Source organism: Diceros bicornis, chromosome 7 (assembly GCF_020826845.1).
Source record: "Diceros bicornis minor isolate mBicDic1 chromosome 7, mDicBic1.mat.cur, whole genome shotgun sequence".
In the NCBI taxonomy this organism is placed as follows: domain Eukaryota; kingdom Metazoa; phylum Chordata; class Mammalia; order Perissodactyla; family Rhinocerotidae; genus Diceros; species Diceros bicornis.
This window is the reverse complement of record NC_080746.1, coordinates 18,223,050-18,348,434: the sequence shown is the minus strand read 5'-3', so window position 1 is coordinate 18,348,434 and position 125,385 is coordinate 18,223,050. Positions and strand designations below refer to the sequence as shown.

The window sequence follows — 125,385 nt, the reverse complement described above, 5'->3', positions numbered from 1 at the left end:
TTTGAGTATTTCTGAATCTGGCAAAAGCCCAGTATAGATGATTGATGACCATACAAGCTGATTAGAGTTGTCAAGTACCTCTATGCAGAGGGCTTTAGGATTACAAAAGAGGGAGAAATGGCTTTTTTTAGTCAAAAGGCAGTGAGTGGAGAGGGTAGGTACAGGGGAAGACAGTCTGTAAGTCAGGCCTTGAAGGAGGAGTAGGAAAGTAAAACAAAGGCTAAGAAAGGGCATCTCAGGAGGGGGCAATGCAATGAGCAAGGGCAGAGAAGCATGAAAGAAAGTGCAGGCAAGCGAACTGGAGTGGATCAGGGACGTGCGGGTTGCACACTGCACCACCTCCAATGGGTGGCATTCATAGCGTTGTGCAGTGTGTAACCCACACAATCATCCACAGCAATCTGGTTGAAGGGAGTGATAGGGCTCATAAAGGAAGGAAGAGGAAGCCAAAAGTACAAGGTTATTAAGTGAGAAATGGAAAACGGAACGTGAAATGAAAAAGACTATTTTTAAACCCTAAACATTATTCAATAGGCTAATGTTGACATATTATATTCAAATTATTTGTCATTTCGGGCCGGCCCCGTGGCTTAGCGGTTAAGTGCTCGCACTCCGCTGCTGGTGGCCCGGGTTCGGATCCCAGGCACGCACCGACGCACTGCTTCTCTGGCCATGCTGTGGCCGCGTCCCATGTACAGCAACTAGAAGGATGTGCATCTATGACATACAACTATCCACTGGGGCTTTGGGGGAAAAAAATAAATAAATAAAAAAATAAAAAAAAAAGAAAATTATTTGTCATTTCAATATGAAATTGAAAAACCACATCAACCATCTGTACTCAATGAGGGACAATAGCATGTGCCTTTATAATGGCAGGGGACAAACATAAATAAAGCTTTAAATTGGTGTATTTTGCATTAATACCATTCCTCAAGGACTTGAGAATGTAGAAAAGAATTCGACCAAGATCACTGTGTCATCTTTGGATACTTCTTTATTAGAAAAGAAATTAACATTCACACTAGAGACGGCAGAAGGAAATTAATCTTGCAATGCTAACACAGACTTCACAGTAAGAGATTTTTAAGTTTTCAGAGAGTAGCGGAAAAAAGGAGAAAAAATCATTTAGGACAGTGTTTCTCAAATTTTGCTACTTTCACAGACATTCTTGGGGGAGGGAGTTGCAAGTTTTCTATGATAATGTTTTAAATTTTATGTTTTAGTAAGTCTCCTATTCTTATTTCATGGATATGGAATTTTCTCATCTCTCTGTGAAAGTTGTTCTCAAACTTATCTGCATATTGAAATAATCTGAGGAGCTTAAAAAAATATGGGTCCTGTATGCTACCTCCAGAGGTTGTGATTTAATTAGTCTGGTGTATTGTCTGGGAGAGGAAACTTTTCTTTAAAAGATCTCCAGTTGATTCTAATGTGCAACCAAGTTTGAGAACTACTGCTTTATGAATATTATAGTTAAAAAATTTTTTTTATCTTGTCTACTTTGTTTCTCTGATTTCCTTTGTTCTGTCAGTTTTAGTCTCTATTTTTCTGGCTTTCTTCAAATGTCCAGTGGTCTCTGACTATACATTCATAAGAATGAGAGCTGTAAACATGCCTGCACGCGCACACACACACACACACACACACACACACACACACGAATGACACCAGAAAGCTGACTGGAAGTAGGTGGGCAGGTAGGGACCTGTACATTTGCTTCAAGCCCCCCTGTCAGTATCTGTAGGGCTTTTCTCTTTGGCTGATCAGTTTCCCGAGAGAGGGCTCTTCCAAAATTCTGCTCTGAAGATATAAGCCTGGAAGAGGGCTGAAGGTCTCACTGCTCATTCGTCTATTTCATCCTCTTATTTTAAGTATGGCCCCTCTTCCATGTTGTCATAATTGCTCGGTTCTCACGTCCAGAGCCTCCTTGGCTCAGCAGGTAAGGAGGTGGGCAGCACAGATGGGGAAGGTTGTGAGGATTTCATCCTTCTACAAACCCTCCTGTTTTCAGCACCACCCTGCACACATGCCATCAGAAATATCTGACACTTTCAATTCCTGATCTTTTCCAGGGTTCTGCAGTGTCAAATAGCTTACTTTGTGTTGGTTTCTCTGTCCCTCTCCTCCAGAGGCAGTCAAATTTCAGGTCTTCTTCCCCCTCCCCGACTAATCAGTTACTCGTCCATCTTCCAAAATTGTGTTGCTATCTAGTCTACCATCATTTTCTTTCCTATTATCTGTACTTGCTGATTTATATCTTTTTATTCCTGTCCAGTCATTTTAGTAAGGTTAAAGGAGGGAATGAAGATATAAATACTTGTATTTAATTTTTTTCTACTTAGAAGTGCTGAGAGCCTAGGATCAGCAAAGGTGAGGGACACTTCAAGCAAAGAAAAACCTTCATAAAGGTTTAGTTAGAAGAGGGAACTCAGGAGTCCCACGTAGAGCATGGCAAGCAGATTGGTTTTGCAGTTCACATTGGGGAATTATGGAAAATGAGGATCTCAGGGTTGGGAGAGAGTTGCCAAATGGAAAGTCTAAAAGGTCAAGTTGAAAATTTATACTTAGTAAGATAATTATTATATCTCACATTTTGTGGCACTTAATCTTTTCACATATTTTTACCCACAGGACAAGACTAAGAGTTAAGTTAGTGTTTATTATAACTGTTTCATCTATGCCTAGATTAACTGAGGCATAGAAGTTAACTGCTTTTTCCCAGGGCCACAGAGCAAGTAGCCAAAAGGGAGTAACTACAGATTGTTGAAGAGGAGAAGATCCCGTGATGAAAAGTGTCTGAAGATGATCACAGGAGAGCAATGGTGGATATGCTGGAGTAGGGAGATAAACGAAAAGGCCCACGCACGAACCAGTAACTTAGTCAGGAAGTACAGTTGATCCTCATTATTTGGCAATCCGCTTTTGTGAATTCATGTACCTGCTATAATTTATTTGTAATCCCCAAATCAATATTTGCAGTGTTTTCATGATCATTTGCAGACATGCTCAAAACAGTGAAAACCTTGAGTTGCCCAATGCCTATCTTCCCAGCTGAGGCTGAATAAGGCTTCATTCTGCCTTCTGGTTTCAGCTTTCGTGCTGTAAACAAGTGCCCTTTTCATGGTCTACTTAGTGCCACATCCTTTGCTTGCTGGTGGTAATTCTGCTGTTTAAAATGGCCCCCAATCATAGTGCTGAAGTGCCATCAAGTGTTCCTAAGTGTAATTAGCCTGTGATGTGCCCTATGGAGAGAGTGTGTAGACAAGCCTCCTTATGGCATGATTTATAGTGCTGGTGGCTATGAGTTCAATGAATCAATGGTTGTTTGACAAAAATGTTATGACCAGGGCACACAGGAACCTAACCTTGTATTTCCTCTAGGAGCAATGGTTCAGTATTTGCTAACTCCGTGTTTGTGGTGACATGATAGGACATAACTACCATGAGGAACAAGACTCAACTGTATTTATTAGTGTTGAGTCTCAGCTCTAGCCAAAGAAGACAATCCAATTGTTCCCTGAAAATCTAATGGAGAATTTGAGTTCCTATCACATTTTGCCTCTCTTTTTCCCCTGAGTTAAATGTGAGCATTGATGGTATCCATTTGAGAGCAGAGCACCTGGTCCCAATATGGTGTCAAAGCGAGGCCAGAGCTCAAATGTTCCTGCTCCTAAAATTCAAGCATGTTGTGAACATCATAGTTGGGTTGAGTCTGTAAGAAACAATTCCCCTCCTGTCTATGTGATCATTGTGTATATATTGGGCTGATAGTGTAGCATTTTAATGTAATCTCCCCCTCCAATCAATTATTGCCCCATTTTCCCCCATATCAGTACTTGGCTCCATTATCCATTCAGTTGCTCAAGCCAAAAGACCTGGGCATCATCCTTGATTTCTTTCCTTCCACCCCCAACATCCAATTGATCACCAAGATCTGTTGGTTCTATTTCTACTGGTTATTTATCTGTTGTCTCTCAGCCCCACACCCTCCCTTCTATACTTTCCTTTAAACTGCTGGATTTTCCAGATTCCCTTACTAGCTGTTCATTTCTGCCAGTGGGAGGCACCGGCAGGATCTGAGAAGGTGGGAGACAGGAAGCAGCAGGCATTGCTTGCAGTTGCTGTAGCAGTGAGGGTGAGGGTCTGCGGATTTCAGCAGTGCCTCAGTGTGGCACCTCCTCAGCCATTCAAGACCACAGTAGCCTCTTCTGCTTCCAGCATCCGCAGTGGATACCACCCCTTTAACCTTCATTCTTTCACACCCTCCATTCTCCCCTTTGTTCCTTCAGCCCTTCCAACATGTTTGTAACCAATTTCCCATATTTAACACCCTGTGTTAGAAATAACTAGCATGGTTTCTGACTTCCTGACTGGAGCTTGGCTGATAAAACCTCCAAAATATTTCCTGAATCTGTCCATCTCTACTACTACCACCACTACCACCCTAATCCAAGGCACATTCATCTCTCACCTGGATTACTGCCATAGCTAGGCTCCCCGAGACCACAACCAGACAGGTCTGGGGCTAGACAGGCAGGGATCCTGAAAGGCAGGCAGCATTAACTGGGCAGAGACTCCTAGAGAAATGAAGTTCCAGGAGAAAAATGATTCCCCTCTACTGCCAGCCTTGGAGGACTGGGGTTTGATTTTATTTCACAAAGTTGGTTTGCTTAAAATGCTACTCACTTAATGCCTATTACTAGGCCAAGTTCCTGGTCTCTGCCTTATGCTCAGTCTGCCTTTTCTCTTTCATATTTTAGAACAGCAGGATAACCTAAAAGATAGAGCATTTTATTTGTAAAATCTTTGCCAACTAACTTTAAGAATGAAAGAAAATAATTTCATCGCTATCTCAAAAAGAACATCTTTTAAGCTTTCCTCTCCACTGGAGCATCCTGGGATCCCAGATTCCAATTCTTCAACTCAAATTTCCACAGTGGTGGAGATGCATAATTCTCATGGGAAGGAAACCTGAGACAGGCAGAAGCCACTTAAGGAACCCGTGCAGTGCTTTCTGGCAGAGAGGGGAGTGGGACTGTCCGAGTCAAGCTGTGATGCAGGCAAGGATGCAGGGGGCTGATAACACTCTCTCCTTCTCAGCTAGGGTAGAGGAGCCAGCTCATCCTTGAAACAGTGACCTGGGAGGTGTCTCAGCTGAAGGCTAATGTCTCTGCATCTCCAGCTTGGGAGGTGGCGTTGGAGGGAGGGGTGAATGCTTTCTTGCCTTCAGCTAGAGCTTTAAAATGCTGTGAAGAAAGAGGAGAGGAAACATAGGATATTTGGGATATGCTAGTGGCTACATTTGAGCAAGAATTAACCTCTTTAAGCTCCGATTTTCTCCCAATACTACTTCCAAAATAATTCCTTGGTGTTGTCTTTGAAACACAGCTAGAAATTTGTCCCACCTCCTTCAATAATGAACCCTTTTCCTTCCTGCCTGCCTCCATTCATTAGGCCACTTAGTTCTCCTGTAAGAAGGAGTGTCCTCTGTAGACCTTACCTAGCCTCATCTAAGGCCCACAGCTCTTCTACTTCTCCCTCCTTTAAAAGCCCCACTCCTGCCTGCCTTGCTGCTCTCTTAATTACGGGGAAGGTAATGGTAACTCCGGGCAGAGACATCCTCCACTGTCACAGGACACAATCACAGCAGACTCAGGATGGCGGAGACTCAGGGATGCTCACTTAAGTCAGGATCTAATGCTGGTCTTACCTGTGAGTTCTTGAATTCTGAGTAGAGGGAAAAGAGCAGGTGGAGGGACTGAATCCGACTCTTGTAGACAGGGATGTCTAGGATGGCTGAAATCAAGAACTCCCATGAGCAGAACCAAACAGAAATCCGGGAATTATGGGGAATCTCTGCTTAGGAGAGCCAATCCCCTCCCGGATGGGATGTGTTACTATGACTTTGGGGGTTAAATACCCAGCAGGTAGTCACATAAGCCCAAATACCATCCCTGAGTGCTGCCAAATAGCACTACAGGCTTAAAGTGAAGGCTGCAACTCAAGATGCTATCTTCCCAGAGTAAACGAGCCTTTTAAAAAGACCACAATGTGTTTATCCAGAGACGGCAACATGGAAGGGATGGGAGAGCTTACCACAGATCATGTCAATGTACTCTGCCAGGCTGCAATCAACCTCTGCTGTGGGCAGGCTCACCTAGGAGGAGCACAGGATGGACCAAAGTCAAAAGGCTGAAGTTTCAGTGTCCCAGCACCACTTTCTCTCTCTCTGAAGGAAAAGAGCTCCTAGCTTAAGGTGTATTATGGGCTGAATTGTGTTCCCCCAAAATTCATATGTTGAAGTCCTAACCCCTAGTACCTCAGAAAATGACTGTATTTGGAGATAACAGTCTTAAAAAAGATAATTAAGTTAAAATGAGGTCATTAGGGTGAACCCTAATTCAGTATGACTAGTGTCCTTATAAGAAGAGGAAATTAGGACACAGACACATACAGAGGGAAGACCATGTGAATATATAGGGAGAAAATGGCCAAGGAGAAAGGCCTCAGAAGAAATCAACTCTGCCAACACCTTGATCTCAGACTTCCAGCCTCTACAACTGTGAGAAAATTTCTGTTATTTAAGCCACCCTGTCTGTGGCACTTTGTTTTGGAACCCATACCAAACAATACAACATACTTATTTTTTCCTCTGATCAGTAAAATGGAGTTTGTCATACTCATTAATCACCAAAGTAGCAGATGATCTAACAGGACCAAAAGCCTTTATAAGTGAAATATACTGCCATGCTGTCTTACTGCGTATTTCTGTGAAGAAGAAACTGGCCCCAAGTTACGGCCAAGTATTTACAGTTACTTGGTGTTATAATGCCTAATGGTCCTAGGACACCACAGGTACAGAAAAAATGGACATAACATCTCAGGCGACAGGCTCTGGATCTAAACAAGTCATATTGTAAGTTTAAAAACCATTGGGTTCTTAAAAAATTTTTGTTTTCTTTTTACAAAAATTAGAAGGTATATAGTTCTGCAATTTCCTTTTTTTCACTTAAGAACATGTCATTGCTATTTCTCTGTATCAGAGCAAAATAAGGCCAAATAATATTCCATCGTATAAAGATTTCACTGAATGGATGTACTACAATCTATCTATTCAATTCCCTAACCACACATTTTTCCTCAGCTACCTCAGCTGCCTTGCTTTAAAATGCTGTGAGGAAAGATTGTTTTCAAATTCTTTGCTTTTATAACAATTCCTCAATAAACATGTACAAAAACCCTCTGTCTTCATGAGGTTTATATTTTAGTAGGGAGAAACAAAAAACAAAATAAGTAAGGTATGCAGTACGTTAGAAAGTAAGATTATGCAGAAAAAGCAGGCAAAGAGGGTAGGGAACATGGGGGGCTGGTGTGGCAATTTTAAACATGACGGCCAGGAAGGACCTGTTAATCATCTTTGCTCAGTTTTCTCTTCTTGATATGTAAGAGCTCTTTGCTTGGATAGTAATATTGTCATAAATATATATTTAAATAATTTTTCTCAGTCCGTCACTCTTTTAACTTTGCTTATGGTAACTATTGGTACTTCGAACTTTTTATTTCTATGACTCTAAACTGTTACATTTTCCCCATTATTACTGTTAAGTTTCTTTTTTTTTTTAAATAATTTTATTTATTTATTTTTCCCCCCAAAGCCCCAGTAGATAGTTGTACGTCATAGTTGCACATCCTTCTAGTTGCTGTATGTGGGACGCGGCCTCAGCATGGCTGGAGAAGCGGTGTGCGGGTGCGCGCCCGGGATCCGAACCCGGGCCGCCAGCAGCGGAGCGCGCACTTAACCGCTAAGCCACGGGGCCAGCCCTAAGTTTCTAATTATGCTAAAAAACACCTAACCATCCTAACAGTATTAAATATTTCTCCTACTTTTTAAAAATAGTACTTGTATAGCTTTATTTTTACATTAACTGTTTAATTTATTCGGAATTCATGTATGCACATGGTTGAGATACAGGCCTAATTTAATTTTTTTCAAATGGCTAGTCAATTGTCTCATTTCACAACCCATTCTATCTCCAATCATCTAAACACTACCTTTCTTTTTTGTTGTTGTTGTTGTTGTTTCTTTTTTGTATCACTACCTTTCTTATACATCAAATTCCCACATATTCATGGGTTTGTTTCTGGATTATTATGTGCTGCTGATCTATTTCTATTCCTATGCCAGTACATTATTGTTTTATTTACTATAGTTTTATAATGTGTTTCTAATGTCTGATAGGGCAAATCCTCCGTTATTTTTTCCCTAAAATTTTCATGGTTAGTCTTAAAAATTGATTCTCTCAGATAAACTTCATTACGAAATTTTTAATTTCTAAAAAATGCAGTTAAAATCCTAATCAAAACAGCCTTACACTTACATAGTAAACAACTGGAGAGGACTGACAGTGCTACAAGGTTGAATCGTCCCCTCTAGGAACATGGCTTGACTCCTCATTCATTCAGATCATGTGTCATGCCCTTCATTAAAGTTTTTTTATTTTTTTTTAACAATTTAGTCACTACTGACCTTAAATAGTTTTTTGTTTTTTTTCCTGAGGAAGATTGGCCCTGAGCTAACATCTGTTGCCAATCTTCCTCCTTTTTTCCTTTTTTCTCCCCAAAGCCCCAGTAGATAGTTGTATGTCATAATCGTACATCCTTCTACTTGCTCTATATGGGACGCCACCATAGCATGGCTTGATGAACGGTGAGTAGGTCCCTGCCCAGGATCCAAACTGGTGAACCCCTGGCCGCCGAAGCGGAGCGTGCAAACTTAACCGCTACGCCACTGGGCCGGCCTCTGAAGTTGCATAATTTTTTTTTTTTTTTTTTGTGAGGAGATCAGCTCTGTGCTAACATCCGCCAATCCTCCTCTTTTTTTGCTGAGGAAGACGGCCCTGGGCTAACATCTGTGCCCATCTTCCTCCACTTTATATGGGACGCCGCCACAGCATGGCTTGTCAAGCAGTGCGTCAGTGCGCGCCCGGGATCCGAACCAGCGAACCCCGGGCCGCCGCAGCGGAGCGCGCGCACTTAACCGCTTGCGCCACCGGGCCGGCCCCTGAAGTTGCATAATTTGTTTTAAAAAATGTCTTACCAATTTCTTATTCAATTTATCCCTGAGCATTTTTTTAAATTTGGGGTAACTATGAATGGAACATTAGCTTCTTAGAGGAGCATAAATACCTCTGTGCAGAAGGTGCAGTCTAAAGCAGTAATACAGATGGTACATATGTTCAGCAAAAGGTATGTGTTAGAATGTTCATAGTAATATTACATAGTAATTTCTAATTACTCCAAACTGGAAACTACCCAAATGGCTATCATAGAATGGATAAACTGTCATATATTCAAACAATGGAATACTACACAGTAATGAGAACAAATGTACAACCACAATGTATGAAAAAATATGGATGAATCTCCATATGGATGAACAATATAGATGAGCAAAAGAAATAAGATACAAAAGAGTATGATTAGATTTAGGTAAATTACAAAATAGGCAAACCTAATCTATGCTGTTAGAAATCAGGATAGTGGTTATATTGGGAGGTGGGAGCATGAGGGGGCTTCCAGGATGCTAGCAATGTTCTGTTTTTTGATCTGAGGTGCTGGTTATACAAACATGTTCAGTTGGTGAAAATTAATTGACACTTATGTGTACGTTTCTGATTGTGTATTATACTTCAATTAAAAAGTTAATGATAGGCGCCGGCCCAGTGGCGCAAGCGGTTAAGTGCGCACACTCTGCTGCAACAGCGTGGGGTTCGCCGGTTCGGATCCCGGATGCGCACCGATGCACTGCTTGGCAGGCCATGCTGTACCAGCGTCCCATATAAAGTGGAGGAAGATGGGCACGGATGTTAGCCCAGGGCCAGTCTTCCTCAGCAAAAAAAAACAGAGGAAGATTGGCAGATGTTAGCACAGGGCTGATCTCCTCGCAAAAAAAAAAAAAAAGTTAATGATAATAATAATACAGGAAGAGAGAAAAGCCTGGGCCCTAGAGTGAATGCCATATTTTCTTAGCTCCTACTACCTTCCACTCACCTTGCCCAAAAGCTCTTCAAACTCTGGGGACCATTCCTGCATCAGCGTGTCAATATCGGGCATGGGCCTAAAAGTATAGAGGTGCATATGATAAAGAAACATGGACTGATGACATCAGCAACTTCCGGAACAGAATATTCTAAGATGAAGGGAGGTTCTCAACCTGGCACATTAGGATTTCAGGAGAACACAGACTGGGCAGACCAAACTTACCCAGAGCCTGAGGTTGGGAGGAGCTGGCTAAGTAATAATACCAGACAAACTACAATCTTTAGGTCTGCAATCTCAGCCAGTTGCTGCCAGGATCCGCAGGACCTCAGGTTGATCAAACATGTCCCCTGCTTTCGGGCCCTCTTCTCAGAAGCAATGGGCTCACAGGTGGTGAAGGTTACCATGGGTTACTGTGGTGAAGAATGTGGTATTTCATACCTGGTATAGTGCACAGTCGCAGGGGGCTTAGAACGATGTAACTCAGAGATGCTCTCAATCCATGTGTCAATGGCTTTGGGATTCTTTTCTGCATCTTCCAGGCTCTTTACTTTCATATGTTGCTAGAAAAATAAGGGGAAAGCCTGGCTGATAGCAGTGAAGTAGCTCCCTCATTTTCACAGAGTGGCTCATCACATGCTGCTATGTCATACACAAGGCAGCTGATGAAAAGGGAAGCCTGACAGCAGCCAAAGGCAGATTATAGAAACCCCTGATAAAATTCTCTGGAGCCATGGGAAAGCAGCATATCAATAGGATAGGACTGACCACAATTTCACACCTACTGGAATGGCTAGAATAAAAAAGACAGACAATAACAAGTGTTGGTGAGGATGTGGAGAAATTGGAACTCTTATTCATTGCTGGTGGGATTATAAATGGTTCAGGCACTTTGGAAAACAGTTTGGCAGTTCCTCAAAATGTTAAACACTTACCATATGCCCAACAATACCACTCCTACATATATGTCCATGAGAAATAACAATATATATCCATGTAAAAACTTGTACATGTTCATAGCAGTATAAGTAATAAAAGTGGAAACAACTAGTGAATGGCCAAACAAATGTGGTATGTCCATAAAATGGAATATTATTCAGTCATAAAAAAGGAATGAAGTAGGTACCAGGGGATAGGAGCAGGAGGGGATGAGGAGTCACTACTAATGGGTACAGGGTTTCTTTTTGAAAGAAAATGTTCTTAAATTAGATAGTGGTGATGGTTCTACAACTCTGTGAATACACTAAAAATCACTGAACTGTACAATTTAAAAGGGCGAATTTTATGGTAGGTAAATTATACCTCAATAAAACTGTTATTTAAAAAATAAGGCTGGGGGCCGGCCCAGTGGCGCAAGTGGTTAAGTGCGCGTGCTCCGCTGCAGCAGCCCAGGGTTCACCGGTTCGGATCCCAGGCGCGCAGTGACACGCTGCTTGGCAAGCCATGCTGTGGCAGTGTCCTATATAAAGTGGAGGAAGATGGCACGGATGTTAGCCCAGGGCCAGTCTTCCTCGGCAAAAAAAAGAGGAGGAGTGGCAGATGTCAGCACAGGGCTGATCTTCCTCACACACACACACACAAAAAAAATAAGGCTGGCCCAAAACCACAGCCATCCCTTTTGATAGGCAGTAAGTCAACTGTACAAATAACCAACAAGGCCTCCGCTCTCAGCCCTCTCCAGCTGGTGCCTGTTTCAGGCTAGAGACTTACAGTGATGTTGTGCTGTTTAGAATTCTCTGTTAACCAGAGTGAGAGCACTGTAGGGTCTGATTGCTTTGTAGAAGGCTCGTCCAACACCAACAGGCCAAGGTTGTCAGGCTTTCCATCAGGACGTGGGACCTGGTTAGGAGAAAGGTAAGAAAGCAGAGAGAAAAGTGAGAGGGACATAAAAAGGCCACACTTGTTGTTTCCAATAAACTGAAGAGAAAGAACTCTTCTGGTTCATCATTATTACTAGTATTGAAAAGCATGGCTGCATATCATGCTGTACTAAAATACTATCTAGAAAAAAATACATGATCTATAGGGCCTTAAATATAAAGCTAAAGTCATGCATAATTACGAGGCAAATACGTGACAAATTTTTAACATATAATGAGATAATCAAGTATTACCTAATAGCCATGAGTATAATTTGGAGTAGAGAGCAAGGTTAAGAACTCCAATGAAGTGAAGAATATATACCAAGGTAGGCAGTGCTAGTCAAGGGAATTAGCGGAACTGTTAGAGTAATGGAGGGGTCAGAAGAAACACCTCAGGAGTCATTTTTAGGATGTTCTGACCATACCTTTAAGAATGCATCAATATCCCCAACAGCTGGGATAAAATCAGGAATGAAAGGTTTCAATTTGTGGTCCAGGTCAATCAACTGAGGTGTGTACCTAGGAGATATTGCCAAGGGGAGGTGGAGACAGTCAGAGAAACTTACTTTACTATTCAGGCTAAAAAAATATATGGAGAATGGCCCTGCTTCAGACTAGAGGTAGGAAAGAGCAAGGTAGGGCTGGGGGTTACGGTTGGAGGTCCTAGTACTCACCTACTGATATACTGGAAGAGTTCCTTAATCTCAGCAGAAACTGGCAAATGCTCATAATCTGCAGGATCATAGGCCCTGGGAAAAGGAAAATATGGTTCAAAATGGCCCGTGAAGAGCAGATGTGGCTGATCCCTGGTTCCGCCTGTGTTACTCTGACTACAGGGCACTTGACTCTGAACCTAGTTTCTGCCATGCCCACATCTGCCTTTCCTGGGTGGTTTGCAAGGCAACTCCAAAATTGATTGTAATTAGCTCTCAGTTATCTCTGACAATGAAGAAGAACAGAGCTGCAGAAAATGCAAAACATAATTTTTTAAAATTTTAGAATGTAGCAATCATTTTTCCTTTTTTTGAATGAAAGGGATGAAGAGAAAAGGTGGAATGAGATTTTAATTTCTGACATGAAAATAGTTTGCCCCAAGAAAAAAAGGAATTTTATAAAGATGGTTTTCATAGTGTTGTTTATAAAAGTAAAAAATTAGAAACAAATAAAATATCCAACAATTGAGGGATGGTAGGTATGTCAAATTGAGTATTGCATAGTTATTTTAAAATACTCGTATTGATACATGAAATGTATACAGTAAAAAAAATTAGTAGAACACATATTAATTATATTTAAGTAAAATGTAATGAACATTGGCAAAGTATATGAGACTTGGAAAATTACTAATAAGGTTCTTGTGGGAAGAGTTGCTTAACAAAAAAGTTATATAGATTAATGACTTAAAGTTTACATTTCCCCAGATTATAACTTATAGAAGCAGGATATGACCATGAAGGAAGTCGGGAAGCATGAAAGTTAGTCTAGGATTAAACATTTGCCTGATTTACTTAGTGTCTACCTGGAGGTGGATAATCCAAAGGTAGCTATTTTTATTTTTATTAAACTACTTTATTTAATAAATGATGCATGCACATGATACAAAATAACAGGAACAAAATATATACAGTGAAAAGTTATGTCTCCCTTCCACTCCTGTCCCCTTGCCACCAAGTTCCCCTCCCAAAAGGAATCACTATTATTAGTTTCTAGTGTATCCTAGAGTCTATGTAATATTTGTTTTGTACACGTGGTAGCACAGCATAAACACTTCTATACATTTTTAAAATTTAACAATATCTCTTGAGATTGTTCTTTATCAGTGCATAGAGTTGCTGCCTCATACTTTGTAATGGTAAGACAGAATTCTACTGATTGGCCACATCATCATTTATTTAACCAGTAATTGTATTTTAAATGGATGGGCCTTTGAATCCACTTTGATTAAAACCTATAGCACGGGTCATGACTAATCTAGCACCAGGGCTGGAACAAGGTGAGAAGCTTTTCAATTAAGCATCATCCAGGAACATTTTGCCTAAACATGGGGCTCCTGAACCACCTATTCTCTACCTGTCCAAAAAAAGGTCTGGGCCTGAAACAGAAATGCTCCTGTGGATGAATGTTTTTCTTGCTAAACAGAAATGCTTTGTTATGTATAGAAATTTATTATTCTCTTTTCCAGAATGTGAACTCCTTAAAGTCAGGGACCATCTTTCAGATTTACTCAGCAAATTCTAATGAAATCTCTGAGCCCACTAATGTTTCAGATAGTGCAAGTGACATCACAGGACTCAGTGAGGCTGTGGAGCCAGAAAAGAATGAAAACTCATCATTTTGGGCTTCTGAGACATCTGAAAATGCTAAATAGAGGAGACCAAAAGAGATGCTGGAATTTCAGTTCTAACTGATGTCCTCTGGTCTAGTATTTTGAAGGAGGTGTTTTCCTCCTTGCCTTGGGTGTCCTAGGCTAGGGGACTTTCCTCACCCTTCCAGAGGGGCCCCATGCTCTTCATCATCATCGTCTTCATCAGAATCAGTTTCAGATGAGTCATCATCATCATCATCGTCGTCGTCGTCGTTTTCACTAAAGCCCCGCTGAGGTGTCAGCTTCGAGGTCGTCTTCTTCTCCTGAGATAGGGCAGGGTAGGCATAGAGAGGTCCACATAAAGAGAAATTTAGTGTACCTATGCCCAGTTCTCTCCCAGTGCTCTAACCAATACCCTCCCACCTGGCACCAAACCACCAGAAAAAGAAGGTAGCACTCTCCAGAAGAGCCTGAGAACCTTCTTCTGCTCCTGCTTGGCTGCAAACTAGATCCCCACTTTCCATAACCATATTCTATTTCTCTACTTGAGGCTTGGGGATAAATTTTATCCAATATATATCTATTTTACCTATTACTCAGGAGATCCCGAGAACTCTGCATAAACTTTATCCAGTCAACCTCAACTCTAAAACTTACGAACTTTTGAAGAGGAAGGCAACTCTAAATAGTTATTTTGGGAGGAAATGGGGGAAGATGAAGTGGGGAAGACAAACTTTAGGGGATCTTAATACTCACAAAGATCACAGGGAGGAAATCTAGATTTAATTTGCAAGACTTCCCAGAGTAAGCTGCTTGTAACTATCAACAGAAGAAATGTCATAGTCAACCGTGTGCCTGAATTCCGACCAGCAGTTCCAGAGACTGTGGGTTTTCTATTTCCATTCAGTGATACTTCTCTTCAGTGGGTATCTGACTATCCATACTTCCCTTCCCTTCCCCCTTAAGTTAAATGCAATGAGTACACATTATATGTCAAGATAAGAGACTCTTCTGTCTTGGCATTATAACCTACCTTTCTGAGCTTCTGGTTCGCTAGGTACCATCCCACCCTCTCAAGTCCATGAGAAGGGGTCTGGTGACGCTTGGGGTTTGCAGGGGCAGTTGGGACGGGATCCATGTCTTTGCCTCTGTGGCCTGGAGCCTGTGGCATGCCCTCACTTAGGACCTGAAGGATGACCAATTGGCCCCCTTTAAAAGTAGGTTGTGAAAGCTTGGTTTCCATATGCAATATGGCTTATACTGAGGTTAATAGATTTCTGGTTCTAGTTTTAAAAATCATTTAACATTTCTTTTACAGTAAAGCAGCTATTGGCACATAAAATTGTCATACAGTACAGGACATCAAAATGTTTTTGGTCACATTTTCCTCTAAGCACAACACAGATGTATTATACATAGATAAAAATATATTTTAACTAATCTGTAATAGGTGTGACACATGACACACAGTTGCAAAATTTATTCTGTGACTATGCCTTATTGGTATACAACTGATAAGAATCTCCTATAGTGTTCTTTCTTAATTCAAAATCCGCCAAAATTATCTTTGGTCACATGGGAAGCAGTTTGGCAAAGGGAGCTCTTTAAGAATATTGACTGTCAATTTAAAGACTACTCAAAAATGGACCCTTTATGCTGATTCTGGGTACACACTAAATTGGAAAGATAAATGAGCCTTGAATATTGACCAAATCATGATGAAGACTAGAAAAATTTAGGGTGAATATACAAAATTAGGGGGTCACTTTAGGAAAATTGTACACTTTTCTTTTGTCTGCTTCTACAAAGTTGTGCTTTGCAAAATTCCTGATCTAAAGGCAGAAGACTTTATATACCACAGACAAATGCCTAAAAAATTACTCTGGGTAAAATGTTAAAGCAGCATACTAGTCACAAAGTGGGGCTACCTTAACATGTTACCTTTTAGGCTTTTTATGATATCAATCTATATCACTACAGCTTTCTGCATTATTTCAAAAATTCTTCTTCACCTGAGCTTTCAAAGTGCTTATTCTTGAAGGACAATTACAGTGTAACCATTGGACCATGTGCTAAGGCTGAACACAACAGTTATTAAGCAGAGAATATGTGCTACTTGAAGGTCTATCTGGCTAGAGCTGTAGACATCTTTCCATCTTTCTTTCAGAAACAGGGGTGATTCTCTAGGTTCACAGAATAACAACAAGTGACATCTGGGTCTTAAGACTTCAAAATTAAAGTCTCTTGTACAAAATATTGGTAGTATCACAAGTGTTGATAATGAACAAATGCCTAGACCAATAATTCCAAACTTGCTTTATCATAAGAATTACTTGGAGTGCTTGCCAAAAATATAAATTCCCAGGCTTTTACCTTCAATATTCTAATTCAGTAGTTCTGGGTGGGGACTGGGAACCTGTATTTTTAAAAATAAGTTCCCCACTTGATTCTTATGATCAGTGAAATTTGTGAAACGCTGGTCTACATTATATGAAATTCCTCACCAAAAAGTCAGCTGTATTGGTAGGCTTTATTCCCGAGGGAGAGTCCACATCTTAAGGCTCTTTGCTCTTGATTTTCCTCCATGAGCTCAAAGGTACCCAGCCACCGGAGGTGAGCATTCAAGAAATGTTTACTACTGAACTAGTCTCATGTCAAACTCACTACTAAAAACTCAAAGCAGAAATTCCCCAAGACGCAGTGGGTTATACTGTACCTTGTTATTTTCCTCTTCATACTCATCACTGCTATCAGCCATAGTCTTGTCAGGAAGATGGGCAGAACGAGGAAGTCCTTAGAAGACAAGTTTCCCCTTTAGGTTATTGTTAAAATGATTTCTAAAGACAAATATTTTTAGTTTATAATATTTTATGCTCTAACCATTTTATAGAACAGGGTTTATAAGAACATCTAGCTAAAGGGCAGGAGAGTGAATTCTAGCCATGGCTCTGTCAATTCAATTCAAGAAATGGTTACTAAGCACTACTGTGCTTAAGGCATTGGGTTAGATATTATACTAATCGGTTATCTGCCATTGCATAAATAATATAAGATCTGCCCTTAGTTTACACACTGGTAAAATGAGGTTAGTAATTAGGAAAGTGAAAAGGGTGCTAGATGTATAGTGAGAAGACTGGGTTTGAAGGACAACTCTATCACTTGGACGAAATAACCTCTTTGAGTTTCAGTATTTCCATCTCTAAATAGGGTCACTCAGGACTGTTCTAAGGATCAAATGAAAAAACCTATGTGGAAGGAACTGACCCAGCTCCTGGCAAATAATAGTCACAAATATAAATCTGAATCAGTGTCCATAAGATGAGAGCAATAAAGATATTCTGAACAATTAAAAGTATAACCAGATGTAAGATATTAACTGTCATGGAAACATGTTCAATGATTTCCAAATCAAATAAATGCCAATTAAATACCATTTTTCAGCCTACTAAATTTCCCAAACTGAAAATAAGTTATAATGTCCACAGCTGGCAAGATTACAAACATGTTCAAGTCAAAAACCTGGGTGTCTGGGCCAGCCCCGTGGCTTAGCAGTTAAGTGTGCGCGCTCCGCTGCTGGCGGCCCGGGGTTTGGATCCCAGGCGCGCACTGACACACCGCTTCTCCGGCCATGCTGAGGCCGCGTCACACATACAGCAACTAGAAGGACGTGCAGCTACGACATACAACTATCTACTGGGGCTTTGGGGGAAAATAAATAAATAAAATTATAAAACAAAAACAAAACAAAAACCCGGGTGTCTGGGTATATTTACATATACCCAAAAAATTGAAAACAGGGACTCAAACAGATACTGTATGAACCTGTACACCAATGGTTGTATGAACCGTACACCAATGTTCATAGCAGCATATTCACAATAACCGGAAGGTGGAAACAACCCAATTGTCCATCAAAAGATGAATAGATAAACAAAACGTGGTTATACATACATGGAATATTATTCAGTCATAAAAAGGAAGGAAATTTGAACACATGCTACAGCAAGGATGGACTTTGAAAACATCATGCTAAGTGAAATAAGCCAGACATGAAAGGACAAATGTATGATTGTATGATTCCACTTATGCAGTACCTAGAATAGGCAAATTCATAGAGACAAAGTACAATAGAGGTTACCAGGGGTTGGGGGAAGAGGAGAATGGGGAGTTATTGTTTAACGGGTATAGTTTCTGTCCAGGATGATGAAAAAGTTCTAGAAACAGTAGAGATAGTTACACAACATTATGAATGTACTTAATGCCATTGAATTGTACACTTCAAAATGGTAAAAGTGGTAAATTTTATGTTAGGTATATTTACCACAATAAACAAACAACCCTAGATGTCATTCTTGATTCCTAACTCAGGAGTCAAATCCAATCCATCAGCAAGTCTTAGTGATTCTACTACAACAGTATATCTTGTATCTGCCTCTTCTCTCTATTCTCAACCTCCTCATCACATCCAAGCCACTATCAGCCACTGCAACAGTCCTTTCAACTGGTTCCTACTTTCACCTTTGCACCTTTCAATCCATTCCACACAAAACAGCACACGACCTCTAACAGCTCTGCTTGTTATGCCTCCTGCCCGCCCACCTGTGATACCACGCCCCCTACCATATACTGGTCTCTTTCAAGTCCTCAAACTAACCCAAGTTCTTTCTGGCCTCAGGGCCTGCTCCCTTTTCCTGGCCTACTTCTCCTCAATGTCTGGATCCTTCACATCTTTCAGGCTCAAATGTCACCACCTTAGGTCTTCCCTGACCACTCTATCAAAAGTAGATCCCACTCCTCACCATTATTCCTCATAACATCAAACTCTGCCTCCATCAATGCACTTACCACATTTGCAGTGATGTTTGTTTACTCATTTGTCATCTATCTCCCATGATTACAAGCATCAGGATGGCAGGGCAGGGTCAATGTCTCTTTTAATATTGTATACCTAGTGCCAAGCATGAGGCTGACACATAGTAGGCATTCAAAAAATGTTTGTTGAATAAATAATGATGTCAAGTCCTTTTAAAATATTCCACTGAGATTTTGATTGGAAGTGCAGGTTAAAGGCAGGTTATTGCAGCATCTTCAAAACTGAGCAAAACAGTTTTGATAAGTTAAAAAAAAAAACCATGAACCCCTGGCAGATTGTGAACAGAGAAAGTAAATGGTGATAGGGTACAGCGGACAGGTTAGAGGAAGATCCTGTATTCTGGATGGCTGTGTTTTCTCCCCTCTTAATTAGTTAGAAAACAGAAACAATGGCAAGTGAAGTAACTTGACTCTGAAAGCCAACATTTGCTATTATAAAATAGGAACTTCTTGAAGACAATCATGAATCCATCCTGCCCTTTGTTCTGAGAACCATTTCTCTTCTTTCCTCTTCATTCATTCCTCTCTTACCTTTGTGTCTTGGGGTTGGAGTATATATACTTGCAACCTCTTCAGAGTCGTTAATCTCTAGACGCTCATCGTATGTCTGGTTTTCAACAATCTTGGTCTAAGCAAAAGGAGACATGATTACATAGCTCATATCACGGGACGTTAAGCACTGTGGGGAGTACCGTTCCAAACCAGCATTGGTTCCTCTTCCTTACTCATGACACTAGTTTTACGCGAAACCTTCACCCCCATTCAAACTTTCCTTAAGGCTTCTTCGCCCCAAGTCAAGCAGTTAAGTCATTCTGCTGCAGCTCTTCATTTAGGAACTGCTGGCAGGCTGGCTAAGGAATGAGGGAAACGTGGAGGGAAACGACAGCCAACTTCTGCAGCAGCTCCTTAAAGCTGTAAGATACACAAGACCCCGCGCAAGGGCAGAACAGGATTCCTCTGTAGATGGCGGCTCTCTTCTCAGGTTCGATCGGTTTCCCCAAGGCTGTTGGGGTTTCTCAGGGGAGGCTGAAGAGGCTCTAGAAAGAGTTCTCTCTGGGATCACCCCGTGGCGGGGGTCGGGGGGAAGAGAGGGTAAACTCCAGTCTCTCGGTCCCAGCCAATAATCCCCAAAGCATCATCCCCATCTACACTCCCCGTCTTGCAGGTCGGATCCCACTTAAGTTTCTTGGGGAGTAAAGGAAGCAGTACGGTTGGTAGTGGCGTGAAGGAGGGAGAGAAAGAACAGCTGTTGAGATGGAAAGAGGTAGAGAGGGTTGGGGAGAGGGAAGGGGAGTCCTTTAAAATTCCTCTTGGGAGGGAGAAAGGGAATTCTCTTTCTGCTAGGGTGAGTACGAATTACCTGTAGCCCCTCTGAATCCGTCTCCCCTAGATGGAAAGAACCCCAGCCTAAGGCTGGAGTCTCACTCCAATCTCAGGCTAGGCCACTTGAGGGATTCCACTTGAAGCAACCGGCCTGTTGTCAGTCGCTAGGCAGGAAAAAAAAAATTCGCGAGACTTGCTTTCACTCTCGTGCGACCTTCTCCATTCACTTGCGCATTACGTCTCTTCCAGAGAAGGATCCGAGGAGGATCAAGAGGGACTCGGATAAAGCCTCTCTGGGAGATCAAGTCTCCTGTTTGTCTATGGTTTCAATAAATGCGTCTGTGGCGGCATCTAGCGGTCACGGGTGAAAAAGCGGGCTGAGGAATTTCGGTTCGTATAGTTAGCCCTCCAATCTGGAAATACCGCGTGCATTCCGGCCCCCCCCCCCCCCCCCCCCCCCGCCAAGGACCATTGGGCATGCAATTCCTACTAAATCAGTCTCATCAGAATTTAGGCAAAAATCTCCAGGGAATACTTTGTACGTCCTTTTATAGCATTTATATTATATTATAGTCCTTTCCCTCCACGATGTCCTGTTGCATGGGACATACGTTAACAAATCGTTGTTTATCTATCTGAGACTCAAATTTAACCCAGTGTCCTGTATTTTTATTTGCTAAAGAAGACTGAGCTTCCTTAGGGCACGGCCTGGGTCTAAATTTTTAACCTCTTCATAGTGTCAGTGTGTTGCATAAATTGGGCGCTTTAAAAATGCTGGTAAGGGCCGCCGGTCGCTTAGCGGTTAAGTGCCCATACTCTGCTGCTAGCTCCCCGGTTAGGGTCCCAGGCGCGCAAGGACTGACTGCTTCTCTGGCCTTGCTGAGGCCGCGTCCCACATACAGCAACTAGAAGGATGTGCAGCTATGACATACAACTATCTACTGGGGCTTTAGGGGAAAAAAATAAATAAACAAATAAAATTATTAAAAAAAAATGCTGGTTTTAAAAAATGCTCTTGGGTGGATGAATGAAGGAATGAGTGAATGAAGATGTAAGGAACAAATGTCCCAAAACTATAGACACAGTTAATTTTGGGAGTCAGAGAGAGAGAAACAAAGAAAGGAATATTGGAAATTTGACCCTGAAAACCTGTCAGGGGAAAGCGGGAAAGTGGTTTTAAAAAGAAAACAAGAGACACCACTTCTGAGACACTCTGGTTAAAAATGGAACTGCAAAACATTTAAAAAATTTTTTGTCATCTGTTATTGCTAATAATAATGGATATGTATTGTTAGTGCCATGGAATTGATTCAGGCTCCTAGCAACCCTGTGTACAGCAGAGCGGAACTCTGCCATGTCTTTTTGCACCATCCTCTCACCTTCCAGAGCTATATCAGACAATGCTCAGGGCTGCTATTCATAGGTGTGTGTGTGTGTGTGTGTGTGTGTGTGAGGAAGATTAGCCCTTAGCTAACATCTGTTGCCAATCCTCCTCTTTTTGCTGAGGAAGATTGGCCCTGAGCTGACATCTGTGCCCATTTTCCTCTACTTTATATGTGGAATGCCTGCCACAGCATGGCTTAATAAGCGGTGCAGTCTGTGCCGGGGATCCGAACCTGCAAACCCTGGGCCGCCGAAGCAGAGCGCATGAACTTAACGACTATGCCACTGGGCCAGTCGCTATTCATAGGATTTTCATTGCCAATTTTTTCAGAAGTGGGTAGCTAGGTCCTTCTTCTTAGTCTGTCTGTCTGGAAACTCTGCTGAAATCTGTCCACCATGGGTGACCCCACTGGTATTTGAAATACCGGTGGCATAGCTTTCAGCATCACAGCAACATTCAGCCACTATAGTATGACAACAGACAGACAGATGGTGTGGTTCCCAGTCAGGGAACATGGGCTGTGGCAGTGAGAGTGCCAAATCTTAACCACCACACCCTGTAGGAGCACTTAGATTATACAATTTTATTTATTAATATATTGTTTAACTTCACAACCTTATGAGATAGATGTTACTGCCAATTTACAGATTAGGTAACTGAGGCTGAGGAGAGTTAAAGCAACTTGCCTAAAGTCACTCAGCTAGTAAGTGCTGAAAATGGGAGTCAAACACAAGGCAGTCTAACTCCCAAGTCTCTGCTTTTAAAACCACTATGACTACTGCCTTTAAGGTGCTCCTCATGAAGCATGCTTGCAGGGTGCTTTTCTTCCACAGTTTAATTCAGCTACTATCATATTTCCAAAGAATCAGCATCAACTGGTCTTTCCTGAGCCTCGGTAGTCCATATTGAAGGCCCCTGGAAGCTGCCTCAATAAAGCAATAATTCCAGGCAGGATTTTTACTTTTTTTAAATTAAGAATTTGTTCATCTTTTTAAAAATACATGTGCTTCTTATAACAAAAATAAACAATACAGTTTGACATATATCCTTCCAGACATGCAAAGTTTAAAAATACATGAGCTTTGTAAAGATTCTACTAGAAAGTCATTGGAGATGGAATTGAAATGAGTAACAGTGAGAATTCTATAATGCCGTGCTTAAGGGTACAGGTTCTGAAGTTGAGCAGCCTTTGTTCGAATCCTGGCTTTGCTACTTTCTAGCTCTGAGACCTGTGGTAGAATAGCTTTCTTCTCTGTACCTTGGTTTCTCCACCTGTAAAATAGAGATATTAATGGTACCAATCTCAGAGAATTCTTGTGAGGATTAAATGAGATGATCTGTGTGAAGAATTTAGAGTAATGCCTGCTACCTTGTAAGTGGTCAATAAACATTAAGGAATACACAGGAGATATAGAGAGGCAGTGTGTCATAATGAGAAAAGCTGGGTTTGAACCCTGGCTCTACTACTTACTGGCTGTGTGAGTTTGGGCAAGTGCTTAACTTCTTTGATCCTCTGCCCTTATCTAGATTGTTATAAAGGAATAGGGATAACATATATAAAGTACCTGACATAAAATAAACACTCAATAAAAGATTGCTGCTTATCCATTATTGCAGCAATGGATGTGCTGCAGAGTCGAGCCAGTGATATAGGGAAGAACTGCTGAATCACATATTCTCTAAGTCTGACATTTGGCGTGGGAGAACTACCAACAGAATCAGAAGACTGGATTGGAGTCTTGTTTCCATTATATACTGGCCTACAACCTTGGGTAAATTGCTTAAACTTGTCATCATTTTCTTCATCTACAAAATGGACATAAGCACAGTAACTGCCCTGCTTCCCACACACATTTTTTAAAGATATAATTTACAAACTATAAAAATTCATCCTTTTAGGGGCCAGCCCAGTGGCCAAGTGGTTGGGTGTGCGCGCTCTGCTGCAGCGGCCCGTGGTTCACCGGCTTGGATCCTGGGCGCACACCGAGTACCACTTGTCAGGCCATGCTGTGGTGGCGTCCCATATCAAAGTGGAGGAAGATGGGCACGGATGTTAGCCCAGAGCCAGTCTTCCTCAGCAAAAAGAGGAGGATTGGCAGATGTTAGCTCAGGGCGGATCTTCCTCACACACACACAAAAAATCATCCTTTTAAAGTGTACAATTCAGTGGTTTTTAGTATATTCACAAAATTGTGCAACCACCACCCCTATCTAATTCTAGAACATTTTCATCACTCCAAAAAATAAACCTCACTCGCCATTCCTCTTCTCCTCCAGCCCCTTGCAGCCCTACTTTCTGTCTCTATATATTTGCCTATTATAGACATTTCACATAAATGGAATCATATAAGATGTGGTCTTTTGTGACTGGCTTCTTTCACTTAACATAACATTTTCAAGGTTCATACATGTTGTATAATGTATCAGCACTTTATTCCTTTTTATGATCGAGTAATAGTCCATTGTATAAATATACCACATTTTTTTATCCATTCATCTATTGATGGACATTTTGGATTGTTTCTACTTTTTGGCTATTATGAATAAAGTTTTATGAACATTAGTGTAGGATTTTTTGTGAGGTCTTATGTTTTTAATTCTCTTGGTATATATCAAGGACTGGAATTGCTGGATCATATAGTAACTATATGTTTAACTTGTTTTTTTTTGCTGGGAAAGGATCACCCTAAGCTAACATCTGTCGCCAATCTTCCTCTCTTTTTTTTTTTTCTCCCCAAAGACCCAAGTACATAGTTGTACGTTCTAGTTGTAAGTCTTTCTAGTTCTTCTACCTTAGCGGCTGTCACAGCATGGCAACCGACAGACAACTGGTGTGATTCTGCATCCAGGAACCCAACCCTATGCAAAGGGAAATTGCACAGAACTTTAACCACTAGGCAATCAGGGCTGTCTCTGTTTAACTTTTTGAGGCACTGCTAAACTGTTTCTGAAAGTGGTTGCACTATTTTACATTCACACCAGCGGTGTATGAGGATTCAAATTTCTCCATATTCTCATTGACATTTATTATTATTATAGCCATCCTAGTGGGTGTGAAGTAGTATCTCATCGTGGTTTTGACTTGCATTTCCCTAAGGACTAAGGATGTTGAGCATCTTTTTATGTGCTTATTGGTCATTTGTCTATCTTCTTTGGAGAAATGTCTGTTTTGTCCACTTGTAAATTGGACTATTTGTCTTTTCATTGTTGAGTAGTAAGAGTTCCTTATATATTCTGGATACTAGTCCCTTATGCACACAGGTTATTTTGTATGTTAAATGATATAGTGGCTGTGAGATCTTTATAAACTGTAAGAGGTACCACAAACTAAATGAAAGCTCTGACGAACGGTGAAAAGACAGAAGTATGAAGTTCCACGGCTTGGGGGGCGAAGCCCCTTGCATCCTTGGCGAACCAGCCGGTACCCACAATTTCCCCACCCCACGGCGCCCCGCCCTCCGCCCTTTGACCCGCGCCGTTTCCGGTTGGAGACGTGGCTCCAGGCCGCCATCTTGGCAAGAGGCGAAGCGGCAGCGGCCCCTGTCAGGGGGGTAGCAGGTCTGGAGCGGCTGGTACTGCCCTTCCCCTGACCCTAGCGCTATCCGCAGTGGAGCCGGAGCGCAGGTGCGCACCACCACCGCCCTCACCATGGTAAGTTCCGAGCCGGGTCCAACTCCCGGGGTCTGGCCTTGCTCGCTCGCTCTCCCTGCCGGACGGCTTGGTGCTGGGGCCACAGGAGCCCCGCCCCGAGGGCCTGCAGCCGGGCGCTTCCCTCAGGGCTGGGGGAGCGGCGTGGCCTTGCCCACCCTGTGCCGGGCCTCCCGGGAGATCCGATGGACCCGGCTCCAGTCCCTGTGTCGTCGCGCGCACACCCCCCTCCCGCCCCCGCCCAAACAGCTGGGACCCTCCGGGCCCTGGAACGGGCTTGGGGTTTTTGCGCTGCGAGAACCTCGTAGTGGTGTCGCTTGGACCCCATGCTGCGGCCTTCGGCGCTAATGTCCCGCCCGTTCCATGGGCGCCTGGGCTTAGCAGGCTGGGCCTCTCTCGGGGATTAGCTTCCTTCTGTAATCAGCTCTCCTCCCATCCCCGGTGTTCCGTAGGACATTGATACTCGAACTCCAAATCCATTGGTGTTCAGGACTTTTTCTTTTGTTTGTGAAAGGGGGAAATAGATGAAAGGAGGCATAAAACAGGAAGGAGTACCTTCTAACACTAATCTGTAGGACCCAACTGTCCCTGAAACCTTGCACTGCTTCTCCAGAATTTAGGTGTGTCCTTTTGTCAGTGGATTAAGTATACCCTGTGTATAGAGCACTGGGCAAATGTGAGCGAGTTAGAGAAAACACAGGCTGTCCTCAAGGAACTTACTGTTCCGGTAAAGTAAAATGTGTATGTGGCGTATCGTGATCAGATGTCTCACAGGAGCAGTAGAAACGGGTTATACTCTGGGACCTCTTACTTGGCTTCAAATGCGTTATCTTTGTGTTCTCATCTATTGTAGGGAAAAATTAACGTGGGTGAGGATGGGACAAAACAGTGCTGACTCCACTAAATCTTATTTTATCACTACAATTAGTGGATATTTATGAAGTAGGAGAAAATCTTTGGCTCCAAACGAGCTAGTAATTTATTTTTTAGTGAACTTTATGCCCTTCAGTGTTTTGAAGGATGTTCTTTTCTTTTTTTATTCTCTTTTTGTCAATAGATTAATAATTTGATTTAAAGCATTTTCCTGCACACTTGAGAGATGACAATATAATTTGGTGCCAGTAATGTTAAGTTCTATTGACAACGTTTTTTAGATGAGAACTTAGATGGTGGGGGGGATTCATGCTTGGGCTTAAAACCACTGAAAGGTTTTTTTCAGCTTCAGGCATATAAATTTTGTCAAGCAGGATTACCTCATAAAACTTTTACGTTGGACATAAAATTTCCAAAAACTCCTTTTTTCATTTTCACTAGGAGGCTTAGTATTTGGATAGTGATTTTTAAACTCCTTTTTGGATGTTTTTTACATCTTGGATGTATCTGTAGTGCATTTTAGAGCATGTTATAATTTTAATAGCGAAATTAAAGCCTTATATAAACCAAATATAGATAATCTTTACAAAAACTTTGTATGTTGAAAAGTTCTTGGAACTTAGTATTTTTAATTCATCGATAACTGCGGAATGGTAAAGCCCTAGGTGTTGACTGATAAACATAAAATATAAATTTTGTGTGTTACTCGGACACGTGCATATACATACAGTTGTGTCATATTTAGATATGCATATCTTTTTGAATTATTTAGGACTTGGCATGATCCAGATATCACAGATTTGTGTACTCTAGAGAACAGCTTATCTCAGTACATTCTGCTCTGTTGAATCTTAAGACGTTATTAAGTGTTATTGCTGTGTAATGTTTTTGGGCCCTATTCCTTTAGGAAGAGATCCCTGGACAGTAGAAACGTCCAAATAGGGTGACATTTGGTAAGATTTCTTGCATCTAAAAGTTGTATCAAAACTCCTGAAAGTTGATTTTTCCTTCACATTTTAGTATAAAATTTTCAAACATCTAGAAAAGTTGAAAGAATTTTACAGTGAACACCAATATAACCACCAGCTAGATTCTGTAATTAACATTTCACTATACTTGTTTTTCTCACACATCTAATCATCCATCCATTCTTCTATCCATCCTTTTTTTTAATGCATTTCAGAGTTAAGTTTCAGCTATCAGTACATAAATATTGATTTTTGAAAAATTTCCTTTACCTTTAGTTACTGAAATTCGTGCAAAATGTCCTACCTTGTGAAGTCCTAGTAGAGAAATAAATGAACAAATGCAAAAAGAAATGGCTTATGATGACTTTGTTATAAAATGAAGTACAAAAAAAGGCATCTTTTTTCTAGTTTTCTGCAAATTAATGAGAACATATTCTTATTTTCCTAATTTGTCAGATATCGTTAGAATCAGTTCTTTTTCTTAGTAAACTTACATTCGAATAAACTTGATATTTAGTCTCATGGTAGCACCAATCTGTAAAATCTTTGCTTATCTACAGAGTGCTGTTCTTATTTACTACTATAGGCAATGAGTAAACTTACTGTAGTGGTCAGATTAAATATAAATGATCCCAGTAAGTTCAGTTTCCAAAAGTCATTAGTTATTAGAAAGCTAGATTTGGGTTTGTATGGCAGATCTACACATGACGGGAGAAACTGAAATTCTACACAGTCATAACAGTTCCCAATTAGGGGATTATTATTGCTTGTTTTTTCCCTTTTTCATGTACAATACAGCAGCTGCACAGCTATTGTATTTTTTATTTATCTTTTTGATTGTTGTTTGAAAGGACAGCAAAGAATGAAAATGATTTTTTTGAGTTTTCCTTGATGGCCGTCTATTTATTCTCTGAGTAGGAAGTACACTGCAGAAAGTGAGAACTATGTCCATTTATTTTTATTCACTACAAGCTTGTGTTTTAGAACAGAAACTTGTGATAAGCTTAAAACTCTCACTGAGTAACTTTTCAAGTTTTAGGTTTTGTCTGTGGTCTAGATTTTATTGTAATCTTCCCTCTGATTTTATCTGTAATTAGTTCATGCAAACAGGAAAGATAAAATTGTCTCCTATGACAGTTGTAGAAACTAGCGTTAATATGATCATGAATTTTATATATTTATATAATCATTACAGTGAGTTACAAAGGAGAAAGTGACTGGTTAATTCGGGAAGTAAAGAATTCTGAAGCATTAGGGGTTCAAGAAAGTCGTTGACTTTTTTCTTTAGGGAATTGTGCGTGTTTATTCTGAATTACTACTCGTTATTCTTGGACCTCTATCACTAGTGGGCATGAAGGGATGATGTGGCAGCTATGTCACATGTGTATAGCCATATGTTGCTTAACGATGGGGATATGTTCTGAGAAGTGTGTCATTACACGATTTCGTCCTTGTGCAAACATCATAAAGTGTACTTACACAAACCTAGATGGTATTGCCTACTACATACATAGGCTATATGGTACTAATCTTATGGGACCACCGTTGTACATGCAGTCTGTCATTGACTGAAACATCCTTATGAGGGACATGACTGTGCTGTACACACACATGATTTGTTTTGGTTAGGCAGTTTGCCTTCTAGCAGCTTAATATTAACATAAAATGTGGTCCAAAGCAGTTACCACTGGAGCAGTGAGTGTGAAATGGAGGTATTGTACATTTTCTTTTGCTGTAAAGTCTTCAGGTGCTTAGAGTTACAGAATCTTAAAGATGTGAAGGCACTTTAGATTTCATATAAACTAACCTGTATTTTAGGGATAATTATTATTATTATTATTTTTTTTTTTTTGTGAGGAGATCAGCCCTGCGCTAACATCTGCCAATCCTCCTCCTTTTTTGCTGAGGAGGACTGGCCCTGGACTAACATCCGTGCCCATCTTCCTCTACTTTATATGGGATGCCGCCACAGCATGGCTTGTCAAGCAGTGCGTCGGTGCATGCCTGGGATCAGAACCGGCAAACCCTGGGCCACTGCAGTGGAGCGTGCACATTCAACCGCTTGCGCCACTGGGCTGGCCCCCTGTTATAGGGATATTTCAAGAAGCAACTAAGTGACTTATCCAAGGTCATATAATTAGTGGCAGAGGCAGAACAGAAACCTAATTCTCCAGGTTTCTTAAGCAACTTTCTGATCCATGTAGTTAAATCTGGGTAGGAGAGAGTTGTTACTTAATCCAAAAACAAATAATAATATACTCAAGCCATTGTAAGTATTATTAAGAGAAGAGTTATTTGGGGGCTGGCCCGGAGGCGCAAGCGGTTAAGTGCGTGCACTCCGCTGCAGAGGCCTGGGGTTCGCCAGTTCGGATCCCGGGCGCGCACAGCTGCACCGCTTGTCAAGCCATGCTGTGGCGGCGTCCCATATAAAGTGGAGGAAGATGGGCGTGGATGTTAGCCCAGGTCCAGTCTTCCTCAGCAAAGAAAGAGGAGGATTGGCAGATCTTAGCTCAGGGCTGGTCTTCCTCACACACACACCCACAAAAAAAGAGAAGAGTTGTTTGAAAAAACTCAACTTAATGGGGAATTTTATTTTATTTTTTCAAACAGTCCTGAAGAGATGATCTAACTTCTGGGCCCTTGGTTTTTACGTCTATAAAACAATCCAGGGCTCTTGAAAGTTCCTTTTAGGTCTAAATGTTCTTTTCCAAAAATGTAAAAAATAAATGAATAAAACAACTTTATAGAGAGTCATACTTATTCATTCTTTCCCAAAGAAAATCAGATCAAATTACAGTAGGAAAAATACTTACCTTTTAGTGTGTACTATATTTTAATAATTGTTAAATATCGGTAAACATTGATGGGAAGAGAAGCTTTAGTATTTCAAGGCATTTAAGAAGATGAATGTTAATTTAGGATAGCTTAAATTTATCTTGTTTAGAGGTGACCGTACCTTCCAGCCATGTTAATAACTGTTATTAACATGAATAATATAGTGAAGAGAAACCTGTGTCAGCTTCGTGGACCCTGTGATTATGGTGTCTTGGGTGTTTCGAGGTTTAGAGCCATACTTAGCGTGGGGCACTTTGGTCCTACTTCAGGAGTGTTATTTTGCTTGTATCTGGATAATGGAATGACTCAAAGAGAGTCCCAGAGTTTTCCTGTTTGGGACCTACTATTTTACCCTACTGTTTCTTTGTCTTTACATACTCAAATCCCCTGATTCCCCTCAAAGCATAATTTAAGTGCTGTTTCTTCCATCAAGTCATCCCTGATCTTACCAGCTAGAAGGAACTTCTTCTTCCTCTGAATTCCATGGCACATTAAACACATTCTGCCTAGTATTACAGTTGTTTATGTTTGTGTCTTATTTTTTTTTTTGAGGTATACTTGACATATAACATTGTATTAGTTTCAAGTGTACAACATAATGATTCAATATTTGTATGCATTGCAAAATGATCTCCACGACAAGTAAAATTAACACCTGTCACCATACATAGTTACAAGAAAATTTTTTTTTTTTTTTGTGAGCAAGATCAGCCCTGAGCTAACATCCTTGTTAATCCTCCTCCTTTTGCTGAGGAAGACCGGCTCTGAGCTAACATCTATTGCCATTCCTCCTTCTTTTTTTCCCCCAAAGCTCCAGGAGATAGTTGTATGTCATAGTTGCACATCCTTCTAGTTGCTGTATGTGGGAGGCAGCCTCAGCATGGCCGGAGAAGCGGTGCGTCGGTGTGCGCCCGGGATCTGAACCCCGGCCACCAGTAGCGTAGCGCGCGCACTTAATTGCTAAGCCACGGGGCCGGCCCCAAGAAAATTTTTTTAAGGTTCTACTAGGCTTCTTGAGGGAAGAGTACCAACCTGTTTCCTCTTCGTGTTCCCAGAGAGCATCAAGTGTGTAAAAGTAGGTGTTCAATAAATAATTATTTAGTTAATTCTTAAAATAGTATTGTTAAAATGGAGATTGCCAATACCTATAACTAACCTTTGATCGTGTCCAATCAAGAAAACAAAGTGGATGAATTGCCCCTCCCCATGGCATACATCTTTCTGGTTATAGTTTGCCTTTTGTTCTTTTTTTCCCTTTCACGTTGCCCTTGATGTTAATTTTTACCTCAATTCTATCTGTATGATATGGAGGTGTTTTTAATTCCAGCTGCCTAAGAACTACCCTGAAACCTACAAACGGTGTTCGTAACAGGCTTATTATTATTAGATATATTAGATATGGGCTTTGTATTAAATCAGCATATTTATAGAGGTCTGAAAGTTTGGTCTGAGTAGTCCTTTCTCTAGGTAGACATTTGATTCTATTTGTTTAAATTGTGCTATACTTAGTATCTTAACTTGGACTTATTTTATTTCTTCAAAACATCATAAAATTCTAAGGTAGAGAACCATAGTTTCCTAGGACTGAGGTTCTCAGCCTTTTTTTTGGTGGGAAGGGGCTCTACAAAGATTACATTTACAATATGCTCCCATTTATTGGTAATATTTCTCACTACATAAAGTGATTCTCTATGGGCCATTTGAGAATTACTGCTCTAGAGGATCTATGAATTCCCTGAAATTATATGTAAAATTTTGTAGGGAGAGAGTCTATGTCTATTATTTGAATATCGAAATATTGACAAACCCATAAAGGTAAAAATCCATTGCCTGAAGATGACACAATTTTTTAAATGAGACTCATTTCTTGGCAAGTTTATTAATAATAATGGTGCTGTTTTACGTTGTGAATATATGTGGTGTAAGTTGTATAGATGATTTCACTATACTCATTTGGCCCTCATAATGGCTTGTGAGGTAGTCAGATGATGCTCCTTTTTATAGGAGAAGAAACTGAGGCTAAGAGAGGTGAACTACTTAAGGTCAGATAGATAGTAAATCGAACAAAAAAATTAGAACCCAGATCTTCTCACTCCCAGTCATTTAGTTTTTCTGGTATATCAACTTGGTTTTTTGCAAATTTAGAACACTATTTCTAATTCACTTAGTGTTTGGGAAGAGGAGGAGCCAGTGTGAGGTGATCCCAAATATAAGGAAATTCCCCATTTTCCTGATGAGACTGTTAAGAAGAAAAGTTTTTTGCCAATTGAAATATATAAACTTTAGGAGTGTAGCACAAATAGTCAAATGTGTTAGTAAAATATTTAATAATTTACTTATACATATGTTTTATTTATTTATTTATTTATTTATTTTGTGAGGAGGATCAGCCCTGAGCCAACATCCATGCCAATCCTTCTCTTTTTGCTGAGGAAGACTGGCCCTGGGCTAACATCCGTGCCCATCTTCCTGCACTTTATGTGGGACGCCGCCACAGCATGGCCTGACAAGCGTTGTGTCGGTGCGTGCCCGGGATCCGAACCCTGGGCCGCCAGCAGCGGAGCGCGCGCACTTAACCGCTACACCACAGGGCCGGCCCCCTACATATGTTTTAAATTATATAAATAAGATTTTTAATTGAGAAATAATTGCTTTTTTCCATTCTTATATTCATGAGACAGTTTATCCAAATTCTTCACAAGCATCATCAGCACCACTAGATCCACTTTTTTTTTTTAATAATTTTTATTTATTTATTTTTTTTCCCCCAAAGCCCCAGTAGATAGTTGTATGTCATAACTGCACATCCTTCTAGTTGCTACATGTGGGACGCGGCCTCAGCATGGCCGGAGAAGTGGTGCGTTGATGCACGCCCGGGATCCAAACCCGGGCCGCCAGCAGCGGAGTGCGCACACTTAACCGCTAAGCCACAGGGCTGGCCCTAGATCCACTTTTTGAATTACCAGTTTTCTAGAACTTTTATATAAGTTTTTTGCTATTTAGCACTTTTTGAATCCATGTGGTACTTTTGGAAATTTTACCTCAAGTCATAAAAACCCATTTGTATAACATTAGGACAGTTGATTTTAATAATTTTCTTTATTTATTTTTCCCCCAAAGCCCCAGCAGATAGTTGTATATCATAGCTGTACATCCTTCTAGTTGCTTTATGTGGGACGCGGCCTTAGCGTGGCTGGACAAGCGGTGCGTCGGTGCGAGCCCGGGATCCGAACCCGGGCCACCAGCAGCGGAGCGCGCGCACTTAACCGCTAAGCCAGAGGGCCAGCCCAGGACAGTTGATTTTAAAAGATATATTTATAACTGACATCCGACACGTGAAACTAAGTTCTGATCCTCAGGATAATTAATAAAGCAGATGACCTTTTATTAATACATGCAAAACTAGCATGGTTTGAGGTTGAGGATAGTGTCTACCCCAAACAACTCATTTAGATGTTCAACATAAAGTTATTGAGAGAGCACCTTTAGTATGAGAGACTGTAGAAGGATTTGAATTTACACAACTCTTTTTTAAGGTAAGTATTCCTTATTTTCAAAATATTTTTAATTGATATCACATTTAGAAATTACAAATGATTCCTTAATATCAACTACTTCATTAACTGTTCAAAATTTCCCAGTTGTCTTATAATTTTTCTTTTTTTTTTTACAGTTTGAATTAGGATTCAAATAAGATTTATACATTGTGATTGGTTGACATGTCTCTTAAGTCTCTTGTTAATCTATGAGTTTGCCCTCCATTCCTTTTTTTTTAATTGAGGTATAATTCACATATCATAAAATTTAGCCTTTTAACGTATACAATTCAGTGATTTTTTTAGTATATTCACAAAGTTGTGCAACCATAACCACTAAGCTTAGGACATTTTCATAACCCCAAAAGGAAACCTGTACTCATTAGCAGTCACTCCTCCTTTCCCCTCTCCCAGTCCCTGGCAACAACTATTCTACTTTCTGTCTCTGTGGATTTGCCTACTCTAGATAATTCACGTAAATGGAATTATGTAAGATGTGGCCTTTTTCATCTGATTTCTTTCACTTAGCATAATATTTTCAAAGTTCATCCATGTGTAGCATGTTCTTCATTCCTTTTATGGCTGAATTCCATATATACAAAGTGGATATACCACTTTGTTTATCTGTTCATCAGTTGATGGACATGTGGGTTTTCACTTTTTAGCTATTATGAATAATTACTGCTATGAATATTCATTTTTTTAAAATAATTTTTATTTATTTATTTTTTCCCCCAAAGCCCCAGTAGATAGTTGTATGTCATAGTTGCACATCCTTCTAATTGCTGTATGTGGGACGTGGCCTCAGCATGGCCGGAGAAGCGGTGCCTCGGTGCGCGCCTGGGATCCGAACCCGGGCCACCAGCAGCGGAGCGTGCACACTTTAACCACTAAGCCACCGGGCCGGCCCTGAATATTCATTTTTAAGTTTTTATGTGGCACAGCTCTTTTCTGAGGGATAATTTGGGGGCAAAAATCTTACCTCATTTGGACATATGTGGCGTATAAACCCTTAGGGAACCAGTACAGAGACTTACCTCCTTGTCATTGGTAAGCTGAAGCAGCAGCTACATTTTTATTTCTTCTTTTTTTGCCAGAAATATGTGTATGGTTGAAACAGGAACCTCCTATGATAAAAATTAATGTGAAATCAAATTTCTTGAGTACATTTGGTTTTAGTCTTCTCAACAAATACTCTTGCCTGGTGATAATTTTAGGTCAATTTCTTCTCCTTAGGGATTAAGGTATTATCATTATTTGTGTACCAAAAATTATAGGATACCTTGCCCTTATTTGAAAAAATCTTTTCTTTATCTCACACTATTAGAGTTAAAGACATGGAATCACCACTTTGTACACTTTAAATATCTTACAATTTTATTTAAAAACATAAAATGCTGTAGCCAATAATAAAAAAAAATAAAGTTAAAGACATGGAGTGGAGGATTTCTTTTGAGAAATATGGGTCATAACCATTTTGCATTTTTATTCTTTTTCTGGTATCCTTTACTACCCTCAGTATATCTTCTTGCCTCATACCTGGGTAATAGTACAAACCTCCCTAGTAGTCCATGATAGTGAAAGATACATTTCTAAGTACAAAACTATTTATTTTTAAAAATTATAAATATTTGGGAAAAAGTGACTTTTTAGACTTTTAAGCTAACTTATTTGCCACTCTTAATCAACTGGTAATTTTTATGCTCTGTACCTCTCTGTATGTCTAAAATATTTTCTAATCTTTTTTTTTTTTTTTTTTTTTTGTGAGGAGATCAGCCCTGAGCTAACATCCGCCAATCCTCCTCCTTTTTTTTTGCTGAGGAAGATGGCCCTGGGCTAACATCCGTGCCTATCTTCCTCCACTTTATATGGGACGCCGCCACAGCATGGCTTACCAAGCAGTGCGTCGGTGCGCGCCCGGGATCCGAACCAGCGAACCGCGGGCCGCCGCAGCGGAGCGCGCGCACCCAACCGCTTGCGCCACCGGGCCGGCCCCTCTAATCTTTTTAAAAGGAACTAATTTACAAAACAAGATTCTTCCTAAGAGTATTTATTTATCATATAGAACTACTTTGTTTTTAAACTTTTTAATTCTATGCAACATAGAAGTAACTTTAGGCTGGGATTATTAAGATAAGTTTCAGTGTAGAGTTGATAGAATCAGAAACATAAACAAAATTGTATTACTTCCTTAAATGTGCTTCTTTCTAAACTTGCAGTTGTTATTTAGGAAATAGCCATTGATAGCTTGAGATTTCACGTGAGAAAATCTGTCCCACGTTCACTGGAAGTAAATCAGTCAGTAAAAATCTGTTTGGTAAAAGGAAATTATTTGTGCAAGATACAGTTCAAACACTTTTCCAATATAAATTGTTTATACTTAGCTGCTTGGAAATAAGCAGGATTGTAATGATCTCCCAAATAACCTAATGACATATCTTGATGGCTGAGGACATTGTGTTCTCCTATAATTATTATAAAACTGTATTGATGTATGGAAACCATAAGAATGTTTATTTGAATTGGCTACCTTGCTTTTTCTTCAAGTTGCTCCCCTGGAGAGGACAGGTTTCTGTAAAGCTGAGAAGCCTGACCAGTAGGATGTTGATTTCAGAGGTTGTATCCTAACATTGAGGCTTCCAAAATATGTAAATAGTCTTTTTGTTACTTGTGCTTGTGAACGCTTGGGTTCCTGCACCAAGAGATTCCTGCACCAAGAGACTAACGTCGTACTTAGCTTTCTTACTCTCCTGCCAGTGGTATTTGAGATCTCCTCTTCTTTCTTTGGTGCTTTATTTGTTTAATGAAATGTCAGACTCTGAAAAAAGGTTGTTGGTCTTGATCGTTGCCCAGTGTCAAAACTTGTGTGAAACGTTGCCATTTAGTTTTTCATTTTACAGATAGTTTGCATGTCTGGAGGTAAGATAGTATATGGGATGGGAAGGTTAATCAAAGAGCAGAAGATAAATTTAGAGTCACTAGATTGGTTCCATGTTCTAGGCAAAAATGAAAGGAAAGGTCAGGGGCTTCTTATAAACCTTAATCTGCCTGATCAGACCTCTGTTTTGGCTTGGAAATTTCTGTTCTTAGAAAAAGTTTAAACTCTTCTTTATAGATCTGCCAAAGCAGAAGGCGATCCAGTTTTGAGTCACAGGGACATTAATAATATATGTGTAGACTTGGAAAAAATTATTTCTTTACTAAGTTTTTCTTTAAGTATATTATTAAAAAATAGGAATAATAGCTTCATTTTCCTCTACTTTAGTTTTCTTATGAACTACTTATGAACATACTATAATTAAAATAGCAATGAAGTAGAGTTTGAAAGTCAACATTCTAGTAGTAGTCATGTCACTAAATAACTGAGTGTGCCATTCTGTGGAAGATCTGAGGATGCTGAGAAAACAGATGTGAAGAAAGAATTAATTAGTACTTATTTATACATGTGTTCCTGGCAGGTGCTGTTGGCAGCAGCAGTCTGCACAAAAGCAGGAAAGGCTATTGTTTCTCGACAGTTCGTGGAGATGACCCGAACTCGGATTGAGGGCTTGTTAGCAGCTTTTCCAAAGCTTATGAACACTGGAAAACAACATACCTTTGTTGAAACAGAGAGTGTAAGATATGTCTACCAACCTATGGAGAAACTGTACATGGTATTGATCACTACCAAAAACAGCAACATCTTAGAAGATCTGGAGACCCTAAGGCTCTTCTCAAGAGTGGTAAGAATCCTTCTATAATAGCAGGTTACAGTTTTTTGTTTTAAGTTTTCTGTGTGAAACTGTTTTTTCCCCCAAATCAGCTGATGCTTATCAGTTTGCATCCTTCATGCCCCTCACTCCCACCCCAGCAGCTTATTACTGTAGCTCCTTATTCATTCAGCAAACATTTACTGGCTGTTCTCCTAGGCTGTAAGTATCACAAAAGAGGATATGAGAACTGCCCTTCTTTTTCCTAGTTCTTAAGCAGTTACTCTAATCTGCTTTGTGTTTCTGACACTAGTTTGGCCATATTTTTAGATGTTTTTTAGATAAGACTTATTGATACAGCCACAAGCACACAAAGACTTTATGCCAAAGTCTTGCTTAAAATAAAGAGTAGAGGAGCTAAGAAAGGGGTTCAGGTTCATTGAAATTTGTGTACTTTAAAGGATAAGACTTGGAAAATGTAACTGCTGATAAATTCTAAATCTTTCTTTTCCTTTGCTGTCCATGATTAGATCCCTGAATATTGCCGGGCCTTAGAAGAGAATGAAATATCTGAGCACTGTTTTGATTTGATTTTTGCTTTTGATGAAATTGTTGCTCTGGGATACCGGGAAAATGTTAATCTGGCACAGATCAGAACTTTCACAGAAATGGATTCTCACGAGGAGAAGGTGTTCAGAGCAGTCAGAGAGGTAAATAGGCTCTTCTCTGGGACTGCTGGTTTGTATGTCTTTCTTTTAGGCTTCACTATCTGATTTTCCTGTTTTTATTTGCTAGTATAGACTCTGCTTAAACCTGCATCAATGTATGTCTCTTCGTAGACTCAAGAACGTGAAGCCAAGGCTGAGATGCGGCGTAAAGCAAAAGAATTACAACAGGCCCGAAGAGATGCAGAGAGACAGGGCAAAAAAGCACCAGGATTTGGGGGATTTGGGAGCTCCGCAGTTTCTGGAGGCAGCACGGCTGCCATGATCACAGAGACCATCATTGAAACTGATAAACCAAAAGTGGCACCTGCGCCAGCCAGGTAGAATCCAGTATATCACTAGCAGCCCTAGTATGGCAGATGAAGGCTGTATGTGTGTATCTCGGAGTGATATCTGATTTCTAGGCAAGCTGTAAATAATGAGTGACTTGATGAAGTAAGCTGTAATATTAAATTTGGCCACATAATATGGGGATAAAGGAGAAATCTTAATATGGTGTTTTTCCTTTTATGTAAAAGAGTTCTTTTACAAATTATACTGTGACCTCAATTTCCTATGCGAGTTGCCTTATTTTGGGAGAAGAGGGGATATTTAATGCAGATTTTTAACCTTGGTGTTCATGAATGGATTTCAGAGAAAATCTGTGAACTACCTGAAATTATATGCAAAAGTTTGCACAGGTATATTTATCTGGATGGAAAATACATCAGATCATGCATGCTTATAAAAGTATATACCTTTGGTCTTTGGGTACTTGAAGCTTGCATGTTAATAGTGACTCAGCTACCAATTTGAGCAGAAAATAGTCTAGTTGTCCACTAAACACTAGGAAGCTTGGGTTTTTCTCTTGAGGTCTTCACATTCCTCTTTTTTTTCTTCTCATTCCTCTTAAAGAACAGCTTCAGGGAAAGCTTCAATAATATGGGGTTATCAAATTTTTTTTAATCATGTGTGTATTTTTTCTTATTTTGTATTCTTCCTCTTAGACCTTCAGGTCCCAGCAAGGCTTTGAAACTTGGAGCCAAAGGAAAGGAGGTAGATAACTTTGTAGACAAATTGAAATCTGAAGGTGAAACTATCATGTCCTCCAATATGGGCAAGCGTACCTCTGAAGCAACCAAAGTACACTCTCCACCCGTTAATATGGAAAGGTAAGTAACATTTCCAGTAAGAACAGACCACATAATGCTTAAAAAATTTTATTTCACTGCACTGTTTATTGTTTTTGTGTCTTAATTTTTCAGATTTAAAAGACTTAGAGTATATTCTAGGTATTAACATGAAGGTTTTTTTTTTTTTCTTTAACCACAATTAGGGGTTCTCAGCTGTCTATTTGCTATGAAGTTTGGAACTTACTTTTTTATCAACCCTGTGCTGGCTAAATTAAACAAAAATAACTTGTCTTCATGCCTAGTGTGTACGTTGTCTCTTAAAATGGACTTGAATTAGAGGATAGAGCTGTGATGACCCCTACACTATATTTTGGCATGTCTTTTTTTAATTAAACTTTAAGGAGGACCAGTCTTTAATACAAAATTTATAAATATCTTTAATAGCAAATTAACATATTGTCTTTTGCCTTTTAAGTATTTGAACCCAGTATAGAGTATTTTGATTTGTCTCTTATCTCAGGACTGTGGTACTGGTTGGTAACATTTTTAAGTGGTAGTTATCAAGTTCACATATTCATGGCTCAGATTTCTTGTCTTAAAGCCCAGACCTTCTAATGTTGCTGATGGTTTTGAGGTCAAGTGAAAGATGAGTCTAGGAGGATACCTCTATCAGGTGTGCATAAAAAAGGAGTATTTTGTATGTCCTCTTCTGTATGAAATGAACAGGGTTATGTCAGGATAAATCTCTTAAATCACTAAAGCTCCTGTGCTGTTCCTAGTGGTTGCTTTGAGTGAGACAAAGGCTTGACACTATTTTAAAAAGATATTGGAGGGCCGGCCCCATGGCTTAGTGGTTAAGTGCGCGCACTCCGCTGCTGGCGGCTCGGGTTCGGATCCTGGGCGCGCACCGACGTACCACTTCTCCGGCCATGCTGAGGCTGCGTCCCACATACAGCAACTAGAAGGATGTGCAACTATGACATACAACTATCTACTGGGACTTGGGGGGGTGGGAAAGGATATTGGAGACCATCACGTATTAAAGAGGGTTTGAGACTCTTTTCTAAATGATGAAATACTTCTTGAGCATGGAGAAAATTCTCGTGAAGGTAAATGAGACCTTCATTGTCTTATGATACACTCCTTTAAAAGGTCTTGAGTCTCATGATTTTGTTTCTGGGAAGACTTAGAGGTTGGAATAGAGAACAAAGTAGGATGCCAGAGTATTCTTTTTAGGCTCTGTAGTTCAGCCAGCTAAAAGTAGTTTTAGTAAAGAATATAGATAGATTGTATTTAATAATTGCCCATAACAACAGTACTTTTTATTTTACTTGCTTTTTTTTGTTAGGTTATACATTCATATAGTTCAAAATTCAAAAGGTCCAGAAGATATTACAGTAAAAAGTCTTCCTTCTACCCAGCCATGCAAGTTTCTCTTCTCAGAGGCAACTGGTATTAACTAGTTTGTGTATCCTTCTGAGGGTGATAGTCTATGTATGGATGAATAAAAACGTATATATATTCTATTTTTCTCCTTTTTACACATAAGTGGTAGCATACTAGACACATTTCCCACTTGCTTTTTTCACTTAATTATTTTGGAGATAAGGATTTCCTTATTTGAAGCTATAGAGACAGACATCTAAATGCAATACCTTACCCTAGACTGGATCTTGTACTGTTTTGAAGGACATTATGAGGTCAACTGACAAAATTGGCATATGGATGGTAGATTAGATAAAAGTATTGTGTCAATGTAAATTTGTGAAGTCAATAATAGTATTGTGGTTATGTAAGAGAATATCCCTGTTCTTACAAAATATACTCTGAGAGTGCTTAGGGATAGAGGGCCATGATCTATATAATCTGCCTCTAAATGGTTCAGGGGTAAAAAAAAAGTCATATATGTATATAGTATTTATAGAGAGAAAGTATGCAAATGATAAAACAAATGGGATAAAATGTTAACAGTAGGTAAAAGGGGTATAAATATATTTCTGGTATAATTTTAATTTTTGAAATTATTTTCAAATAAAAAGCTTTTTCACTTGTTCCCCTTTTTTTCACAACGGCCTAATATTCATTTTGGTGGATATACCTTTATGTATTTAAGCAGTCCCCTATTGACGGACATTTAAGTTGTTTCTAAACTTTTGCTATTACAAACAGTTCTTCAGTGAATAACTTACTACACTGTTTTATACAGGTGAGAATTTATCTGTAGGGTGAGAAATTGCTGGATCAAAGGGTATAATTGCTTTAAATTTCGATACGTGTAGCAGCAGCACCTTAAAATAAGTTGTTGATGGCTAATCACCATTAAACCCTGGAGAAAGGGAATTCTGGTTTCTACCTTTCTGAACAAATTTATTACTTTTTCTCTATAGTGTGCACATGAAGATTGAGGAAAAGATCACACTAACCTGTGGACGAGATGGAGGATTACAGAATATGGAGTTGCATGGCATGATCATGCTTAGGATCTCAGATGATAAATTTGGCCGAATTCGTCTTCATGTGGAAAATGAAGATAAGAAAGGGGTGCAGTTACAGGTGTGTAGAGGCTTTTGATAAGGGAATATTAAGACTTTGTTTACCTAGCACAGTCTTTCTCAACTGGAGTTCCTTATATGAACCACAGAACACAGAAAATTAAGTTATATGACTAGTGCCATTCTAGATGTATAGAGAAGCTAATTTATTGCCTACAGTGGATGCCTTGAGGCAATAAATCTCTTCCCAAGCTGGTTGAGAATGATTAACAGCAGCTGTATTAGAATGGCCTTTTAATATTAGAATTGAATGAAAGGTCATTTTGAAATCTAATAAATGACTTCATATTCACTAACAAAGGTGCAAAGAGATGCTTATCTGTTACTGTTATGCAAAGAGTAAATTCATTCAGGATATTGCACTTAAAATGTGGTTTTAAAAAAAACAAAGTTTTGGGCTGGCCCCGTGGCTTGGTGGTTAAGTGTGCGCGCTCCGCTACTGGTGGCCCGGGTTCGGATCCCGGGCGCACACTGACGCACTGCTTGTCTGGCCATGCTGAGGCGGCATCCCACATACAGCAACTAGAAGAATGTGCAACTATGACATACAACTATCTACTGGGGCTTTGGGGGGAAAAGGAGGAGGATTGGCAATAGATGTTAGCTCAGAGCCGGTCTTCCTCAGCAAAAAGAGGAGGATTAGCATGGATGTTAGCTCAGGGCTGATCTCCCTCACACACACACAAAAAAAACAAAAACAAAGTTTTTAAACTTAATAGGGAGGTATTTTATTAAAACAGGTTATGACACTAAATTTACTCATTCTGGCACTATGTGAACTACTAGTGCTTGTTTTGTTAGCTGAAGGGCAATATCTAATGGTATATTTGAAAAGTGCATAAAATTCTTACAAAATAAATATATATGTTCCACCTACCTGGATGTGTCTGAGACCTTCTATATTATTACATTTGTTCTTCTCACATTTTATTTAGATGGTTGATCTTCTGTCTCTTGTCATGAGAACCAAGTCTTTTCAAGAATGTGTTTTTGTCTACTTTTTTCCTCCCCCTCATAATCAGCACAAAGTTGTCTTTTGGAAGTAGCACTTATATTATTTGACAACAGCTTTGCTAGCTCTTAAAGTATATGTAGGCTGCTATCCAGAAGCTATTTCTTTGTCCCTTTTTTCTCCTAATATGACTTCTTTTAAAAAGATTGGCGCATCTTTTTTTTTTCTTCAGGGAAAGATTCACCCTGAGCTAAGATCTTTTGCCAATCTTCCTCTTTTTTTTCCCCTCCCCAAAACCCCACTGCATAGTTGTAAGTCCTTCTGGTTCTTCTGTGTGAGCTGCCGCCAGAGAATGGCAACTCATAGACGGGTGTTGTGGTTCCGCGACCAAGAAACGAACCCAGGCCACCAAAGTGGTGAGAGCTCTGAACTTTAACCACGAGGCCATCAGGGCTGGCTCAAGGTTGGCCCATCTTAGTTGGCCTCAGTTTGAATAACTGTAGCTCTCTGGGCAAAATTGCAACTAAACTTTCCATAGAGCTTTTCCTTTTCCTGCCTGCTTACTATAAGGCCAGGACTGCTGTCTGACCCAGGCAGCTGATCAACGTCTGACCCTAGTCTTCTACTTGGCAAGCTTGGTCCCACCATGAGGCTGTTCCCTGTGAAGTATTTTTGTAAAGGACCTGGTTAATGGTCTTTAACTTTTTCAATTACAAAATTATTAACTTGTTCAATTACAAACAAAATGGCTTAGAGTTGAAATTACTTTTTTTATTACTATTTTTTCAATGTCTTAAATTTTTTTAAAAGTCTTTGGAGAAGGGAAATCTTTCTTCAAAATCAAAAAGAATTGGAATTTTTTAGGTACTTTATTTTAGATGTTTAGATTATGGGCCATAGGGAATTTATTTCCTGTCTTATCATGTCTGAACCTCAGAAGTTTTCTTTCCATTCTCACTTCAGACCCATCCAAATGTGGATAAAAAACTTTTCACTGCAGAATCTCTTATTGGCTTGAAGAATCCAGAGAAGTCATTTCCAGTCAACAGTGACGTAGGGGTGCTAAAGTGGAGACTACAAACCACAGAGGAATCTTTTATTCCACTGACAAGTAAGTGCTCTGGCGAGTCCCACTAAGCTAGTCTGCACTGAGAACTAGAAATAGCCTTGGCTTTTACATGCTTCTCTTCATTGCCATAGCAAAATTCTTTTCGTGAAAATGACCTTCTTTCCCAAAGTCAGCAGAAGGAGAGAAATAATAAAAATCAGAGCAGAAATAAATGAAATTGAGACCAAAAAAACAGTAGAAAGGATTAATGAAACAAAGAGTTGGTTCTTTGAGAAGATAAACAAAATTGACAAACCCTTAGCTAGGCTTACTAAGAAAAAAAGAGAAAAGGCTCAAGTAAATAAAATTAGAAATGAAAGAGGAGAAATTACAACGGATACCACGGAAATACAGAGGATTATAAGAGAATACTATGAGAAATTATATGCCAACAAATTGGACAATCTAGAAGACATGGATAAATTCTTAGACTCATACAACCTCCCAAAACTGAACCAAGAAGAAATGGAGAATCTGAATAGACCAATCACAAGTAAAGAGATTGAAATAGTGATCAAAAACCTCCCAAAAAATAAAAGTCCAGGACCAGATGGCTTCTCCGGTGAATTTTACCAAACATTCAAAGAAGATTTAATACCCATCCTTCTCAAACTATATTCCAAAAAATAGAGGAAGATGGAACTTCCTAAATCATTCTATGAGGCCAACATCACCCTGATACCAAAGCCAGACAAAGGCAATACAAAGAAAGAAAATTACAGGCCAATATCACTGATGAACATAGGTGCAAAAATCCTCAACAAAATATTGGCAAACCGAATACAGCAATACATTAAAAAGATCATACACCATGATCAAGTGGGATTTATACCAGGGACGCAGGGATGGTTCAACATCCGCAAATCAATCAACGTGATACATCACATCAACAAAACAAAGGATAAAAACCACATGGTCATCTCAGTAGACGCAGAGAAGGCATTTGACAAGATACAACATCCATTTATGATAAAAACTCTCAACAAAATGGGAATAGAAGGAAAGTACCTCAACATAATAAAGGCTATTTATGACAAACCCACAGCCAACATCATACTCAACTGGGAAAAACTGAAAGCCATTCCTCTGAGAACAGGAACGAGACAGGGCTGCCCACTCTCACCACTCCTGTTCCACATAGTACTGGAGGTTTTGGCCAGAGCAATTAGGCAAGAAAAAGGAATAAAAGGAATCCAAATAGGTAACGAAGAAGTGAAACTCTCACTATTTGCAGATGATATGATTTTATATATAGAAAACCCTAAAGAATCCGTTGGAAAACTATTAGAAATAATCAACAACTACAGCAAAGTTGCAGGGTACAAAATCAATCTACAAAAATCAGTTGCATTTCTGTATGCTAATAATGAACTAACAGAAAGAAAATGACCTTCTTTCAAAATGGACTCAGTGCTGCATTTTAATCATTAGCTTTAATTTTTAATAGCTTTAATTTTGAAACTGTTATTTTTAATAGTTTACATTAGGATGTTTAAAGGCTAGGATGTTTAAAGGCTGCGGCTGTCAGCTTTGATTTGCCATCTTAACTTTTCTCCATTCTTTTTCTAATGTTCTAGTATACCTACTTTGCTTTTCTTCTCAGTTAATTGCTGGCCCTCAGAGAGTGGAAGTGGCTGCGATGTCAACATAGAATATGAGCTACAAGAAGATAATTTAGAACTGAATGATGTGGTTATCACCATCCCACTCCCGTAAGTGGTGTCCCCCTTATAATTATTTTTTTCTATATTGAGTTTATAGAACTAGTCTTTTGGAACTTGTTTTGGAGGCAGCACTTAGCTGGCTATTCATTCTAAGATATTTGCTTCTTATAAAGGCTAATTGTGAAAGAAACCAGATACAAAGGCCACATACTATGTCTACTTATATGACATTCTGAAAAGGTAACACTCTTGGAACAGAAATCACGAGGTAGAGAGGAAGGCATTTGACTGCAGCAGGGCACAAGGAAACTTTTGGAGATGGTGGAAATGATCTATGACTTGATTATGATGGTGCTTACAAGATTATATACATTTGTCAAAATGCATTGAGCTGTACCCTTTAAAAGGAGTGGGTTTTCCTGACTTTTAAAACCAAATCAAACAAAGCAAGCTTGTAGTTCTAGGGCTATGTTTTCAGATGTTGGTCCTCAGTTTGTTCATGTAATAATGAAGATTTCCAGAAGGAGCCACTTCTCAGTCAAACTTTCTCTGTTTTGTTTTGCAACTCTTAGAGAAATTGAGTCTGTCAGGCTGAATTTTTCTTTCTTTTTTTGCTTTTTTGGTGAGGAAGAGCAGCCCTAAGCTAACATTTGTTGCCAATCTTTCCTCTCTTTGCTGAGGAAGATTGGCCCTATGCTAACATCTGTGCCCATCTTCCTCTATTTTGTATGTGGGGCGCCGCCAAAGCATGGCCTGATGAGTGGTGTGTAGGTCTGCACCCGGGATCTGAACTGGCGAACCCCAGGCTGCTGAAGTGGTGCGCGCAAAGCTAACCACTACACCATGGGGCTGGCCCCCTGAATTTTTCTTTTTAGCTTACTCTCTAAACTTTCAGCTAAAGACGAGAGTATATTTTCAAGAATGTTTTGATTCTTACTGAAACAAGATATTTACATTAGTTTCAGTAAATCTTCTAATAGCTTTATTGAGGTATAATTGACATGCAATAAACTGCACATTTAAATTGCATCATTTGATAAGTTTTGACATATATACAGCTGTGAAACCATCACCACAATAAAGAATATCAAAATGGCCATCATCCCCAAAAGTTTAGTTCCAGTAAGTTTTTGTTGTGTGCTTAAATGCCTTGCTTTCTAGGATCGTCTGGAAATACTCTCTGCCTTAAGTTTGTCTCCTTACTAGCATTTTTAATGAGTGTGCACTATTATTACTTCACTAATGAATCCCGGCTCCTCTCCTCTACCTCTCAGCCCCCCACCCACCATGGTTAAGCACAGTGCTTAATTATGAATACTCAGTAAGTGTATTCTTAATGTATCTGTACTGTTATATGTCTCGGTTATTATTGCCAAGAAAATGGTACTAATTTCATTTGTAGGTTTGTTCCCTTCTTGATAATTTAGGCCTTTACATGGCCAGGTCTGGTTTTAGTCATTATTGTTTCCATTTTTTAAAATATGCTTTATTACCAATATCCCCTTTAATGAGATAACCATCTTATTCTTCACAGCTTGATTATTCTTTCAGAACAATAGATGGCTGCCTTGAACCATTGTAGGACTTGGGCATTGGTGACAGGTGTGGGTTTTCTTTTGTCAAGATTTATTTTACTAGACTATTTTTAGGATGCCACGAGTTTTAGCCCTCTGCACCTACCCTATAATTGTGGTTATGGTGGTTTCCTGTGTCTTAGTTCAATTTTGCAATAGTCTCCAGTGGAGACCCTTAGACAACATTTTACCGTATTGTCTAAAACTGATCAAATTAGAGGAGATCAGAATCAGAATTGGAACAAGGGCAAAGAGAAGACACATATATACAACTGGGACCATAAAATTGATGGGAAAGAGTTAATAGTGTTATATCACCCTTAAAGTTTTTTTGTCTCCCTTATTTACCCTGCCCCTAATACAAGCATTGAATGTCACTGGTGAATTAAAAGATGGTAAATTTAGAATGTGTAGGAGTAGGTGACACTGCCTGTCAGCCATGCGTGGGAGTGCAAAGTACATCCTAACTAGCCTTGATTCTCTTACAGATTAAGGACGACTATGTATCTCTCTCACCATGTCCCATTTTGCCCAAGGGTAATTGTGCTTTCACTTATCAAATAAAAGTCTACTTACTGCATTGTAAATCACATAAATACACTGGCATCAACTACAGTACGTTTTGAAATCTTCTAAAATCTTTTGAAAACATCCTCGCAAAGGCCCAAATTCAGCTCTATTCTAAATAACCACATAATGATGTTTCAAGTTTGCCCCCACTATTGTCAACCTGTTTTTTCCTCCATTGTCACATATAAAGAGAGCTACGTTATGTTAAAATTTTTTCTAGAAAGGGCAACAAACTATTGGTGCAGGATTTTTGGAAATACATCCCAGTTCACACATTCACCAGTCTCAGTTTTAGCTCCAGATCTAGTCCACAAGTTGGAGCAGTCCATTGGCATATCTGCCAGTTAGCAAGGTGCTAGGACTTTTGTTTGATCCTTGAAATTATTAGGGACCCTAATTTTTTCTAGGACTATATGCAAGTGGACAGAATTTGAGGAGCATAATCAAATTTGGGGCTGGTTTTCCTTGGCAGAGTTCTTGCTCAGGACAGCTAACTTGACACGGATGTTTCTTGTGACAGATCTGGTGTCGGCGCACCGGTGATTGGTGAGATCGATGGCGAGTATCGCCATGACAGTCGACGAAATACCTTGGAGTGGTGCCTGCCAGTGATTGATGCCAAAAATAAGAGTGGCAGCCTTGAGTTCAGCATTGCTGGGCAGCCCAACGATTTCTTCCCTGTTCAAGTCTCCTTCATCTCCAAAAAAAATTACTGTAACATACAGGTACCCCATTTTAATAGAGAGCATATATGGGGAAAGTGGTAGGACAGGTGCCAGAAAGACAGTGTGGCTTCATGATCAGAGCAAAAAATCAGCTTAGTTGCTTATTTTTCTGTAGTCTCATATATTTTAAAGTCCATTTGCCAAAACACCCAACACATGGTTTTGTGATGTCACTTGGTTTGAACCCAAGGAATGAAAGAAAGTTTTTTATTTGGAAGGCAAAGTTACTGGGGAAAAAAAAGTGATTCTAATACAAATGGATACAATTTTTTAATTATTTGTGTCACAGATTCCTTTCATTAATACAGATAATCATGAGCCAGTTCTTTTGTGAACTTTGTCTTTTTGGTAGGCAAAGCAATGGAAATTTGTGAACTTTTCCTTTATATCTTTTTGGGTTTTTTTGGTGAGGAAGATTAGCCCTGAGCTAACATCCATTGCCAGTCCTCCTCTTTCTGCTGAGGAAGATTGGCCCTGGGCTAACATCCATGCCCATCTTTTTCCACTTTATGTGTGGGACGCCTGCCACAGCATGGCTTGATAAGCAGTGCATAGGTCCATGCCCAGGATCTGAACCTGCGAACCCCGGGCCACCAAAGCGGAGCATGCAAACTTAACCACTACACTACGCCCCTGGGCCAGCCCCTAGATCGTTATTTTTAACACATTGTTTCTCCAGTTTTTTTTTTTTTTGAGGAAGATCAGTGCTGAGCTAACATCCATGCCAATCCTCCTCTTTTTGCTGAGGAAGACTGGCCCTAAGCTAACATCTATTGCCGGTCCTCCTCCTTTTTTCCCCAAAACCCCAGTAGATAGTTGTATGTCATAGTTGCACATCCTTCTAGTTGCTGCATGTGGGACGCGGCCTCAGCATGGCCGGACAAGCGGTGCATCGGTGCGTGCTCGGGATCCAAACCCAGGCCGCCAGTATCTGAGCGCGCGCACTTAACCACTAAGCCACGGGGCCAGCCCCTCTCCAGTTTTTGAAATTGCATTGCAAGGACCCAGTTTATATTGTCATCTTCCCCTGTGACTTGTTGATTTGCTGCTTATTCTGGCACTATCTTATCTTCCCATATGGTCTCAGTCTCTCCTGTAAGTGCTTGGCGAGTTATAGTTTCTTCTGTTGGATGATTACAAAGAGCAGTTCTCTCTCTCTTTCTCTGTTTCTCTCTCTCTCTCTCTCCCCCTCCCCCTCCTCTTTCAGTTATTGGCATAACACCATCTGTATTAGGAGCACATGGTTGAACCCAAGACATTAGTTAGAGATGGGTACATTTTCCTGTTTGGGACTGTTTGAAGAATAGGCAGTATAATTGCTCTCTCCAAACCTCATTAGAAAATATGAGTCAGTGGTTCAAGTATTGTGTTGGTGCCGTTGCAGTTACCATTGTTATAGGTAATTCATTAAACTGGACATTTATTATTATTACTAAAAAGAAAAGACAAGATCTCATTAGAAGGACCCAACCAATCTAGAAAATAAGTATGATAGAGCAGCTTAGTGAGACTTTTGAGAGCAAATCAAACAAATAACGTTGAAGAGTTAGAATATTGCATTTTGGGGTCAGCCCCATGGCTTAGCAGTTAAATGTGCGAGCTCCGCTACTGGCGGCACGGGTTCGGATCCCGGGCGCGCACCGATGCACTGCTTGTTGGGCCATGCTGAGGTGGCGTCCCACATACAGCAACGAGGAGGATGTGCAGCTATGACATACAACTATCTACTGGGGCTTCGGGGAGAAAAAGGGAAAAAAAAGGAGGAGGATTGGCAATAGATGTTAGCTCAGGGCCAGTCTTCCTCAGCAAAAAGAGGAAGATTGGCATGGATGTTAGCTCAGGGCTGATCTTCCTTACAAAAAAAAATTAAAAAAAGAATATTGCATTTAGCATCAAATGTTAATTGAGCATCCTAATAGAATCTCTATGAACTTCATAGGTTTTATAGGGCAGGACTTGGGCAGTGGTGACTCATTCTGGACCTTTTACTAAATATTAATACCACTCTAGATCTCATCCCAACAGCTGTCTTTTCTGTCTAGAGAGCAGATGAATCATGTTGGTGGGAAAGAGTGATGCTGTGAGCTGCGGTTGTGAATTGAACTTTTTTAGTATTTCTGAGTTACTTTTTTTTTGTTTGTTTTGTGAGGAAGATCAGCCCTGTGCTAACATCTGCCAATCCTCCTCTTTTTTTGCTGAGGAAGACTGCCCCTGGGCTAACATCCGTGCCCATCTTTCTCCACTTGATATGGGACGCCGCCACAGCATGGCTTGCCAAGTGGTGCATCGGTGCATGCCCGGGATCCGAACCAGTGAACCCCGGGCCGCTGCAGTGGAATGCGCACACTTAACCACTTGCGCCACCGGGCTGGCCCCTCTGAGTTACCTTTAACACTGCTTTTAGGGAATTTGTTCTGTACTGAGAATTTAGTCAGCACCTTGGAGACTCACTCTCCTGCTTTACCTTACTCTTTGTTTGTTTTCCTAGGTTACCAGAGTGACCCAGGTAGATGGAAACAGCCCCGTAAGGTTTTCCACAGAGACCACTTTCCTAGTGGATAAGTATGAAATCCTGTAATACCAAGAAGAGGGAAGCGAAAAGGAAAAATTTCAAATTAATAAAGAAGAAGCCAACAGTGGCTGAAGAGTTTTTTCCAAATCAACAAGCCATTGGAGACCCTTTTTTCTGATACAATGCACGATTCTCTGCGCGCGAGGACCCTCAGCTCACCCTCAGTGTTTCAGTGTCACAGACATTCTTTGGCAAAGAAATGACACAAACATAAAGGGAAAGGCTGCTGATTTCTTTGGCAGATTTTACTGGCCAGCAGGAAAGCAAGCTCTTCAGAGAATGCCCGCAGTTAAACACCTTCTCTGCCTTTGCCTAAGTTGCTCCTTTATTTTAATCTCTAAATATAGTTATATTTCATACTTAATTTGTTTTTAAAAAGTTTTCTCTGCATAAGATTTTAATCTTTCATAACTCCAAACTTCAGTTTTTTTCTGTCTATACATTCAGTCAAGCGGTGGGATCATCTGTGTATAGGCATTGTATTTCTTTGGCACTCCTGGAACAAGTTGATCTAATCCATTCTTGATTTTTGGACTATACAAGTGAACTGCTTAAGGGGTGTGGGGTCAGAGGTTAAAAGATAAGAATGTCTTATGTCCTTTTCCTGTATCCATTCATCCCTCCACTTATTTGCCAAGTTGTTTTCATTTCAGGCCTGTCCCTCCAGTTAAAACAGTACTGTGAATCCCACTTGTGTCATTATTAAAGACAGCTGAGAAACAGCTTTTAAATGGCATAGTCCCCACATCAGAGGAAAATGGTTATGTCCAGTTAGGGATTTCACATCACAGGTAATCATGTCTGCTGCTAGTGCTACCCAAGCTTCCATTTCTCCACATTTTGGTTACTTCAGCTAAAACATTATAACTCATAGTCTTTGTAATCCATTCACATTCCTCAAATTCATCATCTCCCTCTTCCTGGCTGTTCTGTGTCATCAGTCCTTTCCTTTCTAGCAGAGACTAGGTTATGATTTTGGAGGCTTTGGGTTCAGTGAGTCTTTCTGCCAATCTCATTGATCCTAAACTGTCAAGGAAAACTCCACTAGGTTTTTAGCATTTCAAGAGGCAGCTGATTATATTCGTATGTAGGGATTGCTGATACGTACTTCATTTCCTTCTAGCATTTTTTCCTCCAACATTTTTTCACCAGCCTATCTGTCCCTGTCTCTGAAATTCTTCCTTTTCTTCCCCTAAGCCTCTTCTGTTGAGTGTTATCATGTAGTGGTTGTTTCTCAGCCCCATCTCATCCATTACTTTTTCAGTGGGGGGGACTACATCAGCCTTGCCTTGGCTTTTCACCCAGTATTGCACTCTCTAGGGTTGGTGAAATTGCTGCCAGGCTGCAGCCACTGGCAGAGGGAAGAGGCAGATGACTGTAGGTGACCTCCTGCATTTTCAGCTGGTTGGAGAGTACCACTCCCACCCTAAAGAACATCTGGTCTTCCCTGCAAAGAGTGTACTGTATTTGAAGAAAAGCAGTCACACACAAATGGCCGTGGATGGAATTGTTTGCCAAAGAAATTTCCAGCCTTTCCCTTTCCCTTAACTGCATCAGGGAAGAATCCTTATCTCGAGCTTGGTTTCCACATGAGGTTTTTTGAGGAATGGGACTGGGATAAGAAATCTGTCATGTAGTTAAGTAGGCAAGAAATCTTATTAATCCAGTTTTGTTTGAGAGTTGCTTGTCCATATGATTTTTTAAAAGTCAAGTTTAGTTTCACAAAAACTTTTTTTTTCTGAAATTACTTTTGGGGTAATATTTAAAATGAGAGACGTTTTGTAACCCTGTAAAATACGTAGGGAATATAACATTCCAGTGTACACAAAGAAGGCAAATTCTTTAATCAAATAAAGAGTATTATAAAATGAATGTTTATTAGACTCTTGACGGTCTCATACTTTGGTGTCTGCTTGCTGATTCAGGATGATGTAATGGGATCTAAGATTAAAAATTAATGATATGTTTTTTTTAAGAGAAAATAATCTCCATCTGAGAGTATTCATTGCCTTTTCCCCATGTTACAGGTATTGTGCCTCCTTGTGTATTTTTCTACATTTGAGCATACACACACACATGCAGCTTTTGAATTTGAAGCTATTTATGGACTTTTGGTCTTAATTTTGTCAGGGGCAGTTGTAGAGTCAGAAAAATGAGGCTTAATCTTTAAAGAATAACAATGGTGGGTGATATCTTGGAGCATTCTCTTCCCCATTAGACAAACAGTGATAAGAAGTAAGTGATGCAGAGATGAGTGATGAATGCCTTGGGAGCTGTTGATAATTCCCCCGGAAATTCCTTACTTTCTTTTTATTTAACTTGAAAAACTATTGAATGTCAACAAATTGTTTGGAAGGCAAATTATTCCCTTTAATGACTACTAAGTGGAATGAAAAAGTTTTTATTTTAATGGTGAAACCCAAGATTTTGATATTTTTTTCCTTAAGAGAAATAGAGAGTATTTGGTCTAATGTTGCTGAAGTGTGACTTGGCTCTCTGAAACTGTAACCTTAACCCAATGAAATGAAGCACACCAAAACCATGCCACACCCCCTGACTAGCAGCTAATCCCTCCATGGCATCAAGTGGACTTTTTGTTGGCCTCTTGTGAGAGAGACTAACAAAATAATTAGATCTGACTGAGCATTCGGTTTAATGTAGGAGGCTGTGATTCCTGCTCTGGATTAATTAATTCCACATAGGGGGTAGGGAACACACCTCCTTTGTGGTCAGGAGTTCCTTTTAAAAGTCTGTCATTCATTTACTCACAGTAGTTTCAAACCCCAAATCTATCAACCCATGCATCTCTGATGGGAAACTTTGCCCTCCAATTAATTTAAAGTTGTTCACACTGGGTAGGATCTGAGAGATTTCCAGGGTTGATATAGAATAGCCTTTCTTAAAAATTTACATCTGGCAGAGCTCATTGGAGGAAGATAGGAGAAAAATAGGAAAAGGCCCCATCCTCAAGAAGATTAAAGTCTAACTAGAAGCAATGGCTCTACCTACTTACAAAGCCTTTTCTTCTAAGGTAAACAAGTGCTAACTGCAACTAGTGATACTCAACATGGGTCTCAGTGAGGGTGAGGAATAGGGCTTCTGTTGTATATGCTTTAGAGGAATCTCTCAAAAGAAAGCAAAAACTCAGAATTAACTCCCCTGTAACACATCTCTTATTGCAACCATTCTCTCCTTCTGTTCCCTCTTACCCCTCTTGGTAAATATATTTGTAGCTGTAGAGCTGCTGTGAAACTCCTAGAAGATCCTCAAGTAGATTGGTTGCTGTGCCTTGCTCTTACCCAAGGGCAGACAGCATCTCTACAAGTGTCAGTCTCATATCTTACCCTGGGAAGTTAGTGACTGATGTGGAGAGAAGGCTTTAGGAAAATTAGACTACCTTTCCAAACCAAGCTGTTGCCCCTCAAACACAAGAGATCAAGCAACCAGGGAGTTTTTAGAAGCTTGGATCATTTCCCACTCCCCCCACCCTGCACCCCTCACCAAAAAGGAAGTTTTTTGCCTTGCTGTTCATAGGGCAGGGGCTAAGTGGTTATTTAGGGCTTAGTTCAATTCTGGAAAGCTTCTATAGGTGTACTCTGTGTGATTACCGAACAGGCTATTTGAACAAGAAGCATTCCAAATTCAAGGCAATGAGAAATGTAAATAGGTCTTGTTTCTCATACTCTCGCCTAAATGAATGCTTGTTCTTCCCAGCTCATAGGAAGGTCAGGGGCCATGGAGGTAGCAAGACCAGTCTTCTGTCCTTCCCAAACTTCCCACTCAGCTTGGATGTATCTTAGCTTCGGGTGGCAGTGTGGATTGTGTAATTTCTAAAGCATACTTAGAGAGGAGAGCTTCTGCTCCTTTGCAGCTGCTGAAACAAGGTTTGAACTTTTTCCCAAGTTGGATGCAGTGAGGAATTACTTGGCGTCATTGCTGCCACCCCACCTACACTAATGATGCCTGAGTCTAGGATCCAGAGGCCAGAAAGGATAGTTTTCTGGGATAGGGTGTGTATCTACAGGGATTGCTTGCTGTAATGAGCGATAATCACCTCTTTCTGGAGCTAGAGGGAGTACAGTTTGAGAGGAGGGACAGAGGTGGTAACTGTGCCTAAGCAAAGGCAGGAGGGATGTGGAAATCTACTCCTGACATTCATAGCCAAGTGCAGAGGGCCTTAAAAAATCGACTCTTCCTTCCACACCCAGCCTTTGCCCTCTCCCCCTGCTTCCACTTCGGAAAGTCTGAACCATGCTTGGAAAGCTGTTTTCTGCTTTCTTCTCCTCTCTTCCTCCCCCTTTTTGGAGCTCCCAGCTGCTCGACCTCTTGCGTAACTCTGAGAGAGCACTGAGTTTTTTGATGGGCTCCAGATGTGGAGCAGGGTGGGGGTGGAGGGTGGGGGTGGTAGGTCTGTAATCCCCTGAGTGCGCTAAGTGTGGGAACATAGGGCCTCGACACAGCAGGGGCGAGGACACATTGCACAGAGCCTTTATCATGGGGTCAGGCGGTCCCTGGGCTGGGAAGACAGAAGTTGGGTGCTGTTTTGACCCCTTGCCTCAGCATCAGCTGCCTCCGTGCCGGGCTTGATTATGCCCTGAAATTCCTCCTGACCAAGACGGTAAAGCAGAGCTGAAAGTTGTGAAACAGAGTTATGTGAAAAGTCTCTGAGGTACCCCCATCTGAGCCCCTTCCCTCAAATGCTGGATCTTGGCACATAGAATACAACAGTTTTGGTTTTGTTTCTTTTTCTTTTACCAGACTAGCTTGAAAATTACTGTTGTGATCTGCCTCATGAAAGGTGGCCAGAGTCAAAATACTTTTGTGAGCCTCAAACCGAATGAAGAGAGGAAAAATAAGAGACTTTCCCCCTAAATCCTGGGGCTTCCTTGTACCCACAGCACATGCTGGAGCCTGACTGTTTGACCTCTGTTAGCTGCAGTAGGTAGCTGCAAAGAGCGTCCTATCCCTCCCCCTTCTTGTCCATTGCCTGGCTCTGGTCAGCTCTAGCCTCCAGCCGTGGGGGGCCCCCTGCTAATGCTGGCCTGTCAATGAGTGACCAAAGATTCCTGCAGTTTAGCCTCCTGCTGTTCCTGGGTTATGGAGTGAGGGCACAAACGAAAGCCACTGAATCAGAACAGGATTTCTCCATCCCAAAGAGGACAAATTATTTTCTGCTATCCTCTCCAGCTGGAATTTACGCCAGCCTTGGGGGCTTTCTGTTCCTTCTTTCAGTGAGGAAGAGTCCCAGGGGTCTTTCTAGTGAAAGTTAAAGAGGTCCAGTCTAGGTGAGTTCAGCTCCCTAGGGCCTCCCCAGGCAGTCTCCTGGGGCAAGAGCTGGCTTTGCAAGGTAAGGATCCACTGTCAGCATTGGATTTTCCAGTGGGGGTTGAGATGAAGAATGACTTCAACCAGGCTCAGTTTCTAGGCTCCTCTTAGATTTTTAGTCCCCTCTTTTCTTCCTTATTAACACCCTACTCCTACAGAGACCCAAACTACTATAGGATGGTGGGTTCAACTGTATATCTATAGCTTGCCTCCCAATTGTAATCCACCAGGCTGTGGTGGGGGTGAAGTTACATGGGGGCAAGATGATAATTCCATTCAGCTTCCCTGCTCTTTACAGTTTGCATGGCGCTTTAACATGTCTTCTTATACCTCTTCTTAGGAAAATCTGTGAAGCCTAATGTGCAGAGTTATCAACCCATTTACAGCTCTTCATGATGGGGCTTGGAATAGGGTGAAGAGAAGGGATGTCAGGGGGCAGACCTGGGTAACCCTCAGCAGATGTTCTGGAGGAGATGTTGAGAGTATGTTGTAGGGCTGCGACTATGAGGTTCACTGGGAGCCTATGGAGAATTCAAGCATCTAAAATTAAAAAGAGAGAGAGAGAAACTGTCAAAACACCCTCTCAGAAGAGCCTTAAAGCCTAAGGGTGGAAGGTGGTCTAGAAGAGTCCGAAGGGGAGGGGGAGGGAGGAGAAGGGGCGTGTGTGCGGCGGTGGTGGTAGTGGAGAGCCCAGCTGCAGAGAGGAACAAAGCGGGTGCTGTGCAGGCGGGGGGGAGGTGCTGCTATGGGAAAGGGTGGATGGGGGGACCTTGGGCTCCAGCCCCACAAGGGCGTCTTCTCTGGCTGGCCAGGCGGACGGGACCGGGGACGGGGGCGGGGACTGGCGGGGAGGGGGGCGGGACCCGCACGCTCTCCTCCTACTCAGCGGGCTCCCAGGGACAAGCCACAGTGTCCTCCTGAGCCTGAGGCCGCTGCGGCCGAGCCAGGCGAAGGGACCGGTGTCCCCCTCTCCCATCCCCCGAGGTAAGAACTCCCACTACACTTACAGGGCCCGTTCGCTGCGGGTACGGGACTGGGTACGGGAAAGTCCCAGGGGCCTGGCGAGAGCTCTCAGATCAGTTCTGGTCTAGGGAACCTGGAAGCAACCCATGGGGGAGATGGGGGTGCTCCAGGTGAGTGCGTGGGGGCTAAAGAGTCTTTGTAGGCAGTCGGCTCCGCTGCTTTCCCGCGAGCTGCTTGCTTTTGCCCTCCCAAGCCGCTACCCGCGCCACCGCCAGAGGGGGCCCTCGTGCTCTCCCCCCGGGAGGGACGCTGATCCTTGCCCCATCAAGACTCTTCAGCCGGCACCCAGATGGCCAGTTGGGCAGACACTCGCCGGGTCTCGTCCGCCTGCGGCCCGCACTTCCCCCTCTCCTGGCGACGGCAGGACTGAGAGCCCTGCACCAGGAGGGGAGGAGGTGCCCTGGGGCATCCCGGCTTCTCTCCCGGGCCGGGCCGCCTTGATGGACAGGGAAGGGATGCGGAATCGGGCTCAGAGGCATTGGTGTCTGGGAGGGGCTCTTGGGTGCGTTCAGGAAATAGGTGGCACATATGGGGCCTCCCGGGCTCTCCTGCGAGGCCTCACGTCTTTGGGGTCCAGGAGGCCGGATGGGGCACCCTGGGGGAGTGAGTCCCAAGTTCTTGCCACGCCCGCGCGGTCGGGATTCGAATCTCTTGCGGAGTTCCCCAGAGAGGCGGCTGAGCCAAGTCATCCGGGCTCCTCCGGGATGGGGAAGTGCGGGAGGGCGGGCGGGGGCGGCGGGGGGCTGGGCGGGGCCGCGGGGCGCGGGGTTGCCGAGGCGCCGGCGGACGCTTCCGTCGAGGCGGGCGCGAGCGGGGCCTTGGCCCGGAGACCGAGCGGCCCGGCGGGAGACCCAGGGCGCCGGGGCGGGGCTGCATTCTGGGCCCGTTAGCTCAGCCGTCCCAGAGGCTGACTCATCGGACCGGTAGCACACAAACACGACCTCCCCACCACGTCAGGCATCCCACGCGGCAGACACGCACAGCGCCCCACCCCTCGTCACCCACGCACGCTGCCCAACCCACACCCCCCACAGACATCCTGGGGTTCTCGCCGCCGTCACACGTGTGGAACCCTTACACACACCTAGACCTCGACACACACCTCACACCACACGCAGCACTCACATGAACCCGCCGTTCACACACGCAGCCCCTCCGCGCTCACGCAGTCCCCGCTCACACGTACTGCCTCACACACGCAGCCCCCCCATGCACACACACACACCTCGCCGCTCACACTCACACCCACTCACCCCTCACGTCTCGCACCCCCTCACACGCAGCCTTCCACTCACACCCAGTCCTCCCACTCACAACCCTCACATACGCAGCCCTCACACACGAAGCCCTTTTACACACGCAGCCCCTTCATACACGCATCTCCCTCACACACGCAATGCCCCTATTCACACACACACCGCCGCTACACACGTAGCCTTCCATTCACACACGCACTCCCCACACGCGGCTCCCCCCATACACGCGTTCCTCCACTCACCCTCACACACCCAGCCCCCTTCATACGCACATCTCCCTCACACACGCAGCCCCCTACTCACACACACAGCAACGCTACACACTCAGCTCTCCACTCACACGCACCCCCAAACACATTCAGCCCCCTCACACACGCATCCACACGCACCTTCCTTACACACAGCCCCCCTTCCCGCAGCTGCCGCGCTGGGAGCGGGCGGTGTGTGTGGGGCCGCCCCTTCCCCGGCCGCGCAAACAAGCGGCTCCTTCTCCCTGCCCCGCCGAAGAAAGGCCGCTTGTCCGGCTCGGCGGCGGGCGGGGCGGCCCCGGCGGGCGGCCCAACACTGCGGCCTTGTCCCACCTGGCGGCCGTGCGGAGGGGCGGGCCGGGGGGCAGGCAGGAGCCTCCCAGCGGAAACCCCACTCCGGCCCGCGACTTCGGAGGGGTGCGCTTTCCAGCACCCTCCCTCCACCCCCCACACAAATAAAAATCCCAACCCCAAACGACACTCGCGCCTCTCCTCGGCTGTCTCCTCTGTCCCCCGGCTGCCCGCCTCTCTTCTCTGACCGCCTGCGGTCTCTCCCCTACTTCTGGTCTCCTGGCCTGCCCTTACTCGCCTACTTTTCCTTCAACTCCCTCGTTTCCCCTCACTCCTCCCCGCCCCTCGGTTTCCCCCTCCACTGCCCTCGGTGCCTTCTCCGGCTCCCCTTGTCTGTCACCCCTTTACTCGAGGACCCCTCTGTCCTCAGTCTCCCCATCTCCTTCTTTGTCCCCCAATCCCTCTATTTCTCTGTCCCTCTGTCTCCCCCCAATTCTGCGTCCCCGGACTCTCGATACTGTTTCCACACCGTCTTCCCTTCCTCCCCACCTGCCCAGCTCTCTGCCCTAGTCTTCTCTCCAGCTCTCGTTTTTCCTCATCCCTCAGTCTCCCTCCTTGATTTTTCCCTCCACATCCCTTCGTCTCTCCTTCCCCGCCCTGTCCCTCCGCAGACCCCTCATTTCCCTCATCCTCAGTTCTCTCGGCCCCGGGCCTTTCCACACCCCCTCCCGGCCCCCACCCTGCGCTGGCGACCCGCCCACCGGGCTCCCGGCCTCAGTTTCCTTCCCTTCCCGACGCCTTCCTCTGCCGCCCGCCCTTCCTCGAGGGCGGATGTGCGCCGGGAAGGCGAAGGCGGCGGCGGGCGGAGAGGATCCCAGCTCGGCCCCGCAGGCCTGTGGCCACAGCCATGCGACGCCCGGGGCGAGGCCTCGGCTGGCGCCCTGGGCCACAGGTGAGGGTCCGAGCGGCCGGTCGGGGTACGGGGAGCACCCGCGCGGGGGCGCCGCGGACGGCCGGGCTTTCGCTCTGGGCCTGGCCTTGGACCTTTCGTCTGGGGCCTGGACTTCCTCCAACGCCTGATGGTTCCAGACCTCTTCGATCCTTCCCCGGGCCTCCCTCCACCCTCGTTCGGGTGCCGAGACCCCCGATCGGCGACTGTGAGCGTCCCACTCGGCAGAGAGGGCTGCGGACGGGGTGGGACTGCTGATCCCGTGTGCGCTAGGTGCCCGAGCGTTCCCGCTGGGCGAGGAGGTCGGAGGGGCCGGGCCAGAGCGGGGCACCTGCCAGAGCCCCGGCCTCGCCCCACACCGGGCCCTCCCTGCACATCAACTCCAGACACCCAGGCCTCTGCCTCCCTGCACCCGGGGAGGCGCTTGGGCATCTGCGCCCGCGGTGCGGGAGGGCCGCCCAGAGCCGAGGCTGACCGCGGCGCTTCCCTCCCGTTCCTCCTCCAGAGCCCGACTCGCACCGCAGGGGCCTTTTTTTGGCAGCGGGCCGGGGCGGGGTTTCCCAGAAAGGCCTCGGAGGCCGGGCGGGGCGAGCTGGGTGGGTAATTACAGCCCGGGGTGGTGGGTAGCCCTGTCGGACGGAAGCGGGTCGGCCTGTGGGGGGCGATCTAGGCTGGGGGTGGGGTCCGATGACAGGGCGCCCCCGGGTGGCGGCTCTCCGGGCCGCGGCGCAGCCCCTTCGTCAAAGCCCCGCCTGAGCGCTGGGACGCGTTGGTCTGGTGTATCTTTCCACTTCACCTGGGTTAGGTTTCTGAGCTGAGGCCACAGCCTCGCACCTCCTAATCTCTACATCTTTTCTTATCTTCTCCATCTCTCCCTCTCCTTTCACCTCCTTATTCCCTTCTCTCCTCTCCTCTCACCACTCTTGTTCCCCATCAACCTTATTCCTTTACAGTCTTTATGTACACTTGAAATTCTTTGGTATAAATAAAGGAGCACACCCATAGCTGACTCACAGGGTGATAGTGAAAATTTGACAGATGAAGAAACTGAGGCCCAGAAAGGTGAAGTGGCTTGTTAAAGGTCACAAGGCTCATAATAATAACTGGCATGTTTATAATGCTTTGCACTTCACAGAGTGAAGTGTATATATAGTGTGTGTGTGTGTGTATATATATATAAAATACCTGAATCTCCAGATAATCAGTTTTTTTCCCTAAAAAAACCTAACAGTTTTATTGAGGTATAATGTATATACCATGACATTCACTTAAGTGTACATTCCATGATTTTTAGTATATTCACAGAGCTGTGCAACCATCACCACAATTTAGTTTTAGAACATTTCTGTCACCCAAAAAGAAATCTTGTGCCCATTTATAGTCACTCCCCATTTTACCCCTAGCCCCAGGTAAGCTCTAATCCAGACAATCCTTTTTTTTTTTTATCACTAGTCTAGTTTTATAGAGAATGACCTGACACTCAGAGAAGTTACATAACTTGTCCAAGATCTCACAGCTAATTAATAAAGTCGAGATTAGAATTTAAGGCTCTTGCATCGCAATCTAAAGCTCTTTCCACTAAACGATGATGACTTTCCTTCACCGTTATTTGTTTTGTTTTTCTTACTCCCTCTTTTATATAAACTCCCCATTCCCAACCCACTCTCTCTTGCCTCTCCTTTCTCAGAGAATGCTAAGGGATTTCCCTGAGTTGAAGAAAGCAGTACAGCAGTCTCTATCCCTGGAAATTCTTCCTCATGATCAGATCTCCTGGGAAGGTGCTGGGCCAGCTTGGGGCTTGGTGTAGTTTAATGGCCTTTGCCTTCCCTCTTCCCAGGCAGACTTGGGGTGGGCCCTAGGCCCTGTTCCGGCCTCTCTTCCATCAGCTTGGGTGGAAATGGTGACAGAGATGATGCAGTCCAGGTCCGGAAGGGTGGAAGCTAGGAGGGTAAAATTAGTAACTCTATGGCTGAGGCCCTTGGCCCCACTGCCAGGGTCAGGCACTCCTTGGAATGCTGGCTCCTGCCCCGACTTCCTCTCCAGGCACCTGGTAGATGGCTGGAAGAGAAAGTGGAGGAAAACTCTGCCTTCCTGGGTCCCCTCCCTACCGTCAGCCACACTCTTTCAGCTTTCTCCAGTAACATTTCAGTAGCAAACGAGAAGTTTCTCTCCTTAGCGAGATGATCAAGGGACGGGCAGGTGGGCACACATTAGTAGATAAAGATCCTTCTTCAGATTTCTCAGGTACCAAAAAATGTGAGCCAAGGAGAAAGGAATGGGTGGGGAAGAGTTCAAGTTCTGGCTTTGAAATCTGTTTTACCTTTGATTCTAAAGACCTAAGCTTCCTATAGTACCAAATCAGGTTAAGAACTCAAGAGTCCTGTATTCCCAGTACTAGTCACCACTGAGTTTTTTTTTTTGCTGATTGTGTGGGGGTGAGATTGCTTTCTGGGGAAGAGAGGATGCAGAATTTGAGACATATAGAGATGACAGGAATGGTTGAGTTGTTCCTGGTGTGTCTCCTTTAAGAAAACATCCTACTGAGACCCTTGGGAAAAGAGACAAAGGGAGAAGAGCAGAAGGAAATGTTGGGGGAGGGAGCTTCTGCTCAGCCCTGCCACCCACCTGGGGAGCCTCTGGCTATTAGTGTCCCTGGAGGGGGTTCCTTGGATTTGGCTTCTCCCACTAAGGTAGCTTTTGCCCACCTTGCTTAAGGTTCCGGATATCTGAGCGTCCTCAGCTGCCAAGACATAGGTCCTTGGTGTCAGAGGCAAGACAGTACAGAAATACAGGTTGGACCCTCTAGGGCTTTTTGTGCTTATAGTGGCAAGGGTCAGGACTGGTGTGATGTGGTATCCATGCGTGGATATCCATCCAATCTTTTCTGCCCTGGCCTCCTTACCTCACCTGTTTTCTGCTGTGTCCCCAGGAGTTCTGGAGCCCCAGGACCATGGACATTCTCAATAGGAACCAGGTAGGCCCTGGATTCAAGACCCAAGCAATGGTGCAGGTGAGTGGGGTTGGGGCATGGGGCAAGAGGGCTGTTGGTAAGGATGGGTTTGGCTCCTCTACCCACCTGTGGTCCCAGCTCAAGGTTGAGAGCAGCAGTTCCTCTCTGCCCCTCCCCAGGTCCCAAGCCTATTAACAGCTAAGTCTTTATTTGAATCAGGTTAATTGGTTCACCCAGAAAATACCCTTTGAAAGTCAGGAAGCAGTTTACAGATTGACCCTGGGCTGTATCCCTCTCCTGGATCCATGCCCCTGCCCTTTCTTGTAATTTAGTTTAACAGGGGCAAGCAATGGCCAAGTGGATTGCTGTGGACAAGTCTACAGGGACAAGTCTTGATTGGCCCTCATCTACAGTACCCCCTCCTCTTACCCAGCGCCTCCCTGCTCCCCTTACTTTCTCCTTGTTTCTATCTTAATAGACAAAAGGGACAGTTAAGCCAAGACTTGAGATAAATCCGGTGGGACGAGTTAGTGGCCTAGATTCAGATCTAATTACAATTTAGTGGAATAATGCTCTGTGCAAGATTTTGTGCTAAGCCTTTCGACACCCTCAGAGCCTTTGGAGACGGCAAGTGCTGGAGAAAGTGCTGGTGTGACTGGGACTAGGGTGGAAAGGTGCTGGCCTGGAGTCCCTAATGATGCTCATCCCCTACCCCCACTACCTGCAGAAAGGACCCTTGGACCTGATCGAGACAGGCAAAGGGTTGAAAGTGCAAACCGACAAACCCCATCTGGTGAGCCTGGGCAGTGGGCGACTCAGCACGGCTATCACCCTTCTGCCGCTGGAGGAAGGTAAGTCTGGAGGGGTGTCCCACCTGCCACTTCTCTGTCCCTATAGATATTCCTGCCCTGGAGTCCAGGCGTGTGTTGGGGCCCTTCTGCTATCTGCTGGCAAGTTTCACCTCCCCCAAATGGGAGGCCATGCAATCCCACCCCACCAGCTTGTTTCCCTTGTCTCTGCCTCCCCAGACTGTTCTGGCTGTTTAGAAACAAGGAGGAGAGCCGGCCGGCCCCGTGGCTTAGCGGTTAAGTGCACGCGCTCCGCTGCTGGCGGCCCGGGCCCGGATCCCGGGCGCGCACCGACGCACTGCTTCTCCGGCCGTGCTGAGGCCGCGTCCCACATACAGCAACTAGAAGGATGTGCAGCTATGACATACAACTATCTACTGGGGCTTTGGGGGAAAAAATAAATAAAATTATAAAACAAAGAAAACCTTTAAGAAACAAGGAGGAGAGCACTGAAACAGGAGAGCACATAGCTCTTAGCAATTAGTGTGGCCAAGAAGAAAGGGGGTCCCACTCCAGGGTGATGCCTGGTGTGGGAGAAGGTACCGGTGGAGAATGGAGAGATGAGAGTAGGGCAGTCCTCCCAAGATAAGGCCCTGGTACAGTGCTCTTCACCTTTCGGCGTCTGCCCTTCCTCTCTTCTCATGGCTGCCCTTGTTGCCTGGGTGATACTACATTCCCTACATTCCCCAAATACCAGGCCTAGGGGTTCTGCCAGGGGGAGGGGCTGTTCATGCAGAAGCGCTGCACTGAAGAGAGAGGGAGTGAGGGAGGGCAAGGGCTGCAGGTGGCAGGGGAGGGAGAGAAGAAAAGAAGGGGGAGTATGATGGAGAAAAAGAACTTAGGGAGGGGGAGTTGGGGGAACTAAGGGAAGATCTGCAGAAGAGAATCCCCCTTCTCTACTCTGTCTGTGGAGTTTGGATCCTACTGTGCCTTCTGGGCCTTCCCATCTCTGGGCCAGAGTTTTCTCTGCCTGAGAAGAGCTTTTATCACTTAATGTCTCCACCACGCTCAGGGGACCAAAAGGGGTAGCCACTGGTGGGCAGTGATTCTCCCTGGAGTAGGAGGTGGAACTATATTTCCATTGTGGCCCTCCTTGCTCTGTCCCTGCCTCCTTAGCTTGGACAACCCCTTTGACTCAGTTTGCCTCTGTCTTCAGGGAGGACAGTGATTGGCTCTGCGGCCAGGGACATCTCACTGCAGGGTCCAGGCCTGGCTCCAGAGCACTGCTACATTGAGAACCTGCGGGGCACCCTCACGCTCTACCCTTGTGGCAATGCCTGCACTATTGATGGGCTCCCTGTCCAGCAGCCCACCCGGCTCACTCAGGGTAAGATTTGATACCCCCAAACAGAGGGGGCCTCTGTTTAAAAACTTGTGCATGATACGTACAGGGGAAGCCTGCTGTGGTGGTTGGCGTGGTAACTGCCTGAGTGGCCATATTGAGGGTAGGGTACTCAGGTGCATCTGAATGAGCCTAAACAACATCCCAAACCCCTCTAGCATCCAGTCTTATCTTCAATCTGCTTTTCTTCTCTGGTCACCCCCGCTCTGCCTCCCCACACCATGGAGAGAGAAGAGGTTTTGATTCCTGCTATCAAAGGGCATGGGGAGTGGTGTAGTGGTCGTTTGTGGTTGTTAGGGGAGAGCAGTTGGAGCAGCAGTGAGGGGAACAATGCATTGTTCCATGATGCCCAGAGGGAATTGTTCTGAAAGCTGTAGAGGTCGGGGAGAGGGGGACAGTATCTCCTGATGGGGATGAGGCAAGGGCAAAATCTGATGGCAAAATCTGAGGACATGCCCACTCCTATTGATTGTTGACAGTAGCTTTTGGGTCATGAATAGGGTTCCACCCTGTTTGCCAAAGCAACAGGTGGTTCTGTTGTGTAAGGTAGCTCTAAAAAGTAGGCCCCTGGTTACTATGGTGACCAGGCAGGTAAAGGGTTGGCCTAGGTGGCACTTTGACAGATTAGGTGTGTTTGCCCTGGGTATCAATTTATACAGTGAATTGTCATATTAGGGGAATGAGAAAAGCACAATTGGGTGGGGGGTAGAGGTGGAGTTAACATGAGGATGGGAGCTTTGGGCTAAGCCTGGCTCTGAGTAGGAGGATTGATGTCCTGGTATTGTTTTCTGGGAACTCTTACCTCTTACTGGCTGGAAGCTCCTTTTTTTTTTTTTTTTTTGGTGAAGAAGATCAGCCCTGAGCTAACATCCATGCCAAACCTCCTCTTTTTGCTGAGGAAGACTGGCCCTGGGCTAACATCTCTGCCTATCTTCCAACTTCATATGGGACACCGCCACAGCATGGACTGACAAGCAGTGCATCGGTGCGTGCCCAGGATCTGAACCTGGGCTGCCAGCAGTGGGGCGCGCGCACTTAACTGCTACGCCATGGGGCTGGCCCCGTGAAAGCTCCTTTGCTGTGGAAATCCCACTCACACAACTGTTTCTCTCTCTCCTTCTCTTCCCTTGGAGTCTCTTTAAATGCTGCTCCCTTCACAGCTGACCCAGGAGACCCAACCTTGCCTTACTCCTTTCTTCCCACCCTTGGGAGTGTGGGAGGGACAACTGACTTTAGGGAGGCAGGTCTGCCAGCAGCAGCAGGCGGGCCCTGGCCTCCTCTAGGGGTTTAAGGTCTCTGACTCCTGATGAGAGAAGGAACCTCCATAAATTGGGGCTTTGGCTGTGATGCCATCTGGTTCCTGACAGTCCTCTTCAATCTCAAAGAGAGCATCTTCCCCAAGATTTGGGTGCCTGGAAGTGAGACAATAGAGCATCAAGCAGGGGTAGGGGCAGAGTTCAAAGAGGGCTGGAGAAAGATCTCAGTCTTTACTCCTCTGGCCCCAATTCCCTCACATTCATGGGCAACATGCAGACTAAGGGACATAGGAGTGGGAAAGGAACAAGGCAAGTTTATATCCTGTGAGCTCATGCCCCAACCACCAGCCTTTTGTTGATACAGGTGAAGTCACACCTAAAAAAATTTTTTCCCTGTGTGTTTTGAGCAGGGACTAAGAACTGATGTTCTGTAGGCCTCTCATGCCCAGTCTTCCCAGTGCATCATTTAGTTCCCTGAGAAGAGGGAGAGCCTGGGCCAAGCTGGAATTCTTAGGCATTTCCTGTAGCCCCAGTGACCCAACTCTTCCCTAGCCAAAAGCCCACCCTGCCAAGTATGTACCCTCCCACTCTCTTCTGACCCTAAACCCCTTCCTTTTTTATCCCTTTCAACCCCATAGCCTTCTTGTCTAGGCTCGCCTGTCTCAGAAGCTTGGCAGCCTGGGGAGGGGTAGGCAGAGGCACAAAGGAACGGGTGTTCTTCTCCCCAGCACTCCCCCTCCCCTGGGCTCCAGGAGCTGAGGGTTTTCTTGTCTCATCTTTGGAGCAAGGCACCAAGCCCAGCCCTGCCTGGCCCCACTCCGGACATTCTTGGGAGTGCGTTTCCCTGGAAACTGGGTGGCCCGGGGGATGCATGTGCTATCTCTCTGTGTCTGTGTAACTGAAGTGTGTTTATGTATCTCCGGATGTGTTTGTGACTCTGGGCTTGTGTATCTCTGTGTTTGTGTCTTTCCTTGTGTTTATGGATCAGAATGTTCAAGTGAGGGGCAGGGGTGAACTCAGGACTGCTGGTACCAAAGTGTCCGTGTGTGTACTCCTATGTATATAGGAGAACTCATTGGCCATGTGCCTATCTGTGGCCATATGTGCAAGAGGATCATTTTCCCTCTCTTGTTCCCCTGATCCAGCCTGTAGAGGGGACTCCTCTTTGAAAAACAGAGGGCTACTCTAGAAATAACAAGGAGCCCGCTCTGGCTGGGCCAGGCCTTAGATGCATCATTCTGGGCACTGTGCCCAGCCATAGGCAACTTGGAGAGGCATGCGTCATGAGGAGCAGAGATGTCAGTGACAGGCTCTTCCAGCAGGAATATGCCTGGGCCAGGCATGGGGGGAGGCAGGCAGAAAGCAGATGCTAACCTTTAGCTAGAGCTATGGACATGGAAGCCTGAAGTGATAGAGCCAGGAAGAGCCTGATTCCACTCCCATACCCGGGTATCTAAGCACATCCCATGCTGCCTTCTTCTCTACAGAGCAAGAAGTGGAGCTGGGAATAGGACCAAGGAAAGGAGGAGGAATCTCAATCTGGGTCTAGGCTGCCCCACCCTGGGACCACAGTGCCAGACCACATGAAAGATCTGGGAGGGGTCTCAGTAGGGGAGGACCCAGAATGCCACACAGCTCAGGGCCCAGGCTGTCTAGACAGTAGGTCCCCATCCACTCCCAGCATTTGCTGCCAGCCCTCGTCTCCACCTTGCTTTCACTCCCTAGGACCCTCATTGGTGGGTAGAGGCTTGTGAGAGGGCCAGCAGGGAAGGCTCCCTGGAATGTGGATGGGGAGCCAGGATTCCTGGGTTATTCAAGTGCCTCTCTCTGGGATCCAGGACACTGAGCCTCTTCCTGCCCCACCCAATTATCAGTTATTCCTTCTGTAAAATGGGAGTGAAGCCTCCAACTGTCCTCCGTTATAAGACTGATAAAGAGCTTGACTAATAAAGCTCAAAGAACGGAGAGAAAAGGCAAAGGCTCCTAGCTCCTCACTTCTTGTGCCTGCCTCCTGCCCTATTTCTCACTGGTGGGCATCTTCTGTGTCTGTCTGGGTTTGTCCAGCTGGATGTCACAGTTTCCAGACCGATGAATCACTCTTCCTGAGGAAATATTTTTTTTTAAAGACTCTTGCTATTTTGCATTTGACCCTATATGGTTCTTCCTTTTTCCTTCAGAAGGGGAGTAAGATGCATGTGCACGTGTGAGTGTGTGATCATGTGTGAGTAGTATCGCAGTGTGGGTAGGTGTTCAGCAAGGATGCAAATATTGTTTGATTATTTCTCTAAGGAGGTTGACTTTTAATTTCAGAGTCTCTCCAGGGACTGAGTGAAAGGATATCTGTGTCTGAGTGAGTGTGTAACTAAGAGGGGGGTTGTTGCCTGTGAGATGGTGTGAGAATAAATGTGTGTGAGAGACAGGGCGTGTTTAACTGGGGGGTTGGTGTGACTCAGAGTGTTCACAGCTGAAGCGGTGTCTGTGTGACTGAGCAAATGTTGGTGTGTATCTGAGAGAAAGTCTGTGGGGTTGTGTGAGCTCTGAGAATACTGAATGTGTCTGTGAGAACACAGGGTGTCCCTTAAGGTTCTGGTGTCCAGAGGCCAAGTCCCTGGAATTAGAGGAATTCTCTGGGGCCTAGGCTGGGTAGTAGGTATTTATCTGGCCCAGAGCCTCAGCATGACCCTGGAGGCCCCAGAGGCAGGTGGCATTGTGTTTCCCCGATGGAAAGCGTACCTCACTGGGGTGGGAGAGCTCTTTGCTGGGGCTAGCACAACTGGTGGTTGTGGTTGGGAGGAAGTAGGGTTGATTTCCGGAGATCCCAGGGAAGTGGGATGGCTCGGAAGGGCAGTGCCTTGGTCCAGCCTGGGTCATGGGGTGAGGTGAGCTGATGGGAGTGTGTGTGTGTGGGTGGGTGGGGGGACTGGAGGGGGGGCTGGGGCGGGGAGCAGAAGAGGAGGTGTTTAGGATGGAGACAGGAGCTGGGCTCAGTTGCACAGAGCACTGCCTTGGCTTGAACTCCCAGTCCGAGAGTGACCTTGTCACAGTGGCAGACTGAGGGTCAGAGCGGGACCTAGTTACTTAGCTGGATCCCTGGGAGTTCCACTCTTCATTCTAGTATATGGAGCCATGGAATGTCAGAGCTTAACCTCTGTTGTCGTTGAAGCCAACCTCCTCATTCTGTAGATAAGGACTCCAAGGCCAGAGGATGGGACTGGTTCAAGGTGACCAGCCAGTCAGGGACTAGGCTGGCCCCATCCCGGTCTCTGGTGACTTCCTACCACAGAGGGCTCCCAGTAAGACCCTATTTCTCCTCACTCCTGCCTCCTGGCTCTTCACCCTCTGGCCTCGGTATTTACCTTTCACCTTTCCTTCTGTCACCTCCCTTGAACCTTTCCTCCCTGCCCCACTTCTACTCCTGCCCTAGGCGCTGGAATCCCGAGCCGAGTCGTCTCCCTCTCTACATCCTCCCGCCCCGCCCTCTCCGTCCAGCTCCCCTCTCTTCTCCATCACTTCCTCTTCCCCTCCTCCTCTCCTTTGTCCCTCCCTCCCTGGCTCCCTTCCCCCGCTGCTGGTGGCCGGCCCGCCCCTCCCCGGGCATTGGTGGCTGCTCGCAGCCTCGCTGCTAACTGCTCAGAGCCTGGAGCCGGCGGCGCGGGAGGTCGGCCCGCCCCCTCAAAGGCCCGGGGCGGGCCGGCGACCTGGAAGGCCCGAGCTAGCGGGGGCGAGCGCTCCGGAGGTCCGGGTTTGGCGGTGAGTCCTCAGCGCCGGCCGGCCGCAGCCCCCAGGCAGAGGGGCGTGGAGAAGCCCGGGTTGGGAGGGGCGTCTGGGGGTGGGGTGAGAGGAGGGGGATGGGGTCTTGGGCCCCTTTTTGGGAGCTTGAGGCAGTGAGACTCTATTGTGTGTGAGCCCTGAACATTTCTGGGGGAGAGGTTTGGGCTTGGAGCCGCTGCTCGCGAGGCAGACTTCATCTTCCCCAGCGCTAGGCAGTCCGCTCCGTGGGACCTGCCTCCGGATGGCGTTGAGGGGTCTTGGTTACAATAAGGGGAGCCTGTGTTATGGCTGAGAGGGGTCTCTGGTGGAAAAGGCCAAGGCCCTTCCTCCCATCTTCCCGTCCCCCCAGCTTCCCTTTGGCCAGTCCATTCTATTTGTGTGGCCAGCAGGGCAGTGACTGTTGCTCTGTGAGTGTGTGAGCATGTATGCCCATGTCTGTGTGAGTCTGTGTGTTTCTAGGAGTGTGTATGTGTATGAGCCTGTATGAAAATGTGTTTCTGTGTGGTGTTTCCCCTCTGCATCTCTCAGAGAAGGGATCCACCCTCTCCTTTGCCCTGTTTTTTCCCTCCAGTTGTGCAGCTCTTCCACCCACCTGCACACATCGGGGCCCTGAGCCCCTTTGGGGTTGGAGGGCATGGACCACAACTTTGCCTGGGTGAGAAGGGGTTCTTGGCTTTCCTGAGTGGGCTAACCTTTGGAGGTGTGGGGCAGGAGTGGTCAGAGAGGAGGTTTCTTCCCAGAAATAGGCTGGTCAGGCCCCTGGGGGCATGGGACCAGAGTTGGGGCAATGCCTGGGGCCCCTGAGTGCAAATAGAAAGTTAATTTGGGCAGGAGCTGGGCTGCTTTCAGTCCTGCTGCCCTCCTGCCTGCTCTATTAATACAGATCCAGTTCTGCTGCCTGGCATCACCTATTTATAGCCCAGAGGCAGCATAGCCACACCCCCTGTGTGGAGGAGGGTGAGGGGCAGAGGAGGGGGTGGGGAACTCACAGCTGTAGAAGCCAAGGCTGAGGGTCCCTACGTGTCCACAGCCTCCTTGGGTGGGCCTGGCATTGATGGGCTGGAATCCACCCAGACTCCCCACCTCCTTCCCAGCCTGGACTGTGTGATCAGGCTCCTGATTCCCCCTCAGCAACCACCCCCAATCAATCTAGGGTTGAGTAGGTCTGTCTAGACCCTGTGAACTCATCATTAATTAGCTTGTTAAATGGCTGAAAGGAGAGGGAGGGGCCTGGCAGGGCTCTTTCTGAAACAGCTGTGGTTGTAATTAGGTGGACAGTGTGGTTGGCTATTATTTATTCTGGTTATGATTACTCTGGGATCAGCTCCTCTGATTGGTGGCTTGGCAGGGAAGGCTCCCCCTTCTCCTAACCACCCATCAACCTCTAGAATTGTTGGTGCCCGCCTGCCGGGGAGGGCCTGTGGATGTGCCAAAGAAGTGGGTAGCTTTGTCCACTACGGTTATCTGCCAAAGGCTTCTCAGCCTGCTAGCCCCGCCCCCCACGGCAATGCCCTGGGTTCCAGCAACAGGCTCCTGAGCTCAGTGGGGGGCCTGCCAAGGTACCTACGTGGCCTGGGATGCCCCATGCCTTCATGGCCTGCCTGAACTGAACTGTCTCAGCGTCCAGGAATGTGGGCTTCTTTGCCAGTCTTAGCTGAGACTGGCATGAAGCTTGGGGCACCAAGTGGCACCAGATTGGGTAGACAGGAGCCTGGGGCCAGGGGCCGGGGTATGGACAAATTGGAAGGGTGGGTGGTAGAGAGCACCACGGCTCTGGCTTCTCCCAACATAGCATCTTTTGCAGGAGCCCTTGAGCACCTTGTGTGGCCAGGAGGAGGAGTTCTGCCAACCAGGCTTAAGTGCCTGTAGGCACACCTGCTGCTGTGCACACTCCTAGTGCCACTGGCTACATTTTCTGGCTCCCACATACCCTCCCCCCTCCATGCACTCACACTTCCTGGGCAGGACTGGGCTTGTGTCTACTGCCTGGAAATGTGCTTGGCTGAGGCTGGGCCTTTTGGCCTAGGCTTGGCTACATTCCAGGGGAGACCAAGGAGCAGGAAGATGTCAGGCCAGAGGGTGCTTTATCAGAGAGAAAGAGGGTGGTCGCCACTCCCTACTGTCAGAGAGGGTGGCAATTCTCCTAAGACCGCACGACGACAAAAGGAGTTGGAGCCAGGAAGCAAATTTTGGTGCCCGCGGGGGCATCTGACTGATCCATGGTTTTTCCCTGTCCCCCATCTCAGAGCTTTTTTGTGATCCTGGAAGTTGCTGCCTCTCAAAGGGTGCTGACCCTTCCACTCACGGGGCAGATAGGTGCATCATGGGTCCAGGTTGAGTTGGGGGGACATGGGTATCCATGTTCTCTGAAGAATCTTCTCCGTTTTCAGAGCACTTGCACATACACTGTTGCATTAACTCTGCAAGGTCAGTGGTATTGTCTTCATTTTTCTAATGAGAGAACTAGACTCAGGGAGGTGAAGTGACTTCACCCAAAGATCTCACAGCTAGTAAGAAGAAAAGTTAGGATTAGGACTCGCATCTTGGGACTCACAAACCAGTGTGCTTTGCACTCTGCCCTGTGCTGTGGAGCTCTGCTGGTTCCCATCTCAAGCACAAGTACGGTCAGGTGTGGACTGTGTGACCACTGTGAGTGCAGGGGGGATGGCTCTTTGGAACCTGGGGTGAGTCTGCTATTGCTGCAAGGTCAGGGTTGCTTCAGCCCTGCCTGCCCTTCCAAGTGTTTGCTTTCTCCACAGGCTGCATGTTGTGCCTGGGTCAGTCCACCTTCCTCCGCTTTAACCACCCGGCTGAAGCCAAGTGGATGAAGAGCATGATTCCAGCAGGGGGCCGGGCTCCTGGGCCGCCCTACAGTCCTGGCCCAGGTAGGTACCCAGTTGGGGCAGGGGATTGGGTTGATGGTACCTCCTGGACAGTCCTCCTCCTTGCCCACTCCAGTCATGCTTGTGGTGTCAGGGCAGGATAATACCCGTGATGTGGGCTTGCTGCCACCTGCCATGGGCTGCTGATGGAGAGTGCCAGGCAGTCTGGCCACTGGGAGAGATCCAAGAAGTGCTGCCTGGCTGGAATTGGGGAATCATGTGCTTGAGGGCTGGAGGGCTCTGCCAGCCTGTGTCCCACTGCCCTGGAAGATGCCACCTCAGTGTCTGTAACCCTGACTCTCTTGTGTCACCACGAGGGAACCTTACCCTTGAGAGTGACCTGAGGGGGCAGAAGGAAGCATTAGGTTGAACTCCTGTAAGCTCTGGTGTGTCCCACCTGCTGGTGATCGTGTCCTTGGGCCTTGCCCTGCCCCCAGGCCATGCCATGCCAGCCGATGACTCAGTGGAGCAGCTGCAGTTTGTGTGTGAATTATTGATCCCCAGAGGAGAATTGGTGATTGTCCCAGGGAACCAGCACAGCCCTCCTTAGCCCAGCGGCCTAGAAGGCAGGATGCAGACCAGGAGGCTGCCAGTGGGCCTACCACCCCAGACTTTGCACAGGCATTTAGATGGGCTGTGGCATGACAGGTGTCAACACGGTACTGGGGCAGGTGGACATGTATGTCAGGTATACCTAGCAGGGTGGCATCAGTGGCTTAAGTGGATACTCTGGGGAGCTGAGGAAAGATGGGTGGTCACTGGGATCACCAGCATCCATGGCAACCCCTCTGATTGTGGTCCCACACAATCTGTATAATTTTGGAACTAAACTCAATCTTGCAAAAACTTTCCCTTCTCCTCCTCCACTCCCCAGTCTTTTCTAGCTTCTTGGGTGCCCAGAAGCCTGGGTTCCCAGTCTACTTCTTGGTTAGCTTTACCTTGCCCCCACCCTAGCTTTGCATGCCACTCCCTCAGCTGTTTGGGGCAGTGGTTCCAGGGATTCCTGGTTGGTTGATGAGGACTGGGGCAGGGCAAAGGCAGGGTTTTGCTGGCGTGGCTTAATGGGCACTGAGCTGCACCTAGTTGCTGGCCAGCCTGGCTTCCAGGAACTAGCCATCAGTGCCAGGCCCCTCCCTTGCCTCTGATTGGACAAAGTGATGCAGTACACACCCCTCACTCAGCCCTGGAGGCTTTGTGTGTGTTTTTTCCTGGGTCTCGGCTGCTGTGTTGGGAGGCCTAATGTCCTATTAGACTGGGACTGCCCCCCCGGAACTTCTGGCCAGCTCCACAGCATGCCCCCATCCACTTTGCAGAATGTCCACCTGCCCTTCCTGAAGGAGAGGTATAGGAGGTTAGGGAAGCCAAGGCAAGGAGGAACCTAGTGTTGGGGTGAGTCAGTAACAACTAGGCCCAGAAATGCCTGGCATTGTTGCCAACTCTGTCCTAAATCGTAGAGTGTTAGAGCCAGAAGAGCTTTGCCCATCCTCTTCCTTTACAGAAAGGGAAACCGAGCCCAAGTGACTTGGGTAAGGTTGCACAGCAGGTCAGTGGCAGACCTGGCACTAGAACCCAGATCTCCTGGCTTTTTCTCCAGAACCTTTGCAGCCTCACTCTGCTAAGAAGAGGTGAGGGAGTGCCCTCACTCTTGAGCGTATGCAGCTCCCCGAAGTCGAAGACTAGGGCCTGAAGCATTTTTGCATTTCCTTTCAGTAGAATCAGAAAGCTTGGTGAATGGGAACCATACCCCACAGCCTGCAACCCGGGGACCCTCGGCCTGTGCCAGCCACAGTTCCCTCGTGAGCTCTATTGAGAAGGACTTGCAGGAAATCATGGACTCATTGGTGCTAGAAGAGCCTGGAGCTGCTGGCAAGAAGCCTGCTGCAACTTCCCCACTGTCACCGATGGCTAATGGTGGGCGCTACCTGCTGTCCCCCCCAACCAGCCCCGGCGCCATGTCTGTGGGCTCCAGCTATGAGAACACTTCTCCAGCTTTCTCTCCACTCTCGTCACCAGCCAGCAGTGGAAGCTGTGCCAGCCACTCACCCAGTGGGCAGGAGCCAGCACCTTCCATGCCTCCGCTGGTGCCTGCCCGTTCTTCCAGCTACCATCTGGCCCTGCAGCCCCCACAGTCCCGATCGAGTGGTGCCTGCTCCTCTGAGAGCCCCCGGCTGGGCAGGAAGGGGGGTCATGAGAGGCCATCCAGCCCTGGCCTCCGGGGTCTGCTGACAGATAGCCCTGCAGCCACTGTCTTGGCGGAGGCTCGCAGAGCCACTGAGAGCCCCCGGCTGGGTGGGCAGCTGCCTGTGGTGGCTATCAGCCTGAGTGAATACCCAGCTTCTGGTGCCCGCAGCCAACCCACCAGCATTCCTGGAAGCCCCAAGTTCCAGCCTCCAGTTCCTGCTCCCCGAAACAAGATTGGCACACTCCAAGATCGCCCTCCCAGCCCTTTCCGTGAGCCACCAGGCACCGAGCGGGTGTTGACAACCAGCCCCTCACGCCAGCTGGTGGGCCGAACATTTTCAGATGGGTCGGCCACCCGCACCCTGCAGCCTCCTGAGAGCCCTCGCCTGGGTCGGCGGGGCCTGGACAGTATGCGAGAACTCCCTCCCTTGAGCCCATCCCTGTCCCGACGGGCTCTCTCCCCCATGCCCGCCCGGACCACCCCAGATACTAAACTAACCAGGGAAGTGGCAGAGAGTCCCCGGCCCCGGCGCTGGGCAGCCCACGGGGCTTCACCAGAGGACTTCTCCCTGACGCTGGCGGCACGGGGCCGTAGGACACGAAGCCCCTCGCCCACACTTGGGGAGTCCCTGGCGCCTCGCAAGGGCAGCTTCAGCGGCAGGCTGAGCCCGGCCTACAGTCTGGGCTCTTTGACTGGGGCTTCACCCCGCCAGAGCCCCCGTACCCAGAGGAAGCTGTCCAGTGGGGACTTACGGGTGCCTGTCACTCGAGAGCGGAAAAATAGCATCACGGAGATTAGCGACAATGAGGATGACCTCCTGGAGTACCACCGGCGGCAGCGCCAAGAGCGGCTTCGGGAGCAGGAGATGGAGAGGCTGGTGAGCAGATGCCAGAGAGGCTGCCGACAGGCATGGCAGGGTCTCTGCCAGGGTGTGGGCAGGCCAGCTGGCAGAGTAGGAGGGGCCCATGGACAGGGCCTGAGCTTCTTGAGCTTCCCCACTTCCAGGATACACCATAGTGACCAGTATCTCAAGGTTCTGGTGCCCTAAAGAAGAACTTTATTTGTAGTTTCTAAGGCTTTATTTTAAATTTCTGCTAATTTTGCATTTATTCTGTAGCATAGCGTTTTTTTTTTTTTTGTGAGGAAGATCAGCCCTGAGCTAACATCTGATGCCAATCCTCCTCTTTTTTGCTGAGGAAGACTGGCCCTGGGCTAACATCCGTGTCCATCTTCCTCTACTTTATATGGGATGCTGCCACAGCGTGGCTCGACGAGCAGTGTGTTGGTGCGCGCCCGGGATCCGAACCGGTGAACCCCGAGCTGCCGCAGCGGACCGTGCACACTTAATCGCTTGCACCACCAGGCCAGCCCCAAGCATTTGTTTTAATATATAAATTAAGTTTCACATTATTTACCTGAATACAAGGAAGCTCTAGGAAAACTCACAACATTTATGGTAAGGCCTTGCACCTCTCAGTTTGAGGAGCAGATCTCAGTGATGAGAAGGGTGAGGTCCAGAGAGGGAAGTGGGCTTGTCCAAAGTCACACAGCAAGTTCTGGCAGAGCTGGAATTGGAATCCAAGTCTCCTGTCTTTCCAAGTCTTATTCTTTACAAAAGCCTCTGGTCCTTCTTTCTTGCTTCTCTTTGGTCTCTATAAATGGGTGGGAGCTGCTCATCCTGGCCCATACAGGATCATCTGGGAATGTCAGTGGTAGGAAAGAGGAAGAGAACAGGATGGGCAGCCCCTGGCCTAATCTGGGCCTGCCTGTCTGATTATGATTGTGTGCATAGGCATGCGTGTTGGTGCATTTGGGGGCTGGGCGTGGCTCTGGGCAGCTGTCCTGGAGATGGCATCTGAGCTGGGTGGGGGCTGGGATTCCCCAGATAGCACAGGGAGCTCAAGGGGCTCTGGGTGGTGTGTATATACCCAAGCACACGTACAAGAGAATGGATTCTGCCCTCTCTCCCCTGTGAGCAGAAGAACGGGGTTCCTGGGGACCCAGGAACCCTGGGATTGGTTTGAGGAGGAGAATCAGAACTGAGGAGGTTTGTCTGGAGATGCTTTCATAAGAGGTTGAGACAGCTTTGGGTGAGGTGAGGCTGTGGGAGTGTGTTTGTCTTGGGTGGGGGAGAGATGAGGCAAGATCCTCAGTCTTTCCCATGGCTACATCTCTTCACTGTTTTTGCCTTGGCCTGGATGAGAATGCTTGGCCCACCCTGGGGCTTCATCCTGCAGAGGGGTCAGTGAGCCTGGTACAGGCAGAGTGGTGGTCCCAGCCTCCCCCAACTCCTCCATTCAGCTTCCTCACCCCCACCCCCATGCAAGAGCACACACCTCACCACCAGCCCTGACCTGCCCCACCTGCCACTTTAAATCTTGGAGGCTGCCCGCCCTGCCCCTCCCACCTCAACCAGGCTGCTTATCTGGGTCCCGGGGCAGGGGCGGGGTCACTGGCCCAGCCTCCTGGGCGCTGAGGCTCTGTTCCTGGTTTTTTTTTTTGCCATGGAACTGGGCAAGCAGCAGGAGGGAAGCTGGGTAAGTGTCTGGGGGGTCATGGCCAACTGTATGTGGTGAGAGACACCTGAGGTTGAGGGATCCCAGAGAGCCAATGGGAGCCTGGGGGAGGCTTCAAAGCAGGGGTGTTCTGAATGGGAGAAGGGGACACAGACCGGGCGCATGACTGTACTGTCCCTCCTTCACCTCCTAGGCCCCCGAGAGGTATCTGAGTGGGCTGTGTGTGGGGAGGGGGCGGATTAAGTGGTAGGGCCAAGGAGCACTCACCCCTGGGCCTAGGCACTCAAGTGCTGGCAACAGCCCACCCTGCTTGGAAGGAGCTGAGGGCTGCCTGTGAGTGTCTTGGAGTTGAGGTGGGCATGAGGAGGACTATGTCCTGGTTCTGTCTGGCAGGGTGTATACATGCTGAGCACATCTTTGTGTGAAACTGTCAGGTCCCTGTGGGCCTGTGGATCTGTTTCCAGCCCTGTCTGTGTCAGTGCCCACCTGTCTGTATGCTAGACTGTGTTTATCTGTGCGAGTGTGCGTCAGTGTGCATTTGTGCATGTCAGGGCTGGTGTCTTTGTGTGTATCTGCCTGTTAATGCAGGCCCAGAGCACATGTGTCCTTGTGTGTCAGTGCTGGTGTGCGGGGATGTCTCTGTGTGCCCTTGTGTCTGTGGATCTATGTGTATCCATGTCGCAAAGAGCACCTGAGTGTTTGTGTCTCATTGTGGTCTTTAGTGTGCTTACCAGTGTGTGTCTGGGTTGTCCCTGTGTGTCCACGAGGAAGCCCACTCTGGGATAGAATGAGAAGGGAAAGGAAACAGGAAGATGGGAGGGGTGAGCCACTTGGGCAGGTGGCACAACAGCTTGGTTCCTCCTGCCCACTTCTGGGGCATCCTCCTTCCCTCTGCCTCCTCAGACCTTGGGGTTGGGGCTCTCCTGACTTGATTCTGAGCCCCGAGCCCCTAGTGTCCTACTTCCCTCTTCTGTCAGGATACTGTGCCTGGCTCTAGCCTCACCAGGTCCCAGCCTCTTCCCCCTCATGCTCTGCTCTGTCCACCCTCCCCAGGAACGCCAGCGCCTGGAGACCATCCTGAACCTGTGTGCCGAATACAGCCGGGCTGATGGGGGACCTGAGGCCGGGGAGCTGCCCAGCATTGGAGAGGCCACTGCAGCACTAGCGCTGGCAGGCCGGAGGCCCTCACGAGGCCTTGCAGGGGCCACTGTGGCCTCTGGGCGGAGCAACGAGGAGCCTGGAGGTGCCACCCAACGCCTATGGGAGAGCATGGAACGCTCAGATGAGGAAAATCTCAAGGAGGAGTGCAGCAGCACTGAGAGCACCCAACAGGAGGTGGGATGTGGCGGGGTGAGCAGGATGAGGGGGCTGGGGTCAGACCTGCTAGGAGGCAGAAGAGGCAGCCTTGTGTGGTGGATACTAAGTCCCAGTGAGGGGGATGTAATTGAAGGATCAACTTCAATTCGTGTAGAAATGAGGAGGCAAGGAAGAGAGGCAGGTGTTGATGCATTTCCCAAGCTATAAATATGCTTTATGACCTGCCTTTCCTTGGAGCCCCACCCAGGCCTGGCACTCAGTGGTAAATCTTTATTCCACTTAGTTGAGCCTGTATTGTTCGCCTTGCAGGGAGGGGAATTTGCCTCCTATCTTAGTCTAGCTACCCCTTCCAAGTGCCCTGAGGAATGGGGATCCATTCTCTTAGTCTCATCCTGGAAGGTTCTAGGCTTCCTCAGCTGATGGCTTCCCTGTCCTCCAGCATGAAGATGCACCTGGCACTAAGCTCCAGGGAGAGGTGCTGGCCCTGGAAGAGGAGCGGGCTCAGGTGCTGGGGCGAGTGGAGCAGCTCAAGGTCCGCGTGAAGGAGCTGGAGCAGCAGCTGCAGGAGTCAGCCCGAGAGGTAAGCCACGAGTGCCCTGGCTGGACTCTTCCCCAGGCAGAATGAAGGCCCCCAGAGTGACCTGAGTCCAGTTGCCTTGACTGGCCTTGATGTGGACCCTGGTGTTGCCCCCAGGCTGAAATGGAGCGGGCGCTGCTGCAGGGGGAAAGGGAGGCAGAGCGGGCACTGCTGCAGAAGGAGCAGAAGGCGGTAGATCAGCTGCAGGAGAAGCTGGTGACCTTGGAGACGGGCATCCAAAAGGAAAGGGACAAGGTAACCCACAGCTGGCCTGGCTCAGTGCTGGGTACCAGTGGCTTGGGAGAGGAGAAATACCTTCTCTGGGGCCCCTTACCCTTTACTTCATCATCCATCCTGCAGACTGGGTGGTCTCTATGCCCCTCCAGAGGCAGGAGGCCTTGTCTTCTGTGGAAGGTACCAGTGTGGAGGACACTGCCAGGGGCTGGGCTGGTGTCTGGGGTTTCCTCTCTGTGGGTCTCTGTGCTATCTCTGGGTGCCTGGGTGCCTGCCATTCTGGGCCCTTCATGGCCCTTCTAGGAAGTGCCAAAGCCCCTTCTTGTGCAGTGAGCACTGCCCGGGGGACTGGTGCTGGGTGATTCAGGTTTGGGTGCCTCCATCTGGAGAACATCTCCCTCTAAGCATGCCTCAGATGCTCAGGACCTGGTCTTTGGGAGATGGCCCTCAGGACTCTGCTTCACCTGAGCCTTCAGGATCTGCAGCTTCCCGTCCCAGATGGTCCCAGCTCCTGCCCCTGCCCCTTTCAGATTTCGTGCCAGCCTGCAAGGGCTGCTCCATCCCACAGGGGCTGTGCCAGCCATGCCCAAGATGTGCAACAACGTGCCAAAAGCTCTGAAGTGGAGAGGGGCCATCTATTTCTGGACTTGACAGTATTATTCCAAGAATTAATTTTCCTTCTGGATTTTTTGAGAGTGTCTTCCTCCTGCCCCTCAATTTTGAAGCTCTTAAAAATTCTTTGACCTCCCCATTTTTTTTTTGAGCTTTGACTCTGGCCCCCGAAACCACACTCCCAAATTCTGTGCCAAATTAACTCCATGCTTATAAACCAGGCCTGCACTAACGCCCCCTCTAATCACTGTCCTGGGCTCTCTGCATGCCCCTAACTACCAGTGCCACCCAGGCAGGGCTGAGCCCTGCCTGCTTTTGCACTAACTCCATGGGCACCTCTGTGCCCTTGGTCTCTCCCCTCTAATGCTGCCTCCTTCCTTTCTTGGTGGGGGACCCCAGGGTTTTGATCAGAAAGGAATGGGCAAGGGGCACAGCTCAACTTTACTCAATAGGGCATTGGCAGAAGTGGTACAAGGTTGGCGGAGATGCTTGGCTGAGGAGCTTCTCAGCCTGAAGAACTCCTCTTATTTTTGAAAGAACCTGGGTGCTCCTTTCACAGACTGTTGACAGTTTCCTGCATAGCAGGGAGAGGCAGGCTGTCCTCCAGCTATCTGCCTCCCTTCCCTCCAGAGCAGAGGAGTAAAGAGGTCCAGTTGTGGTGGCATGGCCTGTGGAGGGCTTGGGCAGGGGCTCTCTGCCACACAGTGGCTACCCCTCCTAGCTTTCCCCTGGGGCTTTCCAAATTCAGATACCCCAGCCAGAGGGTGGGAATGGCTGGGCCTCTCCCCCTCTCCTGCCCCTGAGCCATCCAGAACATTGGGTATTGTAAAATCTGAGTCCAAGGATGGGGAAGTGCTTGGGCCCCAGAAGCTGGCCTGATCAGGTCCTCCTCTCCAGGGATGGGGAGAGGGATGAGATGGAAGGGGGGTGGGGCCAGGGTTCAACATAGGAATTTACTCCCAGGGTGAAGCTCAGCATTTCAGAAGGAACCTGCCTAACCTCATTTCTCATTGACCTGGCATTGCCTGGAGGCCTGGACTTTGCCTTCTCTCTGGGCCCAGTTACTTGAGGTGGTGGTGGTGATGGTGGTGGTGGTGTTGGCGGTGGTGGTGGGGAAGGTTCACTTAGCTTCCCTCTCCAGTTCCCAGCCCATGGCCCCACTCTGGCTTTGGAATCAGTAATCACAGTTTCTCCTCTGCCTGTCCTTCGGAGGGGTGACTCATCAGCTCCTCCCTTTGTCCCCCTTCCTGCCCTCAGAGGTGTCATCTTGCCCCAGACAGAGCCATCCACCTCCTCTCTGTACCCACTCCTGGGGCTCCTATTACCATGGCAACGGACAACTAATTGCAACCCTCATCCTGCTGAAGTTCAGCCTGCAGTGCCAGCACCCCACCCCCACCCTGGGCAGGACGGAGGGAGGCCGAGGGGGTTGGGCTGGGGTCCCCTCTGCTGCACCGCTGTAGCTTTAACATCCTCAGCTCCCGATTCACACCCAAACCCTGGATTTAACCCTTATCTCCTATCTCTACCCTTTTTCCCAGGGTTAAATTTTGGTCTCTGGACAGTGGAAGAGGGGGAGGAACAGGAACTAGAGGCTCTGTGTTTGTGATGTGGAACCAGCTGTGGCCTTGACTGGTTTGGAGAGAAAACAGAGGGCCTTTTCTTAGGACCTACCCTAACGTTTCTACTGCAAGGGACTCCAAGAGACCAAAATTTCTGCCTGGGACCCACACCTCTGCCTGTGTTACACCATGTCTTGCACCTCTGAGTCCTGTGTCTCCCACTCTTCACCTCTTCCCTCCTGTTTTCCCTTTCTACTCTTCTTTCTCCTCTCCCGGTTGTTCTCTTTTATTCCTCGCCCCTTTTTCGCTTCCCCCTCACCCCCATTTCTGCTCGCCCTTTCTCTCTCTCCCGCCCCCGCCACCCCTCCCATTGCTGCTGCTGCCTGCCGGGCCGGAGTTGAGGAGTGTGTGTTCTGTTTCTCCCTTGTGCCCCGCCCTCTCCCTCCCCCTCCCGCCGACCAGGAGAGGGCGGAGCTGGCCGCGGGACGGAGGCACCTGGAGGCCCGCCAGGCGCTCTACGCTGAGCTCCAGACGCAGCTCGATAACTGCCCCGAGTCAGTGCGGGAACAGTTACAGGAGCAGCTGAGAAGGGTCAGTTTCACCAGCTCCCCTTCCCCGGCCCCCGAGGGCCACCCGCCCAGAAGAGAGGAGAACGGTGGGACGGGACCACCTGGGCCCTGCAGTACCTGCTGGACACCAGGGTTGGTGCTGTGGCTTGGAGGGGACAGGGAAGGATGGGGGAGGTGTTGATTTTCTCCTTTCTGCTACTCCAGACAGTGATGCCCACGAAAGGGGCAAAGCTAAGCAGAGGAAAGGGGGTTGGGTGGGGGCAGGTCCCTTCCCCTATTTCCCTGGGTCCAGCCCCCAGGCCCTCTTCCAGGCCCGGAGTGGTATTTCCAGCACCACCCAACCCCCTTTGTCACTGTCGTTCAAGGAGGCAGAGGCCCTGGAGACTGAGACAAAGCTCTTTGAGGACTTGGAGTTCCAGCAGTTGGAGCGGGAGAGCCGCGTGGAGGAAGAACGTGAGCTGGCAGGCCAGGGGCTGCTCCGGAGCAAGGCTGAGTTGCTCCGCAGCATCACAAAGAGGAAGGTGTGTCCCACCCCATTCCCTGCTGCTTGGTACCCAGTGCCGGGTGGGGGTTGGAGGCCAATGACCTGGGTTTGAATCTCCGTTGATGACCTCATGAAAGTTAACTTCACCTTTGTGAGCCTCAGTTTTCTCATCTGTAAAATGAGAACAATAGCAGGCTGTTGTGAGAATTAAACAAGATGATATATGCAAAGGCAGCATAGGATATGATCATAGTGAGCACTCACGAACCATAGCCAACCATAACGTAGCCATAATTCTTAAGTCCTGACTCCCCTCAGTGTTCCAGTGGAAAGTGGATTGGCCTCACATTTGAAGCTGGGCACTGGCTAGGCAGGGAAGTGAAAGATGGAGATGGAGGAGGAGGAGGCTTGTTCCTGCCTTTGTAGAGCTCTCTGACTGATGGAAGTGCTGAGACACATACAGAGACCTGAGATCTGGATATTACAGCCTGCCAGGGGTCCTAGAAAGGGCATCACATGGGTTTCAGCCCTGACTCAGCTGAGCCATAAAACAAGGGGATTGGGTATCATATCCTGGCCAGCTCTGGAGCCCCAGGTGCTATGATTATCTGCTCCTGATCCCAGCCAGATCAAGACAGGGTGATGGGGCAGAGGTGTGTGTGTGAGGGTGGGGAGTAAAATTGGGAGTAGTCTTGTGTTAAGCAAGGGTTAGGAAGATGTCGGGGAGGAGAATGGGAAGAATGGCCCAGGCGGCTCACACACCCCTGGCTGACACTTGCATGTCTGCGCACATACATGCATGCATGTGCAGTTTGCCTGGCTAGGAGATGAGGGCAGTGAGATCAGGGGAGGGGTGTCAGCAAGTGGTGAGTTGGGGGCTTGACGGCTAGCCTGAGTTTGGTGGTAAGAAGGGAGCTGCTGGACCTCCTCCTGAGTCCAGATCCCTTGCTTCTCTCCCTGAGCTGCTCTGCCTTATGAGTGCATCCATTTCCAGATGTGAGGCAGATGAAAGGATGGAAGAAAATGAGCATTTCCCAAGCACGTGGATGTGTGCCAGGAGGCTTTCTTGGGTTGTCTCATGCTGACCTTAGGATGCTCTCACAAGGCTGGCACTCTTTTTTTTTTTTTTTTTTGTGAGGGAGGTCAGCCCTGAGCTAACATCCGTGCTAATCCTCTTCTTTTTGCTGAGGGAGACCAGCTCTGAGCTAACATCTACTGCCAATCCTTCTCCTATTTTTTTCTTCCCCAAAGCCCCAGTAGATAGTTGCATGTCATAGTTGCACATCCTTCTAGTTGCTGTATGTGGGATGCAGCCTCAGCACGGCTGGAGAAGCGGTGCGTCGGTGCGCGCCCGGGATCCGAACCTGGGCCGCCAGTAGCAGCGCGCGCGCACTTAAACGCTAAGCCACGGGGCCGGCCCCAAGGCCGGCACTCTTATCCTCATTTTAGCTACACGGAAACAAGGGCTCAGAGAAGCAACATATTTGCCCCAAACTTCCCAGCTTATAAGCTTCAGAGTCACAATTGGAACTCAGGCCTGCCTGGCCCCAAAGCCCGTGTTCCTTCCACTGTCCTGCGCTGGGGCTGGGGGCTGGCAGTTCTCCAGCCTCTTTCTCTTTTCTTCTGGAGAGAACGCAACAGGGAGCCTTAGATCACCTAATCCCATTCCTTTGAGGTCCTGGTGTGTATAAGCTCCAGGGAGTTCAGGAGGGGTTGGCACTATTGGACTCCTATTCCTTCCTCCCCATGCCCACCCTGGCCCCTAGGAGCTCAGCTGCTGGGACCCCGGGGTCACATACTTCCCTGTGCTGCTCCTCTTGAGCTTTGCTCAGCTTCCATTCCCTGCTCCCCAGTGTCCCACCCGCCCCAGGCTCCCCTCTCCACTCTGCTCTGGTTCAAAGTGGTTCAGAGTATGACTTTGAAGTCTAGTTCTAATCCTAGCTCTACCACTTACTAGCTAAGATACCTTAGCTCCTAAATATGTCAGTGTTCTTATCAGTAAAATAAGCATAAAGGCATCTGGCTCATAATAGGGTTAAATGTGGTAACAAATGCAAAGCATTTAGCAGAGTTCTTGGGTCCTAACAGGTTCCCAGTAAATAGCAGATCTTGCTGTGAGGATTACTGCCTGGTCTGCTTTAGTCTTTACTTGGGCTGACCCCAGTTTTAGGACAGCTCCCTTCTTCCCCACCTCCTCTCCTATGTCTTGTTCTTAAAGGTAGTGGTTTAAGGCTGCCTCTTTCAGGAAGCCCTCCTGGGATTAACCCAGCGCATTTCCTCCAGCCCCCATCCTTCTCTCTCACTTATTATCTTTTCATTTCCTTTTAGCACATCATTGTTGAGCCAGGCACTGAGCTAAACTGTATTGGGGATATGGAGACAGACACTGGCCCTGCCCTTGGATCTGACAGCCTGGGTGGGGTGGTGGTAATGGAGATATATATTCACAAGTTAACAATAAAACAAGGCAAATGGTGATACAGAATAATTTGAGCGCAGAGGAAGGAGCAAAGAAATTGGTGATCAAGAAAGATGTTGGAGAGAAGATAGCATCCGGTCTGGTCTTGGAGGATAAGTAAGCTCTTGAGGGGTGAAGACAGGGACATCCTGGGCTAAGGGAACAGAATAAGAGAGGCCTGGAAGTGTGCAGCGGCACAGCTGAGCGTCCAACACGGCCAAGCTGAGAGCACGGAGGGCTCAGGTTGGGAGGGGAGCTGGACAGTGTAGGCCCAGTTCCAGGAGTCCTTGAATGCCGGCTTAGGAGTTGATGCTTCATCTTATGAGTAATGAGGAGTCACTGAAAGATTTTGAAGAGAGGAGTGATCTAACCTTACTGGTGGAGTTTTTTTTTTTTTTTGTGAGGAAGACCAGCCCTGAGCTAACATCTGATGCCAATCCTCTTCTTTTTTCCTGAGGAAGCTTGGCCCTGAGCTAACATCCGTGCCCATCTTCCTCCTCTTTATATGGGATGCTGCCACAGCATGGCCTGACAAGCAGTGTGTTGGTGCGCGCCCGGGATCCGAACCGGCGAACCCTGGGCCGCCGCAGCCGAGGGCGCGCGCTTAACCGCTTGCGTTACTTGTGGATTTTTAAACAATTATTCAAGTAATATATATTCTTTTTAGAAAGATTAGAAAATTCAGATAAGCAAGCATCTGAAAACAAACCTCAAAGGCCATTTTAGGAAGCTATTTTGGCAGTGTGGAGTGGATCAGAACGTGGAGAGAGTGAGAGCAAGAGGCTTGTGAACGAGTCCAGACTGGGAAAGCAGAGGACCTGGATTTGAGTGGTGGCAGTGAGGGTGGGATCGGGGAATGGGGCAAGTGGAGAACTGTTTAGTGTATCCAGGATTCTGGACGTGTGGACTGTCAGGGTGGGGAGGGAGATTTGGGGACTTGGGTTCTGGCTGGTGTGCCTGGTGGCACAGGAGTCACTGGTCGAGGGAGGAGTGAGGGAAGGAGCTGACCATAGCAACCTTAGTTTTCCTGGGGAGAGTTGAGGCCAGCAGAATAGCTGATTGATTCCCTTCACCCAAGCCCAGGGTCTCTGGGCAGGACAGACAGCCAGGCCTCACCTTGGGCTCAGCCCTGTCTCTCCAGGGCCTGACTGACCACCACCACCATCTCCTCCAGGAGCGCCTGGCAGTCCTGGACAGTCAGGCCGGGCAGATCCGGGCCCAGGCCGTGCAAGAGTCGGAGCGCCTGGCCCGGGACAAGAATGCCTCCCTGCAGCTGCTGCAGAAGGTAGCCCCAGTCAGGTTGGGCTGGGGGATTAGGGTTGGGGAGGGGGTGGGGGAGTGGGAGGTGAGTGCAGATGGGTTGGGCTGGAGATTTGCTAGCCACGTGGGATCCCCCTTCATTTGGTCTTCTCCCTTGCCATCACTCCCACTCCTTTCTGACTCTCTTCCACTTTGGGCTTGCAGGAGAAGGAGAAACTGACTATGTTGGAAAGAAGATACCAGTCACTCACAGGGGGCAGGCCTTTCCCAAAGACCACACCCACCCTCAAAGAGGTAATGTGGTTGGGTCAGCCCCAGCTTCAGGCCCAAGGTGTCTCCTGGGAGGCTCTGGAGCAACACATGGCGTCTTTACCCAAATGGCGGAGGTTGAGTATGGGGATGTTTTCCTGAACTGGCGAGATTTGAGTAGGAATGGCCCTGAGGTCTGGGATTTGATCCTCTATGGCTACCAGCTTCTTCTTTTCAGTTACCTTGCTTACTCCCAGGAGCCCACTGATGTTACCATTTTGGGTGATTGAATACATTTGGATTCAGGAGGCATGGGTGGGGGGGAGGGGCAGCTCAGAGGTTTGGTGAGGGTCAGGGCTAGGCAGACTCACTTGAGGGGGAGGAGAGGGATCTAGGGGTCCTGATCTGGGAGCTCCCTGGGCTTTGGTCTGGAACTAAGCTCTTGGCTCAGAAGTGAGCATTGAAGTCCCTTAAGCTGTTCTTTCCTAAGTCTTTGCATGCCTGGTGTGTGAGGTCTAACTAGCCCAGTTTCCTGAGCTCTTTCCCTTCCTCCCTGCCTCACTGCACAAGCAATTTAGGCCTGGGGAGGGGTGGCTGGGCTAAGTGTGAGGAGTGAGGCCCCTCATCATGTACCCTCTCTGTAGGCTGAACTGCTCATCTCCGAGTCCTCAGAGATGGGGGTGGGGACTGTGGCTCTAGGCCCGTTCCCAGGGTCTTCTCAGGCTGGAGCCTCCTCTGTCTCCTTAACCCCACCTGCTTCCACTCAGCTCTGCCCCAAAGCACAAGAGGTAATCACAGCTAACTGCCTGCTCTGCTGTGCCCACTGCCCGTCTGCCTGCTTGCTGAGCTCTTGCCTACAGCGCCTCCAAAAGGGCCCAGATGAAGGGCGTGTAGCAACAATCCTTTGGCCAGAGTTTGTGCGAGTTGGAGTGTGCTGTCCTGCTGTTCCATAGAGTGCCTGGGCAGCCCATGCAAAATCAGCATCAATTTGCCTAATAATTTGCATGTATTCTGCTTGCCATTCATCAGTTCTCACAACACACTGGACCCTCTAGCTCATTTTCCTTTTCCGTGACCCCTGGTGGACAGTCGGCCTCTGGAGCTAGGCCAGGATGGGCTCCCCCTGGATAGGGCAGGCTTAGGATCCTGTGCTTTGATTCAGCATGCACTTTGGATGCCTACCGTGCCCCCAATACCTAGATAAGCTCAGGGTTCTAAGGTTATGCTCAGGGAATATGACAGTCTGTGTCCTCCCAACCCACAATCTAATGTGCTATCATCTTTCCAAGTACTAACCCTTGGGCGGTGGGCCTGTTTTTCTGCCTGGGCTTTTAGTTGCTCCCTGCTAAGGTCTCTTTCTCAGAACACATCTTACTCAGGCCCTAGTGGTGTTTCCATCCCCACCCCTCTAGCTCCTGCCCGGCAGATGGGGTATGAGGGGACCCTCGGGAAAGGTGTGATTGGTGCTCGATGCTGCATGTGTGTGCCCCATTGGGGATGCCCAAGGTGTTGGAGACAGACGAGTTCTCTGGCAGCTGGGTCCTGATCCTCGGTGGACTCTTAGAAGGCCCTCCCTAGGCTTCTTCCCCTTCCCCTGCCCAGGGCAAACCCAGGGATGGGCCTTCAGGGTATGCCTGGGGCAGGGCCTGGATGCCAAGGCAGCCTCAAAAGTGGAGGTCAAGAAGAGCCTTCAGATAGTCAGTTCTGCCTGCCCTTTTCTGGTCCTCTCCTTCCCCCCGCAGCCATCTTTGGCCACAGTGGGCAGCTGAGCTCCCCACCCCTGCTCTGGATTTTGTATTGAATGGAGTGATGGCCCTATGGCATGGAGTGTGGGTGTTGGGTACCTGGTCGAACCCTATTAACCTCTTCTCTGCCCATCCCTCCCCCTCTCACCGGGCACCCTAGGAGTATGTGAGCCTGGCAGAGGTTCTCCAGCTGTGCTCCCGCTTGGACCCTTATGCTTCTGCCACCTCCCCCAGCGTGCTCGCCCAGCCCCTGCCTGACAGTGAGGTACCAGCCACCGAGTGAGCCCACCTGTGCCTAAGGGCCTACTTGTAAATGTCCTAGATTGCCCCTCAGGCCTGGGTGGGGGTCGGGGGGACAGCAGATCTGTCTTCAGCAGTGAGGGAGAAGGGCAGCGGGCATAAGTGGACTTGGGAGTGGTTCCCTCTCTTCTCCATTACTTGGGAGCTCTCTTCAGCTCCTGATGGCTCAAGGAGGAGCAGGCCTTCTGCTCTAGCATGAGGGCATCGTGCTCAGAAGACTCTGGTTTTCCGGGTTCCGCAAGCCTCCTCTGCTCTGTGCTTCCTACCCTTACCCTTCCCTTGCCCATGGGCAGGGCCATCTCTTGGGTTCCAGTCCCATTAATCTCTTGTATTCCCTCCTGCGTCCCGGCCTTCCCCCAAGTACGTGACGCTTGAGCAGCTAAAGGCGATGTGGGGCACCTCGCCCGTGCCCACAGCCCCTGCACCAGGCCTGCCTCTCTGGGCCTCTGCCTCCAGGGACCTGGTTCCCACCACCTGCCTTCCTCCCGTGCTGCCCTCTTCCTCCTCCTTCGCTTCTATCACGCCTTCACCCAAGGTTGGTGGTCTGTGTGTTCCTGCCACCCCTGGCCCACGACTGGTGTGGCTCTGTCTGTGTGTGTTTTGCCCCTGCTCACCCGGCTTCTCAGCTCTAGGCCAGCTCCAGGGGAGTGCTCAGTGCCTGTGGGCTCTGGCTGGCTGGCATCATGGTCGGCATAGCACATCTGTGGTCTGGGAGTTGTGTCCTGACTGTTTCTCTTTCCCTTAGCACATTCACGGCAACTGTTTTTCTCTTCCTTCTCTTTATGCTCTCCTTTCTCCCTTCCTTCCCTTCTTCCCTCACCTTCCTGTCTGTTTCCCTGATAATGGCCTTCCTTTACCCTTCCTCCAACTTTCCCCTTCCTTCTCCCTTTTCTTCCTTTTTCCTCCCTTGCCTTTCCCCCCATTTCCTGACCTTTCCTCTCCATCCTTCTCCTCCTGTACCCTGTCCCCTTCCCCATGCCCCTCCTCCAGATGGAGAAGCTGCTGCTCCCTGCTGTAGACTTAGAGCAGTGGTACCAGGAGCTGATGGCCGGGCTGGGGACTGGCCCCACTACAGCCTCCCCTTGCTCCTCCCCCCCGCCTCTGCCTGCCAAAGCTTCCCGTCAGCTGCAGGTAACCCCTTCCTTCACTGCCCATCCGTCTCCAGTCCCTGTTCCTCTCTGCTCTGGGTATCTCCTGCCCATCTGTCAGCCACTCGGTTCCACCTTAGATGGTAGGGGAGTCAGGCCAGCCAGGACAGCAAGGGGTCTCTGGACCCTGAGAGGGCAATGAGAGTCTCCTCATGGGCAGCCATTCTGGCACTTTGGACAGCTGGAGTCCAAGGGTGGCATGATTGACTGTCCAATGGAAGGGTGTTCGGGAGCAGTGGTCAGGTTGGGATCTCTTTGGTCCCTTGTGCTAGACTAGACTGTGGCTCTGTTCTGTCCTTGGCAGCCCTCAACCCCAGAGTTTTTCACTCAGTCTGGGGGCCTGACACACTCTTGAGCCTGTTGCAGCTGGAACTAGTGTGTCCTGGGAGAACTGCCAGCATTTTGCTCTCCTAGTCTCCCTGGGTGACACTTGGAGGCAGGACAGAGGGGAACAAAGACTTTGAAGTGATAGCCCTGAGGACGTGCCCAAGCCTCATCAGAGTTGCCATGGAGGGCCTGGGCCTACTTGAGCCTACAGCAAGCTGCTGACCATGGGGTGGAGAAAGAATATTCAAGTAGTCTTTTCCCACTAGTTCCACTCCAGTGACCTGCTTTGGTGCCTAAGACCCCACCATTCAAGATTCACTCATTGGGTGAAGGTATTGCACCTCTAAGACTGTGATCTCAGCTAAGACTCCATATTCCCTTTGGGAGGAGTTTGATTCATATAACATGTGTGGCTCCTCTACTTTGTGCCCAGCTGGTTAGAGATTTTTACATGTTTTGATTCATTTAATCATCACCACAGGCCTTTGAGGTAAAGTTAACTCTTGCTTTACAGATCAAACTGAGGCTCAGAGAAGATAAGTAATCTCCCCAAGGCCACACAACTAGGAAGTAGCAGAGCCTGCGCGGAGAGTCAGGTTCTTGACTCCAAAGCTCATATTCACCAAACATTAGTGCTGTGAAGGAGCTTGGCAATTATTTAGTCTAGCCCTACCCCCTCCTTTTGCAGATAAGGAAGCCAAGGCCCAGAGCAGGGAGGTGCGTGGCCCAAGGTCACACAGCCTGTTAGTGGCACAGCTGGGATCAGAGGGAACCCCAGCCTCCAGGTGATCTCCTGTACAGCTCTGCTCTACTGATGTTAACTCCTCATGTGGGTCGGTTTACAAGATCCTTTCTAAGATGCAGAGTTGAACCAGGGATTAGCCTAAGAAGGAACAGCCTGGAAAGGACGCTTGGCAGCTGCCAATAACATCTGCCTATTGGGCTGGGCGAGGAGGCTCAATGCTATTGTCAGCTAGAGACAGAAGCCTCAGAGGCCTGGTGCCAGGGCAGTACCTTAGATCACAGCCAGCCTAGGTGACATGGGGGTGGTGGCCAGTGGGGGAGCTGGAATTCACCAGGCAGTGTCTCTTCCCTCCAGGTTTACCGCTCCAAGATGGATGGTGAGGCCACCAGCGCCTTGCCCCGGACCCGCAGTGGCCCCCTCCCCTCTTCCTCTGGCTCTTCCTCCTCCTCCTCCCAGCTCAGCGTGGCTACCTTGGGCCGTAGCCCCTCCCCAAAGGTCTGAGGACAGTGGGTGGGCTGCTTGTGTGGCAGGGTGGTGGTGGTAGGGGGATGGAGACTGCTATACTCAGGAGAGGCCAAAGCCACCCATGAAAGCCTTGAGAGTTGTAGGGGGTCTTCTGAGCCTCAGGTCCCTCCCAATGCTCCCTTTCCCTCCACAGAGTGCTCTACTTGCCCAGAATGGCACAGGCAGCCTTCCTCGCAACCTGGCAGCCACGCTGCAGGACATTGAGACCAAACGCCAACTGGCCCTGCAGCAGAAGGGTGAGTGGCTGCAATGCCAGCCCACCTGCTCTCACAGGGGTCCCTGGATATCTGCCATACACCCCCCCACCATACCTCATCCATGCCCACACCTTTCACAGGATATTTTCCCTTTAACTGGGATGTAGGCAAGAGCAGAAAGGATTTAGATTAGATAGTTAAAGAAGAGCTTCCTGGATATTCATCAAAAGACTAAGGGCAGAGGACTAAGTGTACGGGGAACTGTGAAATCTTTCCTAGAGAGCTGAGCAAATAAGAGAAATGCTTGTTGACCTGAGTAGGGATAGATGTTGACCTGAGTAGGGATAGATATTGCCCTGTCTGGAGACAGAGGGATAGACTTGATGACCTCCAGAAATGGTTCCCTAAGATATTGGCTCTGGGGACCCAGGAGTCCTTGTTGCTTGTGTGCATTTTAGTTGTTTTGAAAGCCCATGTCTGTGCCTCTCTCTCCTCTCATCCCCTCTGTGTCTCTCTACCCTACCCTCTGCCTGGGGGTCCCCCACTCCAGTCGAGTTGCTTCCTGCCGAGTCCTTCCCAACCGACGACCCAGCAGGTAGAGCGTTGGTCATTGAGGGCATTGCTTTGGCCAGGCAGCCCCTGCCCAGGCATCCGCATGATGTATCCTGCCCAAGCCCCCACTGCCCGCAGGCAGGCTCCCACGCTGAGCTGGGTTGGGGTGTCTGGCTGGCCTTACTCCTCCAGCTGAGTTCTCTCCAGCCTCAGTTGTGCTCTGCCTTGTCTCCCCTTTCTTCTTTCCTGCTGCTGGTGCTCTTGCTTCTGCATCACAGCTGGGTCTGCCCTGACACCCTGGGTGCCCATGGGGCTCCCATCATCTCTTTTTCCCTTCCCCAGCAGGCAGGGTGGGTGCATGTGTCCTGCCCATTTATTCAGACCTTGGTTGTGAGCTAGAGCCACCTGGCTGTCATGCTGCTAGGGCACCACCTGGGCAGGTTTGATGCCCTGTGTGGGCTCAGGATGCAGAAACAGCGCTGAAGCCAGACTGTGCGGCTGGGGCTAGTTGTGCAGGCGACTGAAGCATTGGCAGGACAGCTGGACCTGGAGCTGTGGGGGCTTCAGGGAAGCTGATGAGGGGTGAGGGGAGTGCCCTGTGTTAACCTCTCCCTGCTCGCCTCTTCCCTCTGTCTGTGATGCTGCCAGTGTCCTCCCTGGGTGAGTGGGGTGCCCACTGTGTCTCCCACCTGTCCCTCCTGCAGGGCAGCAGGTGATTGAGGAGCAGCGGCGGCGACTAGCTGAGCTGAAGCAGAAAGCAGCAGCCGAGGCGCAGTGCCAGTGGGATGCCCTGCACGGGGCGGCCCCCTTCTCGGCGGGCCCCTCGGGCTTCCCTCCGCTCATGCACCACTCCATCCTGCACCACCTGCCGGCTGGGCGCGAGCGTGGGGAGGAGAGTGAGCACGCCTACGACACACTGAGCTTGGAGAGCTCTGACAGCATGGAGACCAGCATCTCCACAGGGGGCAACTCGGCCTGCTCCCCCGACAACATGTCTAGGTACCTGATCCCTGCTTCACCCGATTGTGCCAACTCTACCCTCCCCCGCATCAGGGCCCTCCACCTCCACCAGACGCCTCCTTGGCTGCTTGGTGGACCTACTCTTCCCCTTCCCTCCCCAGTGCCAGTGGCCTGGACATGGGGAAGATCGAGGAGATGGAGAAGATGCTGAAAGAAGCTCATGCAGAGAAGAGCCGGCTCATGGAGTCTAGGGTGAGGCAGATCTGGGCCGCAGAGGCAGAAGGCGGTGGGAGCCCCAGAGCTGCCCTCCACCTGCCAGGGGCCTGCGTTCCAACCCCAGCCCTTTCACCCACATTAACCTAGTAACGTTCCCTTGAGGAAGAAAGTGTTGTAAAAGTTTGCATTCCTCAAATGGGGGATAGGGAGGCTTAGTGAGATTATAGGTTTCACAGCTCTAGGAAAAGAGGAGACAGCATGGTAACCATTGTCCAATCATGAATTTCCTGTGTGGGAACTTCCAGTCTTTGTGTGTTTATTTCTGTGGACATTTTGGCCACCACGGAAATTTTGATTCCTTGTCTGCCTGAGTGGCAGGTCATTCCTCTTGGGGATAGTTAGGAAAAGCAGGAACTAGGAGTTGAGGGACGGGGACAGAGGAGAAGGCAGATGTCCAAGCCAGGGCAGAGGTGTTGGCTGGGGGCCTTGGGGAGTGGCAGGGGCTGAGGGAAGTCACGTCTTCTTCACGTGGCCCTAGAGCTGGGACAAAACAAAGAGGGACCAATGTTTTATCCTGGGCACAGCCAGACTTAAGAAACACATGCCTGGGGAGGCGGTTAGATAAAGGACCTGCAGAAGCTGTTCTGTCTCCACCATCCGGGCTCTCTGTACTTCCTGGGATGAGAGTGGGACCCAGGGAGCAGGAGTCAGCAGCTATACCACCCAGAAAAGAAAGCCTTTCAGTCTTGTTCACTTCAAAGGAGGGCAAATTGACAAGCATCTCTTCGCAAATGGAAGAAAGGAGATTCTGCTAAGTTTTGAGCTGGGAAGAAGTGGCAAATTGGCATTAATGGTATGAAGGTCATTATTGTTTTATTTTATTTTTTTTGTGAGGAAGATCAGCTCTGAGCTGACATCCATGCTAATCCTCCTCTTTTTGCTGGGGAAGACCGGCTCTGAGCTAACATCTATTGCCAATCCTCCTCCTTTTTTTTCTTCCCCCCAAAGCCCCAGTAGATAGCTGTACGTCATAGTTGCACATTCTTCTAGTTGCTGTATGTGGGACGCGGCCTCAGCATGGCCGGATAAGCAATGCGTCGGTGCGCGCCTGGGATCCGAACCCCGGGCCGCCAGCAGCGGAGCGCGCGCACTTAACCGCTAAGCCACGGGGCCGGCCCTGAAGGTCATTATTGTTGAATAAGACATATAAAACATCACTGACATTCTCTGTATTTAATTATTTTTTAATGACTTTTAAAATCTTTTAATAATGGTTTTCATAAGTTTGTTTTTCCCCATAAAATTTGAAGTTCAATTACAGATTTTTCTAATTTGGAGTTTCAAAGGGTTTTAGTGATTAGAGAAGGACTACTGAATGTATTTGCTATCACAAGAAGTTGTTTAGATAATCCATGTTCTAGGAATTCAGATAAAAATTATAAGAGCCCCATTTATTTATTGAGTGCTTCCAACCTGCTGGAGTCAATGATGGGCATTTACATACAAGATCTCATTTAATTTTCACTACAATCCCAGGAGTAGGCACTCTTGGTCCTTTTTTAAAGATGAGGCAACTGAGGCTTAGGGAGTTTAAATGATTTTGTCAGAGTCACAGAGCTCATAGTGGTGGCAGAGCCAGGATTTGAAGCCAGGAGAGTCTCCCTTTAAAGCATCTACCCTTACCAGCAAGGTCCTTGGAGAGGATGAGTTTTGAGGATGATGCTTGCAAATGCCAGGCTGTCCTCTGAGGTGGGTGCCTCCTGCAGCTCTGCCTGGGCCTGAGGAGTGGCGGCCAGGGATTGAGGAGAAGAGGGCAGCTGAGAGCACTGACCCCTGGCTTTGTGGGCAGGAGCGGGAGATGGAGCTGCGGCGGCAGGCCCTGGAGGAGGAGCGGAGGAGGCGGGAACAGGTGGAACGGAGGCTGCAGAGCGAGAGCGCCAAGAGGCAGCAGCTGGTGGAGAAGGAGGTCAAGATGCGGGAGAAACAGTTTTCCCAGGTGAGTGGGTGGTGGGGTATGGTGGGTGGTTGGCTTGAGGGTGGGGCTGTGGAGGGGTAGGGATATCCCAGGGAACTCCTGCTAGGCTGTAAAACCTATTCTACTCCAGAAAAGATTACTGTTGGCTCAGCACAAGGAGATATCTACCTGGTACTCATTCAGCCCCAGCAGAGACCCACAGGGGCTTGTTCAAGCCAGCATATGTGTGTGTGTGTGTGTGTGTTGTGTGTTGGGAGTGGGTGGGTTGTGGGGACATGGCAGGCCACCTTGCAGACCCTCTAGGGTCAGAGAAGATGGTCTGGACAGGCTTCCCAGAGATGGAAGCTGAGAGTCAAGAATCAGGGTGGCTCCTCTTGCCCTCCCTCAAGGGCCTCATTGATGCTTCGTGAGTGTGTGCTGCACCTCCCTCCTACTTCCTTGATGCCCTCCTGTACCTGGTGCTTCATGGCTGTCCTGGCCCTCACTCCACCAGACCTTTTGGCTCCAGGTCCCACCACCAGCTGATGACCTCACTCTGACTTTTGGTTTACATTTCCAAGAAAGATTTGTACTAATTTCTCCTTGGGACAGGAATCCATCCTGTACAAAAACCAACTCTGGGCTTTTTCCTTACACAGGAGACTTGAGAAGAACAGTTGAAGGTAGAAGGAGAAATTAGGTTGGGTAGGGAAATCTACCCACGTCTCTGGTCCCAGATGCTGACCCCAGTGAGAGCCTGTGGGACTCAGACAAGTGTCCCTTCCTATTGGGTCTCCATAGACCTCCCCTGGGTGGGAGTCCTGTGGGATCTTCCCCCAGCAGTGACCAGCGATCACAGCTCCCTGATTTCCTATGATGCAACAACATTTATTCTAAGGGGTAGGCTGCCTGGACTGCATTTGGGAATTAAGAAATAATCAGAAACTCGGTGAGTTTCTCCTCTGTGCTTTGAATCTTTGCCAAATGCCTAGTTCAGTAGAGCCAAGAGTGCCTTTCCTGCCTCAGTCAGAGGCTACTTTGGGACCATCCTCTCTAGCCCTCTGTCCTGGGCTCAGGCATTGCTACAGGGGCCACCAGTGTCTGCTGTGGGAATGGGTGAAATCAGCCCATCTTTGGTGCCTCCTGGAAGTTGTGAATTTTGTTTTTTCTTTAAGTAATTTGTGATGCCATTCTTTTCTTGACATTCTAATGTTCTTCCTGGAAAGGAAGAGTAGAAAAAAATTCCGGTTGACTGAAAATTCTAGTTAGTATCAGAATTTTTAAGGAGGAGCAGACCTTAGTGATATCTAGTTCAAAGCCCTTATTTCACTTATAAGGAGACTGAGGCCCAGAGAAGGGATGTGACCCAAACAAAGTCTCACAGGAAGTCAGAGGCCAGGTTTCTCACTGGGTTTTTCTCCTCAGAGCATGTTCATATCTGGCCTCTGGCTTTATGTCATTCATCCAGGAGGGAGAGGAGGAGCAGGAACAAGATGAGAATGGCTGTGTCTTGGTCACAGATGGGGAAACTGAGACATAGAGCCGTTCAGCAGTTTGCCCAGGTAGAGTCAGCACAGGCATGCTAGGTCTCTGCTTTTGCCGCAAGCCCTGTGAAACCAGAGTGAGCACCACGGGGGTGGGGAGGGAGTGATGTCAGACTGTTGGGAGTTCAGGACTGAAGCCAAGGGACCTGGACAGGGGAACCATGGGGGAGGAGAGGAGACTCTGCTGACCCTCCCCTCTGCTCTCAGGCACGACCCCTGACCCGCTACCTGCCAATCCGGAAGGAGGACTTTGACCTGAAGACCCACATCGAGTCGTCAGGCCACGGTGTTGATACTTGCCTGCACGTGGTGCTCAGCAGCAAGGTACAAGGCATGCGTGGCCCTGGGGTGCTGGGGAGAGGACCCCGTAGTCAGAGGCATCCTCTAGGTCCTTGGAATAGTGGCCTCATTTCCTGCCCTGACACCAAAGGTCTCTGTCCCAGGACCTGGTGTGCTGGCCTGAAGAGATGTTGGGGACAGCCCCCTATGAATACTGGCACAGGTGGTGGCACTTATGTTGCTGCTCAGGGGAGAAAGGATTAGGGGCTGCTCATTTGAGTCCTTCCTTATTCCTGCTTCCCACCAGGTCTGCCGTGGCTACTTGGTCAAGATGGGTGGCAAGATTAAATCATGGAAGAAGCGCTGGTTTGTCTTTGACCGGCTCAAGCGCACCCTTTCCTATTATGTGGGTGAGTTCTCACAAGACTGCCCTAGACCCGGGACCCCTGGGCTCTGTCACCCAGGACAGCTGGTCTTCTGGAAGGAGGCCAAGCTTCAAAGTGGAGGGGCCGGGGGCTTGGGCTGGGTCTTGTCCTCTCCTCTCTAAAAATGTACAGGGTGTACCTGGTTCACTTCCATTCATTCATTCATTCATTTGGCAATATAGCTGAGCATCTAATATGTTCCAGGCACTGTTCTAGGCTTTGGTGATAAGCAGGATGGCCATAGCTCTCTCCCTTGGAGCTTATTGTCAGGGGGGCAGATACTGAACCAAGAATTAAAACAAAGCGTGATGAGTATGCTGTAGGGAGCACCCAGTTGCTGTGGTTGCATAGAGTCCCATGGGTTCCCCTTTGGGCAAGTTCCTTCAAAGACTCCAAGACAAACAGTTGAGCAGTGCCAAGGAGTGCTCAGGACAGTCCTGGGGACAGGCCCACTGGTCCATCCTGGACAGTTCCCACTTGGTACATTGGATGCTGTATCCTACACTAGTCAGGAGAGGCTAGGCTGTGCTGTGGAAACAACTAGCCCTAAGATCCCAGTGACTCAAAACCACAAAATTTTCCTTCTTACTTCTGATACGTGTCCATGTACATGGGTTGGTGGGGGCTGTGCTTCGCTCTGCATCAGTGTTCTTTGCTTCAGAGCATGCCTTTCTGGAACATCATTGGCCGCAGCGGCAGAGAGTAAAGAGAAACCTAATTGGGCCTTGCATTGGCATTAAATGCCCCAGCTGGGGTCTGTCCACAAGTCACTAGGGGGCTGTTCAGCCAGTCAGTCAACCCCACTCAAGCACAAAGCTGGGAAGAACAGTCCTGCTTGGAGCCTGCGAGGAAGGGCTGGAGTGTTTGGTGCTGGAGACACCCCGGCCTGGAGTGCCCTGCTTCCCGTCCAACCTGGTCCTTAACCAGTGCCACCACCTCCAAGAAGCCTTCCCTGACCACCTGGGCCCTGGGTGTAGGGAGGCAGGAGAAGCAGAGGCACAAATGTCCCCATGTTTCCACCTGGGCTAGGAAGGGACTTTGTCAGGATTGAGAGGAACAGGCCTGGGGAGAAGAGCTCTATTTTAGGCATGTTGAGGTTGAAGTTGAAGTGACCCTGGGACAACTAGGTGTAGGAGAAAGGTCAGCGTTAGAGACAGAGTGAAGATCGAATCTGTTGGAATAACCATAACAATAATAATAATAGCAGATCCTACTTATTGAACACTTGTGTGAACCAGATGCTGTGCTAAGCACTCTACATGCATCTCATTTAATCTTCAAAATAATCCTATGAGGGAAGTGCCATTTTTACATCCATTTTACAGATGAGGAAAATAAGGCTCTGAGGTTAAGTAAATTGCCCAAGGTCTCACAGCTGCTCAGAGGCAGAGCTAAACTGAACCCGGGCAATTAGACTTCAGAGCAGAGAAGAGGGAGGGCTGCACCCTGGGGCAGGCCTACCCTTGTTGGGGAGGAGGTGGGGGAAGGACCAGTAAAGGGAGAAGGGGTAGGAGGCAGGAAGCCACATGCCAGGTGCTGGGCTGACACTTGGCATATGTGACCTTCCTTAATGTCTATGAAACAAAAGGAGACCAAGTTCAGATGGGGGAGGGGGAAGGTGGAGCGGAAATGGGGAAGGAAGCCAGCCAAAGGAGCAGACATTTGCAAGCAGGGGGTGTCACCAGTGATGATGGATGCTGCAGTAAGGCCAAGAATAATGTGGAACCAAAGGCCATTGGATTCAGGGATTGGAGCTTGATGAGAGAAAGGTTTCTGCTGTGTATGGGGGCGGGAGCCAGATTGCACGAGATCAAGGATAGGTGGGTGGTAAGGAAGTGGAGGCAGGAGCGTGTTACTATTTCCAGTGAAGGAAGAGACAGGAGAGAACGGGCTGGAGGGATGGCCAGGCCTGGGGGTGCCGGAGTGGGGCTGAGTCCAGAGGAAGTGTCAGATGGAGATGGGCCTGTGGCTGGATCAGGGCCCTGAGTATGCCTTGCCTGCTCCTGCCTTGAACCTGCCATTCTCCCTGCCTTTGCCTGGACCTTCCTCCCACATATTCACTGGAACCCCTCCCTTCTACGGGGTCCAGATTAGATACTATCTCTGTGAAGCCTTTTCTGGCGCTACCTTACTGGAAATAGTTCCTGTCCTTCTGTGTTATACAGCGTCCTTCTGCCATGTGACATCAGCCCAGGGGCATAATGATATGATGACAGATGCCACATGTTATATGCCAGACACTGTGCTGAACACTTGAAATGTGTTCTCTCAGTTAATGCTCGTGACAACCTATGATGCGTAGATGCTCTTGGAGTTCCTAACCATGCCCAAGGTCACACAGCTGATAAATGGCTGTGTCGGGCATTCCTCCCCACTAGATTATAGGTTCCTAAGAGAAAAGTCTCTGATTTTTCTCTGGATCCCAGTACCTAAGACCCATTCATTCAGTGTTGATTGAGCACCTGCTATGTGCTGGACACCTAATTGTTGGTGTTGGAGGAGGTAGACCTATGAACAGAAAAAGGAGGGTTCAGATTCAGCATGATGAGTTCTGTACAGAGGAATATCTGCTGTGGGAGCACAGGAGAGCACAACCATGCATCATAGTGGTGACATTTGCAATGGGTCTTGAAGATGACTGAGGAGTTTGTCAAGGGAATGGGCTGGAGACCACTCCGATGTAGGTATAGCATACTATAAGGGACTGTGAGAAGCTCAGCCTGGCCAGATAGAACTTGGGGTTGGTGCAGGGGAGGGATGTCAGACAAGGCTGGAGGGCCGGGTTAGCACCAGCCTGTAAATAGCCTTTGCCAAGCCAAGGAGGAAGGTTCCCTAGTGAGGGAACCTGCGGAGAAGCTCGTGAGCTGAGGCAGAGGGATTAGAGCTCACCCCCTTGGCATTAGGAAGGATGAGTTGGAGGGGTAGGGGGTGGGGCACGGGCACATGAGGAGGCTGTAGCTATGATTCGGGATCGATGACTCAGGCCTGGAATGACACAGGGGGTGGGGAAGGTGCACACTGCCAGCCATCACCGTCTGAGTTTAGTGATTGTGTGACCTTTCCATTGCACTCAGGCTCACTGTCCAGGATGTCAGTTGTAGTGCCTGAGCAGTGTTTACAGATGAGATGGCCCAGGCCCTGTGCTTCCCCTTGACAGTGCTCCTGTCCTTCCCCACCGGACAGTCACCTCTGCTCTGTTAGTTTGTCCCCCTCCTTCCTGCCACCCCTGCCTCCAGAGGCTGTATACTTTTTTCCATTTTTTAATATTAGAATTGAATAGGTAAATGTGTTCATATAGTTCAAAAATCAAAACACATAAGTAGGTTTAAATTGAGAATTATACCCCCACTCACCTCAGGTACCCACTTTTATTTTTAATCTCTTAAAAATAGTCTTAAATCCTTCTATTTATTAATCTCTTGTGTATCCTTCTGGAGTTTCTTTAGGGGAGTATAAATAAATGCAAACATGAATTCTTACCCCTTTTCTTACACAAAAGAAGCATACAATACATTCCTTGTTTTCCTGCTAGTGTATTTTAGAGATCTTTCTATGTCAAATATATCTATATCTAGATATTTATATCATTGGATATTTCTATATCATTCTACACACAGTCCCCAACTTATGATGGTTCAACTTAAGATTTTTTGACTTTACGATGGTGTGAAAGCAATAGGCATTCAGTAGTAGAAACAGTAATTCAAATATGAGATTTCATTACACTACTCAGAATAGCACACAATTTAAAACTTATGAATTGTTTATTTCTGGAATTTTCCATTTAATTTTTTTTGTGTGTGTGAGGAAGATCAGCCCTGAGCTAACATCCATGCCAATCCTCTTCTTTTTGCTGAGGAAGACTGGCCCTGAGCTAACATCTATTGCCAGTCCTCCTCCTTTTTTTTCCCCTTTTTCTCCCCAAAGCCCCAGTAGATAGTTGTATGTCATAGTTGCACATCCTTCTAGTTGCTGTATGTGGGACGCCGCCTCAGCATGGCCTGACAAGCAGTGCGACGGTGCATGCCCGGGATCCAAACCCGGGCTCCCAGTGGCGGAGCCGCGCACACTTAACCACTAAGCCAAGGGGCCAGCCCGTCCATTTAATGTTTGCAGATCTCGGTTGACTTTGGGTAATTGAAACCACGGAAAGTGAAACCACGGATAAGGGGGGCTACTGCACTTGGGTTGTTTCCTATCTTTTGTGACTACAAATACTGCTGTGGTGAATAATGCTGAAAATTTTTTATTTTGTGTAAGGTAAATTTTCATAAGTGTAATCGTTGGCTCAAAGGGCAAACACTTTTCTAATTTTGGTAGATATGGCCAAATCATCCATAAACTTTACCAATTTATACTCTCACCTGTCATTTATTAGACTGCCTGTTTCTCCACAGACTTGCCAAAAGTATGCTGTATATTTTTGCCATTCTGATAGGTGAGAAGTAGTGGTATCTCAGTGGAGGTCTAGTTTTCATTCTCTGTAATTCTGAGCTAGGCTGAGCATTGACCGTGTCTTCAGGGCTCCGTGTCGGACTCTCTTTTAGGGTCCTGGGAATAGCCCCATTTCCCAGACAGGGAAGCTCCATGTCGATGGAGCTTGACCTAAAGTGTGCAGGCCTCCTCAGCCCGGCCCTTATTTGCTTTGCAGACAAGCATGAGACGAAGCTGAAGGGGGTCATCTATTTCCAGGCCATCGAGGAAGTGTACTATGACCACCTGCGCAGTGCAGCCAAGGTGAGGGGGGCAGAAGAGACAGCCATGGGGAAGGGGTGGGCTCAGCAGGGCTCTGGGAGAAAGGCCTCCAGCCTGTCTTCTTCAGAGGCTCGGACCCATTCCTTGTTCTCTTTGTAAACTTTCTCTTCCTTTCTCCCTCTCCCCTTCCCAGAAGAGGTTTTTCAGCTTCACTATGGTGTCTGAGGTACCCCTCCCCATATACCTGTAACCAGAACTACCTCACATTAACATCTCCTGTACCCCACTCACCCCTGACCCTTTACTGTCCCCTAAATCCCCCTCCCTTCCCCCAGGCCTGAGGGAGGAGTGAAGGTGGGTTGTAGAGAGCAGGAAGTACGGCTTGCTTGCCTCTCTTCTGAGATGACAACAGGATGTCTCCCTGTGAGGGGGTGGGCAATGCAGAAGGGATGGCTAAAAGGGGAGTAGGCGGCCCTCAGAGAATGGATTTGGCAGAGGACTGATAAATAGGAGATGTTTGAGGCTGGGGCCATCTGCCCTAATTCACGTCAGCCTCCCTCCCGCCAAGCCTCGGATGCCCACCCCAGCCCTGATCTCTGCTTCTCTGGGGTCCTGGGGCAAGCCCAAGGACTGCCCAGAGGTGAGGAGGGGAGCATCTCAGCCTAGGGCCCACTTGACTGGTGGGGGCCAGGCTTCAGGCCTCTTTAGGACTCAGCCCCAAGCTCCAGGGAGCAGGGTAACAGGGAGGGGAAAGAGCAGACTGGGAGGCAGGTGAGAATGCTCCTGGGCATCGTGGGTGCACCCCGTCTTAGACCTTCCTCTCTTCCTCGGCAGAGCCCAAACCCAGCCCTCACCTTCTGTGTGAAGACCCATGACCGGCTGTACTATATGGTGGCCCCATCTGCAGAGGCCATGCGCATCTGGATGGATGTCATTGTCACCGGGGCTGAGGGCTACACTCAGTTCATGAACTGACTGGTGTGGGCCTCCTGGACCCTCGGGCTGGCCCCCGGACCCACGTCTGATCACTTGCTGCTCCTCGCCCCTGGAGACGGAGTCTTACCCTGGGCCCTAAGCCTCACAGGAGCGCTCCCAGAGGCCCTGGGAGGATGGAGTGTGACTGGGGTTTTTGTACAAGACTTTGTAATGTTCTGTAAGGAGCTCATCCTGTGAGTTTCTGAGCTTGGGCCCCCTAAAGAACCAGCCAGGAGATAAAAGCCGGGGAGGGGGCTTTGCTGTCTCCTGGGAGTCCAGAACGTGCAATAACCCTTCAGGGTCTTGCCCGGACCCCAGCCAGGGCTGAGGAGCTGTCACAGAGGGGGCCTCTCAGCTCTGACCTGGCACCTGCATTCCCCAGCCTGTGTTCTCTTTTGTAAAAGGACAAATGGTACCAGAATCTGCCAAAGATCCCCTCTTGCCTCAGCCCACTTTGCAGGGGCCTGGGGGCTGAGCAGAGCCACATCCAGAGCGGGGTAACAGCTCAGGCGGTATACTTCTCAAACCTCGCTCAACCCTGTTCTTCTCCTGTGTTTATACTTTTTATTACTTTGCTCAAGGGCCGGAGACCTCAAGTGTCATCCTTGAGGTCCCAGCCCCATCTCCTTTTTGCAGACCCATTGCCATGGTTACATACTAATTGCCCTGGCTCCATGGCTCTGCCCACTGCTTCAGCTGTGGGCCCATGTGAGGGTATGTGCCATCATCTCTCCAGCCCAGGCCCTTGGGCATCTCATGCTGGGGGGAAGGGACTGAATACCTCCCTGCCCCCTGCCTATGTCTCCAGGCCCTGATGCACAGCCTGCTGGCCCCCCAGTCCAGCCCTCTCCCTTCCACTTGTGCCTTGCTTAGAGCCAGAAGGGACGAAGCTGGGGGATCTAGAGACCAGAGGAGGAGTGATGCGGATAGGAGAGGAAAGTGGAAGGGCCCGTACAGGGCTGAGTTCTGTGCAGGGCTGAGTCTCTGACAGGGACAGAGGGCTGCTCAGACGCTCCTGAGGGAAGGCCTGAGCAGGAGAAGTAGCTGCAGATGGGGAGGACCCTGAGGTCCGGCTGCCCTCCCTTTAGTCTCGATAGGATGATGAAAATGGAGAGAAGAGGACCAGGCCTCCAGCTGTCTGGCCTCAGCCCTTCCCGCCTTAACACTAAACCCACCTTCCTGCCCCTCTTCCCAGCACTGGGCCTTGGTTGCTGGGTCCGGGCTGGGTGATTTTCAGTATTTGTAAGCGTCTCAGCAGAACAATAAAGCATTTGGAGTATGTGTTTGGGAAGCCAGGTTGTGGGGGGCATGGAGCTGGGGTACATGAGGTAGGAGGGCTAGGTCTTCCCTACTAAGCAGGATTTCCACCTTATTAAATGTTCCAGGAGGGACCCAGGGCCCAACCCATGACCTCCAGGTCCCTACCCTGCCCCCACTTCACAATGACTAAGGACCGGCTAGGGGCATAGGAGGGCATGAGGTCTCCAGGGATGGAGGATGAAGAGGCAGGAGCAGGTGGGGACTCAGAAGTTTAATGAGGCAGGAGCTGGAGGCAGAGGAGGAAGTGAAGGCAGATGGGGCAGTGAGGCCGGTCACTGTGGCAGGAGGCTGAGCAGGAGGCTAAGTAGAAGGGCAGCTGCAAGGCAGTGAGGCTCCAGGAAAGCTGTCTGAGTCCCTGAGCTCAGCCGGTCACCATAGCGGTCCAGGAGCATCAGGACCACTCCATTGGTCCAGCCAAACCCTTCCTGGAGAGAGGCATGGCCAGTGAGGCAAGACCTCTGGGGAAGCCCTCAAGTCCTTTTAGAGGCTGTGGGATCTTCACCCGGAGACTCTGGCCCCACCTAGCCCCAGGGGTACCAAGGGGGTACCTCCTCCCTGTGGGCCCACATACAGGGGAGGAAACCGAAGCCAAGAGAGGGGAGGTCATGGTCATTTGTGGGGACAGCAGAGCCCCAGAGTTCTCTGGAGGATGTCCCACTCACCTGAACCTCATACTCCCCTCCACCACCCGGCTGTCCACTGTTGCTGATGTCATACTGGGGACAAGAAGGCTTTAAGGTCAAGTGGTACCCCCAGCCTTCCCACCCCAGCCCTCTAGGGGAAGCAAGAAATGGGAGCCCCTTTGGGAGAAGGTGCTCTGGCCTGCAGCTCTGACCCCTGCAGTGCCTAGGAGTGCTGAGAATGGCCACCGGTGCCACCCCTGTCCCTGGCTGTGCTGGGCCTGGGCTTTGCAAGCCTGACAGTTTCCCCATCTCACCATGAGGAGGAGGCCCGGTGGGACTGGGCTCAGGACCAGCTCACCTTCTCATACATGGCTGACGTCTTGGAGTAGACATCAAAGTTGGTTCGGATCCAGTTCTGGGCCAGCTGGAAAGCCACTTCCTGGGCCCGAAGTGAGGGAGACTTGGCCAGACCTAGACCCCACCCCAGGCAGGACCCTGAATCTCCAGAGCCCCCATCCCAGGGGGAGCAGAAGCCTGAGCCTTACTCTCCTCCAGGAGGGAAAGAGGTCCGAGCCCTAAGACCTCCTTCCTGGAACCACGGGCCAATTTGCTGTTAATCTGGGGCCGGCTTTGGAGGGAGAGGGGAGGGCTGATTCCCCTGATGGGCGGGATGGATGTAAATGTTTGCTGAGTGGGAGGCTGAGAGAGCAGAGAAGTCAGAGAAAGACCCTGCATCCTCTGCTCACGCCTCCCAAGGACCAGGGAGGCTGACCCTCTACTCCCTCGAGGGTAAGGCCCTGGGATGTGCCCCATCCCTGCCTCCTACCTCTGATGACCAGGTCCTGCAGGGGGGCCCAGGCATTGGGGAAGTCCCACTGCTGGCCTGTATTCTGGAGAGAGGTCGGGATCCCGTACTGGTAGGTCAGGATCTGGCTGTCCTAGAAGGTTCCAGACATTACTATGACTATTGGTGGGAGCTGGACAGGGAGCCGGGAGGCTGGGCGCTCCTAAGGCTAGATGTCCTTTCCTGGGCCTTCCTGGCTCACAGCTGCCCCCTGGTGGCTGCAGTGGGACCTGCAGGCTAAGACGCTGGGGCGGAGCAGGAGGCAGTGGCTGCCACCTGCCAGGGGTTACTGCTCAGAGTCAGGGAGAGAGCAGATGGTCCTGCCCCCAGAGTACCAGCCTGCCCTGCTGCCCCCCTCACCTCCAGGTATTTCAGAGCCTTGTCCACGTCGCCCGGGTCAGAGAAGCAGCCGGCCCAGAGTGGAGCGAGGTTGGATGGATAGAACTCTGGGTTCTTCTTTCCGTTCTCAAGGTCATAATCAAACCAGGCACCTTTCTCCTCATCCCACAGGATGGCCTTCAGGGCAGCTAAGCGCTGTGCCCTCAAATTTCTGTACTTTGTGGCTTGGGTGTCATTTCCTGGAGTGACACTGCCTTTAGGCTGAGTAACCACGGCCGCTGCCCTTGGGACCCGTGCCTTTGAAAGGTCTCTATTGGCCTCCTCCTGTTGTCCTCCCCAAAGGCTAAGAAGTCCTGAACACCAAGGGGACAAGCCTACCTGGAGCCCACCACATTTGAGGCCTCTAGGACCTGTAATTCCCTGAGGAAATTGCCCTGTACCGCTCCCTGCGGTTCCCTGAACTGGCCAGTTCCTGGGGCCATCCTTGGAGAGCCCTGGCCTAGCTTTGAGTGGTCAAAGGACAGCTGTTTTGGGAGAGGAATGGAGGGAGTTTGGCTGTATGGGCTAGGGTGTCCACTCATAGGCCCTAGAAGGCCTTCCCAGTAAGAAGGAGGGGCAGTGAGGATGAGAGTGGGCTCCACTTGTGCACTTGCCCTGGCTGCGCTAGGGGAGAGGTATTGAGCAGGCTGGCAGGCTGGAGGCCCTTCACCCGAGGTCCTACTTCCAGCGCTGTTGCCAGAGCTGAGGCAGGGACCCACACCGGACAAGCACACCTCCCGCCCGCTGGCGTGCTCACCCAGTCTGGCGTGGAAGTTGCTCATCAGCTCCTCTGCCTGGCATAGGAAGGCATTGAGGTCAACAGGCACAAATTTGCTGGTTCGGGTGCTGCTGAGCAAATCGGGGTTTGGGCCTCCGATGAGCCAGCGTGAAGAGAAGTCCCAGCCAGACTCGGCCCCAGCCTTGAGCTCGGTGAACAGAGCCTCCCGGTCCCCTGTGAGGAGAAGGCAGCAGCAGACAGGGGACCAGGGCCTGACACAACTGCAGGCGCCCAGCGCCACCCAGACCCTCTCAGCCTGTTGCTGCTCACCTTCTGGCAAGGTGTCTGCCAGCTCTGCATCTTTGCTGTAGGACTCTGGCCTGGCAAGAGGAGAGTGGGCGGCCTGGCACTAGGAGGCTCTAAGCCCTCTGTGCCCAAGCTGGAGACTGAGCCATGTTGACTCAACTGCCCTTTGGGCCCCACAGCCCTGGGTTACCCAGGAGCTGGAGGAGGTAATGAAGACGATGTGATCGCCGGTTGACCCTGGAGCTGGTCCTGGGCAGTCGGAGGCTCCTCACCCCCTCCCCTATCCTTGGAATGTACCCTCTGCCTACTGTTCCATAGTGGGAGCTGTTCCAAGGACATAGCCTTGAGGGAGTAAGGTGTAGTTGAGACCATCTGGACTGAATACATAATTGAATCCAGTTACGACCTCTACATAAACCTAAGATTCTGGCAGGCAGGTGCGGAGATCTGCTTGTCTTGTGGCTGCCGAAGACAAGCCTCGTAAGTAAATTCCCTTCTTTATTAAAACTGCCACCTACAAATCTGGAATGGTCTGCCTCTTTCTTAGGTCTCTCCCTGCCCTGTACATATGGGGGTCAGTTTCACATTTCCCCCAGGAGGCTCCCAAGGTTTTGAAGTAACACCAAGGCTATCTCTGTCACCATCTGACAGGTGGGGTTAAGTCACTCACCGTCCTGGCCAAGGGGTCGTGATACTCAAACCAGAGTGAATAGACAGGAGATTGGGAGGCTGGCGGGGCAGTTCCTCACCTGGGTCCTCCATAAGGGACATAATAGCGATTCAAGACGTAGCTGTTTCCCCCTGAGCTCACAGAGATGCTCCTGTTCTCAGCCCAGAAGTCCAACTCCAAGGCCAGGGTCTCAATGTTGTCCCTGGGGTGGAGCCAGGCACCCCCTCAGCCCAGGCACACCTCCCCAGTCCCGCCCTGGGAGGTCTCAGGTATGGGGGCTGCAGGACAGCACAGGGAGGGGTGCCCACCGTAGGAAGGCGGTGTCGTTGGTGTGAGTCACATAGCGGTCCATCATGAGGGTCAGGAGTGGGGGCTGGCTCCGCTGCAGGTAGTACACGCGGGCCCCATTGGGGATATGTCCGTAGCTGCCACGAAGGAGGCCTGCTGAGATGCCTCTGCCCGGCCGCCAGAGCCAAGGCAGACCCAGCTCCAAGCCCGTGGCGCCTGCTTCTCCTCCACCCCGGCGTTGAGGTGCCCGGCCCCCTCTTACGTTTGCACCAGGTCCAGGAAGTTCTGCAGCATGCCCTTCACTGTCTCGGGCATCTCAGAGAGGAGCAGACCCTCCATCACCCAGTAGGAGTCCCTGGGGGAAGGGACAGCTCAGGCATCTCCTCACAGCTCCCTCTGCCCTGCACACCCAGGCCACGTGAGGGCACCCTGTCCTGCTCAGGACACCCCGCTGACCCTGGCTTCCCCACCACTCCCGCCTCTGTGGCCCCTGGCTGCTCACCAGTAGTAGAACTCGACAAAGCGCCCGCCAGGCACAATGAAGGGGTGTTCTGAGTAGATCAGAGAGAACTGCTCAGGGTGGCTGAGGACCTCTGGCTTCACCTGCAGTCAGCAGAGAGGGCACAGCCCCCGCAGAGTGGAGGCTGAAGGAGGCTGGGGCTGGCAGCTCTGGGCTTTGGAGCCAGGCAGCCTGGGCTTGAGTTCTGGCTCTGCTGCTGCTCGGCCGTGTGGCTTTGGTTAAGGCCTGAGCTGCTGGAGCCTGGTGTGCTCATTCCCACATGCCAGCCTCTGGAGTCCTGACTGGGGGGATGGCGCGTAGGAGCCCTGACCACTCTGCCTGGCCCTCACAGGTGCTCACTGAGCAGCGGCCATTATTAGGACCCAGGTGGGGGGCCATTTCCTCTGGCTCCCCTTGCCCCCTGAATCTCTGCTGCCACCCCCAAGCCAGGCCCAGAGGCTCAGGGCCCCCATTCTCTGGCTCAGGTGTGGATGAAATCCCAAGCCCTTTCCCCAGTGAGACGGATGTGGATGAACGTGGCTGAGGGAGAGCAATTGTAGGACCAGAGGGGGGCTTGCTGTGTGTCCACATCTGGCATTTCTCTGTTCATTCCCTCCTAGTTCTAGAAGAGGGTGGTTTTAGTGGGAGAGAGGCCAACCTGTCTCAGCAATTTTGAGGGGAGCAGTGGCTCAGGTTTGTTCCTGTAGGGCTGCGTGAGGAAGCAGCCCAAGCTAGCTGGCAGAGGAGCCCGGAGCACCATTCTGTGTCAGCAGGTGCCCTGGGGCCTGGGCAGGAGGACAGTTGCTGTGCAGCCTTGGGCAAACCACTGCCCTCTCTGAGCCTCAGACAAAGGAGAGAAAGTGCCTGACAGACCCAGGGCTTGGCTACAATCGGCAGTAGCAATTATCATTCCTGAGCAGAGGCCTGGCCTGAGGAGCTCAGGGAAGACAGAGCCCAGCAGGCAATTACCACTGGTGTAAGGAAGGGGCAGGACTGGGCAGCCTGGAGGTGGTAGGACAGGCTAGGTTTGCCTGGGGGAGGCTGGAAAGGGCTTCAGGCAGGAGGTGAGGAGTTAGGAGTAGACCTTCCCCTCCTCCCCATCAGAAGTTCTTTCTAGAGAGCTTCTGTTCAAGGACCCAGGGGGCGGGGAGCTGCGTTCTCAGGAAATGAATTCCAGTCTGTGCTCTAGGGGCAGTGTGGGCCCCAAGCTGACACACCCCTCTCCCAGGTCCATCCTTCTTGGTCAGGCCCTGGGGCAGGCCCAGGACACTGATACCTTCTTTCCCAGATTCTTCCAGAGCTGGTGCAGCTGCCCTGCCCAGGCTCGCAGGTTGGGGTCTGAGATTGTCTGCAGGAACTGGGGACTGAAGAACACCGGCCCCACAGGGTTCAGGGAGGCAGCCCTCTCTGAAGGGCCTTCTCCTGTTCCCTGTCCAGGGTTGTACCTGTCTTTCCAGTCTTCAGGAGTCCAGGACTCCAGCTCCTGCCCCACGGGCTGGAAATGTTCTTGGACAAACAGCTGCAGCTGCTGCTGAGGGATGCTGTGGTTGTGGGCCTCGGCCAGCTCGTTGAAGCGCTGCAAAACTTGGTCTGTTGAACAGGCAGCAGGGAGAGGTCAGCAGGACCCCAGAAGCCCCTCCCTGATCAGAGGCCCCTCACTGCCTGGTCTTGCCCCCTGCGTCTTTGGTGGAAGGTTCAGGAGGAGGTGGGGCCTTACCTGGAGCTGAGGACAGTGGCTGGTCCACAAACTGCTTGTCGTCCTGGTAGAGCTGGGCCATCTGAACTTGGTGCAGGAGCTCCCCATGGCAGTAAATCTGGCTGCAGAGAGAGTCAGGGAGGGGAGCAGGTCAGGACACCACCATTAGGGGAGAAGAAATGCTAGAGTCAGGGGCATGTTGCCTGGACTGCACAAGGGCTGTGTGTGTGTGTGCACACGTGTGTGGTAGGGGTTTATGGATGGTGGTGACATACAGGGCTGAGAGAACGAGGAGGGCCCTTGTGCAGTAAGGGACCTGAACAATCCTCTGAGCCCACACTAGTTATCCATTTGAAACAGTGTAGAATACCCAGCGGACAAAAGGAGATCCTCACTTTAATCAGTGATGTGTTAGACTGGGATGGACGAATTCTCTGTATAGTGGCCCTGTGTGGACCTGATGAGAAGGGCTTATGGCAAAAGCTTGTGAGTTGCACCCAGTGACAATTGCTGAGATTTTGCACCAGAAAATTTCCAGATGCAGAGTGTGATATGCCCCATCTGGGAGAAAATGACTAGCTTGCTATTGGTGTTGGTTGAAACCACCTCTAATGACTGAAGGACACACAATATGCCTGAAACCTGAAATACCCATAATGTCTCCGGTGATGTCAGATAAACTCTCTGATAAAGAAGGCAGTGCCCCCAAAGAGTTCCTTAATGAAATGGAAGTGGTTTACACAGGAACATGCTACTTGGGGAACGCAAGGAGGTACTCATCGTGTTCACCAGGAGGTGGCCTCTTTTCCCGCAGGGCCGACTTTGGAAGCACCTGCGGAGCCACCAGGAGCCCTGTGAACAGCTCTCTATTGACCAACAAAAAGCTGCTTGGTTTACCAATGGGACTTCCAAACGGAACAGACAGTGTCTTGTTTGGAAGGCCACTGTGCTCTGACTGACTGATGGAAATCTTTGCAGAACGTAAGAACAAATCAGCCCAGTGGGATGAATTGCATGCTGTTTCCCTTGCAGTGATGGAAGAATTGAATGAAAAGGCCCCTATGTTTGGGTTTTATTGACTCATGGGCAGGGGCCAATGCCCTGGCAAATGGGCAGTGAAAAACTGGACTGTTAAAAGGATGCTTGTATGGGCATAACCCTAAGGAAATCACTATGGGAATTTAAGGGGGCACATTCAAGTAGCTTTGCATACCTGATTGTAGATGAACATGCTTAAAATGCTATATAATACTATATTGGAATAGAAGAAACTGTACCAATTTGGATAGCCCGTAGTTCCAACAATGGGCCAAGAGATATCATGTCAAATGGGCATATCATGTTGCATATCATCCTCAGAGTGGTGGCTTGATAGAGAATTGAAACATCTGTTGTCTAAATGGGGAGAGACAAAAGCATGAAGGGCTGACTTACATACCTTCACAAGTGTGTAACCTCCCTCAACGTGAGGGAGGTGAAGGGAGGGCCCCCAGTGGATAGATTCCTCTGCTTTTCCAGGAGGTCTGAGAGAGTGGGAGGTGTTGCTGGTAGGACTATACAATTCTTTTTTTTGACAGGGAGAAAATGTTTAATTACGTACTCAATCCATTTGGTGTATTTCAAAAGGTGCAATACTTTTCTTCATTTATCAGTGAAAGAAGTTAGAAACTAACTTCAAAAAAATCCGCAAATGGCAAACAAATTTCCTTGCAAGTCACAGTCACATATATAGTGCCTCCTAGAAAAGAGGAGGGGCAAGACAGGTTCCACCCACTTTCATGAGTGTCATCAAATACTGGACCTACTCAAAGGTAGAGAGAAAAGGCAACTTTCAAAAAAGAATATGTTATTAAGTGAGGCATTTACTATACTCCTTCCTAAGAGCACCAGGTGGGGAACATGTTTTCTACACTAGATCTTGGAAGTGGGATGTGGACTCAATCTGTCCTCCTCCCGTTAAGGGCTGTCCAATGGTTAATTAATTAAAAAAATGACTAAATGAAAACAAACCCCACACACACTGTCTCCCCTCCCCCCCCCAAAAAAAGACAAAACCAAAAGAAACCCTAGATGTCCCAGATTACTCTTCAGAGCGGAACCCGGGAGCAGCTTCAACAACCCAAATCAGTCTGTTACAGGGTCAACACAAGCATGCCTTGCTTTTAAACAAACAAACAAAAGAACATTTTTGAAATGACAAACAAAAACTAGTACTGATCACTTTTCTGACAATATACAATTACTCAAAATTAACTAGTATTGAGAGGGGGAAGGGGCCATACCTATGGGCCTTGTCTCACGTGAGTGTACGTGTGTAGGTGCAGGGCATTTGTCATTGCAAAAGCAAATTTTAATTTTTAATCTTTAGTTTGATTTAAACATTGCTTTTAGTATTATGCCGACACCAGCTGTGCAGAAAGGGCTCTGGAGAGATGGTCAGAGCAGCACACACCTGCAGCTCTTCTTCGCTTCTAGAAGCTCCAGGGCAGCCAGTATTGCTTCATTAGATACGTTCTTTAGGCCTTTCTGTGTGAGTGCAGAACACTCCACATACTTGACAGCCTTCAGGTCATGGGCCAGCTTTTCACCAGTCTCTGGAGTGACAGGCTTCTGTTTGTTCTTGGCAAGTTTCTCAATAGTAGAGGGGTCATCTCTGAGATCAGTTTGGGTCCCAACAAGCAAGAAAGGAGTCTTTGGACAGTGGTGAGTTATCTCAGGCACCCACTTTTCTTTCACATTTTCAAATGAGGATGGAGCGACCACTGAAAAACAGACTAGAAATACGTCTGTTTGTGGATAACTCAGCGGTCGTAATCTGTCATATTCCTCTTGCCCTGCAGTATCAAAAAGTCCAAGAGTATATGGCTCTCCACCAATCATAACTGTGACTGCACAGTTGTCAAAAACAGTTGGTACACAGTCAGATGGAAATTTATTTGTTGCGTAGGATATCAGGAGACATGTTTTACCAACAGCACCATCGCCCACAACAATGCACTTAATTGTCTGTGTTGCTGAAACAGTTTTGTATCCACTTTAAATATTTCATATTTGATGATGACCTCGGCTTCTCCGCTGGGGCATTGGCAGCACTCGGACTATACAATTCTTTTCCACATCATCTCGACTTACTTTTCTCCTACTTGATACAGTGGTCCTAAGACCAGGAGTGCAACTGCGATGCCAGAAGCAGGGATGATCCCTAAGCAAGAAAGTTTATCTTGTTAAACCTTTATGTCAGAATTCCTAAGGGCCTGATGGGGCAGATTGTGCCTACACCCCATCTGGCCAAATTGGGGCTAACAGTGAATGCAGGTGTATTGCCTGGTGGTAGGAATAGTCTACTCTTTCTGGACCTATGTAACCCTATCCTATATGAATGGGAGGGGACTGAGGGGGAGACACTTGCAAAATTGATATTCTTGCCAGCAATCTGGACTAGCACAGTGGCCAAACCTAATGGCCCTTCCAAAGGTGGAAAAGTTTAGTGAAAATCAATGACAAATGGAGAAAAGGGGAAATAGTAGCTGAGGGTAAAGAGATGAATAATTGGGTATGCAACGAAAATGGAAAATCCAATATTACACTGGTGCCTGGAGAGAGGCTCAGAGCAAGAGATTAATATTGTCTTTAGCACAATTATACCAGATGCCTGTAATGGTGAAGCCATATGTTTGCCATGACCACCCCTGCCTCTGGAACCTGACGAAGTTGAACGGAAGCCTGCAAACCTGAATGGCTTCGCTCTGGGAGACATTTTGGTCTCAGGATATGATAATGAGCTGGATTAACTGTTGACAACTGAAGGGACCTCTAGTAATGTGCCAGTGTCTCTTGACTCTGTTTTCAGGTTATATCTACTGTGAAGAATATCATTTGGGAAAGAATTTCCAGGAACTAGTCCCTACTGGGACTTTGGACTCTGTGGTTTACAACTCCTGGCAGACTAGTCTCTGTGTAACTATAAACCTTGATAATCAAATACTTAGAAAGGTCCCTGGTTTTAATGGACAAAATATAGCAGCAGCATGCCCAAAAGGCCACAGTGTGCTATATGCACAAATGCAGATCACCTTTTTTTTTTGTGGATAGAAAGCTATTAAACAGATTAGAAAAAAATGGGTTTCTTATGGGATTAAAGCAGTAGGAATCACATGGTACCTCCAAATTCTCTTGGGGAGTAGCCCGGTCCTGAGAGGAGGAAGGCTATGGGAGGCCTTATGGTATACTCAAAATAAATTACATCATTAGGTGTGACTACCACTTATCTAACTCTAGTATGGGGGATCCACCATTTTGGGGTACAAAACACTTATCCTTACTGCACTCAGGCCTTTTGTACACAATGGCAACAACATATATGGTGGATTAAACAACGTTGGCCCATGAGACAGAAAAGAAAGAGCTTTAAGGGAGATAAGTCCCCCATTGTGGAACAAACTGAATTTGCTTTTAATGAGGAGAGGTATTTAGAGGAAAAATCTTTATTAACTAGAATAAGCAGGTAAGTAGAAGTTCTCTTCCGGAGGAAAACAAAGGATAGGAGTCATCCTGGAAAGATGATGAGGCTTTAGTAAAATGGGTGAGACAAAGGCATCAAATAATGCTGCATAATACTAGAGCCCAGCACTGGGAAAGGGCTTGTACCCTCACCCAACAGGGCCTCTTGACTATTTTAATGTTGATTAAGGCCAAAGGAGCCATGGGGCAATGGCCCTCCGTACTAGCTGCAGAGGCTCAAGGAGCACTCCTATGGGAATCTTAGGGACCTGCAAACCCATGGAAGTTCTCTGGGACAGCTTATACTTTACGTTGATGCATTATGACTGCATTTGCTCCAAGACTAGATCAGAAGACACACCCTGTAGTACAATTTGCAGGGATAGGAACTATTCTGAATACCACCTGAGTCCTCCCATAGGAAGGAGGTGGGCCCTGCTATATAACAGCAAACATTGGAAACTAGTCTCAGTACCAGCCTGTGAACTGAGACAGGGTGACGGGCTTCACCTCCTGGTGCCTGACTTGGAACCCAGAAATAACAAATAACAATTACAAATCATGGCCACTTGTAATGGTGCATGTCCACAGTAATATTTGGTTTACGGGCGAGGTTCGATTCCATTGGGAAGGCTTAGAAAATTCCTCTGTAATTCTTCAGATTTGTTCTGTAATGAAATTGAATTGTACTATGACCATACTAGGATATGGTGTAACACTGGTATTATTGGTGCAATTCAACTACCTTATGTAAATAAGCCATATGATAATGATGATATTGATGATTAAATATATTGAGAGATTGAGTTAAAGCCTCCTCAGAGTGTCATACCAACAGAAAATGACTGGGCTGAGGAAGAACTGGATTTAACTAATTTCTATGCTAAGTAGTCCTGCACAAATTTATCATAAGATACAAAGAGCAGCAGAGCAAGGAGAGAAATGAGTAATCAAATCACTACCAAAATATGAAAGTGTATGTAAAGCCTTTATAGGTCAGATTAGTTGTTCCTTTAAATCTACCCTCGTCTGCACTGGCTCCTCCAAATGTCAGGCATAGTCATACTGATACTATTGCTGTATCTATTATATAATTGCTGCATTAAATACAGTTGCTTGAACAAATATGATGGTTTGCTGTAAGAAAGCCTAGGCCAAGGGCCAGAGCAGTGGTGGACTGAATTCAGTTCTGACGCTAACCACCTAGCGTTAGTGCAGACTCCACAAGCTTACGGGTATAGCTTCTAATAAAACTTCCCTCACTCAGTTCATTTTCACGACATATAGGGCAAGGTCTGGAAGGGTCCCGAATACAGAGCTTCTGTGTCCTTAACCTGCATGGAATCAGAATGCATCATGCTCCTGGCACATGGATGTGTTCACCAACTGGGAAGCTCCACTGAGCTTTGATGTGCAGAGTTTTTAGTAGGGTTCCATTACATAGGTATGATTGATTGAAGCATTGGTCATGTGATCAAACTCAATCTCCAGGCCCCCTCCCCTCCCTGGAGGTTGGGCTGATATCATGTGGCCCAAAGCCCCAACCCTCTAATCACATGGTCTTTCTGGCATGGCCTGCCCCCATCCTGAGTCATCTCATCAGCATGACCCATCTAGGGGCCCACCATGTGTCACCTCATCAACATAAACTATCAGAGCCCACCCTGAATACCAAAGACACTCCTATCACTTGGGAAATTACAAGAGTTTAGAGGTTAGTTCCAGGAAAAGGTCAAATGACAGATAAATTCTTTGTTATACAACAGGCCACCCCCTGGTCTTTGGCCATGGATCTCTTACAGCAAAACAATCATACCTGTTTGAGCATCTACATTTGGTGTAGCATTTATATAACAGACAGAGTATCAACATGAATACACCTAACATTTATAGCTGGTGTAGGGTAGGGATAGGAGACTTTTAACTCAACTTCCCCATACATTTGACCATCAATATTAATATTATAATCTAACCAACAAAATATCAGTGTTTTACCACATCACACTATGGTAGATAAAACCTGAAAAATAAGAGTCGAAAGATGTTGGCACATTACTGGAGTCCCATACCATTATTAATGATTAGTCTAGTCCATCATCATATGTTATGACTAAAATGTCTCCCAGGGTGAGGCCACTCAGGTTTGCAGGCTTCCATTCAGTCTTGTCAGGTTCCAAAGTAGGAGTGGTCTCAGGAATATATAGTTTCACCCTTTCAGGCATCTGGTATAATTGAGCTAAGAGACAATATCATTTCTTGCTCTGAGCTGCTTTTAAAGTGTTAATGTCATGGTGGATTTCCTTCATTAAATTTATTTTTAATCCATTTATTCATTCCTTTACCCTCAGTGACTATTTCTTCTCCTCTCCAGTTATATCCAAACTTTTCCACCTTTGGAAAGGACATTAGGTTTGACCACTGTGCTGGTCCAGATTGCAGGCAGCAATGCTAGTCTAGCAAGTGCCTCCTCTGCAGTCCATTCCCATCCATATAGAGTGGGGTTTCATAGGTACAGAATGAGTGGGCTATTCCTACTGCTAGGGCTGAACTACGACTGAATACAGCTGTGTTCACTGACAACCCCAATTTACCAAGATCAGGTGAAGGTACAACTTGCCCCATCAGACTCTTAGGAATTCTTATTAATTCTGAATAATGGTTTAAATGTATTGTTACATTTTCTTGCTTAGGACTCATCTCTGCTTCTGGCACTTGTAGCTGCTGTCTTGGTCCTGGGATCACTGCATCGGGCAGGAAAAAGAAATCTGAAGTGATGTGAGGGAGAAAGAAAAAAGTATAATCATACCATTGTCTTCTTCCCATGAGAAGAGTTGTATAGTCATACCAACATCCTCTCCACCCTCTCTTCCCTAGATTCTCCTAGAAAAGCAGACGCATCTGTCTAGCAGGAACAGTCCCTTGACCCATCATGTTGAGTGTGAGCACACTCTTGTGAAGGTGTGTAAGCCAGCCCTTCATACCTATATCTCCCCCTGTTTTAGACATCGCAATTCTCTGTCAAAGCATTACTCTGAGGATGAAAGTGTTCCTTGGCCTGAAGAAGTGTAACTCAGTGCTCCAAATTGGTGCAGTAACTTCTCTTCTGGTCCTTTTACAATATTTTGAGCATTTGCATCTACCACTGGGTGTGCAAAGCCCAGTTCAGAGTAAGTGTCTGTTCCTGTCAGGACTCATTTGTAGCCTTCTGGGTCTACCAGCGTCAGTCCAATTTGCCAGCTATATGCGTGTCCTTTCCCCCAAGGAATTTGCCCCATAGTCATCTGTAGTCTTTCTCTCTTGTTGGCAGACAGAACAGTTCTTTCTGGCATTTTGTGTCTCAAGGAATACAAGTGGAATATATCTAGATTCAGCCCATCTCTGCATTGCTGCAGCCTCCCAATATTCAATCAGTTCATAAACCCAAGTGGCCACCTCACATGAACACACTGGGATACTCATCTGCTAGCTCCAATTACCTTGCATCTAGGAAAGGAGTTCTTCTGATGGGCATCAATGGGTTCTACTTCAGTGCACCCCTCAAATTCCCATAGTGATTTCCATAGGACCGTGCCACATAAGGGCATTGTTTTTATAGGCCAGTTTTCCATTGCTCTTCTGCCTGACCACGCAGCCAGGCCGTTGGCAACTTACCAGGAGTAGGTAAAAACCCAAACCCAGTGGCAAACAGTATGAAATTCAGCCTACCAAGCTGATTTGGCTTTTTCTGCTTTGATCAGAGTGGCAGCCTTCCAAACAGTATGCTGTCTGTTCACCTTGGAACTGCCATCCGTAAACCAATCAGCTCTGTTTTGGTCAATCGAGAGCTGTTTATAAGGCACTGTCCAAGTGGCAATAGAATCCGGTAGCCCCTCAGGTGGTTCCAAAGTCAGTCCTAGGGGAAAAGAGTCCACCTGCTCTTGAATACAGTGAGTAACTCTGGTAGCATGTTCCTGCATAAGCCATTTCCATTTTATTGTGGAACTCTTCTGGACACTGCCCTCCCTCTTAGGGCATTTCTCCCCCATCACCCAAGATATTATGGGTATTTCAGATTTCAAGATTATCTTATGTCCTTCAGTCATAGGAGTAGTTTCAATTAATGTCTGACAGCAAGCTAGTAATTGCCTCTCAGATGAAAATTCTCTAGTCCAAAGTCTTAGCAGTCGTGCTGGGAGGTGCCCAAAGGCTTTTGCTATAAGCCCCACTGTATGCTCCACAGAAGGCTATAATCTATGTGGACTCGGGCAGTCTTATTGGTTCCCATTTGGAATGTCCAATTAATATTGCTTGATGGGCGGATTTACATGCCTGTTGTTTTATAATACTAGATAGTGGAAATGTTCCCTAGTCAGACACAATATCCATCCCTGTAATACATTCAGGTAAAATAGATGCAATCACTTCACATAAAAACTGTTTAAACATACCAATTTTCATCCAAACTTTCACCTTAGTCCCATCAACCCTTGCATTCTTAACTGTGGCCTCTGTTAGGAGTTCACCAACAGGTTTTGGTTTTACAATACTAGGTAGGGTAAGTGATCCCCAGTCAGACATAATATCCATTCCCATATTTGGGTAAAGGAGAAACAACCACTTCACATAAAGCTTGTTTAGACGTTCCAATTTTTATCCGAACTTTCACCTTAAACTCATCAACTCTTGCATTTCTATAGCCTCTCGATCTGATTGTAGCCCATTTTAGGTCTTCACTGGTGGCTTTTTTTTTGCTGAGGAAGATTCGCCCTGAGCTAACACCTGTTGCCAATCTTCCTCTATTTTGTATGTGAGCTGCCACTGCATGGCTGCCGACGAGTGGTGTAGGTCCACGCCTGGGAACCAAACCCGCGTCAGTGAAGCGGAGCGCGCCAAACTTAACCACTAGGCCATCCAGGCTGGCCCTCACCAGTGGCTTTTGGTACTATAGTGCATGGGGTTCCCATGTTGCAGAGTTGAAGAAACTTCTCTACCCTCTGACCATTTTGCCCACTCATATGCATAAGGCTTTGAGTCCCCAGCAGGGATAGAGCTAAGGGACCCTGACCCTTCCATGAATCCTTATCTTGATTAAATTTCAGGACCATTGCCCCTGCAGATTGGAAGTCAGGTTTCTTGTGGCTGTCTTTGCCTTGCAGTTTTCCAAATTCCTCCAAAGTAGAGTGAATAAAGCAGATTTGTTTAGGGCCTTTCCCTTTTGGGGGACCTGCAGGGGCTCCCATTGGTCCTTTCAGCCTCTTTAAGGCATTAAGACCTTTGCTTTGACCTTATCAACAGCTGCTTTATTCATCCCATTTTTTAATAACTGCTTAAAGATTCCCACCATGCTGGGATGAGTCCCTTGACTCTCCCCTTTCTCTTTCCCCTTTGTTTTGCCCCATCAATGTTTGCTTTATTCATCCCATTTCTTAACAACTATTTAAAGATTCCCACCCTGCTGGGATGAGTCTATTGGCTCTCTCCTTTGTCTATCCCATTCTCTTGGGAATCAGTCTAGATTTCTTCTTTATTTGTTGTTTCAGAATAATTTTTTCCTTTGGAAATGGCTCTGAGGCTGGTGGCTGTACCTCAGGCCAGCCAGAATCGGGATCTTCCCCAACACATTCCTTCAGCAGGGGCCTTGAGGCAAGAGGCTGTAGTTTGGACTGGCCAGAGTCTAAGCTTGGCCCATCTCTCACTTTCATTTTTGCTATTATAGATAACAATAACTAAGGGATGGTATTTCTTGATTTTTTTCTTATTATTTTATATTTTCCTATGAACCAGTGAGCCAACACCCCAGGAGTTGTATCCATCGTCTCTAAATTCCGTTTACCTCTATCTGATCACAACACAACTGCTGTTCCAAACCATGGGTGACCCTGTTGCCATCCAGGAAGCAAAGGATCCTCATCTCCCGACCTTTCGTCTTGCTCTTCCCAAGCCACATGTTTCAGTGAGTTAATGTCATTCTTGCAAATCACACATTTTCTGACACCAACTGCAATATTGCAATATAAATCTGGTACTAACCAGTTAGCTCAGACACCACCCCAGGTCAAGGGCACAGTCCCCAAAAAGACTGCTCTCACTTTAGGAACCAGTTGCAAGTTCAGGGGTCCCTGAGCTACCCCCACTTCTGACCAACTGGCTACAAATTCGGGGGTTCCCACAAACCCTTCAGGTTCGATACTTTGCTAGAATGACACACAGAACTCAGAAAGCGCTATACTTATGATATGGTTTTATTACGAGGATCCAAATGAGGACCAGCCAAATAAAGACACACACAGGAAGAGGTCTGGGAGAGGCCTGAATGCAGAGCTTCTGTGTCCTTTCCCCATAGAATCAGGACATGTCACCCCCCTGGCACATTGAAGTGTTCACCAAACAGGAAGCTCCACTGAGCTTTGGTGTCCAGAGTTTTTATTGGGGTCTCATTACATAGGCATGATTGATTGAATCACTGGCCATGTGATGGAACTCAATCTTCAGCCCCTCCCCTCCCTGGAGGTTGGGAGGTCAGGCTGCTATCATATGGCTCAAAGCTCTAATCACATGGTCTTTCTGGCATGGTCTCCCCCATCCTGAGTCGTCTCATTAGCATGACCCATCTAGGGACACACCATGAGTCACCTCACTAACATAAACTATTAGAGCCCACCCAGAGTGCCAAAGACGCTCCTATCACTTGGGAAATTCCAAAAGCTTAGAGGTTGTGTTCCAGGAACCCAGGACAAGGACTAGACAAATTCTTCATTATACAAGTAGCTTGTGCAGTAAAGGGTTGACTTAGCAACAGGTCTGCTGTGTTCAAACCCTGTACATTTCAAAGACAGTCTGGTATGTGCCCGGCTCCTGAGAGAGAACCTCTAAACTGGTGAAGCCCTGCCTGATAAATCTTTGTTTACCTGGGCCCTTGGGTCGTGCCGAATATTTCGTGCTAATATTGTGATTTATGGTGGGAGCCGAGGGCCATCCGGTATTGCTTTGACCTTTGGAGACCTGGAGACTGAGTAACTAAGGTTAGCCATGCAGATACTCCATGCCTCTGTGACTGATTCCAAGTAAAAACCCTGGATGCCACAGCCCAGGTGAGGCCATACTTCAGGCCATACTTCATACACATTGTTGCTGGAGAAATTAAGTGCTTTCCTTATAAATCCATTGGGAGAAGACAACAGGAAGCTCGCGTGTCTTCTTTCCTGGACTCTGACCTATATGCCTTTTATCTTTCCTGATTTTAATCTGTATCTTTTCACTGTAATAAACTGTAACCATGGATATAATCATTTGATGAGTACTAGTAAATCACTGAAGCTGAGGGTGGTCCTAGGGACTGCCAACACAGTCTTCTATCCGTACTTTTGGCAACCAACCTAAAGCTTGAAAAAACACTTGATCACACAGCCTCTCTGTTCAGCCTCTGAAAACCCTGTTACAATTGCTCAGAACAGAAACGTATGAATTATCCCAGATATGTCCTTTGCCTTTATGTTCCATCAGCAAGTCCTAGCAGCTCAACCTTCAAAATATATGCCATATTGATCCACTTCACTTCTCACCCTCTGGTCCTACCACTGGAACCCAAACCCTGGTCCCTTTTTCCTTGGAGCAGCCCCCTCTCCTGGCTTATATCCACTTCTGTCCCAATCACATAGGCCTTCTTCCTGATCCTTCAACAGTGACCTCAGGGCCTTTGCATTGAAGTTTCCATGCCTCGACTTTCTTCTCCCAGATCTGCAGAGAGATAGATCCTTCCACAATTCTGCTCAAACATCACCTCCTCAGAGACACCTTCTCTCTCCATCCTATCTGAAACATCCCCTGCTCACCCCCATGAGTGGCTCTCTAACTTCATTTTAACTTTTAATCATGCTTCTATCATTATTTAGCTTCTATTATTACTTTTCTTGCTTATTGTGTAAGGCCCATGAAGGCAGGGACCTTGTTTTTCTTGCTCACTGCTGCAGCCTAAGAGGCATGGTGAGAGCTGAGTAAATTCATGTTGAATGGAGAGTGGACGATGCCCTGTGGATCCAGGAGGCAGGACGGGGTCACTTAACTCTATTGTTTGGAGATGGAAACTACAGATCTGGAAAGAGATTTGACTTGCCCTTGGTCACAGAGGTCAGAGGTTAAACCCAGGAGCTCTTTTCAGGCCTTTATGCCCCCTTTCACATCTAGACTAGGGAAATTGGGCAGAAAGTTTCCTGGAACAATCCTGAGAACAGCCCTGCGCAGTTCAAGGAGCAGCTTGGAGGGAAGGCGGGAGGAAGGGAGGGCTCTGGCCAGCAGCTCCTGGACCAGGCATAGGTCGGCCTCAGGCAGCTCCATCTTTTCCCAGCACTGGAGGTCCAGTGCCCAGCACAGAGCCTGCTACACAAGGAAATTTAATTTCCTTCCCTTCCCTTTCCTTTGAAGGGCGGACCCCCAGTGCTTGAGGTCTTATCCCAACCTTCCGGACCTCAGCCTTCCTGCCTCATTCCCAGCTGCCTTCTCCACTCCTACCTCTCACAGGGTGGGGGTAGGGCCTCCTGGGACCCCAGCCCCAGCCCCAGCAGAAGCAGCAGGCGCAGCTCCCAGGTCCTCCCAGGCATGGTGGCCACGGCTGCGGCCAAATGAGTAAGCCCAGGCACCTCCTGCTCGCTGAGTCACAGCCTGGCTCGCCCGCCTACCCGGGGAAGCCAAAGTCCAGGTTTGAGACGTGGCCACCCGAGGGGATGTGTGCCAGGTCCACACGTGCCTGCTTGCCACTCCTGCTCTCGGCTCCCAGAGGTCACCCCCTGCCCTCCAACTTTGTACTTTTTCTCCTCTCTGTTTCTCAGTCTCAGCTGGTGCTGCCTGCTCAGGCCCTTCCCTCAGAGTCATGTGATAGGGGAATGGGCACCTAAGCGTCAGGGACATAATTAGGCCAGACATCTGTAACCCAGATGCCAGTTGCATGGGTGGCCCCAAGACCACCATCTCAGAAGGTTACCATTTCCTTTAACATTTCAAACCGAATGGCTCAAAATTCTGTCCCAGGTGTAGTGTGAAACTTGAGGACCCTCACAATTATCTACAAGAAATGCTGTGGGAGTGCAGAAGAGCACAACCATCCTGTCTGAGGTAGACTTGGGAAGACCCACTGTAGCGGTGACATTTGCAAGGGATCTTGAAGACGACTGAGGAATTTGTCAAGGGAATGGGCTGGAGACCACTCCACTGTAGGCAGAACGTACTGTAAGGGACGGTGAGAGGCTCAGCCTGGCCAGATAGAACTTGAGGTTGGTGCAGGGGAGGGATGTCAGACAAGGCTGGAGGACCGGGTTGGCACCACACTGTAAATAGCCTTTGCCAAGCCAAGGAGGCAGGTTCTCTAGTGAGGGAAACTGCAGAGAAGTTCGTGAGCTGAGGCAGTGGGATTAGATTTGCTTTAGGAAGCTCATCCCCTTGGCATTAGGGAAGATGAGTTAAGGGGCAGGGAGTTGGGCAGGGGCACATGAGGAGGCTGTAGCTATGATCCGGGATCGATGACTCAGGCCTGGAATGACACAGGGGGTGGGAAAGGTGCACACTGCCAGCCATCACCGTCTGAGTTTAGTGATTGTGTGACCTTTCCATTGCACTCAGGCTCACTGTCCAGGATGTCAGTTGTAGTGCCTGAGCAGTGTTTACAGATGAGATGGCCCAGGCCCTGTGCTTCCCCTTGACAGTGCTCCTGTCCTTCCCCACCGGACAGTCACCTCTGCTCTGTTAGTTTGTCCCCCTCCTTCCTGCCACCCCTGCCTCCAGAGGCTGTATACTTCCTTCCTTCCTTTTTTTTTTTTTTTTGAGTTTTTTATTGTGGTTAAATATACATAACATAAAATTTGCCATTTCAACCATTTTTAAGTGCACAATTCAGTTTACACTACCTTCACAATGTTGTGCAACTATCACCATTA

The 125,385-nt window shown here is 47.6% G+C and overlaps 5 protein-coding genes across 14 annotated transcripts; 2 read left to right on the top strand and 3 right to left on the bottom strand.

The window, feature by feature from the left end:
* Positions 1-1,994: 1,994 nt before the first annotated feature.
* On the bottom strand, positions 1,995-20,621 carry IFT46 (intraflagellar transport 46). 2 transcript variants are annotated; one of them, XM_058545083.1, is made up of 13 exons: positions 20,441-20,621; positions 19,612-19,708; positions 16,925-17,001; positions 15,242-15,394; positions 14,389-14,531; positions 12,578-12,652; positions 12,329-12,422; positions 11,752-11,880; positions 10,483-10,604; positions 10,054-10,120; positions 6,100-6,160; positions 5,714-5,799; positions 1,995-5,249 (listed from the first exon to the last, which is right to left on the bottom strand). In XM_058545083.1, the coding sequence occupies exons 3-13, from the start codon at positions 16,964-16,966 to the stop codon at positions 5,154-5,156; spliced, it is 1,068 nt and encodes a 355-aa protein (XP_058401066.1). In that variant the 5' UTR covers positions 16,967-17,001; positions 19,612-19,708; positions 20,441-20,621; the 3' UTR covers positions 1,995-5,153. The 2 variants fall into 2 exon arrangements, with proteins under 2 accessions (XP_058401066.1, XP_058401067.1); XM_058545084.1 differs by lacking the exon at positions 15,242-15,394 and having other exon boundaries at positions 20,441-20,620.
* A 4,684-nt stretch (positions 20,622-25,305) lies between these two features.
* Positions 25,306-52,762, top strand: ARCN1 (archain 1). The gene is made up of 10 exons (XM_058545076.1): positions 25,306-25,438; positions 37,106-37,369; positions 37,867-38,046; positions 38,176-38,381; positions 39,048-39,212; positions 41,561-41,726; positions 43,641-43,788; positions 45,389-45,497; positions 48,114-48,318; positions 50,807-52,762. Exons 1-10 carry the CDS (start codon positions 25,436-25,438, stop codon positions 50,894-50,896), a joined length of 1,536 nt encoding a protein of 511 aa, XP_058401059.1. The 5' UTR covers positions 25,306-25,435; the 3' UTR covers positions 50,897-52,762.
* A 4,391-nt stretch (positions 52,763-57,153) lies between these two features.
* Positions 57,154-104,919, top strand: PHLDB1 (pleckstrin homology like domain family B member 1). Of its 9 annotated transcripts, none has more exons than XM_058545068.1 (23): positions 57,154-57,199; positions 62,912-62,992; positions 63,660-63,783; positions 64,937-65,107; positions 72,909-73,034; positions 74,742-76,090; positions 78,783-79,064; positions 79,486-79,626; positions 79,741-79,878; positions 82,494-82,622; positions 82,966-83,121; positions 86,717-86,827; positions 87,007-87,096; positions 88,957-89,061; positions 91,671-91,811; positions 91,975-92,077; positions 93,295-93,589; positions 93,712-93,802; positions 95,616-95,762; positions 97,472-97,588; positions 97,851-97,953; positions 102,620-102,705; positions 103,498-104,919. In XM_058545068.1, exons 2-23 carry the CDS (start codon positions 62,933-62,935, stop codon positions 103,636-103,638), a joined length of 4,206 nt encoding a protein of 1,401 aa, XP_058401051.1. In that variant the 5' UTR covers positions 57,154-57,199; positions 62,912-62,932; the 3' UTR covers positions 103,639-104,919. The 9 variants fall into 9 exon arrangements, with proteins under 9 accessions (XP_058401051.1, XP_058401050.1, XP_058401049.1 ...); XM_058545067.1 differs by lacking the exon at positions 57,154-57,199 and adding an exon at positions 59,868-59,985 and having other exon boundaries at positions 74,745-76,090; XM_058545066.1 differs by lacking the exon at positions 57,154-57,199 and adding an exon at positions 59,868-59,985.
* Positions 104,920-105,101: 182 nt separating this feature from the next.
* TREH (trehalase) lies at positions 105,102-112,211 on the bottom strand. The gene is made up of 16 exons (XM_058544737.1): positions 112,194-112,211; positions 111,736-111,812; positions 111,002-111,102; positions 110,730-110,874; positions 110,561-110,648; positions 109,288-109,388; positions 109,048-109,140; positions 108,806-108,922; positions 108,577-108,699; positions 107,852-107,901; positions 107,561-107,755; positions 106,786-107,003; positions 106,408-106,519; positions 105,940-106,052; positions 105,621-105,674; positions 105,102-105,383 (listed from the first exon to the last, which is right to left on the bottom strand). The coding sequence occupies exons 1-16, from the start codon at positions 112,209-112,211 to the stop codon at positions 105,231-105,233; spliced, it is 1,758 nt and encodes a 585-aa protein (XP_058400720.1). The 3' UTR covers positions 105,102-105,230.
* Positions 112,212-113,401: 1,190 nt separating this feature from the next.
* On the bottom strand, positions 113,402-124,056 carry LOC131408196 (cell division control protein 42 homolog). Its single transcript, XM_058544736.1, has 2 exons — positions 123,975-124,056; positions 113,402-113,994 (listed from the first exon to the last, which is right to left on the bottom strand). Exons 1-2 carry the CDS (start codon positions 124,054-124,056, stop codon positions 113,417-113,419), a joined length of 660 nt encoding a protein of 219 aa, XP_058400719.1. The 3' UTR covers positions 113,402-113,416.
* Positions 124,057-125,385: the final 1,329 nt, after the last annotated feature.

Bases quoted from the DNA above. Each gene is read 5' to 3' on its own strand.
- ARCN1 (XM_058545076.1), top strand. The intron at 38,047-38,175 runs GTAAATAGGCTC...GTCTCTTCGTAG, and splicing joins TGTTCAGAGCAGTCAGAGAG to ACTCAAGAACGTGAAGCCAA. The intron at 41,727-43,640 runs GTGTGTAGAGGC...TTCTCACTTCAG, and splicing joins AGAAAGGGGTGCAGTTACAG to ACCCATCCAAATGTGGATAA.
- IFT46 (XM_058545083.1), bottom strand. From the start codon at position 16,966: ATGGCTGATAGCAGTGATGAGTATGAAGAGGAAAATAACAAG. The intron at 15,395-16,924 runs GTACAGTATAAC...GTCATCCTTCAG, and splicing joins ATGAAGAGGAAAATAACAAG to GTCCTAAGTGAGGGCATGCC. The intron at 5,250-5,713 runs GTAAGACCAGCA...CTTTCTTCACAG, and splicing joins CAGAATTCAAGAACTCACAG to CATTTTAAAGCTCTAGCTGA.
- LOC131408196 (XM_058544736.1), bottom strand. From the start codon at position 124,056: ATGCCTGGGAGGACCTGGGAGCTGCGCCTGCTGCTTCTGCTGGGGCTG. The intron at 113,995-123,974 runs GTGAGAGGTAGG...AAACTGTTTCAG, and splicing joins GGAGGCCCTACCCCCACCCT to CAACACAGACAATTAAGTGC.
- PHLDB1 (XM_058545066.1), top strand. From the start codon at position 59,941: ATGCGACGCCCGGGGCGAGGCCTCGGCTGGCGCCCTGGGCCACAG. The intron at 79,627-79,740 runs GTAAGCCACGAG...TGTTGCCCCCAG, and splicing joins TGCAGGAGTCAGCCCGAGAG to GCTGAAATGGAGCGGGCGCT. The intron at 97,954-102,619 runs GTGAGTTCTCAC...TTTGCTTTGCAG, and splicing joins CACCCTTTCCTATTATGTGG to ACAAGCATGAGACGAAGCTG.
- TREH (XM_058544737.1), bottom strand. The intron at 108,923-109,047 runs GTAAGAGGGGGC...CCTTCGTGGCAG, and splicing joins TTCCTGGACCTGGTGCAAAC to CTACGGACATATCCCCAATG. The intron at 107,902-108,576 runs GTGAGGAACTGC...TCCTCTTGCCAG, and splicing joins GTCCCTTATGGAGGACCCAG to GCCAGAGTCCTACAGCAAAG.